This window comes from Natator depressus, chromosome 26 (genome assembly GCF_965152275.1).
Source record: "Natator depressus isolate rNatDep1 chromosome 26, rNatDep2.hap1, whole genome shotgun sequence".
Lineage (NCBI taxonomy): Eukaryota > Metazoa > Chordata > Testudines > Cheloniidae > Natator > Natator depressus.
In genome coordinates, this window is record NC_134259.1 from 14,202,198 (window position 1) to 14,343,109 (window position 140,912).

The window sequence follows — 140,912 nt, forward strand, 5'->3', positions numbered from 1 at the left end:
TTTTTACAGTTGAACTCACACTAGGGGTAAATTTGTAGGCCCAATTATCACAACAGCCTTCATCAAAACCAAATCACCCCCCAGCACCTATGGACACCGACACGCTTGGGTCCCCCTTAACACTAGCTGCACGCTCCCTCTTGCCCTTCCACATATCCAAAGATGGAGCCCAGCACATGGAGTAGCCTCTGTGATAACCCAGATTGTTATGCTTCATTTTGTGCTATCCCCACGCCACCCTCCTCGCAATATCCCACCATCCCTGCTGGTGATTCACTTCTCCCCACATATCCTGACACCTCTGCTGGCAACATCCTCCCCTTTTCCCGCTGCCCTGCTGGCAAAGTCCCTGTCCCCCAAATGCCCCCACTGGCAAACACCCCTCCCTGATATCCCAACACCTCTGCCGGTGACCCCCTCCACCCCAACAGTCTGATGGCCCGCCAGAGAAACCTGCTCCCCCAGGTATCCCAATGCTTTCACTGCCACCAAACATCTCCCTCCCCCGCAATATATTGATGCCCCTGTCAGAAAATCCTTCCCACGATATCCTACCTCCTCCATCAGTACCAGATTGTGATGGAACACACACTTGTGATCACACCCTAAACACTAGTGTAATAATCTTTGTACAAGGTATGCCTTGTAAGGTATCATCTGAAACCTCATAATTTGCTGGTCAGTGTTGGCCTGATAAAATATTTGTGGCAACACTGCCTGGGGAGTTATAAGATTCCCCAGCAGTGTGGTGTTATTAACAAGCATTCCAAACCCCACCGCCCTGCCCAGGCAGAAGTCAGCAAACAGGTCTGTCCTAACCAAAGGGATGTGTACTTGCCTTGCTGTGCATTTAAACACTAAACAGAGTCACCGAGCAGGAAAGGAAAACAAAGGAAGCTCAAAAACCAGCAGGGAACATCTTTCCAGATTGACTCTCTGTCTCCTGGTTCTCTGCTGGAAACATTTTTCGGGGGGGGGGGGGGGGGACTGAAATGATAAAAAGGAACAGCAAACACCCCCAGGCACCCACCCCCCAACATCTCTCTCCCTGCCCATCACAGTCTCTACACCTGACTCCCCAAGCATGCTGAGTCAGTTTAAGAGAACAGACTAGTGTATGTTATTCCCTTAAAGGAATAATGGACTTAACAGATTTGGACTGTTCAGGAGAAGGCTGGCCAGCACAGGACATACATTTCGGGGAGAAAATCCGGGACTGGGAATGTGCTGGGGTCACTCTGCAGGATAACCGAGGCTGGTGAGAGACAAGATGTGACTGGCAGGCTGCAGTTACGCACCTATCTGGGAGTGACTGGCGTACTGGGGACTGGTTGTAAGCAGTCCAGGTTGAAGGCTATCTCAGCAAAGTATTATAAGGCACCCCAGGTTACAGGGCCGGGGTGGTGTCCCGGCGTCCCAGGCTCGGTGCTCTAAAACGGTTTGGAGTGAAGTCAGACAGGACTCTGGAGCACCGTCTCCCCTCAGGGCACGCTCTTGGCTTCAGCACTTCCTGGGGCTGACCTCGAAGCATTCAGCCCCCGGTTCACCCCATGAGCTCCCCGTAGCGAGTCGCCCTGGATGGGGCACCTAGGGAAGCCCCACATGCCCCCAAAGGGCCCTGCACCCCACCTCTGCAGTGACTCTTAGCCAGCATGTAACACAGGTGCATTAGTCACCAGGAACACAGCATAGAACAGAGCTTATTAGCACTGAAATCAGGAACACTTAGCAAAGTCCTCCTTGGGGGGCGGTGGGGGGGCAGGGCGCAGACCGCAGGGCCCTCCCTGCTGAGTCCCAAACCAGGAGACTTGACTATATTCCTCCTGGGGTAAATTTAAAATTTTTATTAAAGCGAATGTTAAAAAAATTATATAATGCATAGGTCAGGAAAAGAGTGTCTGTACATCTGGGCCTAGTGCTGAGATTATCCACAAATACAAAGTTTGTTTTTAAAAGTCATATGATGCATAGAGTGCATAATCAGTAATAACCCAAATTTAGGTGAACAGATTTTACAATACAATTTAGATATTAGAATCCGAGTACTTTGGTACGTCACTCATGAAAAGTCGTACAGAGATTTGGTTGTGGAAAGGAAACTCTATCGAGGAGTGGAGACTGTCCCTCAGTAATTGAGGACTAGGTCGGCTGTCCATTCAGAAAACACAGTCCCTGAGGAGAGGATTTGTTACTTTCCTGGCTTATTACGTTGCCACTCACGCGGATGAAAGGCGCAGGCTGGGCAGGGCGGTGCTGTGCGACTGCAGAGAGGCTGCCCCGCCTCAGCTCTGCACGGCCACTTCCCCTGGTCCCTGGAAGGGTGACCAGACCCGTGACGCTGGCCGGGGTGAGCCAGCTGCGGGCAGATGCGGTATAAACCTGCCACACCCAGAGCTCTGCAGCGCCCCCCACTCCCGACCCGCAGGCCCCCGCCAGCCCGGCCCCGCCGGGGCCCCCCACTCCCGTCCCGCAGCCCCCCGCCAGCCCGGCCCCGCCCCCCAGCTCCGCCGGGGCCCCCCACTCCCGACCCGCAGCCCCCCGCCAGCCCGGCCCCGCCCCCCAGCTCCGCCGGGGCCCCCCACTCCCGTCCCGCAGCCCCCCGCCAGCCCGGCTCCGCCCCCCAGCTCCGCCGGGGCCCCCCACTCCCGTCCCGCAGCCCCCCGCCAGCCCGGCTCCGCCCCCCAGCTCCGCCGGGGCCCCCCACTCCCGTCCCGCAGCCCCCCGCCAGCCCGGCCCCGCCCCCCAGCTCCGCCGGGGCCCCCCACTCCCGACCCGCAGCCCCCCGCCAGCCCGGCCCCGCCCCCCAGCTCCGCCGGGGCCCCCCACTCCCGTCCCGCAGCCCCCCCGCCAGCCCAGCCCCGCCGGGGCCCGCCAGCCCAGCCCGGCCCCGCCCCCCCAGGGCCCCCCCGCTCCCGCTCCCGCCCCGCAGCCCCCCGCCAGCTCCGCCGGGGCCCCCCCGCTCCTGTCCCGCAGCCCCCCCGCCAGCCCGGCCCCCGGTTGCCGGACGCAGCGGCCAGGCCCGAGGCCGCCCCGCGGTAACCGACGCGACCCCGCAGGCGCAGGCGCTCGGGGGGGGCGGGGCAGCCCCTGGGCCCTCTCGGCCCCCGTCCGCGCTCATCCTCCCCAGCGGGTCGCCCCGCCCCCGGCCGCCGCTCACGTCACCCGCGCCGCGCCTGCGCAGTCTCCGCGCGGGCCGATTCAAACCGGGAAGCGGAGGAAGTCGGCTGGGCCGGGCCGGGCGCGCGGCAGCGGACGGGGAGGCCCCGCCCCCAGCGAGCGCGGTTCGGAGCAGCCGGGATCTGGGGGGGAGAGAGGAGGAGTCCCAGGAGCTGGGAGGTGTCCTAGGGCGGGTGGAGGGGCTGACTGGGGGGGGTGTTCCCAGGAGCTGGGGGGGAGGAGGTGTCCCAGGGCGGTTGGCGGGGGCTGGCCTGGGGGCTGCAGGGGGAGGCTCCCAGGAGCTGGGGGGGGAGGAGGTGTCCCAGGGCGGTTGGCGGGGGCTGACTGGGGGGCTGGTGGGGGGGGGTGTTCCCAGGAGCTGGGGGGGGAAGGAGGTGTCCCAGGGCGGTTGCGGGGGCTGACTGAGGGGCTGGGGGGGGGGAGGAGGTGTCCCAGGGCAGTTGTGGGGGCTGGCCTGGGGGCTGCAGGGGGAGGCTCCCAGGAGCGGGGGTGGGGGCAGAAGATGTCCCAGGCGGTTAGTGGGTGGCTGAAGTTAGTGTCTCATTATCCCCTCACCTGCCATCTCTGTATTTCTCTGCTCCCCCCGCAGTGAAGATGAGCACATCAGCGCCCCAGCCCGCTGGTCGCAGCCAGAGCGCCTCCTCCGACAGCGTGTTCGTGTCCCCCAGCACCAAGCGGCAGCACCTCAGCACCTCGAACACCCCGGGGCTCGACAGCTTCCCGGGGAACGATGACGAACAGGAACGGAAGCAGCGGCGACGCTCCAGGGTCATCGATCTGCAGCTCAGCAGCACCGACTCGCCCCTCTCTGTGCAGTCCCCTTCCAGCAGGTCAGAGTGACTTATGAAGCCGCTCTGTGCAAGTTTGCTTATTGCCTGCGGGAAATGCCCTGGGCTGTGTTAGTACCGGGACTCGGTGGGGGTGGGTAAGTCTACGGGTGGAGTTGTGCGAAAGGCCAGGGACTCGGGGGTGAGGAAGTCTTACATCTGCTTTCTCGTGCATTGCTACCCAGGCGGCGGTGCTCTCTAAAGCAGAGGTTCTTGTTTTTTCTTTAGGCGGGCAGAAACCTCCCTGCCTGTGATCCCGAAATTGACAAACACCCAGATTTCAGATCACTACTCCACCTGCATCAAGCTGTCAACAGAAAATGTAAGTGAAAATAGGTCTGCATGTAGTGCAATAAGCCAACTTTGAAGAAAGCCAGTTCTTCAAGTGGGGCCATTCTACACATGCAGATCGCACCCAAACACAAACCCAAAAAAGGACGTGGTGTACCATGCTGGGGATGGTGAAGTTTGAGACTCTTATGCTTATGCTCAAGGCTGTCGTTTCTGGGCTGTTTAGCAACAGACTCAATAACTCCCAAGTTTAAGACTGGAAGCGAAGAATGCAGCCTTCGGTTGTAAGCCCAAAGTTGTAAGCTTCAAAGCAGGGACTTTTTTGTGCATCTTCTAGCACAACGGAACCCTGACCCATGGGTGCTATAACAATACAAATAAACTAGTGTAAAGCCCATGTGTTACCCGCACAAAATTCACTGTCACTTGCACGCTCTAGGGCACCCACCTCTACCTAGGGCTCAAGGCTTCCACCCTTACCCTATTCCTAGGGCTCAGATGTAACCCTCTTAATTTAGGCACTCTAACTCCAGTTCCAGTGGCCGGAAGTTGAATTTGTCTAACTTCCAACTCTAAATAAGGCACAAATTTTTAACCGTGAGGACAACTAGCCATCAGAGGTCGTGGTGGATTCCCACTCGCTAGGAATCTTATTTAAATAATGTTTGGATGTTTTTCTAAATGATACGTTCTCGTTCATATGGAAACGAATTTTGGGAAGTCCTTTGGCCTGTGCTGTGCAGGAGGTCAACCTAGATGATTGCAGCAGTCCCTGCTAGCCTTGTAATCTCTGAATTCTGAAGCTGTCATCTGCATTCCTTATTCCTAGATGTATAACTTTGCATTTTGCTGTATTAAGACACCGTTTGTTTGAATAGGCCCAGCCTGCCAAGGGATACAGATCACTATGTGACTGCCCTGTCGTCCTCATTATTTACCTCTCTTGCCGATTTTTGTGCCATCCACAGATTTTATCAGCTGCGATTTTATATTTATTTTTCTGATCGTTGATGACAATATTGAACAGTGTTGGGCCTAGAATGATTTCAAAAGACCCCCTGTTGATGAGATTCCCCACCAAGAGTTGCTCATGTAACTGTGGATTGAAGGACATGATTTTCCAAAAATAGAAGCTGCCTATGTGCTGTGTTTCAGAGAATCACCACGAAGAATGCCTTTGGCCTGCACCTCATAGACTACATGGCAGAGATACTCAAACAGAAGGACTCAGAACTGACCAACTTCAAGGTGAGGGGGATGGCTGCTGCCAGCTTGGTGCAGTGCTCTGTCTCTTGCTCCCTCCTGGAGCAGAGAGGCCTCTTGTTAATTCCTGCCTGAACCTCAAATGGGCATAATGCAGGCAGACAGGAACTAAGTTCCCTCTAAACAGCACTGCCACGCAGTAGGCTATCAAGGGCGGCACAGGTGGGGAGAGGCGCCTCTTCCCCCAGCCCAGCCCTGCCCGAGCTGCCGCGGCTGGGGAGAGGCGCGTCTCACCCCGCCCAGAGCTGCTGTGTCAAGAGAGGGCTGGGGGGAGTCCTCTCTCCCCGCTGCAACCCCGGGGCAGCCTGCACCCCAAATCCCTCATACCTGGCGCACCCCAGAGCCCACAACTACAGCCAGAGCCCTTACCCCCTGCACCCTGCCTCAGCCCCCTCCCGCACCCCAAACCCCTCATACCCAGCCCCTTCCCAGAGCCCACACTCCAACCCTCTGCCCCAGCCCTGACCCCCCTCCCAGACGCCAAACCCTTTGGCCTCACCCCTGCCACACATCACCTCCATGTTGGTGCACATAGCAAAATTCATTCCACACATAGATCTAAAAAATTAGAGGGAACAGTGGACGGGAACCCCTCTGCTGTTCCTGGTTAAGATAGCTGATGGAAATGACTGGACAGTAACTACTAATAGAATTTCATAGGGCCAAATTCTTCTTTGTTACACCAGTGAAATCAGTGAGATTTCTGCACTGGTATAATCAAGCAGAATTAAGCCCACAGAAACCAGGGTTAATTTATCAAGGAAAGGCTTGCAAGGTTTCCTGAAGTCCTTATTTTGACATTAGAGGCCAGCGATAGAGCAAGGCCATATCCAAAAGGAGTTTGGTCTGAGACTTGAAGGCGGAGTGAATTAGACTGGAATAGATGGATAGCAGGAAGGGAACCAGGGATGCGATGGGAGGAGACAAAAGGAGGAACAGTTTTCTTTAGAGGTATCCCAGCAGAGTATTCACTTGTGCTAAGTGGACAAGGCTTGGGTAGGGGGTTCTGCAGTCATGATTTAAACAGCGGGGGGTCTGGTGACCCTGAGAATGGTACTTTTGTATCTTGAGTGCTTTTCTTCTTCTGATCTCCGAGTGCTTTGTAATGGTGGGCAGATGAGCATATCCCCACTCTGCAGGGCAAGCCTGAGGAACGGGGGGAGTGATTTGTCTAGAGACTCATGGGAAGTCACTGGCAGAACGGAGTCCAGATCTGGATGTGGGCGTTGTGCTTTCCAGTGGGCATTGCTGCTTGCTGGTAACGGTAAGATACTTGCCTGCCAGGGCAGATGTTCACAAGCTATGTTGATGGGAGTCTACATGAGTGTTCTGGAAGCAAAATGTAGATTACAAAGAAGGCTTCAGTAAAGGCCTCTCTGGTGGTTTTCTCTGCACTGCTCTTCTTCTATGCAAAAGGTAAGCTAGGCAAGGGTATTTGTGTCTTCATTTATTAGAGGACTCTGCTAGGCTTGGGGAAGGAAGCGCCTGCACAGAAGAGATTTCAATTCCACTTCAGCCAAGGAGGAATTCATGTCAGAAACACTGCCCCTGTGCCTCAGGGACCTCTTGGTGCCAAATTGCAGGGAGACTTACCAAAGGTTACAGGGATTCCCTGAATCTGGTCTCTACTTACTCGTTTGCCACAGGGTATCATGTAAGATCTCAACTGAAACCTTGTGTCACAATAGTGGTCATAATCATTGTGAAAGATATGTACAGGTAATCGGTGAGGAGAGATGTTTATATACTGAAAATTATGCTCCGAAGGTCTGTGAGTTGGGGCTGGTCACCAGAAGGTAGTAAAACAGGTTTCTTTCAGGCAGGAGACACTTATCTACCTGTCAGACTGCGTAGAGTTACAAAGCGATCTCACAAAAGTGGGTTACTGGGCAACAAAATGGCAGATGAAATTCCATGTTGATAAATGCAAAGTAATGCACATTGGAAAGCATCCCAACTATACATGCAAAATGATGGGGTCTAAATTAGCTGTTACCACGCGAGATCTTGGAGTCATTGTGGACAGATTCTGAATACGTCAGCTCAATCTGCAGTGGCGGTCAAAAAAGCGAACAATATGAGGAACCTTTAGGAAAGGGATAGATAGTAAATATCCTAATGCCACTGTATAAATCCATGGTACCCCCACACCTTGAATACTGCGTGCAGTTCTGGTTACCTTATCTCCAAACAGATATGTTAGAATTGGGAAAGGTAGAGAGAAGGGCAACAAAAATGATTAGGGGGATGGAACAGCTTCTATATAAGGAGAGATTTAAAAGACTGGGACTGCTCAGATTGGAAAAGACATGACGAAGGGGGGTATGAGAAAGGTCTATAAAACCATGAGTGGTATGGGAAAAGTGAATAACTTTTACATAAGACAAGAACTAGGGGTTGCCCGATTAAATTAATCGTGAGCAGGTTTAAAACAAACAAAAGGAAGAATTTCTTCTCACAGTCAACCTGTGAAACATTGCCAGGAGATGTTGTGAAGGCCAAGAGGATAACGGGGTTCAAAAAAGAATTAGATCATAGAGGATAGGTCCATCAGTGGCTATTTGCCAAGATGGTCAGAGACGCAACTCCATGCTCTTGGAGTGGCAGAAGCTGGGACTGGGTGACAGGAGATGCCTCTGTTTGATACTTGCCCTGTGCTTTTTCATTCCTTCTGGCACAGCTGGCATTGTCCACTGTCGGAAGACAGGTACTGGGCTAGATGGACCTTTGGTCTGACCCAGTCTGGCTGCTCTTATGTTGCCAGAGGCTGGTGGTGTTGAGGAACTGACCCATAGAAGGCACAGGGTTCCTTGTGCTAAGGGCAGGCGGTAGAGGTGTCTCACTGCCCTGGGTACCTCTGAGAAGTATCTACCCCCCACACCTCCCCAATCTTTTTGAAGCCTCAGGTGGGCTTAGGGAGCTGGGATTAGCGTAAGAGCTGGTATTTGCTGAAGGGCACTACAGGGTAGAAAATCTGGGTGGAATTCAGTACAGCAAAAGTACAAGTGACACTGTCTCTGGTAGCAGGGGGTGAAATTGTAACGGGGCAGGAGAGGGACAAGGAGAAGCAGTTAATTAATGAAACTTTTGGCCACAACATACAATAAAGTTGGACTCAGTTGCAGATAAACACTACAAAGAGAAGTCGTCATTGAGAATCCTCAAAGCAAAACAGAGCTGGACCAGCTGGCGCTGGCAGGAGATGGAGCTATAACTTTCAGTTTTGAAAGGGGGGGAATAAGAGTGTAACTTTTAACTAAAATGAGATGTGCAAGACAGGCGAGATCTAGGAGGTTGGAGAACAGCACAAAATGCAGAGTTCCAGTGTGGCTGGGTCTTAGGGTAATGGTGGCCTGACCGTAACTACGTTTGACCTCCATGTATGAAGCTCATGTGAAAGAGAGGACTGTGGTCTCCAATTTCATAGAATGGGTCACAGCGGTGGCACGTAGAGTGGGTGAGAAACAAATGCCATAGGATCCACGGCGACATGACTGAAGATCTGTGTTTTGTGGAAGGAAAAGGGATGAAAGAGCCCAGTGTGGCTGAAAAGAAATGCATTGCAGTGATTCATGCTCATAAAGTATCCTTTTTACAAAAGGAATCCATCTCCGGTAGTGCTGATGGGTGGAACATGAACTTTGTCTGGCAAATTTATCCTAATGAGATGAGATCCTTTCTAATTGTGTGTTCTGTTCGGTCTGTTTCACAGATAGCAGCCGGCACCCTGGACGCCAGCACAAAGATCTATGCGGTGAGAGTGGATGCTGTCCATGCAGATGTATACAAGGTTCTTGGAGGGTTGGGCAAAGACTCAGCACCCACAAAGGATGTGGACAGCCAGGGTGCAGGTGTGCTGCTTGCTGCTTTCATTTTGATGTACTAATCAAGGGAGTTGGACCAGTCTCTCCTGGTCATAACTCCAACTGGTCCTGCACTCATAACTGGTGCAGGACCTCTGTATAACAGTCTTATGCTTACACAGCATCTGTAGATTTCCAGGCCCTTTTTAAGGATGGGAAAATGGAGGGAAGTGACTGCATAAATTCACAGTAAATCAGTGACAGAGATGGGATTAGAACCCAAATCTCCTGACTCCCAAGTCCTGTGCTCAGCCTGCTAGACCACTCTCCCTCCTCTGAGCTGAATGTGAGTATTTGGGTTACTTATTCTGGCAGAGTGGCCTGACTGAGAGATTCAAAATCATGAGAGGAAGCACCCCTTTGTCTTCATCCTGTCTTGTGCTACAAAAGCAGACTGTCCTGTTGAAAGACAGATTAGTCAACAAAAGGAAACACAGCCTTTAGTTAATTTTCTATAACTTCCCTTTGCTGGGAATCCAGACATAACCAATATGGATAATTTTATGCCCAGTAACTTTTGTAGTCATACAAGCTAAAATAAAAATAATGGAATCTAATCCTTAGGATACATGCACTGCCCCAGATTTCCCACGCCCTCTGTGACCATCAGCATTGAATCACTGGTCAGGTGCATTATGGGACAGTTTTGTGTGCAGGTATTGGCCACAGATGGAAGTAGCACATTGAGCCATATGGACTAATGGTCTGATCTAATTATGGCAGACCTATATTCCTAAGCAAGCTGAATGAATCCAGATTGCTCTAGCATGTATGTGCAATGTCTTTTTCAGCTTCCCATTCCACGGGCAGTAAGGGAGGGGCCAAATGACATGGGTTTCTGATTTCCCTGTTTGTTTAGGGATCTAAATGCAGTTGAATAAGAAATAATTGAAAAGATTTCCCCAAATGTCTAGTGCTGATCCAGTCTGGTTTGTGCTCCCTGCTTTCGTTTAGTGTAGTGAAGGCTTTGCTATGAGTAGGTATTATATGGCTATTTTGGGGTTAATTTGATCAGTTGGAGGGACTTAGGTTTCTGACTTGTCTAGGCCTGTGTTCCCTAGTCCAGAACTTTTCTCCTACTTGCGCTGGTCTGCGTGAGCAAGGAGATCGAGAGCTACAAGTTGTACAATCAGTCCTCTGTTCTCTGGCCAACAAAACGCTGGCTCTTTTACACTAAAGCAGCTTCAGCTGAGCCCAGGGACTCATGTCACTTAGTTTCTACGCTGTCAGCTGACGTGGGGCTGCACTGTGTGAAATCAGAGATGATAGTCTCACCAGCATGTGCAAGGAAAAGAGTATGTTAATTCTCACAAACTAATCTAGATGGGAAGAGATTTTTGTGGAGGACGGAGCTGGATTCTGTGCATCAAAGGAAATTTTCTTGTCTGCAGCATCTGCCCAGTGGGTTTGAGTCCTGCCTTTTGCTATCAGATTTTTAAATAAACCTAGAATTATTTTTGTAGTAATTCTGAGGAGTTTTTTTTTCACAACTCTTGAACCTGCTCACTGATTTTTGTGGTAACTCCAGATGAGTGTGTAGGGTAAAACCCAAACACACAACCTGTCTTAGTCAAAGGCTTGAGGGAATAGAAGAGATTTAGAAAGGAATGAGTGGGTCAGGTCTATGTTTGATATACTCTCAACTCACCACTTTTCAAGAAGAGTCAAACCCCTACCATTGGTAGCTACATGGCTCTAGAGGCAGCCTCTGCAGTAATTCTCCTTTTTATAGATGGAGCTGCTGCCGGTACTGAAGCTGCCAAGAAGCTCCAGACAAAGAAGAGGCACTCGTACAAAACAATCGAACAGAACCTGAATAACATAAACGTCTCTCAGGCAGATCGCAGAAGTGAGGTGGGGAATACTGCCCTGGAGTTTTCGTGTAGCAATTGTTCTACTCAACCCTGAGCCAGAAAGACACTTCTCCTTCCTCACCCCCATGTAACTCCTCTTCTCAACATGGCAAGCTTGTGTCAGGCTCTAGCATTCATATGCTTTCCTCTTGCCTATCTCTGCATTCTGCTGTCATAGCAAATCTCTTATCTGTCTCCACCGTGTCCCTCCTGTACTGGTGCGCTTCAAATTCTTCAGCAAGCCAACTCTGCACTAGTTAACCCAAGTGTGAGTGTGAAGCTCATGTCTCTGTTTAGAGCTTCTCTGTGATGGGGTCTCGTGTCCCTCCATCATCTGTTTTCCCTCCGCCTCTGTTCCTTGATTCTTCTCGCTTTGTGTCCATGTGCAGGTTGATCCCATGTTCCAGAAGACAGCAGCCTCCTTCGATGAGTGCAGCACGGTTGGCATCTTCCTCAGCACCCTGCACACCCACAGCTATCGCTGTGAGCTCCTGTTGGATGCCAAGGTCACGCCGCTCCCATCGTCTGAGACCTTGGAGTCCCCGAGCTCTGCTCCTGTGAAGGTGGCAGACCTGAAGTGTAGGTGGAAGTAATAACTGTGAACTCTGGACTCTTACAGGCTCCCGCTCCATCCCACCGAACTCCCTAATAGTTCTTATGCTCGTTGTCTCTCAGTGCAACAGGCACCATGTTCCCTTCGCTGTTTGGCTCATCTGTTAACGTTTTGGTCTCAGCTGACCTCATTCTGGCTTCAGTTACTAATTCTGCCCCTCCCCGCTCGGTTAACCCTTTGGTGCTGTCACACATGTATTGCTTAGAGGGAGGTGTTCCTAAACTGGATGCATGGTGCAGATTTTAGGGTAGGTTTCTTGGTTCCTGCTGCTTTTTAGGCTTAAACCATAAAATCATGGCCAGTGTAGGGTGAAAGTAAACAGTGTGTGTGGCTTCAGGCATTTATTTCCTGAGTTAGTCTCTCAGTGGTGGGGCAATAGCTTTCTTCTCCAACCTTCAACTCCCATGCGTGTGTTCTGAAATGCTTGTCCATATTTGAGGTACGGTCATCTCAGCAGTAGTATAAATCCAGATTATTTGATGATGGCTTAGGTTAATTGCTGATCATTAACCCTGTTCATAATATCTCCTTACTGCTTTTGTGGTCTCTAGCTATCCTGCTGCAGTGCATCGAACCGCGCCCCATCTGCCCTACGTTGAGTGGCTTCCAGCTTTCCCACTGGGACAGTGACTCCCATGATGAGGTATGTTTGTTAGCAAGCTGCTCATATTCGCTCAGTGCAGAGCGTGATATGGGAGTTGTTCCCAGTGTGCTCAGCTGCCTCTGTCAAAGATCTCTCTGCAGGCTGGAAAGGAAAGGGACACTTGCTCTGCGGGGTCAGGGCTATTCTGACAGAACCGGACAGGGAAGTGATATGCAGTAGTTCCCTGGGGTGCATTTTAGTAACTAGAATTCTGGTATTAACTCAAGTATCTGACCTACTTTTAAACAGAGAATAGGATTTTAAACTATTTGAAGGGACGTCTCTGGAGAAATACACGCCATTCAGACATCTTATTAAGGCCCTGGCCTTTGCAAAAGGATTCCCTAGGATTATTGTAATCGGCCACTATTGGTGTAGAGCAGAGAGGTTGATTCCTTTTGCATCTTGAGGTACTGAGAAAACACATACTGAGTACAAGATGGGATCAATTCTTGTCCTTCTAGATTGGGAAGAGGGCGATGTACTCCGGGCTCAAATGGCCTGCGTGTGCCTGAGGATATGCTCCATTTAGGAGTCATCACCTGAGTTTAGTTCTTCAGTTTCTTAACAATTTCTTTTCCCTGTCTATCCTCTGAGGCTGACGCCCTATAGCGTTGAATCTACAGGATGAAGGCTCCAAGGATGAGCAGGTTCATAGAAGATTAGGTGTGGAAGAGACCTTGGGAGGTCATCTAGTCCAACCCCCTGTTCAAAGCACGACCAACCCCAACTAAATCATCCCAGCCAGGGTTTTGTCAAGCTGGGCCTTAAAAACCTCTAAGGAAGGAGATTCCACCACATCCCTAGGGAACCCATTCCAGTGCTTCACCACCCTCCTAGTGAAATAGTGTTTCCTAATATCCAACCTAGACCTCCCCCACTGCAACTTGAGACCATTGCTCCTTGTTCTGTCATCTCCCACCACTGAGCTAGCTGAGCTCCGTCCTCTTTGGAACCCCCCTCCCAGTTTAGTGTCATCTGCGAACTTGCTCATGGTGCAATTCATCCCATCATCCAGATCGTTGATAAAGATGTTGAACAAAACAAAAGGTTACCTGGGTGTGGGATTCTCTGACGTGCCCTTTCTCTGGATAACCAATCCCCTTCAGGTTTTTAGTTAGTCCACTCTCTCTGAGTACTAGGCCTCAAGTAGGGTTTATATTCTGGAGCAAATGTGTTAAGCCCTGCATAGGTGTCTTATTTTGCCTTGGAGGCCCAGGGTTTGGTATTGAATCCTTTCTGTGAGTGAGTAACTTGTTCTTTCTGTTCTGCAGTCAGTGTCCGCTCTGCTGGATAAATTTAAGAAAAGCGACCAAGTCTTTGATATCAAGGCAGAGGTGGATTGTGACCCTGCAGACTATGCTGATGCCCTAGTGGAGGATGACTTTGATGCAGACATGCCAGATAGAACGGTAGCAGGGGATGCTGGGAAGCTCTCAGACAAGCTGGAGGCCTGCAGGATGGTGCGTGAGAGCATGAGGTATGTGGTGTTGCTTTGGTCTGCAGCACTAAGTCCTTCATCAGCTGGGGTTTGCCATCCAGCCACAGCCTCCAGCTCAGGATGTCGAACAGCCGTGTTTTGATAGTAGGTTTCCTGAGGCAATGAAGTTTACAAGCAGAGCTTGCTTACTGTGCAGGTGGTATCCGTGAATCAAGTAACTTCTCATTATAGGACTCTCTCTAATCTTTTCTTTCCCCCACTGAGAGACAGAAATGGGACTTGGTGACCAGGGATCCTAGAAATCCATTCGCCCTGGAAAAACACGGAATTTGTGCTTTTACAGAGAATCTTTCATTTTTACATTTTGTGAAAAAAATAAAACATCCAGCAGAACCCCGTTTATCTGAGCCTTCGATGACCGGCTCTCAGTATTAACCAAAGCGCCAGTGGTGGGGCTGAGGTGGCTGGTGGTTTGGAGAATACAGAGAGCTGGATAAACGGGGTTCTACTGTATATCAATACAATATTGTGTTCAACTAATCCCTCAGGGTAACTAGGGAAAGTAAAGTTCAGTGTTTCATTTTAGCTGCGGAAAGAGATGGCTTTTTATGGTTTTTCTTTTGTTTGTTGGAGAATTTTGATTTTTTTTTTGATCACGGAAAACTAGGATCCCAGTTAATGACTCCAACCAGGCCGGCATCCATCCAGTATGATCTCCAGGTTAAAAGTAAGCTGCACAGCTATCTAAAGGGTCTCCTTCCACTGTTTAAATGTCACATGCAATTAAAATGGTTTTAAATTTCTCCCAGTCCCCCATTCCAACCATCCCTGCTGCAACTCATCGGAACCATCGGTGCTGAAGATATTCAGGTGGTTGCACTTTGTTAATAAAAGTTAGAACTTGGCTGTGTGTCGCACCAGAGTATTTGTTACTTCAATTCAAGCCCCTTCAGTCTGTTAGCCACCAGTCCCTGACCCTGTGCAAAGCACCTCCGAAGGGATGGGCATCCTTACCCTACATCAACCATTTGACCGCCATGTCTGGAGATATTTTTGTAGCTGGGAGTTGGCAGGGACTGCAAGGTGCCCAGACCATTCCCTTGGCTAGAGCCAGAACACCTGCCCTTACCCCCTGCAGACTTCAGAAGGAGGAAAGTGAAACCCCTTTCCGCTGTCTGTGGTGGGCATCTATTGGAATGGGATGGAATGAGACGAAAGGAATGAAGCTAGGGAAATCACCCTTATTCAGCTGCTTATCTTGTACCTCCTTAGGGAGCAAGATAGCAAATTGCCATCTGCTTCCCAAACCGCAGAACCCCTGTTGGCAAGTCAGCAAACTTGTATTATTTTTGTGTGTGTCTCTACAACCAACAGCATGGTCACCAGCAAGACCGTGAATAAGAGGCGTAGGGATTAGAAGCCACTGCTCCCCACCTGCTTAAGATCAAGGGTTGTCTGTGTTAAGGCTTTTATGCTTTTTGCAGACTGGCCACTGGAGGGGGAAATGACCCGCATCTGAACAGGACTGATCCCATCCGACAGTGATCCATGCACGTACTGGCTAGCCCCTGGGCTACTGTAGTGTGTGGTGGTGGTGGTTTTTTGCATGGATTATAACCGATTTGGGGGGGGTGCTCTTTCAGTAAGGACGTGATTCCCCTTGCGGAGGGAGACATCGGGACCATGTGCCTCCATCTCTCTGTGAAACCTGGAGAGTATTCCTACTTCAGCCCCCGCACCATGTTGATGTGGGCCGGCCCAGAGCACTGGTGCTTTAAGCCTCACCATAAACGTACGTATTTGTAGGATGCAGTTCAGAAAGTGGATCCACTTTACCGTAAGCTTCTGGTGTGTCTAGAGACAGATGCCTTTCTAGCTATTGAATAGTGACTATCAGGGTAGAGACCACTGTGCACTGCTCTCCAGTCACTCTTCCAGCCAGTTTAGGAGGAGCTCTCTCTGTCTAGGGGGAAGTCTAGCTTGGTATGGGGTGAGGGGGAATATATCTATGTAATAGCATACTACCTAGGTCCTGTCCTAGTGCAGCCATAGGGGATACCAGTTTAAATATCTATCCCATTTTGCCTGCAACCTCCCTCCAACACAACAAAGCTCAATTGCGTTATCTGCTTGTGCTGCTTTAGAAAGCCAAACAGCCCTTTAACATATTAAATCTACAATGAAAACTCCAGCACCTCGGTTAGCTCACAGAAGAGCTCTGCTGACTGAAGGCGGAGCATGTGCCATCTTCCTTTCCTTTCGCTCCAGAATACCTGCGTGCGGGTGATCTGGGGACCTTTCCAAGCAGGCTAGGAACAGTATCTGAGAAATAAAGGTAGAAGCACTTGATTCTCCTCCCCCCCCCCCAAGTGTTGAGCATTGACCATAACCTCCCTTTCTGCAGTGGACACGGGCGCTGAGAAGGGGGGCAGGAAGAGGAACACAAAGAAAGTCTTTGAACTCGACTTTGATGAGGATATTGACTTTACGACGCGTTTCCGTAAGACTAGGGTATGTACTGGGTTGCCACGGGGACCTGGCTGTTTTCTGCTCCCTCCTCTGTGACATGGGGAGCGTCTTTAGTACAAGCCATTGGCAGATTTTTTTAAAATGGGGTTTAAAATCAGCCCTGGAGGCCCATCTGTGGGGGTATTCCTCACTCCAGATCAAATGACAGTAGAGACTTTCTCTGCTAGCCCTGTATTCTGGAAGTCCTGCTGGATTCTTCCTGGCTTATGCCGCTGCAGGCAGGGAGCTGCCCAGGGGTCAGCAAGAGCAGTATGCAGAGCTGCCAGTGGCACACAGCTAACAGATCTGTACAGTGGGGACACCAGCATGGATTCCAGCTTTCTATCCCAGAGCTGTTCGCTTTTTGAGACTCCCAGGAGTAATCTGGAGTAGAAGCATGTTGTAGCCACTAAAGTGAACAGGTCTGACTGAATAAACAGTGGGCAGAGCTGTTGAGTGCAAAGGTGCCTTTTCCCGTAGTTTTCCACAGCTCGAGCCTTTCGAGGCACCGTAGTGCCAGCCCCGGGCTGGTTGTCTTCCCACTTACTCTCTGCTGCTGCTGGTGCATTGAGCATCCCTTTGAATATCCCCCACTCTCTACTCTGGACCATGGAGCTCTGAGGACCCACTTCCAATCTCTTAGTGTGCTTACTCCAATGCTGGGTGGAACTCGGCGCTCCCGTGCCCTGGCAAGCAAGGGAGTTCTTTGAAACGGTTCCCTGGGGTATAGGCTGGACGTCCTTGGGCTAGGATTGGCCCCCGGCGTGGCAGGTGCTCTGGCGTAATATGGTGTTCACCTTGAACAGGCCGCGACAACTCTGGCCAAAGCAACCCTTGACAACCAGAACAAGAAGAGCACCACGCTCCCTGAAGACTTCCACTATGACCCCGACAACATCATCCGGCTCTCCCTCAAACCAGCTATCAAGGTACAGTTCTCTTCCCGACCCCAGCTGGGTTCTTCCGCCCTGCCTGCTGTGCCATGGGCTGCGGGACTCCCCTAGTGCAGTCACCAAACACTCCTCCACCAGGAGACTGTCCGCTAAGGAGGCGCTCGGTTCATCTGGTTAAACCTGCCGCCTTGCTGATAGCAGGCGTGCTGTGCACTGAGAGAAGGGCAGAGGGTAAAATGGAGGAGGGCTGGGATGGACCTGGGGAGGAAGAGGAGTGCCATGGGCCTAGGAGGAAGGGAATATGGCTGTCTGGATGCTAGTCTGGGCAGTGTTCAGGATCTCTGTCCTTTTTCTACCCCTTGGCCTTGTCCCGGCAGCTGTGGAGGAAGGCTCTGCAGAGCAGCTCATCTGACCAAGAGGATGAGATCGGAGAGTATGATTACAACAACCCCAATGACACCTCCAACTTCTGTCCTGCACTGAAGGTAGGTGGGGCGGGGGTGTCACTTGGCTGTGTGCTGTCGGTGGAAAATACCATCTTTCTCCAGCGGGAAAGATCCACCTGGGAGAGCGGCCTCCAGCACCACACAGGCCTGCCTGCTCTCACCGATCCAAATGTGGTCCCTGCAGTGCCACAAGTGGAGCTGCCTGGACAGGCTCTGGCACCTGCTCGCTTGTGAGGGAGCTGAACCAGGCGCTAACAAAGCCCCGGGCTTACCGGATTTCACCAGTGAAACGGCAGCTGACTCTTGCAACCTTTCTCTGGGCAGGAGGAGCGTCCTCATCCCTCCACACTTGCTATCCGTGGAATCGCGCTGACTCCGAACTAGCCTGCTCCTATGTCTGCAAATGTGCCTCTATCCACCTGCTAAAACCCCGGACACACACGCGTGCACACACACACCCCCGCTCCCGTGTGTGCAAACCCTCTGCTCACAGAGCAATTGTGTCATCCTCCAGTGGCTTCCCAGCAGGATCCTGTTCTTTAAAAACTTCACGGACTTGCTTCAGTGCCCTCGCAGACCCGGTGCCGCACATTCAGTCATGCCCCCCGTGGTGGGCGAGCTCGGGCATCCCTTGGCATTTCCCAGCTCTGGGAATCCTTTGGTGCTGGGGTGTAGATGGTGCATCTCGGGGGGTGGGGGTGGGGAACCCTGCATGTTGCTGTTGGGATTTGCAGGGAGCACATGGACTACGGCACCGGTGTGAGGCTTCTCTTTTTTCCCCCAATAACTGCTCAGGCTGCTGATAGCGACGATGACCCCGACCCCGTTGACTTCATGGGCCAGGGTGGGCCGTTTGAACTGACCGTAATGGGGACAGATCCGTATGGTGATCTCAGCAGGGCCCTGGGGGTTGACATCACGACATATGGAGAGTCCAACCTTGTTGCTGAGCCCCAGAAGGTAAGAGCTGGCATGCTGCCCGTGCGGTCCCGGCTGGTATGTGGCTTAGTCCTGAGCTTGCCTCTGTCGGAGCTGCAGGGTGGGCAGGGGCCCCTGGAGAGCAGTGAAGCGCCCTGTGTGCTCCCCGTAGCAAGCTGCTGGCCAGTGCAGCAGCGGGGGGACTAGTCTGAAGCTCCAGCTGCAGGAGGCCCATGGAAGGAAAGCTCTCTGTGGGATGGAGCAGGCTGCGCTGCCTTCGGAACGGGCCTGCATGCTGAGGCGCAGGGACTAACTGGTTGCAGTGCTCCATCCGGTAGAATAACGCCCGCCAAACCGCCCAGAGGGGATCCTGCTGGACTCGGCTCTCTGATCAGTGTGACACGCTTCTGCTTGTCTGGGGACGCTGCTGCTTTCTCACCGCCCTTCTCACCCTGCATGTCTACCTTCAGGTCAATAAGATAGAAATTCATTATGCAAAGACGGCCAAAAAGATGGACATGAAGAGGCTAAAGCGGACCATGTGGGACCTCCTGACTGATGTGCAGAAGGAGCAGGTGGGGGCAGAGGTGAGTGCAAGGAGAACCCAAAGCAGCCATCCCCGGCCACCCACACGTGTACCAGCTTGACAGCCCCTTCTCAGGCCTCCCTCTGCACTGTAGTGACCTGGCTGGCTGATTCCACTGCATTTCCAGCCCAGGCATCTCTGGTGCTACTAGCAGGCACCTTACCAAGCCCTGGGGGATCTCGAATGGTGGGTAAAGTAGCCCATTCAGCACGACCCTGCCAGCGCTGGCAGGATTGTCGTGTTCACTATGGGAGCTCCAAGCTCTCAGCTTTGGTCCCTTTCTCTCATGCTGATGTGGCCTGGGGAGGGCTTCAGATCAATGCATGTGGCTCCCCAAGGGGCCAGACTGTCCCTGGCAGCCTTAGGAGAGAGGCTGGCTCTGTTCAGAAGGAGCTGTGTCCTTCCCTCAGCTGGGAGGGTGTCTCCCAGCACGCATGGGGAGAGACGCTCGAGTCTGATGCCGATAGGAGACTCCTTCATGATGCATCTTGGGCTTGCTCGTGTTTGGGAAAGCAAAGACCTGGAATCCTGGGGTGAGGCTTTCCTGGTGTAGTCCCGGTGAGCACCCTGACCTGCCTGGGTCTGACTATCTGCCTTTTCTCTCCTTGCTGAAGCAGAATGAAGTTGCAGAGAAGGAGACTGACTCTGTAACACTAGCAGGCAAGAAGGTCTTCAGTGGCATCACAAAAGATCTGCTTCACAGGTACGTGGGGGTAGAGACCCTTCCTAGAGAGGGCCTGCTGTGCTGTGGCTGCAAGCCTCTGGATGAATCCTGGGCGTTCCCTATGAACTCCCCATCTGCCCCCGGTGGGATAATGTCGCTCTCGGCTTTTACACCAAGCGGGTGTCAGTCTGAACAGTGAGTGGCCTCCGAGGGGGGGATATCTGCACTGCAATGCAACACCTGCAGCTGTCCTGTGTCAGCTGATGGGCTCAGGCTGGAAGCTGGGTTCTGGGACCCTCCCTCCGTCCAGGCTCCAGAGCTTGGGCTGAGCCCAAAGGTCTACACTGCCATTTTATAGCCCCTGAGCCCAAGCCAGCTGACATGGGCCAGCTGCGGGTGCTTCATGGCAGTGTAGCATCCTCTGAATGTCTTGGCCGCAGTATGAAGCTCTCCCATCTGCTGTGCGTGGGGATAGCTTGATCTCAGGCTTGGGTTGCTGAATGTCGATCAGAGGGCCTGCTCACCCCTCGGCCCAGCTTCCTTCTAGCTGGGTTTGCAAAGGTGGGTGTGAAGAAGCTGCAGGCCTGAGGTGAGGCCCTCAGGGGAGGGGGGGAGGAGAAAGAGGTTTTAGTCTCCTTACTGGGAAATGGGAAAAGCTGGAGAGTGGTGAAAGATCTGTCACTCACTTAACCAGCCCCCACTGGCTCATCAGTGTGCCCCATCACTGGTGTCTAATGTGTAGGCTCCAGCTCTCTGTGTAACCACCTCCCTTCCTTTGGCTGTTTTGCAGACTGCCTTCCGCGATGGCTCAGAACCTCTCTGTGCCGCTGGCGTTTGCCTGCCTCTTGCACTTGGCAAATGAAAAGGTGAGCAGTGTCCGCGTGTAATGCTGGGCAACCCCGATGAATCCCACTGGGCCTGCAGGGAGCAGTCAGTGAAAGAAGTGGGGTGCTGGGTCCAAAAATTCCATGTGAGGAAGGCCCACCAGCCAGATACCCAGGAAAGAATTCTCTGCAGTAGCTCAGAGCCCTCCCCATCTAGTGTCCCATCACTGGCCACTGTGGATATTTGCTGCTAGCAGTCGCAGATCGACTGCATGCCATTGTAGGCTGTTCCATCATACCATCCCCTCCATAAACTTCTCAAGCTCCGTCTTGAAGCCAGTTTGGTTTTTGCCCCCCACTGCTCCCCTTGGGAGGCTGTTCCAGAACTTCACTCCTCTGCTGCTTCATAGCAACCCCACTTTTCTTCTTGGGTTTTTTATTTATGACCAAAGAACTTTTTACTGCTTTAATTTCCCTTGCAAGGTCTAACTCAGCTTGAATTTTGCAATTCTCTTTTCATGCCTATGCTTTCTGACTTCCAAGCTGTAGCTTTCTTTGCTGATCAATCCCTTCTTCAAGTCCTTGTAGGAGGCTCTGCTTACTCCTACATCCTCTTTGAGGTGGTTATTAATCCACAAAAGAGCACATTGGTCTTGATTTAAGGCTTGAATTTGGCCTTTCACCCTGTCTTCTCTTGGCTTAGCTCAGACCCTGAACTTTGCTTTGAACATCACTTCTGTGCTGTGGGTTTTTAATTCAGTTTCCCAAGCACTGATAGGAAATAAGCAAGCTGGCTCTTGGGCAGTGACTCTAAGATGGTTCCAGCCTAGGGACGGTTCTAGGTACAAAGCTGGAAGTCAGGGGAGACTGGGCTCATGACTAGTTCAACTATCTTTGCCGTTGTGATCTGTCAGTAACAGCTTTCCTGTGGGCTGGCTATGGTGGTCTCTGCTGGGAAGAGTCTGGCTTGTAGAACTAATCTGCTTCCTCTCCTCTTCAGAATCTGACGCTGGAGGGGGTAGAGGACCTGTCTGACGTCCTTGTGAAGCAAGGAGATTGATGTGCCATGTGGGCGGAGCAGGGCGCTCTGGCTGCTCTGATAAGACGGGAGCTCTTCGCCCCACCATGAGACTAGCCATTCGTTTCAGCGAGTGGCATGACTGGGTCTCTCATCACTGGTAGCTTTCTCTCCCCTGCCAGCACTACCAATGGGATTTCTCAGAACACCTTGTGTGAATCATGGACACCTGCCTCTCCAAACCCGGGCTCCTAGGGCACTCAGGCAGATGGGGATTGCTACTCTCATGCCTCCATGGGAACTGGAGCCCTCTTTGAGCCATCCAACTGTCTCTCTTGCCTTTTTAGATGGTAACAATGACCCACAGATTCATGCTGCTTCTTGCCATAGCTACAGCAAAGAACTCTCCAGCATATCTTCTGTCCGTCCCCCCCCCCCCCCCCCCAATCTCAGTTTCTGTACATAGAACCTGTTGTAATTACTGGGTTATTACCCCCTTTACTCTATTGTCTCATCGCTTTACACATTATTAGGATCTCTCTGAAATGATTTAACCTATTTTGTACAGCTTTTTAAAAAAATAAAAGAAACTGCAATGTTGGTTCAGATTTTGGGGGCTCTGCTTTGCTGGGGGGAGAGTGGGTTTCCCAGGGGTAGAACAAACCCCACTGCATCTCCCGCATAGTTTCAGAATTCACGGTGCTGGGCGGCGGTGAAGCAGAGAAGAGTAAAACCATGCGAAAGGTACGGCATCGGGCTGTGGGTGCCCTCCTGAACTCTGCATTGGCAGACTTTGCATCAGCTGCCTCTGTCCATTCTCCCAACTGGAGCAAACAAGAAGTGATACCGCCGTACCGGTGTGCTGCAGAGTTCTGTGGCGCACAGTCCCGGCATATGTATAGACGTGACCTGAGCTGTGACATCGCTAGGGCTCCACTGGAATAAGGCTTCAGCTCTCCCCATCAGTTGCGACGTGTATGTAGACCCAGGCCAGCACACTCTCGGGCTGTGCGGATCCAGTCACATCTGCATACGCAAGACCAGCTGCTCTGAGCAGCAGAATTCAAGGCTGCTGGGCTGTGCCCCACCTGTGATCCCAGGAGGGCACGCATCCAGTCATGAGCAACACAGGAACAAGAGCAAAACCTTTTCTTTTATCCAACTAAATTGGGCAGAGAAGTCTGAGCAACCCTGGCCCTCACCCGGGGGTGGTCCAGCACAGCTATTGTCTGGAGCTAGCAGAGCCCAGGGCCTTTAGACGCCTAGAGGAGCGGTGTCTGGCAGAAAGCCGTGCCTTGTCCATCGCTGGTTGAACTCCGTGCAGACAGAGGAACGGGGCACTGCTGGGAGATCTCTCCGCAGCTCCTCCACAACATTATGCAGTGCAGTGGCTGTGGTCAACTAGGGTCTCTCAGGAGACCTGCTGCCGTCGCTAAGATTCAGCCACTGACCTGGAGCGCATGAGGTAAGTGCCAGCGGTGACCCCTTTGCTCAGCCCTACTTGAGTGTCAATGTCCTAGCTCCCTTTACGCTCCAGTGGCGTCCCTTGCCCAGAGCCCTGTGGGAGCAATCAGCTAGGATTGCCAACTTTTTAATCACACAAAACTGAAGGCCCCGCCCCTTCCCTGAGGCCCCACCCCCTGCTTGCTACATTCCCCCTCCCTCAGTGGCTTGCTCTCCTCCCACCCTCACTCACTTTCACTGGGCTGGGGCAGGGGGTTGGGGTGTTGAAGAGGGTGAGGGGTTCAGGGTGTGGAAGGGGGCTCAGGGTTGGGGTGCAGGCTCTGGGGTGGGGCAGGGGATGAGGGGTTTGCAGTGCAGGAGGGGGCTCCAGCCTGGGGAGTGGGGCTGAGAAATGGAGAGTGTGGGAGGGGGCTGTGGGTTAAGGCAGGGAGTTGGGGTGTGGGAGGAGGTATGGGCTCTGGGCTGGGGGTGCGGGCTCAGGTGCAGCTGGGGATGAGGGGTTCAGGGTGTGGGAGGGGGCTCGGGGCAGGGGGTTGGGGTGAGGGCTTTGGCTGGGGATACAGGTTCTGGGCTGGGGATGAGGGGTTTGGGGTGCAGGAGGGGGCTCTGGGTTTGGGGGGGCTCAGGGCTGGGGCAGGGGGTTGGGGCTCGAGGTTGGGGCACGGGCTTACCTCCGGCGGCTCCCAGTCAGCAGGGCTAAGGCAGGCTGCCTGCCTTTTCTGGCTCGGCGCTGCGCCCTGGAAGTGTCCAGCAGGTCTGGCCCCTAGGTGGGGGGCCCAGGAGACTCCCTGCGCTGATCTTGCCAGCAGGCACCGCCCCCCCAGCTCCCATTGGCTGCAGTTCCTGGCCAATGGGAGTATGGCACCAGTGCTTGGAGCGGGGGCAGCTTGTGGAGCCCCGTGGCCCCCTGCCTAGGAGGTGGACCTGCTGGCTGCTTCTGGGGTGCCAACCGGACTTTTAACGGCCCGGTCGGTGGTGCTGCCCATAGCCGCCCAGGGTCCCTTTTTGACTGGACGGACCAGTCGAAAACCGGACACTTGGCAACCCTACAATCAGCTTCAATTCTCTTCCCCAGCTTTGCAGTAGCTGCAGCCATGAGTAGCAGCAGTCAATAGCCTTTAAGCAAGTGGCATTCGGTATGAGGAGCCACACCAGCTCCAGCTGGTGCAGAACACGCTGTACGGATTGTAAGAGGACTACTGCGGATTGTGGGAGGAGCTGGGGCTTTCATTGGGCCCTAAACTCTTTAGTTGCTGATGTACTTTTGGAAATGTTACCCCTCGTCTTTGATATTTCAAAGGCAGCCTGGCCAAGGTCATTATGAAAACTTACAGGTCAAGGCACAAAAGAAGGAAAATTCTTACTCCCTCCTCCCCCCCCCTCCCCCCCAGCTGCTTTAATGTCACACTTTTCTTTGGCATGTGTTGGGGGGAAAGTTTGCCTGAGTAACCCGTGTACCTTCTGTTGTCAGACGTCACTGGTGTGGTGCTCTGCTCTGTCCAGTGTTGATGAGTCAGCTGTGTGCGTGTGTTCCCTCTGCATGCTACCCCGGCTCTGCGCGGGTCGCTGGCACGGCAAACCCTGAGAGAACCCCCAATGACCACAGACTCCGATAAGGTATGAAGACGCCCGGCCAGGTTTATTGCTAAATGAAACACAGTCTCTAGCTCCCCAGATCAGATGTCTACAGTTCTGCTTGGACATATGTGCTCCCTGACAATGGACCGGCTCGGTCAGTGACGGGACATTCCACTGCCCCCTCGGGTCCATTTTTATACACGGGTACAAACAAGTTACACCTCACTCTTGATGTATTGAGGTACCACTCCGCTACGCATCAAGGTGCCGCCTATCGCCTTGCACATGATGGTTCAAGCAAAGCAACCCCATCCATCATATTATCCCTTTGACCCTGTCTTTAGGGCGGGTCCGCACGTTCCTCGTTATCTCTGTGGAATGTGCTTGTGCTGGAGTGTTGGGGTACCAGCCTGGCACGTGTTGACCTCACTTGGGCCGAGTACCTTTTTAGGTATGTGTGTTTCTGCAGCATCAGCCCTCTTCTTGCCAGATCCTGTGAGCAGGGCCTGCCTCTTCTCTCACAGCTTTTTGTTTTATATCAGCAAAGCCTTGACCATTACTTTAGCTCAGGCCTTAGGCCTCTGATACAAGGACTTATGTTTCAGGACCTCATCTTCCTACACCACCTTCACCAGCTGGGGGAAACACACCAGCCCCGCCTTGGCGAACCAGGGTCATGACAGCTGCTTTGCCAAGACCCACAGTCTCTCCCCTCAAACCAGTGCAAACCCAGGTTTCTCCTTAAATTAGGGACAGGCAAGGTTTGGAGTTGGGGGTTTGGTTTTACTCCCCATAAAAAAAGTGATGGAGTTTTGGTTCAGCACACTAGCTTATTAAGTTAGCCCTCAGCGGTGCGCCCTACAATTCTCCTGTACATTAACATGCCTAAGTGCCAGTGGCCAGATTTCAGAGCACTAACAAACCCACTTGTGGTTAATGGACTGCACAGCCACTCAGCGCCTTGAATTAGAAATGGCGAGTACAGTGCTCCTCTTGCCAGGCCGCTCCAAGGCCTGGCTTTGTCGTCATGGGTTTCAGTAAGGCAGGGGTAGTCAATAGGCGGACCGTGGGCCAAATCCGGACCGCCAGACACTTTGGAACAGACCCTGAAATCTTATTTACTTATCGCTATTGCTGAGCTTTTTAAATTATTTTTTTCTGGAGTCTGGACCTTGATACCTTCACCTAGAAATGTGGATGTTGAGAGAAAATAATGGAACTGCCCCTGCCGTAAGCTACAACTGCCCCACCCCCAGCGCCAAGGGCATGAGGATTTCAGTCTCACAGCTTAGGGAGCGGAATGCAGTCGGCGGGGTGAGAGGTTAGGCTAGTGCTGAATCTTCCCCTCCAGCGGACCGTATTAACGGTTTGTCCCATATCCCTACAGGCTCTGTGTCCCACTGTCTGAGATGCACTTGTCTTCTCCTCTGCCCACCACTACATGCCATGTGTATCTGCTTGTCTTGACCTCCTTACTGCAGCGCTCTAGGCTTGTGGATCACCCTCGCAGTGTCTCGCGGCAGAGAGCAGCCCAGCCAGAGCTGCTTCTGCTGCAGGGCTCCTTGGGTCTGTCACAGGTGTGGCCTTTCTGGTTGAACTGCACCTTGATCAAACCCCCTGAATATAGGTACAGGAGGGATTTTCTCCTGCCTGCTCTCAGGCACCTTCTCTGCTCCGGCTCTCTGGGGCCGAGCTGTTCTGCAGGTCATGGGGAGGAGGAGCCTGGGACCCGTGCTGGCCGTCCCCGCTGGGATCCTATGCGGGCTGTCAGGAAGGGAAGTGGAAGAACCGGGATATCCTGCTGCCTGATTCGCTGCCATGGTGTAGCCCCTTCTGCTGCAGCGGGTTCAAGTGAGCCAGCTCCTCCTCAAGCATCTAGAGCAGACATGGGAACAAAGCATTTTGGGTTATAGGCAGTGCAGTTTGGAGCCCCTGGGCAGGCACTGGGAGTTGCACCACTGGGACCCCTGTGGCCACTGCCCAGTGAAGCCTGTTGGGCCCTGTCTTACAGCAAAGGCCCTTTCCCTGCCCTAGCAGGGACATTCTGGGTTCAAAGCAGCAGTTGACAGATAAACGGGGGGGTCTCCACAGCCGCCAGCTAAGGCCGGGCTGGGCCTGGCGCTGGGGTGCCTGAAGCCAGGAGAGGAGAACACTGCTCTCAGCAGGTGTCATTCGAGGGTTCGATTGTGCCGAAGCTAGTGGGAACGTGTTGTGTGTGAAGGAGGAAGCAGGCTCAAGAGCTCTGCTGAGGTACTCTCATGGTCCCCCCCGCCCCTGTCTCTGCAGCATCGAAGCAGCTCCCAGGCACCAGCCCCTGCCCGGCAGGTCGGGGTCTGTCCCCCCGCAGTACAGCTGGAGACGCTAAGGCACAGCACGGGGAAGGACCTTGGGTGAGGGTCTGTGGCGCAGCTGGGCCTAGAACCCATCCCCCTTTGCAGGGGTGCTCGGGGCCGCTGCCAGCCCCGGTGATGGCAATGGCCCCAGCGCAGGCTGGAGGCGCTCAGCGAGGCTCACTTCTTTGCGGGTAACGAGCCGCTGTTTCCACTCGCTCAGCTCCAGGGTGTGTTCGTCGTCCAGCCCCTTCAGCTGCTTCTTCTCCTGTTCGACCAGCAGACGGAGCTTCTCGGCCTGGGAGACAGGCAAGGTGAGAGCAATTACACGCCACAAACGTGGGCAACGAGCGGAGACTGGGATCATGCCTAGGAAGGGCCCTGCCAGGCTCTGGGATCGTGCCGCTGACGCAGATCAAATCCACACCAGGCCCCAGGGCCCTTGGCACAGCCGCCAGGCCTGCAAACGCTGACAGGCAAGTGATGCCGGCACCTGCAAGGGCCAGCAGGACGGTCCCGCTTCAGAGGTGGCCGCAGGGCAGCGCTCTGTCCCATACCAGCCGTCTGGGCTGGGGGGCGGGCGGGGGGGAAGAGCCACACACACACATGCACCCCCCGCGTCCGGTGACGGGGGACGGGAGCAGGCCAGCGAGCGGCCGGGACGCTGCTCGAACTCACCTGCAGCTGCTCCAGCTCGCTCAGGGTCTCTGCCAGACGCTGCTGCAGGTCCTGCAGCTGCTCCTTATGCTGCCGCTGCTGGAGCTGCCCCTCGGCCCGCTGGCGCCCCTCCTCCTGCTGCAGGAACTGTGGGGAGCAGGCCGGCACCCTGCGTTACACTCCGCCGCGCCAAGGGGGTCCGGGCCCAGCAAGGGCTGGGGGAACCATGGCGCGTTCTGTCTGCCTGAGGCCTGGGCCCTTCCTGCTAGCTTTCGTACCCCTCGCCCTGCTCAGCACAGCCCTCGGTCCCCAGGAGCAATGGGGAGAGGTCAGCTTGATTGACAGACGGACAGGCCAACGAGGGAGGCTGGGGCGGGGGCGTCCTACGTGTGAGCGGGAATGGCCTGGAACAGAGTGGGGGCCGAGCTAAGGAGAGAGCAGGGCCAAGCTGAGCTGGGGAGCAGGGCTGCGCCAGCCGGAGAAGCAGCCCAGGGAGCAGACCTGTGCTGGGAGCAGAGCTGCAGCGCCCAGAGGGGCCAGAAAAGGCAGTCCCGGGGGCTGGGGCTGGAGCCATCCGGAGCCAGGTGCGGTGAGCAGCTGGACAGAGCGAGGGGGGGACCCTGGGCAACCAGCCCAGCGCAGGGAGACGCCCCCAGCCCAGAGGCCCTGCAGGCCGGACTTGGAGGGGGGTCGTAACCCTGCCAGGGTGGGAGCGATGCTGGGAGGAAGGGTCCTGCCACCGAGAGCCTGAGGGCGTGTGGCCACCGCCAGAGCGAGTGTCCGACCCGCAGCATCCCTGCCGCACAGCCAGGGCCTGGGCAGGGGCTGGGACGTGTGGGGAACAGACTGAACTGCCCTGACATCCCAGAGAGGCTGGTGGTGACGTCCCCGGGCCACAGAGCGGGGTGTCGGGTTTTCCTTTAGCCTTTCCCCCTTTTCCCTTATTTTTTAATTGGTTGCTGTTTAGTAAATCGTATTTGCTTTGAACTGTGTGTAACGATCAGTGCAGAGAGAGCACCCTGGCGTGGGGACACCCTCGCCCCTGCCCTAAGTGACCACGACCAGGTTGGGGGTCGAGCCCCCAGGAATCCTGGGCCCAGCCTTGTTGGGGTTCCGAGGACTCTGCCCCACGGGAGTGTGGGAGGGGAGCCCTCGAGGTCAGGCAGGGCTCTGGGTAAAGGGGGCGGGAGTGAGCCAGGAAAGTTCCCCCCGCTAGCGGGACCGTTCCCCCGCCTACATGCCGCTGGCCAGATGCGGCATCCCCCTGCAGGAGGCCCGAGGCCCGGCTGGCAGCCTCAGCGAGGCCATTCAGAGCGGGACCCGGAGGCAGGTGCAGCTCCAGGAGCCCGCTCAGCCCCAGGCCCCCATATGCTGGGGGGTTCAGTGGCAGGCCAGCTGCTGGTGACTCCATCACATGGACTCTCTCGTCCTCCCCCCACCCCCACCCCCCCAGCAGAGGGGATGTACTCCAGCCACGGGGTCACTCGGCTCTGGGCCAGGAGCTGTGCAGGGGCTCTGTCCCTGGGCCCACAGCCACGAAGGCGTCGTCCCCTCCCTGGTCCCCAGGCATCTCCCCCGTGCCTGGGTGATGCGGGCTCTGCGCTGGGGGCAGCCTTTGGCCAGGCTGGGGCCCTGCTGCCCACTCTGGAGCAGGCGCTTGGCGGGAGTGGGGCCTGCTGGGGCTCAGTACCTGCTTGGTCCTGTCCTTCTGCTCAGCGCCCGTCACCTCCTGGATCTTCAGACTCTCCTTGAACAGGGCGAGGCGGAGCTTGGCATCCCCGCGCTGGGTTTTCAGCAGCTGCGCCTGCTGCTGCACCTGCTGGTTCCTCAGCTCGTCCAGCAGCAGGAGGTGGAAGCGGCTCATCCGCTCGGTTTCCTGGCGGAGAGGCGGGCGCGAGCGTCAGGGGCCGGCCACCGGGACGGGACGGGGCCGGCCACCGGGACGGGACGGGGCCGGCCACCGGGACGGGACGGGGCCGGCTGCTTAGAAAGTGACCCTGGGCTGCGCATCGCTTCCTCCTGCTTGTTGCCTTCGCGTGGCGCCAGCCTCCGTTAGACACGGCCCCAGGCCGGGGGCGGCAGAATTCTCCCCTGGGGGCTCCCCCGCTGCCAGGCCTGGATGGGGGGCGGCGTGCTGGAGCTGTGCTGAGAGGCGAGCCTGGCTGCCGGGCTCCCTCCTGCCCCACCCCAGGACCCTCTTTCATCCCTGCCCCTAGACAGGAGCCCAGCCTGGGTTAGGACCGGAGCCCGGGAGGAGGGGGAGGGCAGGGGCAGGGCAGCCAAGGGAGGAGGCTGTGTGGGGAGGGAGAGTGCTGCTCCGGGGCTGAGCATGCTGCCTGCCCAGGGCTCCGGCGTCCCACTGGCCCAGGTGGCTCTAGTCCTTCCCCCTTGGTACTGGCCCCACCTGCATCCCCCTGGTCCAGCCTCCGTTGGTCCCAGGGCCCCCGCCCGGTTCCGCTGCGGTGCTGGTGGGGGCCCCGAGGCCTCACCCAGCCTTGGGTACCGCGGAGGGGGCCGCGTTGGTGCGGCCGACCAGCCAGCCCCGCACTCACCTTCTCGTGCCGCTTGCTCAGCTGCTGCCGCTGGAGCGAGTACTGCTCCTTCACCTGCTGCTTGAAGAGGTGATACTTCTCCTGCAGGTGCCCTTGCTCCACGCTCCACACCACGGCCTCCCGGGCTGGGGAGGGCAGAGACGTGCGCTCAGGTCCCTGGCCTCATCCCGCCTAGCCCTCATCCCCTACCGAGCCCTCGGCAGTTCCCTGGCCCTCCCTCAGCGGCAGACATGTCTGGTGGGTTTTGCCCTGGGCAGTGAATAGCCACACGACTCCCAGGTGTAGCTAAATCCCCAGTGCCATGCAGCCCTGCTGCCCCTTCTCCCTCTACACCAGCATGAAGACGAGGGTCTTTAAATACACCAGGACGGGGTGAGCAAACTTTTTTGCCTGAGGGTCACATCTGGGTGGGGAAATTGCATGCAGGGCCATGAACATAGGGCTGGGGAAGGGGGTTAGGATGTGGGAGGGAGTGCGGGGTGCAGGAGGGGTGCGGTGTGCGGGAAAGGGCACAGGGCAGGAGGTTGGGGTGCAGAAGGGGTGCGGCAGGGGGCTCAGGGCAGGGGGTTGGGATGCAGGAGGGGGTGTGGTGTGCAGGAAGGGGCACAGGGCAGGAGGTTGGGGTGCAGCAGGGGGCTCAGGGCAGGGGGTTTGGATGCAGGGAGTAGTTCAGGGTGCAGGCTCCGCCTGGTGCTGCTTACCTTGAGCGGCTCTGGGGTGGCAGTGGTGTGCAGCGGGGCTAAGGCAGGCTCCCTGCCTGCCCTGGCCCCGTACCATTCCCGGAAGTGGCCAGTGTGTCCGGAAGTGGCTCCTGGGGGTGGGGTGTAGCAGGTGGCTCCACCCCGTGCTGCCCTCGCCTGTGGGTACCACCCCCGAAGCTCCCATTGGCCATGGTTCCCTGTTCCCAGCCAGTGGAATCTGCAGGGGGCAGTGCTTGCAGACGGGGGCAGTGCACAGAGCCTTCTGCACCCCCCCCCCCCACTCGCCCAGGGGCCGCAGGGACATGATTCCGGGCCGCAGGAAGCCTGCCTTAGCCCCACTGCACCACGGGGCTGGCAATCCCGCAGGCCGGATGGAAAGCCCTCACGGGCCGGATGCGGCCCGTGGGCTGTAGTTTGCCCTCTCCTGGGCTAGGAGCAAGGGAAAGATGAAGGAAAGTGCAAGTCCTCCTCTTAGTGGGGAAGGAGAGCTAATCAGCGATGACAGCAAGGAAGCTTTAGTAAAAAGTTTAACAGTGACCAGCTACTCAATAATGTTAATTACTAACAACCAGGGGGAAGGAATTCAAGCCAAAATAGGGAAAGAACAGGTTAAAGAATAGTTAGATAAGTTAGACGTATTCAAGTTTGCAGGGCCTGATGAAATTAAGGAACTAGCTGAAGCAACCTCGGAACCACTAGTAATTCTCTTCAAGAATGCAGGGAGGTCAGGGTGAGGTCCTAGAAGACTGGAGAGAGGCAAACACCAGAAAGGAGAACAAAACAGGCCCCAAGGAATTATAGACCACTCAGCCTAAATTTGAAACCTGGAAAGATACTGGCACACATTATTAATCAGTTTGTAAGCACCTGGAGGATAACTGGGTTCTACGGAATAGCCAGCATGGATCTGTCAAGAGCAAATCATTCCAAACCAACCTAATTCCCTTCTTGGACAGGCTACGGGCCTAGTGGATGGGGGGAGCAGGAGTCGTGAGATATTTTGGGTTTAGTCAGGCTTTTGACACAGTCCCACGTGATATTCTCATCAACAAACGAGGGAAATGTGATCTAGATGAAATTACTATAATGTGGGTGCAAAACTGTACTCAAAGAGTAGGTATCAAACCGGGAGGGTGTGGTGTGCTTGCTGCTTGACTGAAATATACCGCATGGTCTGTTTGTTTTGGGGACCGTGTGCTGAGCCTAGTGGCCTGCTAGGCAAGGCTGAAAGCTTCTTATTAAGGCTTTGATCCCTAAGCCCGTTAGCACCCATCAACCCTTAACCAGGGGGCGGGGCTACTCAGAAAGACTAGGGGTTTAAAAAACTCACTCCTAAGCGACCAGAGGAACCAGCGACCAGGATTGGCTCACAGGGAAGTTTTGCGAGAGAGTTCTCCAGGTGAAGGAGGAGCGATTACATGACCCTGCGGGTACGTTTGTTGTCTGTAGTGTGTGTGTTTGTGCTTGTTTTAGAGGGGGATTGTGAGGGGGAGCTAGATACACTTAACATTCTTTAAACTTAAAACCAAAACCACTCCCTGATAAAAACAAAACAATAACAAAGGAAAGAGCTTCAGGAGTCCAAAGAGAATCCAGGCAGAAGTCCAGCGAGAGAGTGGGGGCTACCCAGTTTATTGCACCCAATGCAGCATGTGTGATTACCTGCCCTATGGGCAGATGCTGTATGTGTGCGTTCGGTGCAAGGAGTTCCTGGCCCTCAGAGACCGTGTACCGGCTTTGGAGACCAGAGTGGCTGAACTGGAGGGGCTAAGGGAGACAGAGAGGTACACAGATGAGACTTTCCGGGACACAGTAGAACAGTCCCACACCCAGTCTGACAGCCTCTGTGCTGTTGAGGAGGATGCAAGTCTCAGGGAAGGAGAACATCCAACAGGAGCAGAGGGAAACAATCCCATAGTTGGGACCCTTCTTCCAGATGATGATGTGGTCTCCTCTTGCACTGAGGATACCTCTCCGGGGGAGGGAACTCCAGTTACTAGGAAGATACAGGTAATAGTTATGGGGGATTCGATCATTAGAAACACAGATAGCTGGGTTTGTGATGACCGGGAGAACCACATGGTGATTTGCCTGCCTGGTGTGAAGGTTGCGGATCTCTCGAGACATCTAGATAGACGTATGTGTAGTGCTGGGGAGGAGCCGGTGGTCGTGGTACATGTAGGTACCGATGACAAAGGGAAAGGTAGGAGAGAGGTCCTGGAGGCCAAATTCAGACTGCCAGGTAAGAGATTGAAGTCCAGGACCTCCATGGTACATTCTCCGAGATGCCCCCAGCTCCACGCACAGGGCCAGGTAGACAGGCAAACTGCAGGGTCTCAATGCGTGGATGAGATGATGGTGTAGGGAGGAAGGGGTTAAATTTATTAGGAACCAGGGAAACTTTTGGGAAAGGGGGAACCTATACAGGAAGGATGGGCTACACCTAGACCAAAATGGAACCAGATTGCTGGCACTTAAGATTAAAAAGGTCACAGAGCAGTTTTTAAACTGAGGGCTGGGGGAAAGCCGACAGGTGCGGAGGAGCACGTGGTTCGGACAGAGACATCCCTTAGGGGAGGGTCTATTAATGGAGATTCTCTATGTCCTAGTAAGGAGGAGAGGATTGAAGATGATGAAATACAGGTAGGATCTGATGAGAAACAGTCAAATGAAAAGAAGTCCTGTTCAATTACATCATGTAATGGCAGACAGCTAAAAAGTGACAAGTTTTTAAAGTGCTTATATACAAATGCTAGAAGCCTAAATAACAAGATAGGTGAACTAGTGTGCCTTGTATTAAATGAGGCTATTGATATAATTGGCATCACAGAAACTTGGTGGAATGAGGATAATCAGTGGGACACAGTAATACCAGGGTACAAAATCTATCGGAAGCACAGAACAGGTCGTGCTGGTCGGGGAGGGGCACTGTATGTGACAGAAAGCGTAGAATCAAATGAAGTAAAAATCTGAAATGAACCCAACTGAACCACAGAATCTCCATGGATAGTAATTCCACACTTGAACAAGCAGAATATGGTGGTAGGGATATATTACTGACCACCTGACCAGGATGGTGAGAATGACTGTGAAATGCTTAGGGAGATTAGAGAGGCTATAAAAATAAAAACTCAATAATAATGGGGGATTTCAACTATCCCCATACTGACTGGGTATACGTCACCTCAGGACGGGATGCAGCGATAAAATTTCTTCACACCTTAAATGACTGCTTCTTGGAGCAGCTGGTCCTGGAACCCACCAGAAGAGAGGCAATTCTTGATTTAGTCCTAAGGGGAGCACAGGATCTGGTCCAAGAGATAAATATAGCTGGACCGCTTGGTAATAGTGACCAGAATATAATTAAATTTAACATCCCTGTGGTGGGGAAAACCCCACAGCAGTCCCACACTATAGCATTTAATTTCAGAAAGGGGAACTACACAAAAATGAGGAAGTTAGTTAAACAGACATTAAAAGGTACAGTGCCAGAAGTAAAATCCCTGCAAGCTGCATGGAAACTTTTTAAAGACACCATAATAGAGGCTCAACTTAAATGTGTACCCCAAATAAAAAAACACTGTAAGAGAACCAAAAAAGTGTCACTGTGGCTACACAACAGAGTAAAAGAAGCAGTGAGAGACAAAAAGGCATCCTTTAAAAAGTGGAAGTTAAATCCTAGTGAGGAAAATAGAAAGGAGCATTGAAGAACAGCTAGCCGAAGACTCAGAAAGTAATAGCAAACATTTTAAAAGTCCATCAGAAGCAAGAAGCCTGCTAAACAACCAGTGGGGCCACTGGACGATCGAGATGCTAAAGGAGCACTCAAGGACGATAAGGCCATTGCGGAGAAACTAAATTAATACTTTGCATCGGTCTTCATGGCTGAGGATGTGAGGGAGATTCCCACACCTGAGCCATTCTTTTTAGGTGACAAATCTGAGGAACTGTCCCAGACTGAGGTGTCATTAGAGGAGGTTTTGGAACAAATTGATAAACTAAACAACAACAAGTCACCAGGACCAGATGGTATTCACTCAAGTTCTGAAGGAACTCAAATGTGAAATTGCAGAACTAATAACTGTAGTCTGTAACCTATAATTTAAATCAGCTTCTGTACTAAATGACTGGAGGGTAGCTAATGTGACACAAATTTTTAAAAAGGGCTCCAGAGGCGATCCCGGCAATTACAGGCCGGTAAGTCTGACTTCAGTACTGGGCAAACTGGTTGAAACGATAGTGAAGAACAAAATGGTCAGACACATAGATGAACATAATTTGTTGGGGAAGAGTCAACATGGTTTTAGTAAAGGGAAATCATGCCTCACCAATCTAGTAGAATTCTTTGAGGGGGTCAACAAGCATGTGGACAAGGGGGAATCCAGTGGATATAGTGTACTTAGATTTTCAGAAAGCCTTTGAGAAGGTCCCTCACCAAAGGCTCTTAAGCAGAGTGAGCTGTCATGGATAAGAGGGAAGGTCCTCTCATGGATTGGTAACTGATTAAAAGATAGTAAACAAAGGGTAGGACTAAATGGTCAGTTTTCATAATGGAGAGAGGTAAATATTGGTGTCCCCCAGGCGTCTGTATAGGGACCAGTCCTATTCAACACACTCAAAAATGATCTGGAAAAAGGGGATAAACAGTGAGGTGGCAAAATTTGCAAATGATGCAAAACTTCTCAAGATAGTTGAATCCCAGGTAGACTGAGAAGAGTTACAAAAGAATCTCTCAAAACTGGGTGACTGGGCAACAAAATGGCAGATGAAATTCAATGTAGATAAATGCAAAGTAATTCACATTGGAAAACATGCATCCGATGAAGTGAGTTGTAGCTCACGAAAGCTTATGCTCAAATGAATTGGTTAGTCTCTAAGGTGCCACAAGTACTCCTTTTCTTTTTATAAACCCAACTATACATATCAAATGATGGGGTCTAAATTAGCTGTTACCACTCAAGAAAGAGATCTTGGAGTCATTGTGGACAGTTCTCTGAAAACATCTACTCAATGTGCAGCGGCCGTCAAAAAAGCAAACAGAACGTTGGGAATCATTAAGAAAGGGATGGATAATAGGACAGAAAATATCATATTGCCTCTATATAAATCCATGGTACACCCACATCTGGAATACTGCGTGCAGATGTGGTCACCCCATCTCAAAAAAGATATATTGGAATTGGAAAAGATTCAGAAAAGGGCAACAAAAATGATTAGGGGGATGGAACAGCTTCCGTAGGAGGAGAGATTAATAATACTGGGACTTTTCAGCTTGGAAAAGAGATGATTGGGGGGATATGATTGAGGCCTATAAAATCATGACGGGTGTGGAGAAAGTAAATAAGGAAGTGTTATTTACTCCTTCTCATAATATACAAGAACTATGGGTCACCAAATGAAATTAATAGGCAGCAGATTTAAAACAAACAGAAGGAAGTATTTTTCCACACAACACAGTCAACCTGTGGAACTCCTGGCCAGAGGATGTTGTGAAGGCCAAAACTATAACAGGGTTCAAAAAAGAACTAGATAAGTTCATGGAGGATAGGTCCATCAATGGCTATTAGTTAGGATGGGCAGGGATGGTGTCCCTAGCCTCTGTTTGCCAGAAGCTGGGAATGGGCAACAGGGGATGGATCATTTGATGAGTCCCTGTTCTGTTCATTCCCTCTGGGGCACCTAGCATTGGCCACTGTCGGAAGACAGGACACTGGGCTAGATGGACCTTTGGTCTAACCCAGAATAGCCGTTCTTATGTTCTTATGTATCTAGTGAAGTCCTGCAGGAGTCAGTCCTAGGTCCGGTACTATTCAATATCTTCATTAATGACTTCATTAATGGAGAGGAAAGTACGCTTATAAAAATTGCAGATGACTCCAAGCTGGGAGGGGTCGCTGGCACTTTGGAGGACAGGATTAGAATTCAAAATGACCTTGACAAATTGGAGAATTGGTCTGAAATCAACAAGATGAAATTCAATACAGTGAAGGGCAAAATTCACGGAGGAAGAAAAATCAAATGCACACCTACAAAATGGGGACAAACTGGCTAGGCTGTCGTAGTGCTGAAAAGGATCTGGGGGATTGTCGTGGATCAGAAACCCAATATAGGTCAACAATGTGATGTAGCTGTGAAAAAGGCTACTATCATTCTGGGGTGTATTAACAGGAGAATCATAGAATATCAGGGTTGGAAGGGACCTCAGGAGGTCATCTAGTCCAACCCCCTACTCAAAGCAGGACCAACCCCAATTTTTGCCTCAGATCCCTAAATGGCCCCCTCAAGGATTGAGCTCACAAACCTGGGTTTAGCAGGCCAAACCACTGAGTTATCCTTCCCCCCTGAAACACATCCTCAGGGAGGGCTTGTCCGGGATATGAACCCGGGGCCTCTCAGACCCTAAGCGAGAATCCTACTCGAATATCGTATGTAAGACATGGGAGGTAACTGTCCTGCTCTACTTGCCATTGGTGAGACCTCAGCTGGAGTACTGTGTTCAATTTTGGGTGCTGCACTTCAAGAATAACGTGGGAAGCGGTGCAGGCCACAGGGACATGCTGGCCGCCACTTCCCGCAGCTCCCATTGGCCGGGAACAGTGAACTTCAGCCACTGGGAGCTGCGGGCGGCCATGCCCGCGGACAGTCAACTTAAACAAAATGTCTCATGGCCTGTCAGCAGATTACCCTGATGGACCGCGTGCTGAAGGTTGCCAATCCGTGGTCTAGGTTTACTTGGTCCTGCCCCAACACAGGGGCCTGGACTTGATGACCATCCCAAGGTCCCTTCCAGCCAGACACTTCTCTGATTCTCTGATCTCTGCATCTCAGCCCTTATCCCTCCCAGAGCTCAGCTCTACCTCTCCTGAGGCTGTGGATCTTGCTGACGCACTCCCACTCGATAGAGGTTGTTTTCTTCTTGTGCTCCTGGACGACTTTCTGCAAGGCCAGGTTTAGCTCCTCCTGCTGCTGCTGCAGAAATCTCTGCTCCTGCCAGAGGGAAACAAATGGGTCTGGCCCCAGAGCAGCCAGATTCTTAAAACTATCGCATCGTGTTAACTCATCAGCTGGCTAGTGCAGATTCCCCAGCTCAGCTGCTGTGGGGAGCTGCTGCCATATGCCAGCTCCATCAGCTGGGACCTGTCATGGTCAGTGGCCTAGCTTATAGGCTGCCCTGCCCCCGTTTATCGGCCTGCTTATCTCAAGTGCCTGGGGGTCAGTACCCATAGGGCTAGTCGGGCCATTCCTGCTCATCGGCTCTGACCGCCTGCATCAGCAGGGCAAGGAATTTCACACAGCAATTCCTGCCTCAAGCCCAGGTGAGGGATGGTGTTCCACACGCTCCTTGCTAGCTGGCATCTAGATGTGGACATTGACTAAACATTAGAAGAAAGCCTGTTCGGCCGGAGGCCAGCTCAGGTTTGCTGTTACAGTGTCTATGCAATGGAGCTCATGTCCTGAGGCTGGGGCTTTTCCACGGGCCCAAAGGGGCTGCAGTACCCCCCTTCCGCCTTATGGAAAATCCCAGCTTTGCAGCTAAACGAGAACAGCGCAGGCCTAGGCTGGGATCTCTGCCCTCTGGGCTCCAGTCATTATAAATCCTGCCTTCGTGCTGGAACAGCAATACCAGGACCATCATGGGACCCAGAGGGACCCACAGCATGAAAGTAACCCCAGCGGTAGGTGCAGGGAAAACTTGCCACCTGAGCTTAGATATCATAGGCTCAGTAACCAGGATTCCGATAATCCGGGAAAGGGATCCTTGGATCCTATTGGCTAAGCGAGAGATGCATAGATGTGATTGGCTAAGTAGGAAGGATGCTTAGAATCTGAGCAGCAGGATTCTTGGATGTCATTGCTTCAGACAAAAGACCCGTAGTTCCCATTGGCTCAGGGGGAGGGGAAGGGGAGGGGAGAAAGATCTCTAGGTCCCATCGGCTCATTAGTATTTATTTAATTAAAAATATTAAAGAGGTCTCTATCGGATTCTTGGGGGTCTGTCACTTCCCTAGGTCCCCCTGGCCGGGGGCAAGGATCCTGAGCTCCCATTGGCTTGGGGGAGGGGGAGGATCCCTAGTTCCCATTGGCGAGGGCGAGGATTCCTAGTTCACATTGGCTCGGGGTGGGGGTGAGATCAAGGCCCCACTGGCATGGGAGCAGTAGGTTCTGTGGGTCTGGGTCTCCGCACGTGGGGTACCTCTCTCCTGTTGCCCCTAAAGGCTGACAGCTTCTTGCCATAGTCCTTCTCCTGCAGGGCTTTCAGCCGCTTGGCCTCATCGCGTAGCCTGGCGGTGAACTCGTGCTCCTGGCGCTCCTGGGCCTGCCGATGATGCCGTTCCAGGCTCTCCACCTCGCGATCATAATACTGCTTCTTACTCTGTGCGTGTGCAGAGCAGGAAGCTTACATGCCTTTTCCTCCCACTCACCGAGCCAAATAATATAGGGGAAGATAAGAAGGGCCGAGCCCCAGACAGTGTCAGCCTCTCTACATTGCAGGGATTGCAGTTTGTAGGCTAGCACCTGGCCCCACTTCTGTGCTTCTGCCACACGGGGTGTCCTCGAGGAGCTGGGCAGCCCCACGCTGGGGACACGAGCCAGTGCATGTCTCCAGCGGGATGATGAGCACTGCGCAGAGCACAGCCCTGTGCCGGCCAGCCCAAAGGTTTTGGCAAAGGTGGGCGTGTGTCCCATTTGCTCTTGCCAACTGGACCGAACAAGATCAAATGGGACAAATGCCCACCTTTGTCAAAAACGTGGGGTACAGAGGAATGTGCGGGGGGGAGGGCGATGCCGCCCCACACGGGGCACGGGGGAGGCAGGGCTCGGGCCAGGGGCAAGCAGGGCTCGAGCGAGAAGTGATGCCAGCCCTGTGCAGGGAGGGGGGGCAGGGCTCGGGCCAGCCCCACGCAGGGAGGGGGACTCAGGCGACCAGCAACACCGGCCCCGCATGGGGAGGGGGGCTTGGACGAGCAGCTCGGGCCAGGGGGCTTGGGCGAGCGGCTCAGCCTAGCCCTGCACCGGGGGCGGGGGAAGGGGCCTTGGGCTAGCCCCATGCGCTGTCCTGTTTTCCCTTTGGGAAATATGGCCACCCTACGCATGTCCCATGTGGGGTCTGGAGCGGTGCTGGATTGGGAGCTGGGAACAGGGGGGATTGAGGCCTGTGATGATTTTCAGTTCTCCAAACTCTGAACTGCATACGACTATGCCACGGAGATGAGAGCAGTCGCACCCTGCACCAGGGGCCGTGGGCCTGCCCAGCCTGGCAGCGCCGCTCCCAGGGCCCGAGCTGACAGCAGCTAAGGAAGGGCTGTTTGTGGTTACCGTCATTTCCTGCTCAATGTGGCGGAACATCTGCTCCCGCTGCTGATGGAGCTTCTGCTCCAGCTGGCTCTGGGCTCGCTGCTCTTCCTTCTGGAGAAGGCGGAGTTCATGCAGCTCCTGGCGTCTGGCGACAGGGAGACAGACCCACAGAAATGGCAATGGTGGGGAGATGCATTGGCAAGCAATAAGCAACCTCCTGAAACTTCAGCCATTTCCAGAACCAAACTTGACCCTGAATGGTTTTTATTTGTCTCCTCAGGTGAGACTGGCCCAGTTCTGGCTCTAGCCACAAGAGGATCACTGACAATTTCACAGGGAAGCCAGCTCTTGAGTTTTACCACAAGTTTGCAAACTCCACTGACGTCAATGGAGTGGTGCCACTAGAGAATCTAGCCCTGTGCAGATATAGAAATCCCCTGTGTTTGGAAGGTTTCCTGCCTCTTCCCACTGGAGCTGCAGATTGGCAGGGTGGCTGCCACCCTGAGTGTAAATGTGGCTATAGAAAAAGGTGTGAAACCTTTAGACCAAATTCATCCCTGGAGTAACACCAGCGTCTTCAGTAACTGGGATGCAATAACTGCGAACATGCGTGAGGATTAGAGACGATCCTGCGCACACTATCCTTTACTTATGATGAGCTACTGCCCATAACAATAAACAATGTCCAACATTTGTACAGAGACGTCCCTCCCAGACTCCAGCATGCTGTCTGCAGACGTCCCTCCCAGACCCACCGTGCGCTGTCTGCAGATGTCCCTCCCAGACTCTGCGCTGTCTGCAAACGTCCCTCTGAGACCACACCCCAGCACACGCTGTTGCCAGATGGGGGTGCATTAGTGGGAGGGATAGCTCAGTGGTTTGAGCATTGGCTTGCTTAAACCCAGAGTTGTGGGTTCAATCCTTGAGGGGACCATTTAGGGATCTGGGGCAAAAATTGGGAATTGGTCCTGCTTTGAGCAGGGGGTTGGACAAGATGACTTCCTGAGGTTCCTTCCAACCCTGATATTCTATGAAAACAGAAGGTCACTTGCTCAGTCAGTCAGTGGCAGAGCTGTGAGCAGAATCTCACCCTCCCCTCTCATGCTCTAAGTCCCGTGCTTCTCACCCTGCCCAGGTGATGTTCCCTTTTCTGCATCATGACTTGCCCTTCCCATCTCCTATTTAACAATATGGGAAGGGCAGGATGCTCTCAGCCCCCACCCTGAGAGCCCCCACTGTAATCCTTCGGCTATATCCCCTCCCAGTCAGCCAAGTGCCCCTTACCGAGCTGAGCGCATCTTCTCGCCCTTTGTATCCACCTCACCGATGGTCTTTGAGGTTGTCACGCTGACCTCCTTCCCATCCACAACAAACTTCCTGGTTTTCTTCACTGTTCTTCTTAGGGAGACAGCCTCCTGAGACCACAGACAGGGGGTTATGCTCACAACAAGCCTAGAATCCACTCATTGAAAGAGATAAACCCAACAAAACAGCTGATGTGGAGGCAGCTTGAACCTCCACCACATAATTCCACTTGCTTATGTATCACTCAGACCAGGGAGAATTAACACAGGCACATGCTCTGTTCTTACTCAGGGGAACTCCCAGCGAAGCCAAGTCACAGCCTGAGCAAGGACTGAGTAAAATAAAAGCTCATAGACTTTAAGGCCAGAAGGGGCCATCGTGATCATCTAGTCTGACCTCCTGTACATCACAGGCCACAGAACCTCACCCACCCATTCCTGTAATAGACCCCTCCCCTCTGGCTGAGTTACTGAGGTCCTCAAATCACGCTTTACAGGCTTCAAGGTACAGAGAATCCACCATTTACACTAGTTTAAACCTGCAAGTGACCCGTGCTCCACACTTCAGAGGAAGGCGAAAAAACTTCAGGGTCTTTGCCAATCTGACTTGAAGGAAAATTCCTTTCTGACCCCAAATATGGTAACCAGTTAGACCCTGAACATGTGGGCAAGACTCACCCAGCAGATATCTGGAAAATAATTCTCTGCAGTAACTCAGAGCCTCCTCATCTAGTGTCCCATCTCCGGCCTTTGGAGATATTTTCTGCGAGCAGTTGCAGATCGGCTACATGCCATTGTAGGCAGTAATACCATGCCATCCCCTCCATACGCTTATCAGACTCAGTCTTGAAGCCAGTTACGGTTTTTGCCCCCACTGCTCCCCTTGAGAGACCGTTCTAGAACTTCACTCCTCTGATGGTTAGAAACCTTCATCTAATTTCAAGCCTAAACTTGTTGATGGCCAGTTTATAGCCATTTGCTCTTGTGCCAACATTGGCCCTTAACTTAAATAACACCTCTCCTGCACTGGTATTTATCCCTCTGATGTATTTATAGAGAGCAATTATACCTCCCCTCAGCCTTCTTTTGGTTAGGCTAAACAAACCAAGCTCTTTGAGTCCCCTCTCATAAGGTAGGTTTTCCATTCCTCAGATCATCCTAGTCGCCCTTCTCTGCACCCGTTCCAGTTTGAATTCATCTTTCTTAAACATGGGAGATCAGAACTGCACACAGATGAGGCTTCACCAGTGCCTTGTATAATGGTACTAACACTTCCCTGTCTCTACAGGAAATACCTCGCCTGATGCAACCTAGGACTGAATTAGTCTCTCATGACTACATTACATTGGCAACTCATAGTCATCCTGCGATCGACCAGACCCAGGTCTTTCTCCTCTGTCACTTCTAACTGATACGTCCCCAGTTTATAGCAAAAATTCTTGTTGTTAGTCCCTAAGTGCATGACCTTTCACTGTGCACTATTAAATTTCATCCCATGTCTATTACGTCAGTTTTCTAGGTCATCCCGATCTTCTTGTATGATATTCTGGTCCTCCTCTGGATTGGCAATACCTCCCAACTTTGTGTCATCTGCAAATTTTATTAGCACACTCCCACTTTTTGAGTTAAATTCATGAATGAAAATGTTAAATAAGATTGGTCCCAAGACCAATCCCTGAGGAACCGCCCTCGAGCCTGACAGTTCACCTTTCAGTATGATCCACTGGGCAGCGTCCGCTGGCTCCCTCGACAACTTTGAGGAGCAGTGGGCGCTGTCCGGGCTTCTCTGCTCAGTGTCCCCATCCGGTATCCTCGTTTTGAACCTCTGACCTTCACTCCGATCCCTGTTTTTCATTAGTTGTCCCCCGCAATCAGTTGGTCCCTGGGTCCAGTGGTCCCTCCCGCTAGGCTGGGGGAGGGGCCTTTAGCAGTGGGTGGGCTTGCGCCCACCCGCTTCCCGGGTTTTTCCAATACAAGCTCCTCTCTACTCACTAATATCAAATCTAAAATGGCCTCACCTCTTGTAGGTTCAGTGATTATCGGGTGAAGAATCTGTCAGCTGTCACATCGAGGAAAACCTAGACCCTATGGTTATTAGTAGCACTTCTCCTCCAATCTATATCTGGGAAATTAAAGTCTCCCATAATCACACAATTCCCAGTAGTATGTATTTCATGAAAAATAAAAGAGATTTCTATCCATATCCAGATCGGATCCTGGGAGTCTGTAGCACACCCCAAGCATTATCCCAGTGGAGCCTAAATGGATTCTGTTTTATCCATTTCATCACTTCTAATTTCTTTACAATCTACCTTGTCATTAATATACAATGCTACTGCAGCCCTCTATCTTTATTTCTGTCTTTCCTGAATAGCATATACCCTTCAAACCCTGTGCTCCAGCCATGACAACTGTGACGATGTGACGCAGCAGGGAGGGGGGGAGTGTTGACCTGGGAATGTGCCCTGGGGACGGGAGACCTGAGAGCCTGTCACCTGAGCCAGGAGGGGGAGGGGGAGGTAACACCTCTGCCCAGGAATGTGGACGGAGGCTGCAGCAGGGAACCTGCTGGGTGGGTTTAGTTTCAGTTTGGGGCTGGGTGGAGGAACACAGGGAACCCCAGGGCTGGGGTCTAAGCTCCCTGCTCCCCCAGAAGGACTTCACTGAGGGGTCCTGGGTGTACCCACAAGCTCTGTTTTGGACTGTGTTCCTGTTGTCCAATAAACCTTCTGTTTTACTGGCTGGCTGAGAGTCTCAGTGAATCCCAGGAAGAGGGGTGCAGGGCCTGGACTCCCCCACACTCCGTGACAACAACTATCCCACCGTGTTTGTATAGAAACAATAGAGGGATAATAATCCCTCTCACGTCTGGTTTCACCTTCCTGGACCAGTAGCTCTACTTCGTCCATTTTGTTACCCAGGCTCCTTGCACTGGTGTACAGTTATCTTCATTGTTTCTTCTCAGCTTCGCCCAAATTCCTCACCGGATCATCGCCGATATCGCCCACCTGATTTAGTGCCATTGGAATCAGCGCTGTCCTTCCTCTTGATGTCCACTCTCTTGCCCTCTGGTGTTCCTTTCTCCATTGCTGTATCCTCTCTTACTTGATTTTCCTCCTGCTCAATATTCGGATCAGGTGTTGAGATTACATGAGCATCTCCCAACCATCTCCCCCAAATTCCTAGTTTAAAGCTCTTTTAATCAGTTGTGTCAACCTCCAACCCAGAAGTCTATCTTCATCCCTACTCAGGTGGAGTCCGTCCCAAGAGAACAGTCCTCTGTCAGTGAATGCCTCCCAGCGGCTGAACATCCCAAAGCCCTCCAGATGCCTGAGCATCTGTTGATCATCATCATCATCTTGTCTCACTTTCACTCTCCTCTTCTGGGGACAGGTACAATCCCACTGGAGATCACCTAAGCCTCCATTTCCTTAAGTGTCTGTGTCATTTGTTCCCACATGAAGGACAGTCAGTGGATTCTTTCCTGTTCACATTAGGATCCTCTTTGGCCTCAGGTTCACATCCCGTATCTTAGCTCCCGGCAGACAGCACACCCCTCTGTTCTCTGGATCAACTCTGGTGACAGGACTGTCTGTTCTTCTTAGTAGGGAGTCCCCAATCTAATAGACCTTCCTCTTCCTGGTGTTGGTGCCATTCTCCAGCCTTCTGTTCTTTCAGGCTGCCTTTTGTCCTTTACTCTCACTTGCAATCTTCTGCGAATCAGTGTCTGTGCTCCTGGGGCTCCAAAATCCAGCTCTCTTCTTGTAAGACTAGCTGCTCTTCTCTTCTTCCTGGCCCTCTCGCCTTCTCTGCCATGCCCCTTCACTTTCCAACTCCACAAACCTTTTCCTCAACTCTATTTCTCCTTCACTCACCAGTTGTTTCCTTGGCTTGTTCTCATAATCACATGCTTCCACTGGCCCCTTTTACCCTCAGAGTTCTCCAGTCCAGCTTGCATCTCCAAGTCTTAGAGTTTTCCCTTCAGCCTCCTCTTGCCTTCCCTTCTTCATCCATGCAAATCCCCTTTGAAATTCAACCACAGTTTCTACCTGCATCTCCACACCTTGGACCCTCTCTTCCATCACATCTGTCAGCAGCACCCCACACAAACAAAGCTCTTTTCAGGTACCTGCTCCAGGATAATGTACATCCCGCAACTTCCCTATCCAGTCATCTTCATTGTCTCTTCCATTTCTTGGGTCACTACTACTGCTTGCTGCCTCTGTAGCTGTGATAGCCTCCGCTCTGTCAGGATGTCAGGGTTTGGCCCTCTGGAAGGTTTGCCCAGCTCTGGGTCACTCTGAATAGGACCAAGCATGAAAGCAAGGAGCTGGGCTCACGCAACGAATTGTAGCGGGGCGATCAGTTAAAGCGTCTGGTTGGCAAACAGAGCAATCGGCATGTGTGGCTGTTGCTGACAGTTTTCGGAAGAGCCTAGAAAATGGGCATCAGGACAGGACCTCTGTGCAGAAAGGGTGGAACTGACATCTCCTGGCACAGGGAATGGGAACTGACATACACTTTGCTGGCACAGGGAAAGGGAACCTGGACCAAACCTTAGTGAGGCTATCCTGCTCTGAGCGGGTCTTGTTCCTCACAGCTGGCACTGGGTGAGGAAGAGCTGTCGATTAGCAGCTACCGTGACAAACCACCAGTGCAGAGCCTGGCACCAGAGGCCCCAACATGCCAGTTCCCTGGATAATGTACACCGGACCCTCGCTAGAACACGCGTCTATATAGCGCGAATTCGCATATAACGTGGTTGCGGCCATGAATCCCAAATTTAATGACTTTAATTGGAATTCATTTTAACGGGGTCCCCGCGTTAACGCGGTACCGCACATGGATCCCAAATCCCGCGTTCTAGCGAGGGTCTGGTGTATTTGCATAATTGTCATTTTCTTATGGATCAAATCCGGAGGGTCACATGCCAACTCTCACTGAGGTCACTGGGCTAATTCCCCAAGTCCATGCTCAGCCCTTGCTCAGGCAAAGCGCCCAGTGAAGCCAGCCACAGATACTGGAACAGATCCTCCACTGGTGTAAATTGACCTCGGCCCTTTTTCGCACTACAACCGTTGAGGATCTGTCCCACTGAGCACAGACAGAGAAAAAGGGCATTAGGATTCGGTGCTAACAGTTTAATCTGTTTCTGCTTGAAACAGTCTGTGGTTTCTCTGGTTTGTTACATCCTCCAGACAAAGCAGCAGTTAACCATGGATGTGCTGTGAGACAAACCAGACAGCACCGTGCTTCTGGGCCATTCTGTACTGCCTGCCTGCCGCAGCCCATCCACAAAGCATGGATTTTATACAGCCTCGGGGCTCAAAATGGAGTTGGTGCTCCTCAGAGTTGCCAGGGGGAGAGCCCGGGAAGATGAAGTCCTGTTTGTAGGCCTGGCAGAAAAAGTATCTTCCCCTTTCCCCATGGCTGTGCCTCAGGCCTGATCTAAAGGGACCTCCCTCCGGATTCAGTCAGCTCAGTCCTTCTCCATTCCAGGGAGCCAGTCTGTGTGGGGCCAGGGGAGTAGGAGGGGTTTTTGGGTATGGCCACAGGACTAAGAACCTCAAGTCAGCCCACAATAGCCTCCCAGCTAGGCCCAGAGACAGCCCTAGAGACGAAAGGCCCCATGCCCCAGACCCTGGCATCCCGCCCCCCATTCAAAGCATTCTAGTCTCACGTGTCATGCCAGCCTACCTGTGTGACGTCTTGCGTGCAGCGCGGGGTCTGCAGCCTTGCAGAAGGAAGGTGGCGGTGTATGTCAGATTCTGTATTGCCTGGTGAAGTCAGCATCTCTTTTTCTTGGTTGTGTATTAATCCATCGTTTAAGGTTGAATCTCCCTCACCACTGGGATCTTTTCCATCTCTCATGGCTCCTCCATTAGCTGTCTGTTTCAGGGAGGCGGGGCAGCCCAGGGGTGCCTCAGCAAAGCTCACGATTTTCCTTACCTTTGGGTGCCCAATAGATGCCCCCTGGGGTTCCAGCCCTGCTCCGTTCCCCAGGGAGGCACTTCTCTCTTCTCTTCCAGCTCCATCCCCCGAGGCCCCTTCTGGATCCAGAGCAGCCTCTGCCAGACCTTCTCCGGGTGGATGTCTCTCTTCCTTTGCTGTTTCTCTACCATTTCCATCTCCCCTAGCTTTACGGTCTTTGTCCTCAACAGCATTTAACGGGCCACGCCTAGGACTGTCTGCACTGTCTTCCACTTTCTCCCCTGTGTGTGCTTTATCTGGCACAAGGCTCTCCTTGGGGGAGGTATCCGCCACTGAGTTTTGATCCTCTAAATTTAAATGACCCAGTGTTATATTTTCTCTAGTGCCTTCCTGGGCTTCCTTTCTTGCTGGCACCAGTATCTCCTGGCTGGATGTGTCCAGCATTGCATGTTGGTCTCCCTTTAAATGCTCCTCTACAACCTTGTTCACAGTATCTCCTTCTGCCTCCTCATGTGCTGGCCCCATGATCTCCCTGGGGGAGGTGTCCACCCCGCAATGTTGATCTTCTTCATTTAAATGGCCCCTTATATTGTTGTCTATAGTTTCTTCCTCATTCTTCCCTGTTTCTGCTTTGGCTGGAACCACTGTCTCCTGAGCAGAATGAGCGGCTGCTGTATTTTTCTCTCCATTCTCAGTCACTGCAATCTCTCCCATACAACATGGCTCTTCTAGGGTTGCTGATCCCACCTCCGTGTGTTCATCTGCGTTCTCCATGTCTCCGTCTGCTTCATTCTTTACTGAGAAGGTTTCTGCCTGTTGCCAATTCTCACCACTCTGCTCTAATTTCTTGAGGAGTCTTTCATGCTCAGTTTCACAGTGTGTCTGCTCTGCTACCTCCCCAGACGTCTTTGGGCTTCCACCTTCTTGTGCTTCTGCTGCATTTGAGAAATTTTCAGTCTGTAATCTAACCCCTCTCGCTTCCTTATCTATACACAGTCCAGCACCTTTGGGCTGGAGCTGTCTCCAGGATTCTTTCATGCTCAGAACTTTAGTACTAGTCTGACAAAGGTCTAGAGCTGCTATTAGTCGTGTGCCCTCGCTCACGCCCAGGTTTGCAAGAGGGCTGCTCACAGACGCACAATCCAGGTAATGTTTCTTGGCTAAACTTCGTATTTCCTCTGTCCTTTCAACCGGAATCCTCCATTTCCTGGAACTGGGGGGAGGATTCTCATCCACAGTCTGTCCTTCTCCCATCACAGCTGAGCCTTCAGACAAGTCCCACTTAGTTGCTCCTGTGTGTTCCTGCAGAGTCAATAAATTACTGGGAGAATCGCTATTTGACAGGCTTTCCATGTTACTCACTGAGAGCAAAGTGGGGCATGTCTGGGTCCTGTCCTCCAGGCCTACAGCTGCCTGTTGACTTTCTGCTTCTGTGGAGGGAACTCTGTCTGTTATGTTTGAGTCGGGGAGTTTAAAACCTGCCTGAGTTTCTTCCAATACAGAGTTGGCCTGATCGTCAGCAGTTTCTGCTTCTTCTGTTTCCACCTCTTGCCCTACAGTTGGATCTTTAGATGGTGCTAAAAGATTTAGCCCGGTACAAAGTTCTCTTGCTTGGGCTGGGCTCTCTAGAGAGCTGGTCTCCTTTTCACGGTCCCCTTTAAAGTCCTTCTCTGCTTCTGGTTTGCGTGCTGCTGCTCGGAAGGGATCTGGCGCTGTCTCCTCCAGAGTGTCTGGCAGTCCCACGCATGGCTGAGGCTCAGGACATGAAGGCAGCTGCTCCTTGCCCTGAGCTTTCCCGCTGGCTGTATGCGCCACTGGCTCTCCATTGATCCCACCTGGTTCGCTGGCATTTTCTTGTGACTTCAACCCACCAAAGAACGACCTGCGTCTCATCAGCTTCAGGACGTCAGAGGGCTTTCGGGAGGGGAGCCTCATGGAGCCGCGCAGCTCCCGGGAAGCTGCAAACATGGGCGCGGACTTTCGCCTCATTTGTTTCAGGAAGTCGGAAGCTTTTTTTGTCTTCATCTGGGGACCATAGGGGACTGAGTCCCCCTGGACACTGGTGTTGACCCCAGGTCCTTGGAACTCAGGCTGGCCAGCAGGGAGAGGGCTCCCCGTCTGATTCTTTGGAGACCCCGTTTGCTCTTCCTGTTTGCTCTCCTCTGCTGGCGGAGCAGAGTGGCTGGCTGGCTGAGCCATCATGTCCATCTCCCTGCCAGCTCCTGCCATGGGGAGGGATTGCACTTCCCTCCCGTCCAGGTTCTGACTGTGCTGGGACGGCGTTTCCTGCTCATGGTGGCTGCTGCTGGAGGCCTTGTAAAAGGAGCCTTTGTGGTCATGGTGTGGCTGTTGGATCAAGAGGAAGAGAAAGGTTAGAGATAGCTGCAGCTTCTTGTCAAACACCCAAATCTAAACCGCGACCTCATGAAACCCCCCTATCTAACCCGGAGGAGCCATGGGGGCAGATGCTCAGCTGGTGCCAATGAAATCAATGGAGCTGTTCCAGGTTGCACCACCTAAGGACCTGGCTCAGAGCGTCACCTGATCCCGAATGGCCGGGCAGGGAGGCAGGAGACGCCTGAGGGCCGTCCATATAGCACGGCCCATGGAACGTTCCCTCCTGCTGAGGCAGGTGACAGCCAAGCACAGGGAGCGCTGAGGCCCAACACCTGCCCTTGCACCCCCCCTTCCCCCCAAAACCACACCCCGGCTCGCTCTACTCCGCCCCCTCTCCCCGTTGCTCGCTGGTGAAAAATGGGAGGGCCAGGGCCCCCCCTTTTCCAGTGCCACTGAGTATGAATCACCATAGCAAGTGGGTGAGAAACCCCTGGATGGCTGGGGAAGCAGAGGGGAAGACTACCCCACACTGCTCTCCCAGTACAGCCGGGCTGGCGCTAGCTCACTCAGGGATCTCCCTGCTCAGCAACGTACCCGCCCGCTATCACCCCCATCCTCTTCCTCGCTCCTCCTCCTCCTCCTGCAGCACGTCTGGTCCCACCCACGTCCCTCCCGCAGCATGCCCGGCCCTGCCCACTATCGCCCCCCCACAGCACATCTGGTCCTGCCCACGTCCCTCCCCCAGCATGCCCACTATCGCTCCCCCGCAGCCTCGCCCATTTCCCCCCCCAAGCATGCCCAGCCCCACCTGCTGTCACCCCCCTGCAGTACACCCGGTCCCGCCCACTCTTTCCCCCAGCACGCCCGGTCCTGCCCACTCTTCCCCCCCCCAGCACGCCTGGTCCTGCCCACTCCTCCCCCCCCACGCAGCATGCCCGGCCCCAGCCTGGCCCCGCCCCCGCTATCGCCCCCCATTCCCATGTGATGCCAGGCCCAGCCGGGCTTGTTTGAGGGGCAGGCGGCCTCGTGCCCCGGGCCACATGATCACTGATGTTCCCCTTCCTGCGCGGCCCCCCTGGGGGGAGCCAGCCTGGCCTCTAGGAAATGACAATGAGCTTCGGTTGCTGCTTACTGATGAGACATGTCCTTCCTCCTCCTCCTCTTCCACCTCTTCCATCACCTCTGCCCTGGCCTCTGCGATCAGCTCCCGCAGGGGCCGCTTCTCCGACACCTCTGCCACGAAGGGGTGCTGAGGGGAAGCAAGGGACCCGTCAGGTGCAGCTCTCCACAGGGACAGTCTCTGTGTGCCGGGCTGGGGGGCCAGGGCACCTCTTGGTGGGACCCTGAGTTTCGCTGCTGAGGGAAGCGAGGGGTTCTGGGGCACAAGGTAGCACGGGAAAGTCCCCTCCCCTGCCCCCCAGTCCCTGTCCCTGCCCTGTGAGGGAGGACGCGGCCAAGGGGGCATATCTCACCTGCAGGAGCTGGCTGGCTGACCACCGGACCTCAGGATTCCTCTCCAGCGATTTTCTCAGAAAGTCTTTAAACTCCTCAGACCTGCAGGACACAGCAATGGATTGAAGAGGCGAAAACTCCTCCGTGCTGCTCAGCCCCTGAGCTCTGCTTCTAGCTCTGTGCTCCCCGGGGTAGCCCGGCCCAGGACCCCCCTTTAAGCCTAGGCAGGTGATGGGAAGAAGGCCCAAACAGTGGCTAAGAGGTGGCCCGGAAGCTGGAACTCCTAGGGTCTAGCCCCAGCTCCGCCACTGATTCACTGTGGGACCTTGGCCACATCCCTTGCAATTGTTTTGGCTCCGTGCCCCACCTATACCATGGGATGATGGTAACCCCCCATTGCCGGCTTGCACTGTGGAGCAGCAGCAATGCTGTAACAAGCCCCAGGCTGTGGTTGGCAATACCTCTGCTCCCTGGAGCTATGGGTTCAAAGCTCCAGACGGGGGGCTCAGCCCTTTGTCCTTCCCAGGCGGACAGCCAGATCCCCTGCTATTTAAGGACCTTGTAAACGGAGCCCTGTCTGCCGTGCATGGATAGCAAAAGCCTCCAGGTGTTTTTAGTAAGAGTCAGGGTTCACTCCAGTATTGGTGGCCAACCTTTCCCTTCCTCCCACTTGCATGCTGGTGCCCACCCCCAGAGGTGCTGCATGCCTATGCAGTTTGGGAATTGCTGGAGGTGGGCACCCTTGTAAATCACTGTCATGACCATGGCGGTGCGTTCTCAGCACTACGTGTGTTGGGGTTCCCTGGTCAAAGGACTCACCATCGCTTGGGACAGCGCAAGGTGGGTGGCTGGGACTTGGAGATTTTCAGCAGCACCCTCATGGGGTTCAGCTCGTGGAAGGGGGGCTCCATCTCGGCCATCTCGATCAGGGTGATCCCCAGGGACCAGATGTCAGCCTTGTAGTTATAGGGGTTCTCCTTCGAGGTCTCACACTGCACCACTTCTGGAGCCATCCTGCACCCAGAGAGAGAGATGAGCTCACAATGACCTACCGGTGGGTTTCCCCATCAGCATCTCCCTGAGCATTTGCTGTCACCAGCCCCATTAGAGCAGCAAATAACGAGACTGTCAGACTGTCTTGGAAGTGGCACAAAAATGAGGATGTCTTCTGCATGGAGTCCCACCCAGCCCTGCTCAGCTGGGGGACAGTACCTGTGCCATGAGTGGGTGCCAGGGGTCTCCTAAAGTGAGGAGAGTGCAGACAGGGGCATCTGCCATCCCAGTCTCTTCGGGCAGCTGGATTTCACCACATCCTGCACCTGCCAGAGCTGGCAAAAGGCCAAGACTTTATTATGGGGAAAAAATCGTTCTTTCTGTCTTGTCAAAATTGCCCATGAAACTTTTCACATTTCCAAGGAAAAGCCAGACTCAGAAACAGAAAAAAAAAATTTCTGAAAACCATTTTCAGTTTTAAAAAAAGAGCGGTTTTCAAAATTAACCAGCAAGTTTTTACCAAAAGCCAACAATTTTTACCAAAATGTTTTCAGCTGCTGATTTTTCATCCAAAACCCTTTTTTCTGCTACATTTTCCTTTTCAACAAAAAGCCACTTTCTGCTGAAATGATGTCAATGGAAAAGATTGGTTCCAGTGTCCCCTCTTTCAACGCCCTGGAGCTCAGCCTATCACTGGAGGGACAGTACAGAGCATTTCTGATCTGCCACCGTGTCCGCACGCGCCAAAGGCCAGTAGCAAACAACTTTGTTCCCAAGTCCATTACCCACAATGCCCTGATGTTCCCAGGCAGTGCCGGCACATACCAATATGGTGTCCCAAGGAAGGATGTCCGTCGCTGCAGGGTTTGGGAGTTTTTGGCAGAGACTCCAAAATCAGCTACGTCATAAAGAGAAGAGAAGACAATCGATGACTATGAGTGGGAGGTTTTACTGTCTCCAGGGCCGAACTCTCTGTGGGCGTAACTCCATGACCCAGGGGCATGGCACGACTCTGCTGACTTCCGTCACTTCACGGCTGCCGGTGGAGTTACGTCAGCCAAGCATGCGGCCCAGCAAGGGTGTGACCCCCACGCTCGCACACACCCCTGCTACAGCCGCTCTGGGAATACGGTGCACCTGGCTGGCAGCGTCCTATATCGCCTGCTGATAATTCACTGGAATGCGTCATACAGTAGAACCCGAAGGCTCTTAACTTCTTCTAGTTTCAGAGTAGCAGCCGTGTTAGTCTGCATTCGCAAAAAGAAAAGGAGGACTTGTGGCACCTGAGAGACTAACCAATTTAATTCTCTGCCTCCGGGAGCAGGATCCTGGGTTGCTACTGGACTGCTTCCAAACCCATGACACACCCCATACTCGGCCCGCCCGCGTCTCTTCCCCAGAGTCTCACCCAGCTTGACATCTCCTTCCAAGGTCAGCAAGACATTCCCAGCCTTCAGATCCCGATGGATGATCTTGCAGCTGTGGAGATATTGCAGGGCCAGCAGGATCTGCTTACAGGCCACTTGGATCTGCTCCTCTGTCAGACCCTTCTCCAGCTCTGAAATCAGACACCCCTGGGGAGTTAGTGTGGTAGCTAAAGCCCCCCAGCACCCTGGGCATGGGGCACGACAGGAGACACAGAGACAGGTTCAAGTCAGGGGTTACAGCTGGCCCAATTAGTACGGGCACGAAGGTAGCACCTTGCCAGGGATGGGGACTTCAGCTGGGCTCAGGGCCCCGTTCTACGGGCATTGCACAGCCATAGAGCCAAAGCCGGGCCCTGCCCCGAAGAGCCTGTGCTCTCAATAGCCAGCCAGACACAGCTGGGGGGGGAGGGGGGGAAGGGGGGGAAGAGAGACTGAGACACATCACAACTCGTGGGGATGGGGGGCTGTCATCCCGCCCCGTGTGACCCCTAAAGCCTTAAAGAGAAGAAGGTAAATAAAAAGAATCCATCTACGCAGTATTTCTTTTTAACGAGGGCTCAGACAACCCGATGTTAATTCGTACGTTTGTCCTGCATAGTTCTGACTGGTTGCCATTGAACTCGCTTGCATACGAATAATTTTACCAGGTGTCCCATATTCAGCACAGGGAAATATGGCCGCCCCCCTACTTACCCAGGATTGCTGCATCCACTGCTCCTCCTGGGCAAAACTCAATCAGGATCTGAGGAGAGAGCAGAGAGCCACATTCATGGCCCAGCTTCCAGTCTCAGCATGCCGGGGGTGGGGCTGGGCAGCGTCAGCAGGGGGCTCTGGCTTGTATACTCCACCGAGGGAGAGTCCCTGGTCTTCCCACCCAGAGAGCTTCACCCACCTGCTCGTCTCTCCTTCATCACCGTCCCAGCCTCATTCTCAAACCCTGCCTCAACCATTCCCCGTTGCTGCTCGGCTCTGACTGCACGGCTGTGACAGTGAGGCTGGCACAAAGGCCAGGCTTCCCTAGACTTCCCTCCTACATCTCTGCTTTTAGTCACGCCAAAAGACTGATTCCCCCCGCCCACACACACGCCCACCTGGTCCTGCACCCACCCTTCTTACAGGCTGGCTGGTAGAAATATTCACCGCCGCCTCTGAATTGTTACGACAGCTGGTGGCAAAGCCACCATTTTCCCCATAAGCAATTCTGAACGAAAAGTCTTTCTCTGAAACATTTCGGCTGGACAATGTTGGGTTCCTGCAGGAAGTTTCCAGCCCAATCAGAACGATTGCAAACGCAGGGGCTAGCAGGAGACTGGGTGCAGCCGGCGTGTGCGTGGGAGGAGTTATGGGTGTGACCCTGAGAGGAAGCAGAGCGATGGAGCTTCGTGGGCACAGAGACTGTGGGAGGGGCAGGCTGGGGGATTCCTGAGCAATGGAGCTGCATGCTGCTGTTCATTCCTACTGTATTCAGGGAACCAGGCTCCGGGCGTGTGTTAGGTAAATAACCAAGATCACACCGAAAATATCCCTGATTCGTGGCATCGGTTTCTCATGCTAATGGGACCCACCCTGCAGGGCTCGGAATGGTGGCACCCGGCTCAAGCCCAAGGGGCAGTCGCCTGATTATTTTTTAAAAAAATTTTTAAAAAAATCTATTTTGTGTTAAAGCTCCGGTTAAATCACATGCCCTGGGGTTACCTTTGTGGGGTCTGCCTCCCCCTCTAGCTTTCGTCCTAAGGCTCACCAGGGAACACCTGGCTCTGAGATCACCCACACTGGGAGGTTAGGCCAGCCCACCTGCCCCCACAGCTCACCCACAGCCTGCTGTCCCAGTACAGTGCGTCCAGCAGCTTGACAATGTTTGGGTGATCGCACCAGGCAAGGATGTCTATCTCCACCACGTAATCTTCCAGCTCCTCCTCACTCTGCGTGTCAATCACCTTCGCAGCAGCCAGAACCCCTGTCACCTTGTTTTGTGCCTGTTGAGACAGATTGAACGTGTACAAAGCCACGCAGTTAGGAATCAACCCAAAGCCCTGCCCAGCCACCTTGGAAACAGCGAGAAGCTGAGGGTCAGCACTGGAAAGTCTCCCCAGCACCCTCAGTTCACATTACTTAGCACTTTTCATATGAGGATCTCAAAGCACTTCCCAATGTTATACTCACAGTGTCACTGAAATGCAGCCACTTCTGGAGTGGAGGCTGGCAGCCAAGTAGTGTACAGCACAACCATAGGGAGAGGGGAAATCTAGCAAACAGGCCACAGGGCAAACCCAAACTCTCACACAGAGCAACTTGATTGCTAAGGCAACTCTCTCAAAGGCGCACACACGGTGTGCAAAGTATCTGTCAAACTGTAAAAGCTACAGGGTCAATTTCTTCCCCTCTGAGCTGTGAGCCCTCGATTCCCAGCTCCTATAAGCGAATCTGGCTCCCTCCTCCAGGGAGCTGAGTGACAGCTATGGCTCTGTAAGCAGCCACACAACTCATCAGTGGAGGAGGAGGCAATTGTTGAAGGTTCAAAGAGGAACCCCAGCAGGCTCCATATATATGGTGTCTCCAGATGAAATCTGCTCAGTTTACAAGTAAAAAGCCATTTTCCCTAACAGCTGCCCCTGCAAACGCAGTCCAGGATCTGAGAGTCAAGCTGGGCTCTTCCTTCTTGCGCATCCTCACCCATAAGAAAGCTCCTGCAGGTCACATCCTACGCTCAGCCCCATCGGTGCCACCCTCTCATGCCACTGCAGCTTAGCGAACCACTCTCTTGCTGCGGCTCAGTGCTGGGATAGATAGCTTCCCAGCGGGGGCCAGGACAGCGTGAGGACATGCTCACGTCTAGGGACGTTCAGGAATTGCTTGATCACACATCCCAAGGAGCTGGTGACCCGCTCTCCCATCCTGAAATATGAAGAGGCAGCCATGCAACGTAAGGCCAGCGAGACAGGTTTGGGGCATCCCTCCTACCAAAGGGACTGCTCGTAGTTTTTGGATACAGGTCACTGTCACCAGTGGAACAAAGACACATCCACACCGAAAACACACGTCTTGCAATAGCGTTGCCATGCGCGTTCAAGGATGGAAAACCGTTTGAGTAGCCTGTGACCCGCCCCCACCAGAGAGCACTTTGAAAAAGCCAGTGCTAGCCGCCCCAGGACACCTTCAGCGCATGCCACTGAAACCGCAGCTGCAGCTGTACAGTACAAGGACGGGACTGAGACGGACGCGGCCGACTGTTTATCCAGAACAGCCCTGCAACAGGAAACTACCGCCGCTGAACAAGCATGTGAGACAGAGAGACCCAGTTATCCGCCAGTATCGAGGCAGGAGCTGGAAAGAATCTGAGAACAAACTATACAGGATAAAGATTTACCAGGGCTCGTGTCCGTCATTCCGTCAGGGCGGCCAGACGCCAGGCGAGAAGCTGCACCTGGCTCTCAAGAATATTCAAACTACTGAGCCGATAGGAGTACAAGACAGCATCATATGTACAGGGAGTCGAATCATAACACTGAGAACATAAGCTCTCTGAAGAATACATCAGAGCCATTCTACAATCAAAGCCTGTCTTGGGAAAGCCAGAGATGCTGTATCCTGGCCAAATATGACCAAGGATATCAGAGACCTGGTGAGCAGCTGGGACAGGTAGAGAAATGCAGGTCAAGCAACAAAATTACGCAATGAAAATGCACAACTGCCCCACGGAGCTTGGAGCAAAGTAGGGGTGGATCTTTTCGCGGCAAACCACATGGACTACCTCATTATTATAGACTGCTGTTCAGACTCCGGAGAATGAGATGAACTGTGAAAACTACCACAGGGACCATCCTAGACACAGCAATGAAGCATTTCAGGGAGCATGGGACCCCGAACTGTGTCTTTTCAGACAATGGACCCCAGTTTACCTGCAGTGAGTTTGTGCAATTTTCCCAGCAATGGGAATTCAGTCCCATCACATGACACATGGCAAAGCTGAATTGACAGTGAAACTTGCTAAAACTCTTTTAAAGAGAGCGGCACCAAACAAAGGAAGGAGATGGCAAGCCATTCCTTGGTGAAAGAACACTCCCACAGAAGGGCTCAGTAGCAACCTGGTACTAGGCTCGATGTCAAGAGGCACATGTACCTTGCTGCCATTACTATAGCTGGCAGGGCTAGAAGGAGTAACAGACAAAAAGAGAGAGACAGGCAAAGGCCAAAGCTGACTATGACTATGACTCCCAGTACTACAAGTGGAAGATCCTGTCAGGCTCAGACTATTTCCTCATGACAGACATGCACTTGGAAGCAAGCTCCATGAGTTGAACAGGTGAATTCTCATTCATATAATTCAGCACATATTGCACTGAAACCACAGATCTGTACACTCACACTGAACCCAAGACATAAACAGATGTGAAGGATGGTGCAACACACTCTCCGCTGAGATTTGATCAGCAGGGCAGGGAAGGAACACAAGCCAATGACCTGACTGTTGAGATCAAAATAGACCCTCAAAAGACTACGCCCAACGAGAATCAAGTGCAAGGCTTCTCCTGTCATCACAAGAAGGATCTGCACTTGCTCCAACATCACAGAATCTGGCAAGAGCAGGGCTGATATTGCAGAAAGACACATTCCTAAGAAGTGCTAGGCACAGAGCACTCACGCAAACACATCCCGATATCAAGGATGGTACAAAAACATTCCCCAAAGACAACAGGAACACACTGACCCCTGCTAAAGATAAGGTCAGGATAAAAGTACGTAATAAAGATGTTTTGATCAAACCAACATGTGCAAGGTGATGGGTAACAACTAACCACATCAGGGGGCAGTACTAACTTGTTTGTACTGGGGTATAAAGATGGATCTCAGAGGGAGTATCTTTGTCTAGCCTAGCGAGGAATGGAAAGTCCCACCATTCACTGAGCTAGTCCATTGTTATGGGCATACATGTATTAGTGGTCTGGTAGAGTCTGCGGGATACTAGTACTGTGCTTTGTCAACAATAAACCTGGCTGCATGCCTTTGTCCCTTAACAGATCTTGTGGTCATTGGGTGGTTCCCATGAGGTCTGCTGTGGCAGTACAGAGAGGGAACACACATGCAGCCAAACATCTAAGCACACTGGTGACCCTGACCACTGAGCTGGTAAGTAAGTGAGCTTTTTGCATTTTAGATTAGGAAGGGATTTGAACTCACAATGAGCAAGCAACACACAAACTTAGCAAGCAGAACAGTCCCCCTTGAGCTATTCAGGGCCCGTAAGGCAGAGCTTGCATTCCCTTAATGTCTCTCTCTGCACATGGGCCGCGTCTCCAATTGGCACATGAGCCAGAACGGCTTGGTGCGCACCCCTGTGGAGACCCACCGAGAGCCAGTGAGTGGCGTACTCTCCACTGGGGTAGCCCTCAAGCATCTGGGACCCTGGTACGACCATCTCAGGCTCAGCCCGAGTTTGATCTCTAGCCGTGCACAAAAAAAGTTGCCAAAACATGTCAACTTTAAGAACAGCTGTTGGGGGTGGGGGGCTGTATCTCAGAAATCACTTGGGCAAGTGGCCCCAAATTAGGATCACTGACCAAAACTATTTCACATTTGGGGACAATGTATACCTTCAAATCAGCGGCACTGCTATGGGTACCCGTATGGCCCCACAGTATGCCAACATTTTTATGGCTGACTTAGAACAACGCTTCCTCAGCTCTCGTCCCCTAATGCCCCTACTCTACTTGCGCTATATTGATGACATCTTCATCATCTGGACCCATGGAAAAGAAGCCCTTGAGGAATTCCACCGTGATTTCAACAATTTCCATCCCACCATCAACCTCAGCCTGGACCAGTCCACACAAGAGATCCACTTCCTGGACACTACGGTGCTAATAAGCAATGGTGACATAAACACCACCCTATACCGGAAACCTACTGACCGCTATTCCTACCTGCATGCCTCCAGCTTTCACCCAGACCACACCACACGATCCATTGTCTAGGATACAACCGCATTTGCTCCAACCCCTCAGACAGAGACAAACACCTACAAGATCTCTATCAAGCATTCTTACAACTACAATACCCACCTGCTGAAGTGAAGAAACAGATTGACAGAGCCAGAAGAGTTCCCAGAAGTCACCTACTACAGGACAGGCCCAACAAAGAAAGTAACAGAACGCCACTAGCCGTCACCTTCAGCCCCCAACTAAAACCTCTCCAGTGCATCATCAAGGATCTACAACCTATCCTGAAGGACGACCCATCACTCTCACAGGTCTTGGGAGACAGGCCAGTCCTTGCCTACAGACAGCCCCCCAACCTGAAGCAAATACTCACCAGCAACCACACACCACACAACAGAAGCACTAACCCAGGAACCTATCCTTGCAACAAAGCCCATTGCCAACTGTGCCCACATATCTACTCAGGGGACACCATCATAGGACCTAATCACATCAGCCACACTATCAGAGGCTCGTTCACCTGCACATCTACCCATGTGATGTATGCCATCATGTGCCAGCAATGCCCCTCTGCCATGTACATCGGGCAAACTGGACAGTCTCTACATAAAAGAATAAATGGACACAAATCAGACGTCAAGAATTATAACATTCATAAACCAGTTGGAGAACACTTCAATCTCTCTGGTCACTCGATTACAGACCTAAAAATGGCAATTCTTCAACAAAAAGACTTCAAAAACAGACTCCAATGAGAGACTGCTGAATTGGAATTAATTTGCAAATTGGATACAATTAATTTAGGCTTGAATAGAGACTGGGAGTGGTTGAGTCATTGCACAAAGTGAAACTATTCCCCCCTCCCCCCCCCCCGCCCCCGTTCCTCAGATGTTCTTGTTAACTGCTGGAAATGGCCCACCTTGATTATCACTACAAAGGGTTTTCTCCCACCCCCCCCCCCCACTCTCCTGCTGGTAATAGCTCATCTTAAGTGATCACTCTCCTTACCGTGTGCATGATAAACACCCATTTTTTCATGTTCTGTGTGTATATAAATCTCCTCACTGTATTTTCCACTGAATGCATCCGATGAAGTGAGCTGTAGCTCACAAAAGCTTATGCTCAAATAAATTGGTTAGTCTCTAAGGTGCCACAAGTCCTCCTGTTCTTTTGACCAAAACTTGGGCCTCCATGAGGTGCCCCGAATTTCAAAGCAACCTGAGTAGCCATGTAAACTTGAGAGCATTCAGAAGAGTCAAGCTTTACACAATGAGTTGGTCTTAACCTTAACCCTAGCAGAGCTGGCACGCCGCTCCAGCATCTGAGAATGTGGAGAATTCTCCTTTCCGGACGTGCTTGAGGGGAGAGGCCCGGAGGTGTAAAGGAAGGAATCAAGCCTGGATTTTGCCCGGCCTTGGCTCTCTCTCCCTTTATCCCTGATCACTGAACGTTCAAGAAGCAGTGGACGCTGGCTCCCTCTCCCCGAGTGGGGCTGGCCCGGCAGGGCAAGGGGGAGTGAAAGGCAGCAAAGAATTGTTTTAGGCCCTAGAGTCAGCAGCTGTGACTGACCCACGCAGAGGGTGGAGAGCTGCTGACCAGGACATCAGACTCACTCTCGAACGCTTCTGGGCACCTGGGTCCCTGCCAGGCTGCGGCAGTTCACTGGTTTGCTGGCTGGCGTTCTCCTGGCCGGAGCTCATGGCTCTGCGAGATCAGTGCTCCAGGAAGGCTGGGCGCAGCGGGCAGGGGCGCCAGAGTTAAACCTCACAGCCAGGCTCTGCAGGACAGCGGGGAGCTTGGGACTGCCTGTGGAGGCCCCGGTTTTGGGGCAGCCCTGTTCCTTCCCCGCTCCGGGGCTTGGCTCTCTCAGCAGAGGAGCTGAGACACGCGCACTCTGGTGCACGCTCGCGGCCCAGCGGAAGTCGTTGTGGTTTCTTAATTACCAGCGATTCTTGCTCTGCTAGACGCCCGGCTAGCTGCTGGCAGGCAGCGGTGCTATGGTAATGGTTCTCGCCATACACCGGGGCTGAGGAAAGCCTCCACGCTAGGCAGCAATTCCAGAGGGTCCCTGCTCCCACGGGCCCACCACTGCTGCCTCCCGAGCAGCTTCCTGCAGGGAAGTGGCCGCACAGCGCCTGGCTTGCACCGTGGGACGTGGCAGGTCCCCGAGTCTCGGCTCCCATCAGTACGCTGCCGAGCGGGGCTGGCCCAGGATCGGTCCCCCAGCGCTTTGTCCGGCCTAACGGCAGGTCTCAAAGCACGTCACACAGGAAAGCTGTATCCCTGCTTGCCACGGGGGGGGAGTGACCTACCAAAGCTTAGCCGGCAAGGCCCAGAACCCAGGAGTCCTACTCCCGCGTCGTTACCTACCCACTAGAACACGCTGTCTCTGCGGGAGCGCTCCCAGATCCGCGGGGGCTGCTCCACAATCTCGAGTCATCGGGCCAGAGCCCCAGCTGGTGTAAGCGGCCTAGCTGCAGGTCACGCCCACTGAGGATCTGCCCCCTAGATTTCAGGCCAAAAGGGTCCGTTTTGACCACCCAGGCTGACCTCCTGGGTCGCACAGGCCAGCACCTCAGCCAGCGCCTCGCAGCCCGCCAGGGCCTGTCACTGAACCAGCCCTGACGTACCACGTGCCGAGGGACCATTGCCCGGGATCTGAACCGCCTTTGCTCCCAGACAGCTCGCCCCTCCTCGCGTGGACACCCTTCACCGTTTCCTCTCCCCTGCCCCACGGCTGTGACACACCTCTCCCCGGGGGCCGGTCCGTCCCTGTCGTCTCCCCACACAGCCGCCCCCCTCCAGCCCCTGCCTCAGGTTTGTTCAGTGGCCGAACGAGGCACCGGAGGGCCCTGGGGCAAGAATGAGTTAGGGGCTCCCTTCCTGAGTCTGAAATCCACCCCGTTCGGCCCCCCACAGCCCCACTCCAGCCCCATCTAACTCCTCTCCAGCTCCCCAACCCCCACCTAGCTCCTCTCCAGCTGCCCCACAGCCCCAACGCAGCCCTCCCATCCCCAGGTCCCCCGACGACCCTCCCTCCCTCCCCTCCAGTTCTGATCCAGCCCCCCAGCTCTCCCTCAACCCCACTCCAGCTTCCTTCAGTCCAGACCTCAGCTCCCTCAGCCCCAACCCAATCACCCTTCCCGGTCCTTTTAGCTCTCTGATCCACCCCCCACCCCACCTCAGGCCTTCCGCCAGCTCCCCGCCTCCAGCTCTGATCTAGCTCTCAACCTTCCCCTTCTCTTCCCTCGCTTACATCCCCCCTTCCCCCTCCCATGCAAAGCAGCTAATGCTTTGACCTTGCGCTCCATCTTGAGCAGGGTCACGTGGGCTCTGCTTTCCCCAGGGGCCCCGCTGGCTGGATGCTCATTACCGCGTGGGCCCTGGCATGGCTCGCGCCTTTGTAGCTACACCCCTGGTTTTGTTGCTTTGCTCAGAAGTTCCTCCAGTTTGGCAACATCCTTCCGGGCGTGAGGTGCCCAGAACGGCAGCCGGTGTCCGAGGGGCAGGGGGAGTCCCGCCAGACAAATTAGACGGGAATAATACACCTCTCCCTGGAACACCCACCAAGGTGCCTGCGACTTGGTGTCTAAGTGCAGAGCACATCTAGGAAGGAGTCTCAGAGTCCAGCAACATCTCCACCCTCCTCTGGGCAACTGGGAGAGGAAGGGTGGATTTCATTTGTCCATGGGCCTCATTCCTAGAGAAAGTCTTTGTGCCTGCCATTAGCTCTAACTGGTGCTTCCGATGCCAGGGGCCTGACGACCCCGTGCCAGCACCATTCCTAGCTTATGGTACAGCAGCGGTCAGACTGGCTGAGAAACCACAGTGCAGACCAAACCCAGAGGCAGTCCACGTACTCCCAGGAGCCACATCCTCAGCTGGTGCAGACTGCCAGAGAAGGCATGAAGTCAATGGAGCAGCATCAGCTGGGGGTGCAGCCTCTCGGCTCTCCTCAGCATGCCTGGCAGGAGAGGCGTGGCTGCTTTACCCCGACAGAGCATGGCTTGGTCCTCTTTTCCTCAAGACCTTGAGGTCCTACTGCTCCCACAGTGTGTAATGTCCTGCCTGCAGCGGGTCAGCTTCCAGGCAACGTGGAAATTCCCACATGGTTCTCAATGCTTCCGTTTGTACCTCTCTTGGCCCTGGTTCCCCCAGTGCAGCGTTCCGGTTCTAGGCCAGGCCAGTTCACTCCAACCCAATGGCACGCTACTGCCAGGAACCGGCCGCAACCCGGTGCTGAACCAGGCCTGTGGTGTTGATACATATCCCTGCACTGACCATTGAACAGATCTTGACTTGCCACCCCCGTCCCCATTACCCTCGGCGCACTCACTACTATCTAGCAACCAGGAGTGGGCCGAGGCTCAGGCTCGGACACCACTCCCCAGGGGCAGTCCAGGCCAGCCCAAGAGGACACATCCAAGGGCGTGTGCCCACACTGATGGTCCCCATGCCAGCTGCTGTTCCTGCTATGCCTGGCTCTGTTGCATTCAAACCTATAGAGGAGGGTGTTCTGCCGTCTCTCTCGTATTGCCTGGGGCAGGAGGAGGGAGGCAGTAGCCAGGCACGGGGCATGCTAGCAAGGCTAAAGCCAGGGGAGTCCCTGGACCAGCAGCTGGTCAATTAAAACCTTCCGAAGGCCCTCGGTGCTGCTAACTGGGAACCACCTGCAGCTGCAATCTGCCTAGCGTCTTAGGCCAGCATGTTATGCAGAGGCTTCTGGGGGTGAGTGCCCAAGCCTAGAGACACCCTGGGGCTGCATTTCAGAGGGGCGGAGCAGGGGCAGCAGGACCGAGGGGCGGTGGGAGCCCTTGCAATGGAAATATTGGGTGGGGGGGATCTTTGTCCCCCGCCATGTTTTCCAGCCCCACCACTCTCACGTGGGCAGGAGCAGGACCTGGAGGAGGGGCTGGAGTGGCCGTCACAGCGCAGATCAGACTGGCCACCAGGGAGGAGGTAGGACTCCCCTGCCCAGCCATTGCGGGTGCCAGCCAAGAACCCCGGCCCTGGGGGGGGAAAGGCGCGTTTGCACCAGTCGTCAGGGTAGGGCACAGGCCAGGGCACTGGGCCCTGGGCAGAGGGAGGGGGGCGAGTCTCCCAGAATCAGAAGCCGCTTCTGGCAGAATAGGTGCAAGCCTTTCCCAGCAGAGCCATTTCCTTTTCCAGACACGCGCTCGAGGGCTCCAAACACCACCCCGACACAGGCCCCAGCATCCCGCCCCTGGGGCTCTTGCCTCCAGCTCCCTGTCCTCCCACGCGCAGTCCCGGGGATCCGGCCCCTGGGGAAGCCCAGTTTCATGCCGAGCCCGGTAGCCTTGCTGAGCCCTTTGCTGGTGCACAGGGCAGGCCCGTGTGCAGCGAGGGCGCGGAGCGGAGCTGCAGCTCTGCCGGCAGTTTCCTGTTCAGAGCTCACGCTCTGCCCTGCGGTTTCACGGCGCGCAGACCCTCCCTCCCCCAAGCTCTTTAGCACAACCAAGAGCTTATAAAGGGGCCCAAGGTCAGGCCCTCACTTAGTTCCTCCCAAAACACAGCAAGGCCCAGTCCCGCACTGAGGAGCCAGACAAGCCGCTCCCTTCCCACTACATGATGATCGTTACCCACCGATGTACGTTTGTGGGTCAGGTTCACCTGCCCGTCAGCCTCCACCTCCGGGCTTTGCCCACTGCCATGGAAATATTTCTCCCCGCAGCGTGGACAAGGGGAGGCAGGCACCTCACTTGCAGCCTGACCTTGTGTGGACCAACATGTTCAAACCTGGCGGGCTGAAGCCAGAGTGAAGCTCATAAATTAGTGCTCTGCACCCCGCAGCTCCCTCGGGCCTGCACATTATTAAGGGAGGAGTACAAGATATGAGCACACTAAGAAGGAAATATCAGAGCCCAGATTTCCAAAAGTGACTAGTGATTGTGGGTGCTGCCCCTGAGCCTCCTTCAAGGGGCCTGATTTTGGGGGGGGGCATGGTGGGGGGTTGCAGCCCTCTCTGAAAATGAGGGCCCTTTAAGGTGTCTCAGCTGGCCACCCACAATCAGGAGTCCCTTCTTAAAACCATGGCCCAGAGGTACAGTGTTACGCTCAGGGATCCATCCCATCACCCATTTGTATCCCGTCCTCCAAATGTGGCCCACCCACCAAAGGCCACGGGAGTCCGGGAAGTGAATTAGGATATTTCTCCTCACGGATCTCTTCCTTCCTGGGCCACCCTAACCAGAGACAGTGGAATAAACCCCTTCACAGCCTCTCTGGCCTCAGCAACGGACGATGCGCCCCAGCTGCCGGCTCTTGGCCTGGGACAGTCCTAAACGCACGGCCCCATGCTACAGGACCGGCTCAGCGAGGCAGCTCCGTGCCCGGCTGGGCGGCTAGCTCACTTGGGAGCAGCGCCGAGCTGGGCTTCCTTCCCAGCAGCTCGGCCTAGTGATTGGGCCAACCCCAGCCCTTCCCCGCCACTTACCTTGAAGACTTTCCCAAAGGCGCCATCCCCCAGCTCCCCCAGCACTGTCCAGATGTCCTCCGGGTTGACGTCTCGCTTCACGTTCTCGTAGTGTTTCGCCTTCTTCTTCTCCGCGCCGAAACGGAAGAACTTGAGGAGGAAGGCCATGGCCCTGGGCCTGGCGGGACAGGTCCCCCTGGGCTCAGCCTGGGGAGGAAGCGGGAGGACCAGAGGAGACCCCCATTCAGAGCCCTGGGGGAGAAAGGCGTAACCAGCAGAGACGTCGTCACTTCATAACCTGTGTGTGTGTTTGGGGGATCCCTAGACAAAAACCTGGGGCACAGGGGTGCCAGAGCGCTGGGGAGGGAGCAGGAGGCTGAAGGCAGAAATACCAACGTTGTTTTTCCTCTCAAACTCCTGCTCCTCTGAAGAGCCGAGAATCCCTTCCAGCCGGGGGGCCACCAAGATACCGAACTAGACACCCCCCTGCCATGGGCTTCTGGCTCCAGCGACCTCTCAGAAATCGCCGCCGAGGGACAGGGCTGGGAGGGAAGACGTCTGGAGCTCCCTCGCGTTTCCTCCTGCGTTTGCTGGCAGAAATGCTAGTGCAGGAAACAGGTTGAACCGAGAGCGAGAGAGCGTGCTGAGCAGAGCCTAACGGTTCTCACAGGATGTGCAGAGTCTGTGGGTAAATATACCCTGCGGCATGAGAGTGCGCTGTGGATTGGCCTAAGGGACGTCTAGGTCACCAGGGAGGTGGCTACAAAATGGCAGTTCATTAAACTCCTGCATCAGCCCCAGCAGGTTGGGACACAGGTGACCCTGTACTCATGGACCAGATGCCTCTACCCATCCCTGCTGGCCTTAGTGTCTGTGAACCACGTCTTGGTATCTCCTCTCCCCCACCCTAACACAGAAACTGCTCCCAGCTCACAAGCCTCCTTCGTGATTTCCTCCTACTGGCTGGATGTGGCTCTGGAGAATCCCTGCCCTAGGTCCCCATAGAGCAGCATGGTCATTCAGGGAGGTTGAAACCAGCACCGTCATTGTTAAAAGCATGAGTTTCTAGTATAGAATCATAGAATATCAGGGTTGGAAGGGACCTCAGGAGGTCATCTAGTCCAATCCCCTGCTCAAAGCAGGACCAACCCCAACTAAATCATCCCAACCAGGGCTTTGCGATCCAAAGTGCCTTTTCAGGAACCGATGTTATGTTTGTCATTTGAGTTTTCTGTCAATTGTATTCTTCTTTCTTTAGCTGAAAAAAGTCTCTGGATTTATTGTTATACTCCAGGTGCCTTGTTGGGAGGTGTCGTTCCAACTTAGCTGGTTTCATTGCTTCGTTTGATTGGCTTTGTAAGCATACAATGCATTGCAATCATCCATCACTAAATTCCATAAAACCAAAATCAATATAATTTTCGTCAAACTTTCTGTTCTTCATTTGTTTCTTACTACTTGACTCTGCACTGTCCAGGGCTTCAGCACAAATAGCAGTTCTAGTGTGTGGACGTTTTATCCATTGTTAATGTAAATCGCTCACACACTGTACAAATATATTCCATTTCCCCCCGCCAAAGACGTCTGTCACCCCAAAAATGGACATCACTTCTGATTTGCTGCCGCAAAGCAGTGAGGGTTTTTACGTTGACGCTTATGCCACGTGAGTTGATACTCACCGCTTTGTTCATGCACCATGGAATATGTCGTGTCAACAGAAATAATAGATTTCTCGGTTTTAATCAGTAGGCAATGCAGATGTGCTGTGAGATTTTTTTAAACATTTTTCATACTATGTTACTGACCCCAGGTGCAGGCTCTAAGGACACCTGGGTCTGCGGACCCCAGTTTGAGAACTGCTGGTCTGGGTTGCAGAGCAGCAGCTGAGAGGAAACACAACCAAGATGGAAAGGAGATAGCACTGGGAGCTCGAGCTCTGGAGGAGCTCCCCCGGCCTCGTCACGGAGCCATCTCAGCAGGTGGAAACAATTCACAACCAGAGAGGTTGTTTGGAACCACAAGCATACTTATCTCAGAAGTATTTGGCAGCTGCACCCCTTTCACCTGCTCTGCGTGTGTTGGTACATTTGTGTGTGTGTGTGTGTTTGTGTTAGGTGACCATGTTTTCTTAAAGGGAAAACAGGACACTGCACGGGGCCGGCGTGTGCCTCTCCCCCAGTCCTCCCTGCCACTTGCCTGCGCGGGGCCAGCCTGAAGCTGCCCTCTACCCCCTGCAAACGGGGCCAGCCGAAGACCCCCGGCTACCTGCCCGTGCAAGGCTGGTCCGGCCCAAGCTGCTCTCCCTAGCCATCCCTCCCACACAGTCAGGGCTGGTGTTGCTGCTTGCCCCCGTCCCCCCACACGTTCCTCCGCACCCCTCCAAAGGTTGCAACCCACGTTTTTTGACAAAACTGCATTTGTCCAGTTTTCTCTTGCCAGCTGATGATCAGTTGGGTTAGGGTTAGGGTTAGCAAGATGATGGTCAGTTGGCAAGAGGAAACAGGACAAATGCCCACTTTTGCCAACATACGTCAGGATGACCAGGACAGGGCTTAAAAAAGGCACTGTCCCGGCCAAAACGGGACGTATGGTCACCCTAGTGTGTATCCATAGGTGCGGTTTGCACTGATCCCTATAATATGTGTGCATGGATGCCTACATGTGCATGTGAACGGGCATATGTGCAGGTGTGATCTCACCCTCTGGTCTATGAGCCATGGGTGAAAGGAGCTGCTCTCTTTTAGCTCTGACGGGAGAGGCCTGTGCACTTGGGTGCATGTTCCTGGGAAGCGAGGGATCTCCGGGTACAGGCCGTGAAGGGCACCGGGACCGCTCTGGATGGAAGGTGCTAGGTCAAGCCACTGTTATTGCCTCTGTTCTCTTGTCTCTGTGCGTCTGGTTCCCATTCACGCACACTGGGGGAATTACACCCAGTGCCAAGGGCCAGCCCAGGCCGGTGCACCAATAGAGCCCTCAAAATAGGAATTGAGTGGCACAAGTCTGTACCTTGGCCCTGTGCTGGCCTGTGCCACTTCTCTGCATGGGGTGAATTTCTCTCCTGGCGCCTGGCCTGGTCCTTCTGTGGCCACACTGGCATATGTATTTTTCACCATTCTTGGACCAGTGCTTGGGATTTACTTTGCACCAGGGCTGGGTTTCTTGTACATTCGACTCTTTACTAATCTGTTCCGAATAGTCCTGTTTCCTCTGCAGAAGTGAAAACACCCATTGAAGATACAGATGCTAATGGAGTTTGCCTAGCAGAACCATACCCGATTACACTGAATACTACACACCCGGAGTCACATGGGGAAACAATTCATGTTGCCAGGCAGCAGGTTCCAATTCCCAGAGGGAGCTGGAAACAGAATCATACAAATGCTGGGCTGGAAGGGACCTTGAGAGATCATCTACTCCAGGCCCCTGCGCTGAGGCAGGACCAAGTAAACTTAGACCAGCCCTGACAGGGGTTTGTTCAACCTGTTCTTAAAACCTCCCAGGGATTCCACCACCTTGCTTGGAAGCCAGTTCCAGAGCTTCACTAGCCTTACAGCAGAAAGTTTTTCCTAATATCTACCTTAAATCTCCCTCCCTAAGCTGATCACTTCTTGTCCTACCCTCAGTGGACAACTGAGCCCTATTCTCTTTATAAGAGCCCTTGACGGATGTGAAGACTTTTCCCAGGTTGCAGGTCCCCTACTGTCTCTTTTCTCAAGACTAAACACGCTCAGGTTTTTAACCGTTCCTCACAGGTCAGGTTTTCTCAACCTTTTACCATTTTTGTTGCTCTCCTCTGGACTCTCTCCAATTTGCCACATCTTTCCTCAAGCCTGGTGCCTAGAATTGGACTCAGTACTCCAGCTGAGGTCTCACCTGTGCCAAGTAGAGCAGGATCATTGCTTACTGTGTCTTACATGCTACACACCTGTTTATACACCCCAGAACGATATTAGTCTCTTTTGCAACTTCATCACACTGTTGGCTCCTATTCAATTGGTGATCCACTACAACCTTCACTTCCTTTACAGCAGTAAGACCATCTAAGCAGTTATTCACCTGAAATTATACTGAATTTCATCTTGTTGATTTCAGTCCGACTCCTAGATTTATGACCTTCCATTTGGCCATACTGAAAGAGGAGGTTGCTTACCTGTAACTGGAGGTTCTTCAAGATGTGTGATCCTCATCTGTTTTCCAATTGTGGGTGCATATGTGCGCCGTGCGCTTGAGCCGGAAGGTTTTCGCAGCAGCGTCCATTGACCCACACCTGTGTTATGCATCTTCTCGTGCTTCCACCTGAGGTTATAATAGGCCATGCAGGTCAATGCCTCTCCAGTGACCCTATCACCGCTGAATATGCTAGTCCGCGGCTGAGGGGATGGAGGGCAGGTATTGAAATACAAATGGGGACCACACACCTCACCTACCAGTTCTGAGTTTGTCAAAGGCTACTTTTTGGAAGTCCATTGTCCCTATTCCGCTGCTCTCACGCCTTCCTTTCCTTACAATAATGAAATCTATCTTTTCATGGTCACTTTCACCCAAGTTGTTTTCCACCTTCAGATTTGCTACCAATTCCTCCGTGTTAGTCCCAATCAAGTCTCAAATGGTTGTCCCCTTGGTAGCGTACTCCACCCTCTGAAACAAAGCGTGGTCCCCAGTGCAGTCCAAGAGCTTATTGGACATACTGTAGTTTACTGTATTACTATTGCACAGCTGTCTAGGCAGTCACGGTCCGGCATTCCTCCAGGTCTTGTGTTTGGATATTGCCGTTATTTGTTCTAGACAAACCTCATCTACGGCCTTCTCCTGATTTGGTGGTCTATAGTAGACCCTTATCATGACATCTATCCCCCCTGGTTTTTTTCCACTTTTATCGTCACCCACAGACTTTCAACTAGTCTGCCTCTCACCTCCTTCTGTATATATTCTAGATGTATGCAACACCTTCTCCCTTTATTCCAGGCCTGTCCTTCCTGAGCAAGCAAACCCCCTCTCTACCAATAGTCCAGTCATGATGAGATTTTATGATGAGATTACTGGTTCTGTGGATGAAGGGAAAGCAGTGGATGTATTGTTTCTTGACTTTAGCAAAGCTTTTGACACTGTCTCCCACAGTATTCTTGTCAGCAAGTTAAGGAAGTATGGGCTAGATGAATGCACTATAAGGTGGGTAGAAAGCTGGCTAGATTGTCGGGCTCAACGGGTAGTGATCAATGGCTCCATGTCTAGTTGGCAGCCGGTGTCAAGTGGAGTGCCCCAGGGGTCGGTCCTGGGGCCGGTTTTGTTCAATATCTTCATAAATGATCTGGAGGATGGTGTGGATTGCACTCTCAGCAAATTTGCAGATGATACTAAACTGGGAGGAGTGGGAGATACGCTGGAGGGGAGGGATAGGATACAGAAGGACCTAGACAAATTGGAGGATTGGGCCAAAAGAAATCTGATGAGGTTCAATAAGGATAAGTGCAGGGTCCTGCACTTAGGATGGAAGAATCCAATGCACCGCTACAGACTAGGGACCGAATGGCTAGGCAGCAGTTCTGCGAAAAAGGACCTAGGGGTGACAGTGGACGAGAAGCTGGATATGAGTCAACAGTGTGCCCTTGTTGCCAAGAAGGCCAATGGCATTTTGGGATGTATAAGTAGGGGCATAGCGAGCAGATCGAGGGACGTGATCGTTCCCCTCTATTCGACACTGGTGAGGCCTCATCTGGAGTACTGTGTCCAGTTTTGGGCCCCACACTACAAGAAGGATGTGGATAAATTGGAGAGAGTCCAGCGAAGGGCAACAAAAATGATTAGGGGTCTAGAGCACATGACTTATGAGGAGAGGCTGAGGGAGCTGGGATTGTTTAGTCTGCAGAAGAGAAGAATGAGGGGGGATTTGATAGCTGCTTTCAACTACCTGAATGGGGGTTCCAAAGAGGATGGCTCTAGACTGTTCTCAATGGTAGCAGATGACAGAACAAGGAGTAATGGTCTCAAGTTGCAGTGGGGGCGGTTTAGGTTGGATATTAGGAAAAACTTTTTCACTAAGAGGGTGGTGAAACACTGGAATGCGTTACCTAGGGAGGTGGTAGAATCTCCTTCCTTAGAGGTTTTTAAGGTCAGGCTTGACAAAGCCCTGGCTGGGATGATTTAACTGGGAATTGGTCCTGCTTCGAGCAGGGGGTTGGACTAGATGACCTTCTGGGGTTCCTTCCAACCCTGATATTCTATGATTCTATGAGATTTATCCCACCAAATCTCTGTGATGCCAATCAATTTAGCTTATGTACTAATGATTCCAGTTCTTCCTGGTTATTCCCCATACTCCTTGCATTTACATATAGACATCTCAGATGCTGAGCAGATTCTTCCACTGTTCTGCTTCTTGTTGCTTCTATGACCCTATTGTAATTTTCTGTTCCCCCCACCTAACATTAGCGCTCTGTAAAGGTCACCTTTTTTATATACCTAGTGTTATGCTTATAAGAAGCACACCGGATTTTTTTAAGGGGAAAAGGCAATATGCCGCATTTATTGAAGATACAATAATTAGCATATGCATTCAATTACACCACACATGCACACACACTGTCCCGCCAGTCGATGTTACAGTTACCAGTTTAGAGTCCGGATCAATTTAGTGGCCGGGTTCTGTCGGTCATGACACGATGCTCCGGGGAAGTCTTGGCAGGACGAACCCAAGGTTTTATGGCAAGGCACCTTGTTTATGGCAAGGCACCTTGCCTTAAAAACCGCTAAGGATGGAGATTCCACCACCTTCCTAGGGAACCCATTCCAGTGCTTCACCACCCTCCTAGTGAAATAATGTTTCCGAATATCCAACCCTAAACCTCCCCCACTGCAACTTGAGACCATTGCTCCTTGTTCTGTCATCTGCCACCACTGAGAACAGCCGAGCTCCATCCTCTTTGGAACCCCCCTTCAGTTAGTTGAAGGCTGCTATCAAATCCCCCCTCACTCTTCTCTTCTGCAGACTAAATAACCCCAGTTCCCTCAGCCTCTCCTCATATGTCATGTGCCCCGGCCTTTGTTGCCCTCTGCTGGACTCTCTCCAATTTGTCCACATCCCTTCTGTAGTGGGGGACCAAAACTGGACACAATACTCCAGATGTGGCCTCACCAATGCCAAATAGAGGGGAACAATCACTTCCCTCGATCTGCTGGCAATGCTCCTACTAATGCAGCCCAATATGCCATTGGCCTTCTTGGCAACAAGGGCACACTGTTGACTCATATCCAGCTTCTCGTCCACTGTAACCCCTAGGTCCTTTTCTGCAGAACTGCTGCCTAGCCAGTCGGTCTCCAGCCTGTAGCGGTACATGGGATTCTTCCTTCCTAAGTGCAGGACCCTGCACTTGTCCTTGTTGAACCTCATCAGATTTCTTTTGGCCCAATCCTCTAATTTGTCTAGGTCACTCTGGACCCTATCCCTACCCTCCAGCGTATCTACCTCTCCCCCCAGCTTAGTGTCATCTGCGAACTTGCTGAGGGTGCAATCCACACCGTCCTCCAGATCATTAATGCAGATGTTGAACAAAACCAGCCCCAGGACCGACCCCTGGGGCACTCCGCCTGATGTACCTTAGGTTTTTTTTTATATACAGCAGACCAGGTTTGGAATGGTTTTTTGCTGTGCTAAGCTTTAAGTTTATTTACAGGTAATAGCTGAGAAGCATTATTACCATATGACCTTAAAGGTTTATGTTGTTTTTTTTAAATTATACACTTTACATTGAGATAACCCACTACCTTCGGACCAGCTATCTCAACCGATTGTTCACAATCAGTTACAGATTGATCTCCTTGTTCACATTTTACATTGTTACAGGGGTATTTATTAACATTAAATTTATTTCAATGTTTAATATTAATATTACATTTATTACAAGTATTTTGTTATACCATGCCTTTTATGTAGACAATTTGTTTCTGAGGCCAGTGTATTTAATGGGGTTTTTTTGAAATTTTTGCATAGGCTTTTTAATTTAATTATATTTTGGGGGGGGCGGTGAATTAAAAGTTAGGGGCGTGATGCATATAAGCAGACCCCTTTTGTATTTGAGTTTAGATTTTAGCACTGTGCATAAACACAAAAAAGGGTTTTTTAATTTTACTTAGGGTTAACCTGTTTATTATATTTATTTATTTATTTTTGGAGGGTTATAATTTGAGCCTTTTGGATTTGGGTAGTTTGTTTGCTGATTAGGTATGGTTTTTATTTGAGGCTTTTTTGTGCTGTCACAAGAGGGCCTGAAACTGTATAAAAACTGGCTTGGGTCCTGATCCTGTCATCTCAGATCTGCTTGAGGTTTCATGCAGGGGAAGCCCAAGCCACAGGGACTGAGATCCCAGTTCTGAGTGGACCACGCTGAATACAAACATTGGACTATAACGTATGAACCATTTCTGAAAGAACTCTTTGCATCTGCAAAGCTCTCCATCTCTGTTATAAATCTGAACCTCAAGCATTATACTCATGTCTGTACGTGTACTGATCTTTTAACCAACACTCACTCTCTTTTCTTTTCTAATAAATTTTAGTTTAGATAATAAGAATTGGCTGTAAGTGTATATTTGGGTAAGAGCTGGAGGCAATGGTCTGATCTTTTGGGATTGGTAGAACTTTTTTACATCTCTTCCCAACATATGTCAGCTCAATGAATCCCAACTCCGATCGTCTCGTCCCAGCTCCTGTCACCCCACCTCATCTTTCCTGACCCCAAGACAGAAGGAGCAGACCAGACCAAAGGGATTTCTTCCCAAGAGGAAGGCCATTAGGCCTTACTCTTGTTTAAGGAACTTTTGTTTTTCCCCTTGCGTCCCGGATGCCATCATACCATCATGCCATCCAGTCCTCAGTCATCTGTGGGGTTACCTAATTCCCAGCACTGCAGAGGCACTTAAAAGCTCATGTTCTGTTTCCCTTCTTTTTGTGTTACTTTCTGCTCCTCGTCTTTCCTTCTATCCTGTCGCTCACTCTGAAATCAGCTGCGCTGCATCAGCACAGTGAGATGAGGCGTCCACAACCCTGCCCTGCCTAAGGAGAAAAGACGCAACAAAATGATGTCCCTGATCACAATGTGAGCCAGGGTCCGAGCAACAGATGTTTGTGGTCGACCTACCAGCCAAAGCATCCAATCATGACCGACAGCCGTCCAGCGCTCTAAAGAGATCAACTACTCCTGGGGGAGTTCTGCGCCACTGCACACACGCAGAATTCATAGCACCATAGAAGATCAGGGTTGGAAGAGACCTCAGGCGGTCATCTAGTCCAACCCCCTGCTCAAAGCCCCCCAAGATTTTTTTTTTCTCCACAGAAAATTCGTTCTGCCGGAGAGGCACTGCATTTATGCCTTTGCCCACCCGGGGCTGCTGTGGTGCCAGAACAGAGGGCAGCCGGCTCACTGCAGCAGCCAGCAGTGGACGGGGAGAGAGCAGAGGCTGCTTTTCTCACGGCGACATGTCTGTGGGGCCAGGTGTGGAGTGATAGGATATGGGGGGGGCAAACAGAGGGGGGCACATGGGGCTGTTGGTGGGTACATACATTGGGATTCAGAAGGGCTAGTGTGGAGGACAGAATAGGGAATGGGGCTGAATGCAGGGCCACCTGGGGATGGGGTCAGGGGATGGCTGAGTGGCAGTGCAGGGACACACAGGGGAGTGGAGAAGCAGGGACACATGGGGACAGGGGCAGATGTGCCTGACTGAGTGGGAGAGGCTGGGGTCAGCCAGAGGCTGCCCGGGGGAAGCGCCAAACTCCCTAACAATCCCTCCTGCCAAATACCCTGCTCCCTACTTCTCCCACTTACTTCCCTCTCCCTCAGCTCCTCCGTTACCCTGACTCCCCCAAGCCTTTGCACTGCTTCTGAGGGGCGCAGGAAATACGTTTCTGTATTGTAGTTTAAATTAATTATTACTAAATGTTCTGTATTAATATGCCTAGTAAGGAATCTATTTGTCAAAAAGCATTTCCTGAATTTTTGTTGTTGTCTGTAACACTTGCTGATAGGTATTTTGAAATATATTACCAAAATAATTGAAACTGGTGTGATTATATTGTGTTACTTTGACAAATAATATATGCAGAGTTTTGCAGAATTTTAAAATATTGTGTGCAGATCAACAAAAGCCATATATCCCCCACCTGTTACTGTGTGTTTGTTAAAAATCCAGAGAAGTGAATATCCTTCAAACATCAGCTGGCTGGGATGATTTAGTTGGGGATTGGTCCTGCTTTGAGCAGTGGGTTGGACTAGATGACCTCCTGAGGTCCCTTCCAACCCTGATATTCTATGATTCTATGATCAGGGCTGAGAGTAAATTAACCCTTTTCTTTTCATCAAAGAAAGATTGTTAATGAAAATAACAGACTCCAAAAGGAGAGAGACTTTAATAGGTTTTCATTGTTTGTTTTGCATAATCCTTCCATTCCAGTTTCTTGTTTTTATTTCTGGGTGTTGCGCATTGAATTTTCCACTTTAGAATTAATGCTTTTGGGTCTTTGCCTGAGTAGCCCAAGGCCTCTGTAGAACCCCCTGGACCCATCACTGTTTGAATGTGGGACTGTCACAGAGTTTAGAAACACCTTTCACTTTTTTGACCCTTGAGATCAATACAACAGACCCTCTTCACCAGGTTGGCAAGTCACTGTGTGAAGATGCTCTTCCCCTTCATGGTCAAAGGGACCCCATCTCTTGACAGCAGTTCTTCTTCTTCCTGAAACCCCATCTTGTGGTCAAGGAGAACTTGAACCAGCAAGAGCCTGAGCTGCAGTCAAATGCATGGCCATTATGTTACACCCCATTTGACAGGCTAGCTGCTATGTTATGATGGTGGCCCTAGAGCACACCTGTGTGACACTGTATGGATGCGATTCCTAGGGTTTGACAGGTGTTCTGGAAGAGGGATCTTTTCGTCACGCAGTTCTGTTGCTCTGTTCTATGTACAGTATATTTTGCCATCTTGCAGAACAGCAATGCTCTAACAGTCAAAAGCCTTGTTGCTGACGTACCCCGTACATTATCCAACGTTGCCAGCTTTCATGATTTCATTACAAGTCTCACACTAGTTCTATTTTTCTGAAACCCCCAGCTCCTGGATCTCTGTGATTCTGGGATCTCGGCTTTCATTAAAAAACGTTTCTCGCCCTCATAATTGTGGAGAAACGCTTGAAGACGTGACCCCCTAAAGGCAGATACCAGAAGGCAGAGAAACAGAGGCTGACATTTAGGATTTTGAAACCAATCTCACAGTTTGGGGGAACTTGCCTCCTGACTTCTGAACACGGAGGGTTGGGCAGTGCTGTTCTTCCCTACCATCTTCAACCCCGCTCGCAAGCACAGTACCTTAATCACTTTCTGGCCGAGGCTATCACAATAGCTTTTCTTATCGAATGGGCCTTCCCAGAAGGAAGAGTTTTCCTTTATTTCCACATTAGTCTTTTATTAGTTTAAAGCCATTACTTCACCTTTGGACAATCTTGGCACTGGGCACTGCTACACTGTAAACAACTATTTCTTGTAAACTATTACTGAAGAGTACACAAGGTGTATTAGAGATGCCTTTGGACCATCCAGGATTTTAATTCAGTTAGGGGGGCCTGGTCATACGGCTTGCACACTGCAGACTGTAACTGGGTCAGGGGCTGTTGTGGTGAAGACCCCTTGCTTACGGAAAAGTTCACAGTAAATGATCTGTGGTTCCTTTGAACCATCTTATCAAATGTAATTGTAGCACGTCGAGCGCTCACCGCCGCGGCGCCTTCTGCTGGTCAGGCTCAGGAATTAGCTCCTCAGCTTCAGAGCGCCCCCTGCTGGCCAGTGTCTTACCTGCCGCAGGCCCCATGTCCCTCCCGCACCCCAGTGCCCTCTCAAGCTGGGGTGCTGCCCCATGGCAGTGCCCCCACACTCCCAGGGGAATCCCAACCCCCTATACCCACCTTACCTCAGTGGCTACTGCCAGTCATGATCAACTTCCACTCACCGGGGCAAACTGCAGTCTGTAATGGCCACTCATCATTGGCAAGGGGGTTGGACCAGCTGCCTCTGCCTATCCCCGGGCTGCTCCTCCCAGCCCCACTACCTCCTTAGGCCTTAACAAGGTCTCAGCCTGGGGAGTTGCCAGGCTGGAGCTCCCCAGCTCCTCTTGCCCTTCCCCAGCCCTGCTCTGCTCTGCTCTGCTCTGCATCAGGTGCCCTCTCTTCCCAGGCAGCCAGGTCGTTCCCAGTCCAAGCTGGCATGAGACTCACCCCGCCTAGCTCCCAGCCCTCTTATCAGGGCCAGCTGTGCCCTGATTGAGCTGGCCACACCTGTGGCCAACTCCCCAGCCAGCCTCCCTCAGCTGCTCTCACTCCTTTTACCCCAGGAGCGGGGTAACCCGCCCCGCTACAGTAATAAATAGCCCTGCTGTAGAATTCTGTAGAGCTGTTCAAAAAGGCCTACGGTGATTGTCTAGTCAATTCTATAGGATTTTAGAGCTATGGCCAAAGGACCCGGTTACATCTACAGACCTCTCTGCTGTTCGTCTCTTTTCCATAAGGGCTGACAGTACAATAGCTGTTGGTGAGAGTTCTCAAACACAGGTACCTAAGTCCTTATTTAGATACCTAAATTAGCGGCCTGATTTTCTGCAACTGCTCTTGCCTTCTGTGGAGTTACTCCAGATTTACACCACCAAGAGAGGAGAATCCGGCAGTAGGATACTGTCATGTACTCCTGTACCAGACACGGACTGGCTATGGAGCTGGCTTGTACACCCCAGACTGTTACCCAAGGTCTTAAAACCCAAAGCCATGGTAACTTAACTGTTTCACTCCAGACGACATCAGGAATAAATCAATGGGAACACAGCACTTCTGGCTGATAAACGCATGCTTATTTATATCACTCATCTATCTAAAACGACTGTTTATTAGATTTAAGCACACACAGACATAAGCAATAGGGTTAGGATATCCCAAATAATTACCTAAAATCTGAGATGGTATCGAGTAATTTAGCAGCAGGTCATGATGGCCAGTTGCTTCCCTACCGGGGAGTAGGGGGTCAGGGAAAAATCTCTCCGGATAGCTTCAGAGAACTGCGCCCAAGTACACTCTATTATCTAGACTTTTTATAACTAGCTTTTACAAAACACACGGCTCATAGTGACCCCTACTGGGTTATCAGCTCTCCTGACTTCAATCAACTACTTATCAACAAAACATTCCTAACCGTCTGAGCCATAATAAGCTCCTATATCAAAGATGTCCAAACTCAGGGTCTCCATCCACTTATTTTCCTTCAGTCTCATTGGTTGTTCACTCTCTTCTCCCCTCCTCCCATTCTGATTAGCAAAAACTGCAAGCCTGCAGCTAGCATTTGACCTTGCCTCAAGAAACCCTTAACGATAGAATCATAGAATCATCACAGAATCCTAGGACTGGAAGGGACCTCGAGAGGTCTCTAGTCTAGTCCCCTGCACTAAGTATTACCTAGACCATCCTGACAGGTGTTTGTCTAACCTGCTCTTAAAAATCTCCAATGGTGGAGAATCCACAACCTCCCTGGGTAATTTGTACCAGTGTTTAACTACCCTGACGGGACGTTCTTCCTAATGTCCAACCTAAACCTCCCTTGCTGGAATTTAAGCCCATTGCTTCTTGTCCTGTCCTCAGAGGTTAAGAAGAACAATTTTTCTCCCTCCTCCTTCTAACAACCTTTTATTTTATTAATTCATGGCGGCTGAATGCACGCATAGAATCATAGAATCCTAGAATATCAGGGTTGGAACGGACCTCAGGAGGTCATCTAGTCCAACCCCCTGCTCAAAGCAGGACCAACCCCAACTAAATCATCCCAGCCAGGGCTTTGTCAAGCCTGACCTTAAAAACCTGTATGGAAGGAGATTCCACCACCTCCCTAGGTAACCCATTCCAGTGCTTCACCACCCTCCTGGTGAAACAGTGTTTCCTAATATCCAACCTAAACCTCCCCCACTGCAACTTAAGACCATTGCTCCTTGTACTGTCATCTGCCACCACTGAGAACAGCCGAGCTCCATCCTCTTTGGAATCCCCTTTCAGGTAGTTGAAAGCAGCTATCAAATCCCCCCTCATTCTTCTCTTCCGCAGACTAAGCAATCCCAGTTCCCTCAGCCTCTCCTCATAAGTCATGTGTTCCAGTCCCCTAATAATTTTTGTTGCCCTCCGCTGGACTCTTTCCAATTTTTCCACATCCTTCTTGTAGTGTGGGGCCCAAAATTGGACACAGTACTCCAGATGAGGCCTCACCAATGTCGAATAGAGGGGAAGAATCATGTCCCTCGATCTGTTGGCAATGCCCCTACTTATACATCCCAAAATGCCATTGGCCTTCTTGGCAACAAGGGCACACTGTTGACTCATACCCAGCTTCTCATCCACTGTAATCCCCAGGTCCTTTTCTATAGAACTGTTGCTTAAGCAGTCGGTCCCCAGCCTGTAGCGGTGCATGGGATTCTTCCGTCCTAAGTGCAGGACTTTGCATCCGATGAAGTGAGCTGTAGCTCACGAAAGCTTATGCTCAAATAAACTGGTTAGTCTCTAAGGTGCCACAAGTACTCCTTTTCTTTTTGCGAATACAGACTAACACGGCTGTTACTCTGAAACCTGTCATTTGTCCTTGTTGAACCTCATCAGATTTCTTTTGGCCCAATCCTCTAATTTGTCTAGGTCCCTCTGTATCCTATTCCTATCCTCCAGAGTATCTACCTCTTCTCCCAGTTTAGTGTCATCTGCAAACTTGTTGAGGGTGCAATCCACACCATCCTCCAGATCATTAATGAAGATATTGAACAAAACTGGCTGTGCTTAGCTTGATCAAATTCTGGGGTAACACTCCCCTCCATTCTGGGGTAACAAGATGTGTTCATCATAAGGGCCTTTAATGCCCGGCCCCATATGGCTGAGGTTAGATTAAATAGGGTATTTTACACAAAGTGCCACCTAGTGGCAGAACAGTATACTGCCGTTTAGCACTCCCTCACAGATAGCCCAGAATGCATTGCCCCACATGCTGCCGGATGGTACTGCTCTGCGTGCACCTCCCCCTGGAACCCGGTCCCCTGCTGCAGCACTGGAGGATAGCTGTCCAGAGCGTCCCACAATGCACCGATGCAGACATGGGGAGGCAGGCCAGTTGGCACGGCTGCACAAAGGGGTTGTCCAGCAGCCGCTCTGCAGCCCCCGCTCAGCTGTGTATGTCACACCATGGGGGAGTTACTGCCGAGATGCTTGGAGCCAGCTCCGCGGCGGGTGTAAATTAGCAACTTCAGTCAGCGAGGCTCGTTTACACCAGCTGCACCTCTGGCTCATGGAGGAATTGTGCCCTGATGAGTAAAAGGTGCTTTATTTTTTAACGAGTTGCTGGAAACAACTGCGTAAAAAGTTTGGAGCTGAACAGGAGACCTCCCTTGGAACGCCCTCCTTGAAGACACAGTGCCTCAGCCACCCTCATCCCCTTTCTGTTTCCTTTGTGTCTTGGGAAAGGAAAGGCCCAGTGGGGCATTAGGACCAAACTCAGTTGTTTGTTTGTCCCTGGTTCAAAAAGAACAAACAATGTTTCCATCCCACGGGATTACAGGGCTCCAGACTTCCTGAGCACAGGGCCCCTCTGCCACTGGCCCCCTGCGTCTTGGGCATGATGCTCCTCCCAGTGCCCGCAGAGCGCATGCCTTCAACACACCATCCAGCTGGTTTTTGTCTCCAGCCCCCTCCACTTGACTCCTAGAAAGCCAGGGAAACAGCTCGCCCAGGTTGGTCTGAGCATATGGCAATTTCCAGTGACTGTCTCGTAGGTTGGATTAGACCAGGGGCGGCCAACCTGAGCCTGCGAAGGAGCCAGAATTTATCCATGTGCCTTGCCAAAGAGCCGCAGTGATACGTCAGCAGCCCCCCATCAGCTCCACCCCACCCGCTCCCAGCGCCTCCCGCCCACCGGCAGCCCTGCCGCAGCATCTCCCCCGCCGATCAGCTGTTTCGTGGGGTGCAGGAGGCTCTGGGGGGGTGGGGGAGGAGCGAGGGCACGGCAGGCTTAGGGGAGGGAGCAGGAAGGGGTGGAGTGGGGGCAGGGCCTGTGGCAGAGCCAGGGGTTGAGCAGTCAGCACCCCCCCGGCACATTGGGAAGTTGGCGCCTGTCGCTCCAGCCCCGGAGTCGGCGCCTAGACAAGGAGCCGCCTCTTAACTCCTGAAGAGCCGCACATGGCTCCGGGGCCACAGATTGGCCACCCCTGCATTAGACTCTCAGCAGTGGCCCTGTCCAGATGAGGGCGAAAGATGCGATATTAGCATGGGCAGAGTTTGGGGGGGGCAGGAGGGCATCGCACCCCACACGGCAAGCCTCAGGCAAGCAGCCTGAGTGTGCAATGTAATGAGCTCTGCAGAGGAAACAGGAGAATTCTCCCAGCTTGGGCCCCTGAGGCAGGAAGTCAGAATTTTGTTTATAAACAGAGGGATTAACAGGGGATTAAGATAAGAAAGGGCCTTTAGGATGGTTGTTAAATTTCAATGATCTGTTCCAAGTTTGGTGAATTGCAAAAAGTGAGTTATGTGACAGACCCAGATCAGTGGGGTGCAGGAGTCTGGTCAAAGGCAAAGGCAATGGATAAATAGTTTCCTGTTCCCTGCGTGACCAGAGCAGGGGCTACCCTAGAGCAATCAGGAACCTGCTAGAACCAATTTAGACAGGCAAGCTAATTAAGACACTTGGAGCCAATTAAAGAACTTACTAGAATCAATTATGGCAGGCAGGCTAATCTGGACACCTGGTTTAAAAGGACCTCCCATCAGTTAGTGAGGGGGTGTGCAAGGAGTGAGAAGGCATGCTGCTGGAGGTCTGAGGAGTACAAGTGTGATCAGGCTTCAGGAGGAAGATCCTACAGTGAGGATAAAGAAGGTGTTGGGAGGAGGCCATGGGGAAGAAGCCCAGGGAGTTGTAGCTGTCACACAGCTGATACAGGGGACACTGTAGACAGCTGCTATCCACAGGGCCCTGGGCTGGAACCCAGTGTAGAGGGTGGGCCCAGGTTCCCTGCATCCCCCCAGTTCCTGATTGGACACAGGAGGAGTTGACCTGGTCTGTGAGAAACACCAGAAGGGAAGGTCTAATTTGGAAAGGGATCTGCCCTGTCCCTGACCCACTAGGTGGGACACAGAGACTGCGGGGATTGTCCTCTGTTTCCCCCATGCTGGCCAGCGATGAGGTTGGCTGAGTGAATGGCCGGTCTGAGCCTCTAGCAGAAGTGGCCAAACTGAGGGCTGCCGTGAACCTCTGAGGTGAGCAAATCTGCCAAAAAGTGCAGGACCCACCAAGGCAGAGGAGAAACTTTGTCACACTAGTCTAAATGATAGACAGTAATTGTAGGTTTTTCTACAATTGTGTTGGTTGTTGGATTCAAGAGGTGGTAACAGAGTTGCTAGTATCTTTCTTTGAGATGAGAACTGATTTTTTTAGACAAAGAAAATGCAGTGGATCTAATCTCCCTGGATGTCTGTGAGGCGTTTGATACAGTTCCACACCAGAGATTATTAGTTAAATTGGAGAAGATGGGGATTAATATGAGAACTGGAAGGTGGATAAGGAACTGGTTGAAGAGGAGACTACAATGGGTCACCCTGAAAGGGGAACTGTCAGGCTGGAGGGAGGTTACCAGTGGAGTTCCTCAAGGATGGGTTTTGGGACCAATCTTATTTAACATTTTTATTACTGACCTCGGCACAAAAAGTGGGGGTGTGCTAATAAAATTTGCAGATGACATAAAGCAGGGAGGTATTGCTAATATGGAGGAGGACTGGAATATCACACAAAAAGATCGGGATGACTTTATAAACGGGAGTAATAGAAATGGGATGAAATTTAATAGTGCAAAGTCATGCATTTAGGGACTAACAAGAATTTTTGCTGTAAGCTGGGGATGGATCAGTTGGAAGTGACAGAGGTGGAGAAAGACCTGGGTGTATTTCATAGAATATCAGGGTTGGAAGGGACCTCAGGAGGTCATCTAGTCCAACCGCCTGCTCAAAGCAGGACCAATCCCCAATTTTTGCCCCAAATGGCCCCCTCAAGGATTGAACTCACAACCCTGGGTTTAGCAGGCCAATGCTCAAACCACTGAGCGATCCCTCCCCCCATTTGCTGATCACAGGATGACTATGAGCCATCAATGTGATGTGGCCGTGAAAAAGGCTAACGTAGACAGGGGAGTGTTAGTACCGTTATACAAGGCACTGGTGAGGCCTCACCTGGAATACTGTGAGCAGTTCTCGTCTCCCATGTTAAAGAAAGATGAATTCAAACTGGAACAGGTGCAGAGAAAGGCTAGGATGATCTGAGGAACGGAAAACCTGTCGTATGAGAGGGGACTCAAAGAGCTTGGCTTGTTTCGCCTAACCAAAAGAAGGTTGAGGGGAGATATGATTGCTCTCCATAAATACTGGGGAGGGAGAGGAGTTATTTAAGTTAAGCACCAATGTAGACCCCAGAAAAAATGGCTATAAACTAGCCAAGTTTAGGCTTGAAATTAGGTGGTTTCTAACCATCAGAGGAGTGACGTTCTGGAGCAGCCTCCCAAGGGGAGCAGTGGGGGGAAAAAAATCATACCTGGCTTCAAGACTGAGCCTGAGAAGTTTATGGAGGGGATGATGTGACAGGGACTGCAACTCTCTGTAGCAAAAATCCCCAATGGCCAGAGACGGGACACTAGATGGGGTGGGCTCTGAGTTACTCCAGAGAATTCTTCCCCAGGTGTCTGGCTGGTGGGCCTTGCCCACATGCTCAGGGTCTAACCGATCACCATATATGGGGTTGGGGAGGAATTTTCCCCGGGGTCAGATTGGCAGAGACCCTGGTGGCGTTTTGGGGCACAGGTCACTTGCTGGTTTGAACTAGAGTAAATGGTGAATTCTTGGTAACTTTATGTCTTTGAACCATGAGTTGAGGACGTCAGTCACTCAGCCAGAGGTTCGGGATCTGTTACAGGAGTGGGTGGGTGAGGCTCTCTGGCTTGCAATGTGCAGGAGGTCAGACTAGAGGATCGTGATGGTCCCGTCTGACATTAGTAAGAGTGTCTGAGTAAGAATAGACATTCCAATTTTAAACCTAGCCAGTGTCCCTTACGTGACTTCCCACAAGATGTCAGAACAGGTTAGTATTGGAGCTGAGGGTCTAATATTTAACTGTCTGTCTTGATATAGGAATTGGATACAGTGCTCTGTTCAGATATTTCTAAGTTATCTGCAAAAAAAATTAGAGTTTTAAGTTGCCTAAGTAGCCCCTGGAACATGGTTAAAGTTGCCCACACCCCCAAAAATCTGAAAGGGTGTCCCTGTGGGCCGGCACAGAATGTTCCCCCCGCCCCCAAGCGCGGCCCCCATTGGCTTGACTGGAGCTGCCCTCCCCACCTGTGGGTATTCGCTTGTGTCACCGATACGCTCAAACACACTTGAAAAGTCTCGTGTAGACAAGGCCTTCAGCACGGGCAGAGCTGGAAGCAGAGAGCCCCAGCGGGTGCAAATGGGATGTTTTTCTAAGAGCTGCTCTAGGCAAACAGGGATTATTTCGGGGCTGTTCTCTGGCCTGTGTTCTACAGCAGTGGTGTTCAAACTGCGGCAGGCAAGGCACTGGGTCGCGGCGGCTCTGGTCAGCACCGCCGACCGGAGCGTTAAAAGTCCCGTCGGCAGTTCTGTCCGGCTACGGCAGGCTAGTGCCTACCTGTTCTGACGCCGTGCTGCACCCTGGAAGTGGCCAGCAGCAGGTCCGGCTCCTAGGCAGGGGGGCCACAGGGTTCTGCGCACTGCCCTTACGCCTCTGCCGAGAAGCCGGACCTGCTGCTGACCACTTCCGGGGTGCAGCCTGTCTTAGCACTCGCACTGGTCCGTGGACCAGGAACCACCTGAGGTAAGGCTGTGCCCCAACCCCATGCCCCAATCCCCTGCCCCAGCCCTGAGCCCCCCCCAGCCAGCTCCCCCTCTTGCATCCCAAACCCCTCATCCCAGGCCCCACTGCAGAGCCTGCACCCCCAGTCCAGAGCCCTGACCCCCTCCTGCACCCCAGCACCCTGCCCCAGCCCAAAGCGCCCTCCCACACCCTGAATCCCTCATTCCCGGCCCCACCCTGCAGCTCTCACCCCCCAAACCCCAACCCTCTGCCCCAGCCCCTAGCCCCTTCCAAACCCCTCATCCCCAGCCCTGCTGGGTCATGGCCATCAACCATTTTCTTCAACTGGATTGCCAGAAAAAAAGTTTGAAAACCACAGACTAGATCAGTGGGCCCCAAACTTCTGAGGGTTGTGCCCCCCCCTTATCCCTGTCTGTGCCCCCACAGACCCCCTGGAGCCAGGGCCAGGAGTGGGGCCACGGCTTGGGGGGGGGGGCGCAGACGGGGTAAGGGCAGTGGTGAGCTGGAGCCGGTTGTTAAATGTAGAAGCCCTTTTAGAACCAGTTGTCCCGCGATGGCTTCTAAATTTAGCTGGCCAAAAGTGGCATCTTAGGCACCGACTCCAGGGGTGCTCCAGCCCTGGAGCCCCCATGGGGAATATTTGATGGGTGCAGAGCCCCCCCTGGCAGCTCCCCGCCCCACCCCTGGCCCCAGCTCACCACCGCCCCACCCTGCTTCTCCGCCCCCCCCCCCCCCGCCCCAGCTCACCTCCACCACCCTCGGCCTGAGCCCGAAGCCGCCGCCTGCTTCAGCCTTCCCGCCGAACAGCTGATTTGCGGGAAGCTGGGGGGGGGGGGGGCGGAGAAGCAGAGCGGGGCGGTGGGTTCAGGGGAGGAGGCGGAGCGGAGGTGAGCTGGGGCCCGCGTGGGGCAGGGAGCTGTGGTGGGGGCTCTGCACCCACCAAATTTTCCCCGTGGGGGCTCCAGCCCCGGCGCACCCAGGGAGTCGGTGTCCAAGGCGCCACTTTTGATGTGATCAGTGGGGGGAGCGGCCGGTCCCCCTGCTCCCCCCCAGCTACGCTCCCCCACCCCTCGGAGCCAGAGGGACCTCCTGGATGCTTCCTGGGAGCTGCCCCAGCTAAGCACCGCCGGGACTCCCCACCTCGCCCCCCGGCAGGTCCCTCTGGCTCTTAGGGGCGGGGTGGGCACCCACTATGGTGGCCCACAAGACCCTCCTGCCCGGTTCTGGGGGCAGTCAGGGGAGGGGGGTGGATGGGGCAGGGGTTCTGGGGGGGCATCAAGGAACGCGGGGGGTTGGATGGGGCAGAAGTCCCAGGGAGCGGGGGTGGGCAACGACCCCCCTCGGGGGCCAAGGCTGGGGCAGCATCCGGGGTCAAGGCTGGGGGTGGGAGTGGAGCCGCAGCCAGACTGCTGTGGGGCCGGCAGCTGGGCTTGCAGCCGTGTGTGGCTCCGCTCCCAGCCTTGCTCCCAACCTTGGCTCCAGGCTGGGATCGGAGCCATGGCCAGCTGCCGAGGCTGGGGGCTGGCGCAGGGTCGGGAATGGAGCCACACTGAGGCTGGGGCCAGGGCCAGGCGTGGGGCTAGGGGGCAGGGAGAGGCTGGGTGGTGCTCCCTCCCCAGCCCTGTGGGGGCTGGCCTGGGCCCCGCGCACCCCCAGCTGTTCCTCCACGCCCCCCCCTAGGGGGAGCACGCCCCACACTTTGGGGACCTCTGGACTAGATGATCACAGTGGACTTTCTGGCCTTGGCATCTGTGACTTGTCATGGCTTCATTGAAGTCTACATCCCAGGTACTACTGCAGTACACACAATAAACAGATGTGTTTGGTGGAGTCTCGCCGACAGTCCACGGAAATTAGCACACGCTCTCAGAGGAACCTGTGTGTGTTGCACTTTTCCAACGTATCCAGTATGGCCATGCCCAGGTGTTCAAAACCTGCCTCAGGGCTCACACCATCACGAGGTTTTAAGGGATTTGCTGGGTTCTGCGGCTCTGGGGCACACACAAGTCACATGCTCAAACTTCTTGCCACAACCAGGGGGGGCTAAAAACATACTTTTAAAAATGTGAGCTGAGAGTCTCGTGTGATCACATGACTCCAGGAGCTGGGGTTTCAAGGAAACCAAATGCCATGAGACTTAGTCACTCTTTAAATTCTAGTCTAGACGCGGGCTGAGAGTCAGTGCGCCCCAAAGCCAATCACTGATGTCACGTGAGGAAGACAAGAACATGGTTGGGATCTTCCCCTGCCCCTTTGGCCTCTTGTCAGGTGGCCTCTGAAGCTCTTCTTGGGCTAGACTCCCTGCAGGTGTAAATGGGCAGCTCCCTTGGCTTTAGTCCGGCTTTACAGCAGCTGCGGTTCTGACTCAAAGCCTCCTGGAGTAAGGGTCCTGGTAATAGGAAACCAAGTCACAGGGTGATCAGCGTTGTGTGTTTCCTCTAGGCCAGAGTCCTGTGTGCAGGTGATTGTGGGACTGATTTATGGGGGATTGGTTACTCACAGCCTGCCAGAGGGCATGAGTAATGGGACATCCCCTGCACCGGCCTCCTGCAGTGACCCTGCATGCCCCAGGGTTGAGGCACAGAGGCGCTGAATGCAGCTATTGTTTAAGCAGCCAGGGCTCACCTCTTGGGGAGGGTTTGAGAGAGATCCGAAGGAAGGAAGGAGACTGCATCCTCAGCTCAGAAGGAGTCCATATCAGCGGGACCCTGAAGTTGCAGCCGGGTGCCTCCCTGGGTACACTTCCACTCCGTCTCACGTGAACGCGGCATTTAGGCCTTGTCTGCGCGGTTTGCAGCCACACCCATGCAAACCCCTAGCGCAGTCAGGATTGCACTGGGGCAGAAAAAGCCTGTTGGAGACGAGCCCCTTGCTCTTGGGGTGTGGAGAGTGCCCAGAGCCCTGCCCTTGCAGGGTGGCGCCGTGTCTGCACCCGAGCAGCGCAGCTACTGTGCAGTGTAGACATCTGCCCCAGCAAAGGCCACAGGTTTCCCGTCGCTGTAATGAATCCGCCCCCTCGCCGCTCGGTCGCTGGACGAGTTCCCCAGGAGCAGAACTAGCTCGAGCGGCGCCAGTGCAGAGGCGGATTAAAGTCTCCTGGGGCCTTGGGCGGGAGGAAGTAGGGGAACCCCGGTGCCGGAACCATGGCCCTGCCTGACCCCTGCTACCTGTGGCCCCACCTCCGTTCTGCCCCTTCTTTCTGCGGCTCTGCCCACAGCCCTGCCCCTTCCCCCTGTGGCCCTGTCCCCGTTTCACCCATGGTCCCTCCCCATTCGGCCCTTTCTGCCCACTCCCCTCCCATGGCCCCAAGACCGGCGAAGCTCTGTCCCCCTGCCATGGACCTGAGGCGGTGGCAGGGAGTGAGAGCTCATCCAGGCCCCGGGGCCGCACCCTGCCCTGCCTGCCCCGCACTTCTGCTGGGGACCGTGGTCAGGGCACTGGGGCTTCCCCTGACTGCCTCGCGGCTTCTGCCAGGTCTCCAGGCTTCCAATTTCGGCTGGGGCGCCCATTTCCCGTGGGCCCGTTGGATAATCCGCCACGGTGCCTATGCCAAGGTGTACATCTCTCGGGGGGGGGGGTTCATGCCTATGTTGACCCGCGTTTTAGGTGTAGACCAAGCCTGGGATGACAAGTGCTCTGGCAGCAGCCAGGGTCATCGATGCTGTTCACGAGTCTGAGGGTGCTGGGCCGGCCTGTTTGGTTATTGTAGGGTCACTCCACAACACTGGCTGCTCCCATTTGCTTTATTGGTATAAAAATGGTCTCAAAACATCAAAGAACCGCGGAAGGAATGACCCAAACTCTGGAAAGAGGCAGAAGGAGAAGGAAACTGGACCCCTCTGGCCTCAGACCCCCAGGATCTGATGTGGCCATAGCCCCTCCTCTGCTCGCAATACCAAACCCAGCAACCATTCCACACCTCCCATAACCGAGGAGCTTCTGGGGCCTTAGCCACACCGTGGCTGGAATGGAAGACAAACAGAAATCCCTGGAGAGAGCCAGGCCATAAGAAATACAGTTTATTAACAATAACAGACAAGCCTTTGGCAATGTGTCCATAGGGACGCGAACGCCACACCCCTCTCCCCATTGGCCATTGGCATGCAGGTGGTTTTAAAGATTAAGGCGTGGGATTTTCAAAGGAGTCACCGAAACACACAGCCCAGCTCATGATGGTAAGGCATAGTGGTCGGGGCATGCTGTGCATGGGGAGTTGTCTTCACTCTGGCTCTACCCTGGTGTAACTGTGATCAGAATCTGGCCCAGGGGCTTTACATACTGTTTTACATTTAATCCCAAATGATGGTGCTTGATCCAAAGCCAACAGTAAACCATACCCAGCTCTCAGCTCGCACTTCTCAAGCATAGATCTCAAAGCACTTTACAAAAGGGGTTAGTGCTATTACTCCTGTTTTACAGATGGGGAAACTGAGGCACAGTGAGGGGGAGGGACTTGCTCAAGGTCACCCAGCAGGCCACTGGCAGAGGCTGGCATAGAACCCAGGATCAGGCCCTACTGAGTGACATTTGTGGGGAAGTTTGTCACCAAGGTGACTGTAAAGAAAAGGTCCACATCTTCCTCCCACACATCCCTGGGTGAGGGTCACATGAGTGCTCCATGGAATTCCCCTCCCCAAAGCAGCAGGAAAGTCCAGGCATTTTCCACTCCCCCAGGATCCTCCGGCCCCTGTAGTCTGGCATCCCTCCCCTCGCTGCACGAGGTAGGAGGAATTCCCTTGCATTAAGAACAGCTGCTGGTTCAGTTCATCCCAGCTTCCTGGGCCCGGAGGCCCCCATCTGGCCCTGGATCCGTCTGCCTCGACGAGGCCCATCTCAGTGACACTCGCTGAGCCTCCGTCACTCAGGGCTTCATCGAAAGCCCCTCGGCACAAATCGAAAGGCTCCCATTGACTCCAGTGGACTCAGCATCAGGCCTGGCCCCAAATTCCTGGGTAAGCGAAAGCCGCCCACTTGGCTGTGATGTAGCAGCCCCCCCCCCTCCCCGCGGCAGGCAAGCCGAGTTCATTGGGGGAGGTGCTGCCTTGCGCGCGTGTGTGAGACGCGCCAAGCTGTACAACGGAGCTAGTTACACATTGATGGGAGGGACTGAGACCTCGTTACACACATTTCAGCCTATTTACATAGTTACACCGTTAGACAGAGCTCCTCTCTCCAGGCACCGGACATTACTACAGACAGCAGGGCTATCTACACGGGCGGGGGATGAACTGGGCAGACTAATTCTCCCAGGAACATTTCCCGTGGGCCCCTGCCTCCCCGCTCCATTCTCCCTTCTGGCTGGCATGTCCCTGCTCTCCCTAGGGACCAGTGTCCACCCCACTCCGGGGGCAACAGGGGGCAGAGGAAAGGGCCTGGTGGGGCCAGGAGTGCCTGTCCCCACAGACAGGCCGGAGCTGTGGAGTTCAGACCTAAATCTGAGCCCCCCAGTGCTGGGGTCTGGAGCTGGGCTCTGGTTTGGGCTCCCTGCATCTGAACCCCCATCCCTGGCATGGACAGAAGGCAAGAGATTGCTCAGGGGCTGGTTCCCAGAATACATGAGAAACAACAGGAAATGGGAGCCTGCTGATTTTGGCTCATCACCTTCCTTGCTTCTGCTGGGCTGTGTCCCTCGTCATGGGGCTGCCCCCCAGCTCCCCTGCTCTGTGCGAAACAGCCCAGCCAGGGAGAGTACGGGAGCGTCATCACCCAAGCAAGGCGCAGAGTGAGGGGGGCGGAGAAGACATGGCCAAGACCCCCACAGCAAGGGGAGCCAGCAGCAGGGTTGTGCGGGGGGTGGGAGGAGCTCTACCTTTCACTGGGGCAGGTTTCAGAAACCCCCCCACCCCTGCGTCCATTCATCCTCCTGGCCATGGTTGGTTCCCAACAGGCAGACGTGTCCCAGGAGCTGGAGCTCCCGGGACGACCGGGATGATGTCCTGTAGCTGCTCCCGGCAGAAGGGGCAAGGGCGGTTGCTGTGGAAGACCTGCTGGGCACAACAGTGGCAGAGGGTGCCATGGCCGCAGGGCTGCAGCTGGGCGTTGGCCTCGTGTGAGCAGCAAATGACACACTCCTCCGTGCAGCCTCCCAGGAGAGAGCTGTAATCCCGGCACGCCGGCGCTGGGGAGACAGGAGCGTGGCGTTAAAGGGGCAGGAGAGGCTTCCTCCCCTGAGCCCAACAAGAAATGTGCTGGGCTAATGTCCTGCCCGAGCCCACCCCTCCCATCCCTCGAGAGCTCCGGGGCGCTGCTGAGCTAGGACCAGAGATAGCTCCCCTCCACCTTGGAATGACCCCCCAACACTACCGCTGCGACGGCGGTTTTGTAAGCAGTTTGTGGGCACGCCCTCAGCTGACCCCGGGACACAGCCTGTCCGAGGGCTGTCCCCTTTCGCAACCCGGCCGGCTGGGCAGCCGTGTCTCTGCACCTGCCATGCTTCCGACCCTGAGCCTGGGGCTGTGTCAGGTGACCCTCAGCGGTCAGTGGAGGTGAGGAAGCCCGTCTCTCCTGGGACTTCCAGAACGGACAGATGGGCCGCGCTCCCAGCCAGCCAGAGCTCCTAGGGCTACCAGGGCCTCCTGTCCAGGAAGGCTGCCCACAGGCCGGGCACAGCACCCAGCAATGAGATCCTGGGCTGGCTGGACCATTGGGCTGAGCCACTCTGGCCATTCTCATGTATGTCGGGACACGGCCCTTCCCAGGTCAGCTCCATGCCCCAAGAGGAAATGGAGCAGAAGGAGCCAGTGGTAAGAGCCACCTTCAGCCACTGACCATGAAGCATGGCAGGATGCAATGGCCTGGGGACAGGGGCGGGCTCACCGACGCCTCCCCGGGGCCTCGTGGGATCTAGAAGAGGAAAACACAGAGTCCAGGATCAGCCTCAACGAATATAAACCTCTCTCGACGGACCCCAGAGGGAACGAGGGGACCAGAGTCCACCCTGCAGCAGCCCCCTGAGCGGCCGGGCCAGGCCCTCCAGGGCAGGCGTCTGTGCCAAGCCCCAGAGGGTCAGGAAATCTGATCGCAGCTCCCAGGGAGATCGGTGTTCATGCAATCCGGGGAATCCCCACCCTCTCCTCACACCCACTCAGTGGGTTTGAGGTGGGGCAGTGTGGGCAGCCCCCGCACTCAGTGGGTGTGAGGTGGGGCAGTGTGGGCAGCCCCCGCACTCAGTGGGTGTGAGGTGGGGCAGTGTGGGTGGCCCCCGCGGTCAGAGGGTGTGAGGTGGGGCAGTGTGGGCGGCCCCCGCACTCAGTGGGTGTGAGGTGGGGCAGTGTGGGCGGCCCCCACGGTCAGGGAGGTGTGAGGTGGGGCAGTGTGGGTGGCCCCCGCGGTCAGAGGGTGTGAGGTGGGGCAGTGTGGGTGGCCCCCGCGGTCAGGGGGGTGTGAGGTGGGGCAGTGTGGGCAGCCCCCGCACTCAGTGGGTGTGAGGTGGGGCAGTGTGGGCAGCCCCCGCACTCAGTGGGTGTGAGGTGGGGCAGTGTGGGCAGCCCCCGCACTCAGTGGGTGTGAGGTGGGGCAGTGTGGGTGGCCCCCGCGGTCAGAGGGTGTGAGGTGGGGCAGTGTGGGTGGCCCCCGCGGTCAGGGAGGTGTGAGGTGGGGCAGTGTGGGTGGCCCCTGTGGTCAGGGAGGTGTGAGGTGGGGCAGTGTGGGCAGCCCCCGCACTCAGTGGGTTTGAGGTGGGGCAGTGTGGGCAGCCCCCGCACTCAGTGGGTGTGAGGTGGGGCAGTGTGGGTGGCCCCTGCGGTCAGGGAGGTGTGAGGTGGGGCAGTGTGGGCAGCCCCCGCACTCAGTGGGTGTGAGGTGGGGCAGTGTGGATGGCCCCCGCCCTCAGTGGGGTGTGAGGTGGGGCAGTGTGGGCAGCCCCCGCGGTCAGAGGGGTGTGAGGTGGGGCAGTGTGGGCAGCCCCCGCGGTCGGGGGGGGGTGCGAGGTGGGGCAGTGTGGGTGGCCCCCACGGTCAGAGGGTGTGAGGTGGGGCAGTGTGGGTGGCCCCCGCGGTCAGGGGGGTGTGAGGTGGGGCAGTGTGGGCAGCCCCCGCACTCAGTGGGTTTGAGGTGGGGCAGTGTGGGCAGCCCCCATGGTCAGGGGGGGTGTGAGGTGGGGCAGTGTGGGCGGCCCCCGCGGTCAGAGGGTGTGAGGTGGGGCAGTGTGGGTGGCCCCTGCGGTCAGAGGGTGTGAGGTGGGGCAGTGTGGGCGGCCCCCGCGGTCAGAGGGTGTGAGGTGGGGCAGTGTGGGTGGCCCCCGCGGTCAGGGGGGTGTGAGGTGGGGCAGTGTGGGCAGCCCCCGCACTCAGTGGATTTGAGGTGGGGCAGTGTGGGCAGCCCCCGTGGTCAGGGGGGGTGTGAGGTGGGGCAGTGTGGGCGGCCCCCGCGGTCAGAGGGTGTGAGGTGGGGCAGTGTGGGTGGCCCCCGCGGTCAGGGGGGGTGTGAGGTGGGGCAGTGTGGGTGGCCCCCGCGGTCAGGGGGGTGTGAGGTGGGGCAGTCGGGGCAGGGCATTCTGCCTCTCTATGCCCACACTCCAAAGGGCAGCGGTGCCTTGCAGAGCTCCCCTGTCCTGAGCCAAGCAGAGCAGCCAGCCATCGCCATGTCTGTCATCCCCTGGCTTCCCTCCCTGTGCTGCCATGAATCCCCTGCCCGGTGGGGGGTGGCCCCTACGGCCCTGGCAGGCGGGAACGAAACATCTCCCAGGATGCGTGTGGACCGTGAGCCCACTGCCTCAGCCCCCCAGCGCTGCTGCACGCTCACCCAGAAGCTGGACCGCCTTGGTCTGCCCGTAGACATCAATGACGGCCCAGAGACAGCGTCTCACGGGGACGTCCCTCAGCAGGCACATGCTCTTGGCCTCTTGCTGGCTGCAGAAGAAAACTCTGCCTCTCTGGTCCACCCAGAACGTGAGGATGGTGCCTTCCTCCACGCAGTGGTCTGGCAGGACTGCAGCCCAGGTCTTCCCCTGCCTGACCAGGTCGGGGCACACAAATGGCGGCAGGTGACGGGGGTCCAGCTTGGAGGGGTCCATGGAGGTGAAGCCCACTCTCAGCCCCCCGTGCCAACTGGCCTCCTTCTTCAAGATCTTCAGCGTCACCTGCTCGTGGAGCTGGATGGGCCGGTTGGTGAAGACGATGCCGTCATGGAAGCTGCTGGCCCGTTCAGCCACGTGGTGGAACTCATCCAGGAGGACCTGGGAGCCGTGGGTGAAGGGGTGGAAGAAGATGGGCTGGGAGGCGTCCCCGTCACTACTCTCCACGCCTGTGGAGGAAGGAATGCGCTAGTGATGCTTTGTGCAGCTGCTAGATGTTCGGTGCCCAGTCCTGCCGGGCCAAGCATCTGCAGCCCCATCTAACCAGTGCCCTCTGCCCCCTGCCACAGGCCCTCCAGGGTTGTGGGGAGAGTGCTGGAGACTAGGCTCCAGTGTGACACCATGGCCCCCCACTGACTGCAGTGGGGCTATGCCCACACAGTGTTTGCAGTGTAGGGGGTCACAGGCACCTTGCCCTTCCCGTACTGTTAAATGGAGGGGGGTTCTGGCGAGATGGGGTAAGGGTCTGGGAGAGGCTGAGAACCCCTGAGAGCAGACCCCCCCACTTATCTGTAGAGACCGTTCTCCTCCCTGCGCTGCTCTGCCTCTGAACCACAGGGCCCATATCTTGCTCTCACCATCAAGTTCAGGGTAGACTTGGGTCCGTCTTCTTGTGGGGTTTCAAGAGCCTGACCCCAGCACTGTCTTCCCCAAGCCACCAAGCAGAAGGGACCATGCCAAGAACTGGCTGATCTGCCCATTTCCAAACACCACCCACCGATGCCAGCAGGGTCCTCTGCCCTCAGGGACTACCACCTCTTGAACCCACTCCCCATGTTCCTCCCCTCGCAGCCTTCTTCGCCTTGATGCATCAGGGATCCCTAAGCATGCCGCGAACGCAACACCATCTCCTGAGCACATGTCAGCTCAGTCCTGCCGTTCCTCATGCTGATACCTCGGTCCCCCTTAGCCCTACCCTGGAAGGGCCCCATCTCCTGGGTTCAGAGGCGAATTCAATCTCCTAGGCTGGAATTCCCTGTGTTGATCCGATCCTTTTCCCAGGCTGTTTATCCCGAGGAAGGAAAACCCATCTCCCTCCTGTGCACTATCTCTCTAGGCCAGCTGCGACCCTTGTTCCTCCTTGGCCAGAAGTCCTCTCTCTTGAGTCATAGATACTAATCATGGTGAGAGGGAAAACAACCTTGTGGCTTGTCTGAATTCACCGTGGATTTTACTTTGAGTCAGTGAGAAAGTGAAAGGTTGTCGCACTGGGACACTGTCAGGGTCATTCACCAGGAGAGGTTTGATTGCCTCACTGGGGAGGGTAACCAGACCTACTGATATTAGGGGCTTTGTCTTATACAGGCAGCTGTGGCCTCTCCTCCCCCCAAAAAGAAAGTGTCCAGATTGAGCACCCTTGCTATCTGGCCAATCACGGGGTGCGACAGCTAATCACAACCCCAGAACGTATCTGCAGCCTGATCTTGTGGCTCACAGGCTCCCCAGCAGCCAGCTGGCACACGAGCTATGTAAACAAATGCGGCTTCCTCCTCAGATGCTAAGCTGCCGGGAGGAGGCATGGGAACAGGAAGAAAGATGTTACAGCTTCGCCTACACTATAGTCTGGGTGGCTGAACTTATGTCCCCCAGGGGTGTGAATAAACCACCCCCCCGTGCGACGTACTTGCACTGACCTAAGCACTCGTGTGCACAGTGCTGTGTTGGCGGGGGAGCGTCTCCTCCCACCGAACAGCGGCTGGAGGGTTAAGCTCACCGGAGAGCGCCCTCCCGTCGGCTTAGAGCGGCTACATTAGAGAACTTAGAGCGGCGCAGCTGCCGGGGTACAGCCGTGCCACTGTAAGCTCTAGGGTAGCCACAGCCTTAGGCTGGGGTCTTCAAAGGCCAAAGGGAGTCGGGCACCAAAATCCCATCGGCTGTCAGTGGGAGCTGGGCCTTCTGAAAATCCCAGCCTTAGACACGACGGTGACGGGCGCCAAAGCGAACGCTAGCCGGACAGGCAGCCAAACGATCTGTGATTTTGCCTGCTTCCCCACCCCCTAAAGATTCTGGCCCATGCCCAGGTCCATTAGTTGCCAGGAGACAGGGTGTCAGCCATTCTCTGTGCAGACAGCATCACGCTTTCCCTCTAGGGCTCTGCAACAATCACACCCCCTTATCCCACCACCTAGATACTTAAGAAATGCCTCGGGGAAACTCAGGCCCGCACACAGTATTCAGAGAAAACATTGAGAATGTTCCCACTTCATCACAGCAGTTCTGCAGAAAAGGACCTGGGGATTACAAGTGGATGAGAAGCTGGATCTGAGTCAGCAGTGTGCCCTTGTTGCCAAGAAGGCCAATGGCATTTTGGGATGTATAAGTAGGGGCATTGCCAGCAGATTGAGGGAAGTGATTATTCCCCTCTATTCGGCACTGGTGAGGCCACACTTGGAGTATTGCGTCCAGTTTTGGACCCCCCACTACAGAAAGGATGTGGCCAAATTGGAGAGAGTCCAGGGGAGGGCAACAAAAATGATCAGGGGGCTGGGGCACATGACTTACAAGGGGAGGCTGAGGGAACTGGGGTTATTTGGTCTGCAGAAGAGAAGAGTGAGGAGGGATTTGATAGCAGCCTTCAGCTACCTGAAGGGGGGTTCCAAAGAGGATGGAGCTCGGCTGTTCTCAGTGGTGGCAGATGACAGAACGAGGAGCAATGGTCTCAAGTTGTAGTGGGGGAGGTTTAGGTTGGATATTAGGAAACACTATTTCACCAGGAGGGTGGTGAAACACTGGAATGCGTTACGTAGGGAGGTGCTGGAATCTCCTTCCTTAGAGGTTTTTAAGGTCAGGCTTGACAAAGCCCTGGCTGGGATGATTTAGCTGGGGTTGGTCCTGCTCTGAGCAGGGAGTTGGACTAGATACCTCCTGAGGTCCCTTCCAACCCTGATCTTCTATGACTCTATGATTATAGATGTGTGTGTGTTTAACTGTATAACTATCCATTTAATACAGCTGTTAATCCACTGGCTATGCAGAAAAACAGCTGTTGTGGCAGGGGGTGGGGGGTATGGCATTTTTATGGCATCTTGCAGGGGGGGCCTCCAAACCCCTGCTCTAGAAGGAACAAGTCTCCTAGCCCCACCTTGCTCCAGCACCGGAGCCTGGCCTGGACTAGGGGACTGTAGTCCGTCTAGTGATTCCTTCTGGGGAGAAGGGAAGAGGAGAGAGGGATGAGGAGGAGTGAAACAGAGTGAGGGAAAGAGAGATAGCCAGGGCTTTATGCTATGACCTGACAGTCTCCTCCCAACCCAGGGCACAAGTGAAATTAGTTTGGTACCTAAATGAGCACCTAAAGCAAGCACTGAAGACCCTATTTGTGTCATAAAAGCACCACACAGTGTGGCCATCCCTATGGTCTCGGACTGGTCAGCACAGAGGGGCATGCGCAGAAGGGGCTGCAGATCAGGGCTGAGGAGAGAGAGCGAGGGAGAATCGCTCTATCATGAGTGCAAGGTCTCTGCACTAGGGAAAGGCTCATTCCTCAACGTGCCAGATCCTCAGCTGGTGTAAATCGGTGCCACTCCATCCATGTCACATTGTGCAAAAAGCACCTAGTGATTTAGGAGCCATTTTCAGAAGGGGCTTGGACAATTATGCCCCTAAGTCCCATTGACTTTCAGTGAAATTTAGGTTCCTAAGGGCCACGTTTTTAACCTAATATGCAAATAGGGGCCTTGTGAGATGTTCAAAAGTGCCTAGGCTCCCATCTCGCATGAATTTCATTGGGAGTCAGGTGCTTTGCGAACCACCTGCAGGCGCTAAACTGCATCTATAGGGGCCTAAACCCCCTTGGAAATCTGACCCTAATTGACTCCACTGCTTCTGAAAATGGGACCGGCTCTCCGACATCGGCTAGGTGCTTTTTACAATGTTACCCATACCACCCCAGGTGCAGATCCGGCCTCTGTCACGGCTGCACAGCACACCGCATAATGAGCCCCCAAACCTGACCCTTTGCTGTGGGCCACGAGGAGCTGCTGTCACGTAGCTACTGACGTTAGAGTAGCTCTCAGTGGTCTGGCTGGAAGGCCCATCTCCCATCTGGCCCCATGTGCTGGCCAATGTGAAATCTGTCAAATCCAAGGGCTTCCATGCCATTTCGGGCAATTCCTTCTGCCCGTAGCGAGGCCAAGACCCCTGGGGCCTTTCCGGGAAAGGCGGCCTTCGCCCACATTCACAGAACGCCTGTTTAGCCAGATTTCAGGGCTCCCCCCAGCTTCGCCCGCTCAGGCGAGGGTGTGTGCCTAACGGTGCCGGGGCAGCTGGCTGCTCTTCTCCTTCCTCCAGTCTGGGCCCAGACTCCCTGCTCCTCTGCACAGTGTAATCCCCCCTGGAATGACTCCGGACTGACACCTCAGAGCAGGATCGGGCCCCTTGGCTTCACACCTGCCACCTCCTAGCTTTGCCCCCGGCTCCTCGGCCACACCTGCCTGGCAGCCCCCTCCTCCCTTCCCGTCAGATTCCTCCTTCCCCAGCCCACCCCCCTCGGCTGGTGTCCACACCACCGACCACTCTGCTCCCGCCCCGAGCTGCTGCCCCGGTTTGCACGGGGGCTGCGTACCTGTAAACTCCCTGATTGTTTGCTCAGGCCTAGATGGAGCTACTACACGGTGGGCGTAACACTGGTTGGAAACCGTTCCAGAGAGTAGTTCTCAGTGGTTCACAGTCATGCTGGAAGAGCGTAATGAGTGGGGTCCTGCCAGGGCCATCCCTAGCTATTCTGGGGCCCTACGCAGCCCCCATCGCAGGGGAGGGGGTGTGGGGCCACAGGCCTCCACGGGGGGGCAGGGTTGGCTTGGGGGGCATGGGGGAGCCACACCCCAGCGCTCCCAGCGGCGTGGCTGGGGCCGGGTCTCTGCACTTCCCGCCGCCGGTGAGTGCAGGCCCAGCCCTGCTGCAGTTCTCAGGGGTGTGGGGGTGAAGCAGGGGCAGGGAGGGGTGGGAAGAGGCGGGATGGGGGCAGAGCAGGGACGGGGCCATGGGGAAGAGGCGGAGCTGGGGCTGGAGCAGCATGCAGGTGCGTAAGGCACCCGGAAATTTGGTGCCCCATATTTCCTGGTGCCCTACGCAGCTGCATACTTTGCATATGGGTAGGAGGGCCCTGGGTCCCGCAGGGATCAGTTCTGGGTCCGGTTCTGTTCAATCTCTTCATCAGTGATTTAGATAATGGCATAGAACGTATGCTTGTAAAGCTTGCGGACGATACCAAGCTGGGAGGGGTTGCAAGTGCTTTGGAGAATAGGATTATAATTCAAAATGAACTGGACAAACTGGAGAAATGAGCTGAAGTAAATAGGATGAATTTCAATAAGGACAAATGCAAAGTACTCCACTTGGGAAGGAGGAGGGAGAAAAATTGTTCTTCTTAACCTCTGAGGACAGGACAAGCAGCAATGGGCTTAAGTTGCAGTAAGAGTGGTTTAGGTTGGACATTAGGAAAACTTCCTAAGGGTCAGGGTGGTTAAACCCTGGAATAAATGGCCCAGGGAGGTTGTGGAATCTCCATCACTGGGGATTTTTAAGAGCAGGTCGGACAAACCCCTGTCAGGGATGGTCTAGAGAATACTTAGCCCTGCCACGAATGCCGGGGACTGGACTAGATGACCTCTTGAGGTCCCTTCCAGCCCTGTGAGTCTAGGATTCTGTTCAAGCCAGTTTACAGTGCTCTGGGGAGGGGGAGTCATGGCTTCTCCACACCCATCCTCAGGGTGAGCTATCTGTCTCGGGTATCGCTGTGCCCCCAGCACCACAGGAGCTCAGCACCGCCCAGTCTGTGACACATTCGTACACATGCGTGGGTGGCAGGGCAATGAGCCCCAGGTACTAATGGCAACCGAGGCACCAAGCCGCTAAGTGACTTGCCCGGGTCGCACATGGTGTCTGTGGCAGAGCACGGGATCAGCCGGCTCTTTTTGGAGGTGAGTTATTGTTCATTTACAGCCCGGGAGCTCCAGCCAGTCCTTCCTCCACACGCTAGCTTGGCGAAGCCATCGCTTGCAGCCAAGGCTCAGCGGGGTTGGGGCGCGGCGGGACAGTGCACTGGCCCCTCACTCTAGCTTAAAACCCTCAGCCCCTGGCCGCAAAGAAACCCTCAGCAATGTGAACCCAGCGTCACTGGGACAACAGCTCTGGGAGCTCTGAGCTGCCCCATTCACCTCTGTGAGCGGTTAACTCAGAGGCACGGTGATGGTACGTTTCTCCACTGTTAACTCCTTCATCCCTCATGTAAGAGAGGAGCGGGAGGGTCGCAGATCTGGACATGGACAGACGGCAGCGGCAGGACACTGCGCAGGTCTGCTCCAGCGTGACAGTTTTGCTGTTTCTAGGCATCAGGACTCCTGAGCGCTATTCCCAGCTCTGCCACTGACTTGCTGGGTGACCTTGGGCAAGTCACTTAGCCCACTGTCTCCATGTCTAAAATGGGCAATACACACAACAGCTTGTTTCTATCTGTCCTTCTGCAATGAGCTACGGCTACATGCACACAGAGCTCAGCAACTCATATGTAATCTTCAGCGCCAGCCCCTGCTCCTGGAGCTAAAGCAGAGGCTCCGCCAGCTGTAAGGAAAGGCAGGTGAAGGATGGTTTGTTGGTTCTAGCCTGGCCCCTAGACCAGCAGTCCAGCTTCTGCTCTGCCACAGACTCCTAGGGTAAGTTACTTAGGTGCATTCGTCCACCTCAGAGGGGGTCAATTCGGGTAGATGCCAGCTTGCTGCTTGCTAACTGGCTTGTGTGGCCCCTGCTGCACACCCTGAAAGTTCTCTGGTGTGTGTTACTCCAGCCCTGCAAACAGGGCTCTGTCGGCCTGCTTGAGGGCACCAGCAGTGTCGACATGGGCCAGTCACACACGCCCTCGAATTTACAGCCCTGTGGTGCGGACGAATGCAGCGGGTGGACAAACCTTTCGTCTCTCTGTGCTCGGTCCCTGCTCCAGCTCACCCCACAAGAGAGGATACCTGGGAGGTGCCCAGTTACTATGGTGCAGGGGAGCAGATAAAGCCCATCTACAAATAGCACCTGGCAGGCTGGGGCAGCCCCAGGATGTGATATGATCAGGGTATATCGCCCATCCACTCTCCACAGCTCGATCCTTCCGCTGAGACAGGGCTGAACTCGGATCCCAAATGCTGGCATTTAGCTCAAGAGCCAGGTTGCAGTCTGCACCTTGGCATTTCACCCCTCACTTTCCATCCTCCGCCTGCCAGTGCAGGTGCTCCCTTGCTGTACCGCGGGCAACTGCAGCCCTCTCCCCCGGGGGACAGGATCATGCAGTGTGTCAGGATCGTTCCCTCTTACCTTGCGGCCGGTTTAAACAGCTCCCCATTGCAGGCTGGGTGAGGCTTCTCTTCACATGCTCAGGCAGCCCGGAAAGTCCGCTTCTGTCCTCTCACCTCAAGAGGGACCAGGAGCTCCTGCTGTGCAGTGCCGGCCCTCATGCCCGCCAGACTCGTTTTTATACGAGCTGTGAGTGGTGATCATGTTACACCCCCAGTGAGTGAGCAACAGACACTCTCACTGTCACATGGTATGACTGGTTTTGCTTTGCGTATTTCCAATATTCATTTTAAACGGAACACCAGCTGGCTTCATGCCCAGAGCTGACGGATGCCCAGTGGAGGAACAGTAGGGATTTTCCTGCCTCCAGCTGCGCTCCAACCGCTGGGAGCTGATCTCACGGTGATCAGGATCCTGCTCCAGGGACTTCCCCCCCAGAAACGCAGGCAGCCTCGGAGATCAGGCTCTGCACCGGGGTTGTGCTCTGGAGCTTCTGGTGTCCACGTGCTGCAGGCAGGGGCACCACTGGTCACTTCTAGAGCGACCAGGACTAGCCCATAGCCTCCAGTCCATGGAATAATCCCTGTGATGGCGGGGGGGGGGGGGGGCTCTGCTTCTGCCTCTTTCCAGACAGGTAAACTATTGTGTGGGGGGGTTATTTGGATATTAGGAAAAACTTTTTCACTAGGAGGGTGGTGAAACACTGGAATGCGTTACCTAGGGAGGTGGTGGAATCCCCTTCCTTAGAAGTTTTTAAGGTCAGGCTTGACAAAGCCCTGGCTGGGATGATTTAGTTGGGGATCGGTCCTGCTTTGAGCAGGGGGTGGGACTAGATGACCTCCTGAGGTCCCTTCCAACCCTGATCTTCTATGAGTCTATGATTCAGAGACCACCCGGCGTTTCTTTACGGAGTCTGTTCCCACCCCCTTTACCGACTGTGCAGCAGCTTTCACAGTAGCCTGGGGCTCAAAGGGGCCGTCCACATCGCACCTTTTCCTGAGTTGTGCAAGGCTGAATGCCTGGGTCTAGTCTCACCTGGTTGGGGACACAGCCCCTCCCTGCCTGGCTGTGAGATGAAGCTAAATATTGCAGGACGAATTACGAGCACAGGTTTATAGCTACACAAACACATAAATTCACGACCACAGTCTGTATATGACGGCTCTGCCAACGGCTGCTTGGTGAGCTTGCATTTCTTCGCTCACCCTGCCTTTCCTGCTGCTTTATCCATCGTAAGGGTCTGAGCGTCTGGAAGTTAAGAATGTGGGACAATTACTCTGCCATAGAAAGAGAGTTATGCCATTATGTGGGTAATCAAACAATTAAGGCCCTTGCTCTTAAACAGGAAATTCAGTGTACTATCCAACCACTTCCCGTTCATTTGGTTACACAGAACCAAGGGCACTGATTCCAAACGCTCCAAGAACATGGCATGGAAATTGTGCGTATTAACGGGAAGGAAAATGTAGTACCAGATGCCCTGTCCAGGAAAGAGGGTTCTGGCCCACTGCCTATGACCCTGCAGCATCGTAAGAGGGAAGGTCTGATTCTGGGAGCAGGTGGTCTGGCCCAGAAGTCAGGTCTGGTGACAGAGCAAAGCCGTGCGTCAGCACCAGAGACAACTGCCAGTTACCAGAGCCGGGGCCAAGCCAGAGTCAGAGATTGAAGCCGAGGTTCAGAGCCGGGCTCAGAAGTCGGAGGCCGGGTTGGAGCCGGGACTGGTAACTGAGGGTGGAATTGAGGAAAGGAGCTGGAGGAGAGGCGAGGATCAGGGATCAGGCACAGGGCAGGAACACGATGGGAATAGGAGTGAAGGCAGGAGCAGTGAATCCAGAACAGGAGTGGGTGCAGGAGGCAGGTACAAGCAGGATCCAATGCAGCGTAGTTGGACCAATCAGTGGAACTGGGTGATCCTCCAATCATGGCTCCTGTGGGTGGTGCCTTGGCTGAGACTGTCGTCCTAAGGACTTCTCAGCAGAGATTGGGTGGAGGCCAGGATGTGGCAGTTGTCTGGGCACACCCAGGCGTGGGTTCAAGACCCGGGGCATCACATTACCCCCCTCCCTAGGGCAGCAATAGGTGTGGGTTCTCATGAAAGGTTTTTACAAGTTTGGGAGCAGGAACATTTTCAGCAGGCTCCCAGGATCGCTCCTTAGCCCTGTAATCCTCCAATCAAATACCATAGCTTACCCCGCTTCGTTTTAGAATTGAGGATTTTGTGGTCCATATACTCATCATAGTCCTGAACGTGCACAGGTGTGGGGGGTGGCTGGGTCCAGCGGGGAAAGGGGTTGGTCACATATGGCTTCAGTAGGGACACATGAAATACCAGGTGGATTCTGAGAGAACGAGACAGGTGGAGTTCAAAAGCGACAGGATCGATCAGTTGGCAGATTCGATATGGGCTGAGGAACTGGTGATCAAGTCTATGGGGTGGTCTGTCGGTACAGAGATGCTTTGCTGAGAGCCATACTTTCTGGCCTACAGAATGTCGGGACCTTTCTGTTGTTGTTGGTCCACATACCACTTGTAGTCCTGTTTTGCTTCCTCCAGGCAGGTCATTAGCTCCCCCTGGGTACGATGGATCAATTGTGCCCATTCCAAAACAGCAGGGTTGGGGAGGGTGTGGGCAGTTCAGGGTGAGATCAGAAGTGGAAGATGTCGTTCACCTGTAGAGGAGTGTTCCGTGTTATTTTATGAGAACTCTGCACAGAAGAACAGCGAGGACCAGTCATTCCGATGGAAGCAGCACCAGAATACTGCTCCAGGACTTTGTTCAACCTGTTCCTCTGGCCATTTGTTTGGGGATGATAAGCTGAAGAAAGGGCAGGAGTGTCCTCCCAACAATTGGAGAGCCTCCCTCCAGAAGTGAGAGATGAATTGAGCACCAGGGTCAGAAACAATGGGCTCAGAGAGTCCATGGAGGCAGACGACCTGGTTTACCCACAGTGGGCAGTCTCCTCGGAGGAAGGTAACTGGGGGCAGGGCACGACGTGGGCCATCTTTGTGAGGTGAATGATGATAGTTAAGATGGTTGGATACCCAGATAGTACCACGATGAAGTCTAGTGAGATGGCTGCCCAGGGCCTGGGTCGAGTTTCCAGAAGTTGGAGGAGCCCACAGGGTTTGCTGTGTGGCACCTTAATGCGGGTACATATGTCATGGGAGGCTACATATATCTGTGTGGTGGCATGCATGAAAGGCCACAAAAGAAACAGGAGGCCAGATGCTGGGTTTTGGAACAGCCGAAATGCCCCGCCGGGGGGAATCTTGGCACATCCACAGGGCCATCACATGGGGACAGCTGGGGGAACATATGTATGTCCCTTCACAAAAGGTCAATCCATCTCTGAACTCATGCACTTCCTGATCTATGGCTTCCTGGTCACCAAGGGGAGACCCCTGGGCAGAGCCTGAGTGGATTAGGTCGCGCAGGTCCAGGTGCCTTGTCACACCAAGAAAGTTATGGGATTTAAGGATGTAGGTCTCTTGGTTGGGTCTCTTCCAATCAGCATAGTCCTCCGCTTTTCGGGATAGAGTGTCTGCTCTGCTGCTCGTGCCTGGACAATAGGTGACCGTAAAATTAAAATAGGAGAAGAACAGGGCCCAGTGGAGCAGCCTCTGATTGAGGGCTTTGGCCTTCCATAAATATTCCAAGTTCTTAAGGGCCGTGTATACTTGGACTGGGTGTTGGGCCCCTTCAGGTAGTGCCACCACTCCTCGAAGCTGGCTTGCTGGGCAGAAGTTCCTTGTTTAGGATTTCATAATATTGATAAGTGGGAATGAGCTTCTTAGAATGAAAGGCACATACCTAGGTGGCGGGTATGGCAGGCCAGGGGAGGCTAAGCCTCCACAAACAGCCAGGCATGACCCTGTCCACACTCTGCCCTGAGGCCCCCTCCTGCTTCCCGCTCTTCCCCCGTGGCCCAGCCCAGGCTGCTCCTCTTCCCTCCCTTGCTCAGCCTCTCCCCCAAAGCGGGCGGGGGCGAGGGCTGGGGTGGGCCAGCCAGCAGCCCAGGACGTGGGGCGGCTGGGGCCTGTGCGTGGGCCAGCCGGCCGAGGTTGGGGCTGGCCGGTGCTCGGACTGGTCGGCGCTCTGGGGCTGTGGTTGCCCAGCGATGGGTCCACCCAGCGCTCCAGGGCTGGGACTGCCCCACGCTCAGGTCGCCTGGTGCTCCAGGGCAAGGGTCACCTGGTATTCAGGCCCCCAGCCAGCCCGGGCTGGGGCCACCCGGCACTTGGGCTGGGGCGGCCGAGGGCCAGCGACCAGGCCAGCCGGCGGGCTGGGACTCATGCTGGCTGAGGCGGGGCACCTTTGGCCACGGTGGGGGGCTCGGGCCTCCAATGGGGGGGGTGTGAAAGCAATGGGGGAGGGACTAGCTTCCCTGAAGCGGGGGCTTCATGCACTGCCCATAGGCACATGGATGCCCCTGGGGGATCACTGCTCCAACTGCCACATTGGAGACATTTGTTTCCCATTGAAGGCTCATGTGGAAGCAGGTGGGCTAGTATGGAGGCAGCTGTAAATGCAAGTTTGAGGTGCTCAAAGGTGCATTGGGCTTCCAGAGTCCTGCTGAACGGGGGGTACTTATGGAGCAATGAGGAGCAAGAGCATTCTGCCGGAGAACACAGATGAACTGGAGGTAGAAATCCGTGAAGCCCAGAAAATGCTGACATTTGTGGATGTTCTGCGCAATCGCGGACGGCCTTTATCGTTTCTGGATCCAACTCGATCCCTGCTGGGGACAGACTGAAGCCAGGAAGTCAGTGGAAACACAGCCGAAGGCTACAACCCATGTTGGCAAAGCCTCTCTGGGACAGCTCGACCATGAGTTGGGTGCTGTTTGGGATTGTCTGAAGAAATAAGTATAGCACCTTAGGTACACGACTTTGTATTGATCTAGGATGTCCTGAAACACGTCATGAATGAAGTGCTGCAACAGAGTGGTTATTTGTCGGGCCGAATGGCGTCACTAAATGTTCCCAGTGGCCGAAAGGCGGTCTTCCGCTCAGCTCTGGCCCTCATGCACACAAGGGCATGTGCCCCCAAAGGTCTAGCTTTGTGAATATCCGAGGAGCGGCTTGATCCAACAGGTCTGCGGTATTAGGGACAGTGGGTACCACTTTCTAGCTGTGATCTGGTCCAAAGGCCAGTAGTCTACACAGAGACAGAGGCTGCCATCTTTCCAGGGGCCCAGCAGGGGAAGTGGATTTGCACGTGAAACCTTTGGCCAAATTCTCCTGGAGGCATACATTAGCTACCTCAGATGCAGCCATGGCATAAAGCCAGCTGGACGGGATGTTGCCCCAGGCTGTAAGGCTATAGGACCATTATGGTCCCATGGGGAAGTACGGAGTCTGCATTTCTCTTTTCAAATACATCAGCGAAATCACTGTATTTGGTGGGGAGTGGGATCCTCAACCATCCCTGCTGTGCCAATCGCTACCTGCCACGGGGCTTGGGTTTCTTCCAGCTGTTCCCCATCCATCAGAGCCCAGCCGTGCTGCTGACAGAACCCTGAGGGAAAAGAGACCCGTGACTCCTGCCAGTGAATGAGGGGGCTGTGACAGGTGGGCAAGAGATACCCAGAATCAGAGGGAAATGAGGCTAGGACAGGCACTTGGAGTTGTGGTCCCAGCTGGCAGGATCTGATGCTTGTCCCTGACAGGACTTGTCTTTGGGACTCAGGGTTATGCCCAGTGGTGAGCTGGAGCCGGTTCGCACCAGTTCACGCGAACCGGTTGTTAAATTTTGAAGCCGGTTTAGAACCGGCTGTTAAAGGGGTGGGCAAACTCTGGCCCACAGGCCACATCCAGCCCGCAGGACCGTCCTGTCTGGCCCACCTGAGCTCCCAGCTGGGGAGGCTCCCCTGGCTGAGAATCCCTTTTTTTAAAATTTTCGCTCACCCGGCAGTGCTCCGGGTCTTCGGTGGCACTTTGGCGGCAGGCCCTTTACTCACTCCAGGTCTTCGGCGGCAGGTACTTCAGTACCTCCGAAGACCCGGAACAAGCGAAGGGCCCGCCGCCGAAGTGCTGCCGAAGACCCGGAGCGACTGAAGGAACCGGTTCTTCATTTTTTGGCAGCTCATCACTGGTTATGCCTTGCCTTTGTGCCCAGCTCAGATCAGGACTGGGCTGGCTTGTTCTCCAGAACCTTTCGGCTCAGCCTTTGGGCCAGGCAGGTGGAGACGAAGGGACCTGGCTCGCCACAATAGAAGCACACACGGACGTGTCAAAGAATCATAGAATATCAGGGTTGGAAGGGACCTCAGGAGGTCATCTAGTCCAAACCCCTGCTCAAAGCAGGACCAATCCCCAACTAAATCATCCCAGCCAGGGCTTTGTCAAGCCTGACCTTAAAAACCTCTAAGGATGGAGATTCTACCACCTCCCTAGGTAACCCATTCCAGTGCTTCACCACCCTCCTCATGAAACAGTGTTTCCTAATATCCAGTCTAGCCCTCCCCCACTGCAACTTGAGACCATTGCTCCTTGTTCTGTCATCAGCTACCACTGAGTACAGCCGAGCTCCATCCTCTTTTGAACGCCCCTTCAGGTAGTTGAAGGCTGCTATCAAATCCCCCCTCATTCTTCTCTTCTGCAGACCAAATAACCCCAGTTCCCTCAGTCTCTCCTCGTAAGTCTTGTGTCACCACCTGCCTTTTCCTTTCGGGGCTGAGTTGCCAGCAGGCGGAGTATATCTGCATCTACTTGGCATAAAAACCCTTATCTCTGCTCCAAGGACACCACAGGGCAAATATTTAACAAACATATTGAAGCAAGGCTGAGTCAAGCTCCAAATGTATTTGCCTTCATGCAACAGAGGCAAAGTCTGGGAGCCACTTCCAGGAATCTGAAGACAGAAAGGAACAACGTGACTTCTCAGAGGACTGTTCGAGGTTCAGCATTGTTTGGAGCAAGCATGCAGTTAGCTGGGTGGCCTTTATGTAAGCCACACACCTCCTGGCTGTGGTGGTCTGTCCCATTTAGTGGCACGGAGACCACTTAGAGAGAGTTAAACGAGCCTGCTCTACGGCCTTAGCTAACAGCCAGTTGGGTTTTAGCTCATGCTGTAGAGGCTCGTGCACTAAGCTCCAGAGATCCCAAGTTCGATCCCACCCACCGATGACCAGGGTCTGTCAATGTTACATCTACACAGGAACTGACGTCTGGGACTCTGTCCAATGGCTGCTCCCTGAGCCCCGGGACACTGCGTCCCATGGCCCCGCTGCTCCCTGACCCTTCAGACATTGTATCTGGTTCACTTCTGCAGATTCAGAACATTCGCAAATTTCAGACACATGTTTTTTGTGTCTTGCTGTCATGCAGTCGGGTGTTTGCTTTTCCAGGCCATAACATGTGTTGACCAGCCTCGATGGGTCTAGAATGGCCCAGCACATTCCCAGTTTGGTCTTGCATGAAGGACAAACGTACAATCCAGTCTGGGTTTCCAGCAGCAGGGAAGGCTGGGTAAGGACTAGGTGAGGACCTGTTCTAGGCAGAGACTCCTCCCTGCTGCTGGGACCCCTTCCTCCCAGATCTCTTAGAATCATAGAAGATTAGGTTTAGAAGAGACCTCAGGAGGTCATCTAGTCCAACCCCCTGCTCAAAGCAGGACTGATCCCCAACTAAATCATCCCAGCCAGGGCCTTAAAAACCTCTAAGGAAGGAGATTCCACCACCTCCCTAGGGAACCCATTCCCGTGCTTCACCACCCTCCTAGTGAAATAGTGTTTCCTAATATCCAACCTAAACCTCCCCCACTGCAACTTGAGACCATTGTGCCTCGTTCTGTCATCTGCTACCACTGAGAACAGTCTAGATCCATCCTCTTTGGAACCCCCCCTTCAGGTAGTTGAAAGCAGCTATCAAATCCCCCCTCATTCTTCTCTTCCGCAGATTAACAATCCCAGTTCCCCCAGCCTCTCCTTGCAAGTCATGTGCCCCGGCCCCCTGATCATTTTTGTTGCCCTCCACTGCCCTCTTAAGTTGAAAGCTCCCTGTTTGGACCCTAATATTCCCCCTAAACCCAGCCTGCCCCACAACGTTATCCCCCTGGTACCCGACCCCTTTCCTACACACTGTTTATGTTCATATCCACTTGGCAGCCTTTGCTAGGCAAAAGTGAAACTAACCCAGCACTGGCTTGGCTCACTGTGGGTTTGGCCGTTATCCCACATGGAGCAAATGCAAGTTTCCTATTTGCTTTTACTTCTACCAGAACTCCCTGGAGTTCAGCCCAGCCCAGTCCCATTGCTCCCCCCCCACCCCCACTTTCACTTCTTTGCTAGTGTGCCTACCCTCATTTCTAGGAAATGCTTTGTTTCTTCTAACAGAGGCTCAGGCTTTCACAACTGCTGGACTTCAGTCCCCTCTACGTCAGGACACAGAGGCAGGGGCATGGGCGGGGACAACAGCACATATGCAATACACATGGAGTGAGATCCTCTTCACGCCTGCCCTGCTCGCCTCAGCAGGAATGTTGTTATTGGCAGAGATCATAAGAAGCAAGAAGGATCACTCATCACAAATTCTCTCTCTCCCCCTCACCCCCCATGGACACCCCTCTATATCTATCTATCTATCTATCCCCATCCACCCCCTCTTTCTCCATACACCCCCTCTATCTATCTATCTATCTCCATATACTCAGTCACTTACTCTCTCACCCAAACAACACCACCACCAACAACAAGGGGCTTCTCCACACAGGGAAATTTCCCAGTACAGCTGAAGCAGAACCAACCCTTCTGCTAGAGCTGTTCCAATATAACTCCCCCTTGTAGACACTCCATGCAGGAATATAAGTGACTTTGTTCTAGTCCAGTGGTTTCAACCTTTTTCATTTACAGATGCCTAAAAAGTTTCAAATGGAGGTGCCAACTCCTTTGGAAATTTTAGCCATAGTCTGCGGACCCCCCGGGGTCCACAGACCATAGGTTGAAAACCACTGTTCTAGAATCATTACTTAAAATTGAAATAATTCTACCATGTGGAGCCATAGTGGGCCATCACCAGGGTTGGGATCTTTAGAGCCAAAGCACAGCCCTCTGTCACTTTACTCCAGTGGGAATTTTGCGCCACTGCCCACATGCAGAATTCGTGTCCCCCTGCAGATTTTTTTTCTCCACAGAAAATACATTTTGCCAGAGCGGGGCTGTGGTTATGCCTTTTGCCGACCAGGGGCTGCTGTGGCACCAGAACAGAGGGCAGCTGGCTCACCAGCAGTGGCAGCCAGCAGCGCTAGGGAGCATGAGAGGCTGCATTCCTCACAGTGCCCTGCCCATGAGGCCAGGTGAGGAGGCACAGATATGGGGGTGACAGAGTGGGGCACATGGGGCTGTGGTGGGGGGGTCACATAGACTGGGGTTCAGAAGGGCTAGTGAGGGGGACAGACTGGGGATGCAGGGCCACATGGGTATGGGGTGGCTGAGTGGGGATGCAGTGACACATGGGGATGCGGGGAGGAAGTGTGGCTAAGTGGGAGTGCAGGGACACATGGGGACAGGGGCAGATGTGCCCTACTGAATGGAAGAGGCTGGGGTCAGCCAGGGTCTGCATGGGGGAGACTCCCCAGCTTCCTAACAATTCCTTTCCCCCCCCCAAAAAAACCCTCCATTCCATACTTCTTCCCCCTCCCCCCAACAACCCTCCTGATTCACTCCCAGGCTCCCACCCAGCAATTACTTCCCTCTCCCTCAGCTCCTCCATTACCCCGACTCCCCCAAGCCTTTGCACCGCTTCTGAGGGGTGCGGGAAGTATGTTCCTGTATTGTAGTGTAAATGAGTTATTACTCAGAGTTCTGTATTAATATGCCTAGTAAGGAATCTATTTGTCAAAACACATTTCCTGATTTTTTATTGTCTGTATTGTTACAGACATACTTGCGGACAGGTATTTTGAAATAAATGACCAAAATAATCGAAACTGGCATGATTATATTACATAAGAAAGGCCATACTGGGGCAGACCAAACATCCATCTAGCCCAGTATCCTGTCTGCAAACAATGGCCAGTGCCAGGTGCCCCAGAGGGAATGAACAGAACAGGTCATCGTCAAGTGATCCATCCCGTCGCCCATTCCCAGCTTATAGATTCATAGATATTAAGGTCAGAAGGGACCATTATGATCATCTAGTCTGACCTCCTGCACAACACAGGCCACAGAATCTCGCCCACCCACTCCTGCGAAAAACCTCTCACTTATGTCTGAGCTATTGAAGTCCTCAAATCGTGGTTTAAAGACTTCAAGGAGCAGAGAATCCTCCAAACAGAGGCTAGGGACACCATCCCTGCACATCCTGGCTAATAGTCATCGATGGACCTGTCCTCCATGAACTTATCTAGTTCTTTTTTGAACCCTGTTATGGTCTTGGCCTTCACAACCTCCTCTGGCAAGGAGTTCCACAGGTTGACTGTGTGTTGTATGAAGAAATATTTCCTTTGGTTTGTTTTAAACCTGCCGTCTATTAATTTCATTTGGTGACCCCTGGTTCTTGTGTTATGCGAAGGAGTAAATAACACTTCCTTATTTATTTTCTCCACATGAGTCATGATTTTATAGACCCCCGCCCCTTAGTCCTTGTAACTGTGCCTCAGTGGGTCACAACTGAGGATGCCAAATTCAGGACGAACTGCTGAGAAATAGGGCAGATACACCCCAAGACTGTTGGCTAATCTCCCAGAGGATATACCAAACCAGCAGCAAAAGTAAACTTTCTGTTTCACCACACTGGCTAACAAGAAAACATAAAGGCAGTTTCCTCAGGCATTCCTGTTCTTATATCACCACCAAAAACACTGGGTGATATAAGAACTGGAATGCCTGTCTCATCAGATAAAAGGTTCTTCTGATCCCAAAGGACCAACCACACACCCAGGTCAATATATAACTTAGATCTTACCTAAAAATCACGCTGATGCCAATCCTTTAGTGTCTAAAACCTAAAGATTCATTCATAAAAAAGAAAGAAAGGTGAGAGTTAAAACAGGTTAAAGGAATCAATGGCATCCAGTCATGGCAAAGTTCTTGGTTCAGGCTTGTAGCAGTGATGGAATAAACTGCTGGGTTAAGTCAAGTCTCTGGAGTCCATCCACAGCTGGGATGGGTCATTCAGTCCTTTGTTCAGAGCTTCAGTTTGTAGCAAAGTTCCTCCAGAGGTAAGAAGCAGGATCGAAGACCAAATGGAGGTGTTTCCAGGGCCTTTTATAGCTTTTGCCATGTGGAGGGCATCCCATTGTTCTTACTGTGGAAAATTACAGCAACACGATGGTGTTTGGAGTCATGTGGGCAAGTTCGTGCCCAATTTCCCTCAGTCACTGCAGGAAGCCATTACCTACACTCCAGACAGCACGTTTACATGACAGTCCACTCAGTGGAGATGGGCGTCTACCGTGGTCCATTGTCAGTTAAGTGTCCTTTTGATGGGTCACTGAATTTGAATACTCCCTCCAAGATGTGCTGGCTAGCTACCTTGTGGGCGTTACCCCAGAAGCAAACATTTGAAATCCAGGTATAGAGCCAATACTTATAACTTCAAATATAAAAATGATACATGCAGACAGGTAGCATAATCATAACCAGCAAGTCATATCCTTTTCATAGACACCTCACTCAACAACCTTTGTACAAGATTTTCTGCAAATATGTAACAGTGGTTGCAAAATGATCTATGTGGTCATATTTTAATCAGATAACATCATAGTCGTCTCTTTTCCAAGCTAAAAAGTCCCAGTCTTATTAATCTCTCCTCACACAGAAGCCGTTCCATCCCCCTCATCATTTTTGTTGCCCTTTTCTCAACCTTTTCCAATTCCAATATATCTTTTTTGAGGTGGGGCGACCACATCTGCACGCAGTATTCCAGATGTGGGTGTACCATGGATTTATAGAGAGGCAATAGGATATTTTCTGTCTTATTCTCTATCCCTTTCCTAATGATTCCCAACATTCTGTACACATTTTTGACTGTTGCTGCACATTGAGTGGATATTTTCAGAGAACGCTCCACAATGACTCCAAGATCTCCCTTCAGTGGTAACAGCTAATTCAGACCCCATCATTTGATATGTATAGTTGGGATTGTGTTTTCCAACGTGTATTACTTTGCATTTATTAACATTGAATTTCATCTGCCATTTTGTTGCCCAGTCACCCAGTTTTGTGAGATCCCTTTTGTAGCTCTTCGCAGTCTGCTTTGGACTTAACTAACTTGAGTAGTTTTGTATCATCTGCAAATTTTTCCATCTCGCTGTTTACCCCTTTTTCCAGATCATTTATGAGTGTGTTGAACAGGACTGGTTCCCATACAGACCCCTGGGGGACACCACTATTTACCTCTCTCCATTCGGAAAACCGCCCATTTAGTCCTACCCTTTGTTTCCTGTCTTTTAACCAATTACTGATCTGTGAAAGGACCTTCCCTCTTATCCCATGACAGCTCACTTTGCTTAAGAGCCTTTGGTGAAGGACCTTGTCAAAAGCTTTCTGAAAATCTCGCCTTGTCCACATAAGAATGGCCATACTGGGTCAGACCAAAGGTCCATCCAGCCCAGTATCCTGTCTACCGACAGTGGCCAATGCCAGGTGCCCCAGAGGGAGTGAACCTAACAGGTAATGATCAAGTGATCTCTCTCCTGCCATCCATCTCCACCCTCTGACAAACAGAGGCTAGGGACACCATTCCTTACCCATCCTGGCTAATAACCATTAATGGACTTAACCTCCATGAATTTATCCAGTTCTCTTTTAAACCCTGTTATAGTCCTAGCCTTCACAACCTCCTCAGGCAAGGAGTTCCACAGGTTGACTGTGCGCTGAGTGAAGAAGAACTTCCTTTTATTTGTTTTAAACCTGCTGCCCATTAATTTAATTTGGTGGCCCCCAGTTCTTAGATTATGGGAACAAGTAAATAACTTTTCCTTATTCACTTTCTCCACACCACTCATGATTTGATAGACCTCGATCATATCCCCCCTTAGTCTCCTCTTTTCCAAGCTGAAAAGTCCTAGCCTCTTTAATCTCTCCTCATATAGGACCCATTTCAAATCCCTAATCATTTTAGTTGCCCTTTTCTAATGCCAGTATATCTTTTTTGAGAGGAGGGGACCACATCTATATGCAGTATTCAAGATATGGGCATTCCATGGATTTATATAAGGGCAATAAGATATTCTCCGTCTTATTCTCTAGCCCTTTTTTAATGATTCCTAACATCCCCTTTGCTTTTTTGACTGCCGCTGCACACTGCGTGGACAACTTCAGAGAACTATCCATGATGACTCCAAGATCTTTCTCCTGATTAGTTGTAGCTAAATTAGCCGCCATCATATTGTATGTATAGTTGGGGTTATTTTTTTCCAATGTGCATTACTTTACATTTATCCACATTACATTTCCTTTTCCATTTTGTTGCCCAATCACTTAGTTTTGTGAGATCTTTTTGAAGTTCTTCACAGTCTGCTTTGGTCTTAACTATCTTGAGCAGTTTAGTATCATCTGCAAACTTTGCCATCTCACTGTTTACCACTTTCTCCAGATCATTTATGAATAGGTTGAATAGGATTGGTCCTAGGACTGACCCTTGGGGAACACCACTAGTTACCCCTCTCCATTCTGAAAATGTACCATTTTATTCCTACCCTTTGTTCCCTGTCTTTTAACCAGTTCTCAATCCATGAAAGGATCTTCCCTCTTATCCCATGACAACTTAATTTACATGAGAGCCTTTCGTGTGGGACCTTGTCAAAGGCTTTCTGGAAATCTAAGTACACTATGTCCACTGGATCCCCCTTACCCACATGTTTGTTGACCCCCACAAAGAACTCTAATAGATTAGTAAGACCTGATCTCCCTTTATAGAAACCATGTTGACTTTTTTGCAACAATTTATGTTCTTCTATGTGTCTGACAATTTTATTCTTTACTATTGTTTCAACTAATTTGCCCGGTACTGATGTTAGACTGTAATTGCCAGGATCACCTCTAGAGCCCTTCTTAAATATTGGCATTACATTAGCTATCTTCCAGTCTTTGGGTAGAGTAGCTGATTTAAGGACAGGTTACAAACCATAGTTAACAGTTCCGCAATTTCACATTTGAGTTCTTTCAGAACTCTTGGGTGAATGCCATCTGGTCCCAGTGACTTGTTACTGTTAAGTTTCTCGATTAATTCCAAAACTTCCTCTAGTGACACTTCAATCTGTGACAATTCCTCAGATTTGTCACCTACAAAAGATGGCTCAGGTTTGGGAATCTCCTTAACATTCTCAGCCGCGAAGACTGAAGCAAAGAATTCATTTAGTTTCTCCATGGTGACTTTATCGTCTTTAAGTGCTCCTTTTGTATCTCGATCGTCCAACATGCTTGTTGACCCCCTCAAAGAATTCTAGTAGATTGGTGAGGCATGATTTCCCTTTACTAAAACCATGTTGACTCTTCCCCAACAACTTGTGTTCATCTATGTGTCTGACAATTCTGTTCTTTACTATAGTTACAACCAGTTTGCTCGGTACAGAAGTCAGGCTTACTGGCCTGTAATTGCATTATTGTGTTATTTTGACAAATAAAATAGGCAGAATTTTGCAGAATTTTAAAATATTGTGCATGGAATTTTTAATTTTTGGGTGCAGAATTCCCCCAGGAGTACCACTTGAGCCATGAGAATAACTGGGAGCAGTAGCTACATATGTGGACCTGCCACAATAGAAATGTCAGGAAAAGTCCAGCTCAGCCCCTGCGGTCTCAAGATGGAGCATGCTCACTCACTCTGTGGGCATCATGCGTGTGCTGTCTGGTCACATGTCGGAGCTGTGAGGGGATGGAGCATGCTCAGTGCAAACAGAATCTTTGGAGAATTTAGCTGCCAAATTCTAACAAGACTCTACTGAATATGTGCAAGTGGAGAGTTTTTCTGAGGTTTGTAACTTGGCCAGATTTCAGTGTAATTTCACAGGGATGGCAAAAGGCACATGCCTGGTGATCCCCCTGCCAAAGTCCCCGCTCCAAAACACGGAGGTGCTAGAGCGGAAATGTCTAACAAATTGTTAATGTGAGCAAAAAATGAATTTTCCCCAACCTTGTTCTCAGAAGTAGCTGAACCATATTAGCTGATTTAAAGAACAGCCTGAGGCAGACGCACAGCATGGGAAATTACAGTCCAAAGAGTTAAAGTATGGCAAAGTTATGAGCAAATAACAACAGGATCTTATAATGGAAAATGTCAGGCAATGGCAACACTACCAACTTCACCTATAATTAATTAGGGGATCTATCTATCTCGCTCATAGATTTTAAGGCCAGATTTTAAGTAATCTCGTCTGACCCTGTAGCAAAGCACGGACTCACCGGCGCGGCGCCTCCTGCTGGTCATCTGGGAATTAGCTCTTTTCCAGCATATGGAGCTCCCTCTGCAGGCCGGTGTCTCGGCTGCTGCTGCCCCGTGTCCTTCCTGTACCCTGGTGCCCTTTACCTTGGGGTTCTGCCCCAGCAGTACCTGCACAGTCTGGGTCTCCCCTCCCAGGGGAACCCCCAACCCTCTAAACCCACCTTGCCTCAATGGCTACTGCCAGTCATCATCTAGCCCCGCTCACTGGGGCAGACTGCAGCCCGTAATGGCCACTCATCATTGGCAAGGGGGTCAGACCTGCTGCCTTTGCCTATCCCCAGGCTGCACCTCTGCAGCCCCAGTACCTCTGTAGGCCTTCAACAAGGCCTGCAGCCTGGGGGGTTTACCAGGCTGGAGCTCCCCAGCTCCCTTTGCCCTTCCCCAGCCCTGCTCCGCTTCAGGTACCTTCCTCTCAGGTAGCCAGGTCCTTCCCACTCCAGGGCTGGAGAGAGACTCCTCTGTCTCCTGGCCCCAGCTGGGCCCCGAATTGGCATGGCCCCAGCTGGGGCTGCTTCCCCAATCAGCCTAGCTTGGCAGCTTTTAAACCCTGTTCTCCAGGAGCGGGGCAGCCGCCCCACTCCACACCCCCTGTATAAGAGAGGACAAAGAATTTCACTCACTGTACTGAGCTCAATAACATGCTCTGACTAAAGCACCTTCCAGAAAGGCATGGTAGGTTGTTCCAGTCATTAATCACCCCCACTACTAAAAATGTGTGCCTTATTTCTCATGTGAACGTGTCTGGCTTTAAGGCCCAGTATAGCTTTACTGTCCAGCCTTTGGTTCTTGGTCTGCCTTCCTCCATCAGATGAGAAGCACCTGTCGTGCTTTCCCCATGAAGACGGTTACGCACTGTGACCAGGTCGCCATGCGATGAGAAGCTAAACACATTGAGCTCTTTATGTCGCTGACTGTTATGCCTCTTTTTCCAGCTCTCGAATCATTTTTGTGGCACTTTTCTGCAACTTTTCCAATTTCTTAACACCCTTTTAATAAAGTGGACCTCAGAACTGGAGACAGGGTTCCAGTATTGGCCTCCCCAAAGCCACGTACAGAGGTGAAATCCCCTTCCTTCTCACTACTCCCCTGGTTATACATCCAAGAACCACACCAGCCGCTCTGGCAGCTCCTGTTCAGTTGTTTGTCCGGCATGACCCCGGCTCCTTTCCCGAGTCCCTGCTTTCCAGGGTACAGCCCCCCATTCCAGAGGCCTGGCCCTGCCCTCTGTCTTCCTGGGCACTGCTCTTGCATTTGGCTTCATGTTGTTTGAATGCACCCAGCCCACCAAGTGATCCAGATCACTCTGGATGCCTGCTCGCTCCTTATCATTATTTACCATCTTTGTATTATCCACAAATATTGTCAGCAGCGATTATACATTTGCTTCCGCCCAGATCATGGATGAACAGCATCAGGCCTAGTGCCAATCCCTGCAGAACCCCACTAGAAACACCCCTCAATGACTCTCTTACTCTCTCTCTCTCTAACACACATAGGGGCCTCTCTATCCCTCTCGGCACTTCTGTCACCTTCAGCCCTATTCCTTGGGAAATCTCGGGTCCTAAAAGGAAAGACAAGGACCTTTTCCATCAGACTCTGCAATTGTTGGTTGGGATCGAACCCTAATCGTATGGCATCCCTGAGCTCATCTCTGAGTGCATTGTGACGGGATCTAGGCACTCCGGGTTTCCCAGCGATCAGCCCTACACTTTTCCCCAAATTCTGTTTATTCCCAACCGGATGCTGCCACCTAGTGGCGGAAATGAGAAATAAAGGGAACTTTGTGTTGACACTCCTTGCTCCGCCCCACACAAGAGAGACTGGTTCAGTCGATGGGCCCCTGGGACCATGGATCTGATTGGCTGACACCGTCCCCTTTCCACAAGACTGTAGCTCTGCTGGTGTGAGCTGTTCCCTGCACACCTGGTCCCTGGTGTCTTTGGCAAAGACGGGCTAGATGAGCGGAGCATCACACACCTGCCAGCCTGACCCTCCTCTGCCCCTTCCATGCTCCCCCCCGCACCAGCCTGACACCCCCCAGCACCTCCCAGGCACCCTCCAGTCTGCCTGACCTGCCTCTGCCCCGCCCAGGAACCCCCACCAGCCTCACCTCCCCCCCGGCCCCTCTCAGGCACCCTCCAGCCTGACACCTCCCCTTGCTCCCCTGATGCTGCAGGTGTTGATGCTGGGAGCTGGGGGCGGTTCAGGTTACCTTCCCTGTCCCGTGGTGCATTCTGGGAAGGCGGCCCCACAGCAAACCCAACCGCTCAGCCTGGAGCGTGCCGGGAAGGTGGGGAAGGCAGTCAAGCCCTCCAAGGAAAGCCTGGCTCTTTAAAGGGACAGGCCCATGGGAAGTCTCTGCTGAGCATTGCCTCCCCCTTCACCCTCAGGGTGGTGGACTGGGGAGAGGGCAAAATCCCCCAGCATATTAAATCTTCTCACCAGCAGCCAGCAAGGCAGGACAAAAACCAGCCAGGTGGCAACCCTCTTCCATTGCTGCCTTTTCTGCAGTGTAAAGACTAGTGTAGACAACACCTCTCCCAGTACATGGTGCTGTACCGTAATCTGAGCGTTAAGTTGTTGTCATGTAATGTTATGATAGTGATCGGAGCTGTGAGGTTTGCAGAGGGAGGTTCAGTCCTGCCTCTGTGTGCTGGTGTTGGTACTTGCAGTGTCCCATTAAAACCCTGTGATTCTATAAGCAAATGTTACAGCTGGTGGCAGCTGCTGCAAGATGGCCAAATCCCTTGGGCCTGAGAAAGGATTTCCTGATGCTGCAGCTGAGACTGGAATCTGTGAGCACATTGAATCTGAGCTCTTGCTCTCCGTGAACGGACAGACAGATGAGAAAGCATCACAGTGCCTAGCAGTGTGTTTGGATAGTTGTTAGGATATAGATATTCAGGCCTGTCTGCAAAGGCCTGTATTTTAAGAATTTAGGTGTATTCTTATCACTTGGCTAGCTATAGAGATATAAAAGAATCAAAATCACTGTCTGCCGGTGTTAGGGCCTTCTCTTACTGTGACAGTCTGAGGCCCTGTTCTTAGGCTAAGGCCTTTGGCTAAGCAACAGAGGCAGCCATAAGCTGGGAAGTGACCGGTGACATCCTCACATCCCAAACTAGTCACATTGAAATCAGGTGCTATTGGGCTGTTAGGAATACACTCCTGTCCTGATAATGCCTATCGCCTCCAGAGAAAGGGAAGTGCCTAGAAGATGTAAAAGGAAACTTAGTTTCGTAGCATCCTGTCTGGCAAGAACTCACTTATCAATAGCTGGATGGGAAATCCTCACTTCTGTATTGTTTTGTCATTATAGTTCCCACTTTGCTATTGTTTGTCTGTATAATCTCTGTCTGGTTCTGTGATTGCTTCTGTCTGCTGTATAATTAATTTTGCTGGGTGTAATCTAATTAAGGTGGTGGGATATAATTGGTTACATAATCATGTGACAATATGTTAGGATTGGTTAGTTACATTTCAGGAAAATGATTGGTTAAGGTAGAGCTAAGCAGAACTCAAGTTTTACTATATAGTCTGCAGTCAATCAGGAAGTGAGTGGGTGGGTGTGGGGGTGGGGGAAATGGGAACAGGGAATGGGGGTAAGGAAATTGGAATCATGTTTGGCTAAGGGCAGGAATGGGAACAGGGACACAGGTGTAAGGCTCTGTGGTGTCAGAGCTGGAATTGGCAATGTGGACAGGGGCTTACCCCCAGTGGCAAGTCATGAGAGAATCCTATGTGAAACGTTAGTTTATCAATGGTTTAGCAGGGGAGCGTCCTAACCTGCAGGTGAAGGAGGACAGGCTGGATACCCTGATGGCCCACATTAGACAGAGAGCTGAAAATGTGGAAGCAGAAATTGGTGTTTCCTTAAGGGATCAGCTGTTAATTCCCAGCCTCGGGGCGAGTCCTTTCTACCCAAGGCAGCACTTCAAGAAACGATTGCGAGGGAGACACCCATGTGAGGAGCTGCGAGATACCTGTTACTATGTGCCTGGAGACACCAACGGCTGGAAAGCCACAATGTGTTGCTGGACTCAGGATCTGAACTGCCTGATGCATGGAGAACACCCAGTGCTGAAAGGGAAGAACATTTGTACTTCAGGCCTTAAACTGGTGACTAATATCATCTGCCAGTGTAGACAACAGGAGAAATCCAGGCCCCTCTGAGCATGGGGTCTCTGCATATTAAATGGACTTTTGCTGGGGTGACCAATATTTCTAGTGCTGTTGCACTGGGAGCAGGTGTCATGCCAGGGTGTCACAAGCACTCCAGGGGTGTTAACAAAAGACGTGTCCTTGGCACCCGCTGGGTGTGAGGAGGAGGAAGAGTTTGGCACTGGGGACCATTCTTGGGGCTTAGAGATCACTCCACCTTGCCTACAGGGTGACAGAGAGCAACTGCTCCTTGCAGTGACTTGGAATAAAGCTGCAGGGAAGCCAGCTCATCATGCAGTAATGCCCTGAAGGATAAAGGACAGCGGCAGTGAACTCGCGGGAGTGTTTGAAGCAACCAAGATCCAGACCGGACAGGGTTGCTGTTTCAAGCTGGACCAAAGGGGAAGTTCTGGGTAAGAGCAATTCATGTGACTGACCAGGAAGTGCAGCCAGTGAAAAATCAGACCATGGGGCTGGTGTCTCAAGCCTCTCACAGGGACAGAGATCAAGAGCTGGGAAAAAGTCAAAGAGCCAGGGGTTGACTTGACAGAAGCAGCTGTGGAAGGCCCTGAAAGGAAATGATTAGACCAGCTGCTCTTACAATGTGCTGGTGTGTTCTCCAGGGGCAACAAAGAGCTTGGGAGAGATGATCGGGTGCAATAAGCCAGGGAGTGTTTCTGTGAGACAGCCCCTGTTGTCCGATTCCCCTGGCATGTCAGTCGCTGTGCCGGAGAAGCTAAAGCCCACTCTGGAGGGTGCCTAACTGAGCAATCTCAGTCACGGTAAGTGAGGAAAAGCCCAACAGAGACTTGAGGATATGCGTTGACTGAAAGAGACGTAATTCCCAGACAATCCAAGATAGCTCCCCACTCCCCCCACATAGCACAAACACTGACACCTGAAGATCGAGACAAAGCTGTCTTTGTGACAACCTCTGGGTTGTTTCAGTTCCGCAGAATGGCTTTCGGCCTTCGTCCTCTTTTGTATGGCATTGGAAAAGCAGCAGGCTGAGATTAGCACTGAATCTTCATAGAATCATAGAATACCAGGGTTGGAAGGGACCTCAGGAGGTCATCTAGTCCAACCCCCTGCTCAAAGCAGGCACAATCCCCAATTTTTACCCCAGATCCCTAAATGGCCCCCTCAAGGATTGAACTCACAACCCTGGGTTTAGCAGGCCGATGCTCAAACCACTGAGCTATCCCTCCCCCCAACATTCAAAATCTTGACATTCAAAAGCCATTCTCCTGCTTCCGGGGTAGCGAGGTGGATCTCCTTTATGCCGACCCTGTAAGTGTGAGTGAGGCGCTTGTCCATGACTGTCAGATAGCTTGTAGCTCACGACGGTCACAATTTCAGGATTCTTTCATTCCTTGGACTCACGTTTTGAAGGGTAGTAAACGATCTAACCCAAGTTTTGAGAACTGAAGACCTCCCCCCATACTTGCAGGACTTCTTTGGGTAGGTTCCACAGAACACGGGAGGAACATCTGGGAGCAGTGGAAGGGACACTAAAGCTTTTTAAGGAGTCAGGCTTTAAACTTGCAGGAAACAAATGCCGGTTTGTGAGGAGCTGCATGACCTCCCAAGGACCCAGCCTCACCCCCGCCTCCCTAGCCTCAACCCGGAAACAGAATAAGAACATAAGAATGGCCCTACTGGGTCAGACCAAAGGTCCATCTAGCCCAGTGTCCTGTCTTCCGACAGTGGCCAACGCCAGATGTTTCAGAGGGAGTGAACAGAACAGGGAATCATCAAATGATCCATCCCCTGTCGCTCATTCCCACCTTCTGGCAGCCAGAGGCTAGGGGGGAGGGATAGCTCAGTGGTTTGAGCATTGGCTGCTAAACCCAGGGTTGTGAGTTCAATCCTTGAGGGGGCCATTTGGTATCTGGGGCAAAAATTGGGGATTGGTCCTGCTTTGAGCAGGGGGTTGGACGAGATGACCTCCTGAGGTCCCTTCCAACCGTGGTATTCTATGATTCTATGACACCAGTGTTAGAAAGCACCAGAAGGTTCCTACAAACCTGGACGAGCTACAAAGCTTTGTAGGCCGGAGAGGTGTAAACCTTTCGCAGAGCAGACTGCGCCATTGTATCAGTTTATTGTCTGAATAAAGGAACACCAAAAAGCATTGGTGTTGGGACATCTACACCACGCTGTGCTTCACTCCCAGACCTGCCCCATCCATGCCTGGGAACCTTGGGATGCCTCAAAGGCTGCTGTCAGATTACAAGTAACTCAAACGATTAACTCCAAACAAATTAACTCGATTCACAATATAATTGCAATTCATTGCGGTTTTCATCACACTGTTGAACTACAAGAGAAAACCAACTGAAGCTGATTATAAATATTTTTGGATGTTTTTCTACATTTTCAAATATATTGATTTCAATTACAACACAGAATGCACAGTGTACGGTGCGCCCTTTGATAGTATTTTGATTACAAATATTTGCACTGTAAAAAGATAAACAAAAGAAACAGTATTTTTCAATTCACCTCATACAAGTACTGTCGTGCAATCTCTTTATCATGAAAGTGCAACTTACAAATGTAGATTTTTTTTTGTTACATAACTGCACTCAAAAATAAAACAATGTAAAACTGCAGAGCCTACGAGTCCACTCAGTCCTACTTCTTGTTCAGCCAATTGCCAAGAGAAACAAGTTTGTTCACATCTACAGGAGACAGGCGTTTGCATGACACTGTTGTAGCTGGAGTTGCAAGGTATTTATGTGCCAGATATGCTAAACATTCGTACGCCCCTTCATGCTTCGGCCACCATTCCACAGGACATGCTTCCATGCTGATGACGCTCGTTAAAAAATAATACGTTAATTAAATTTGTGACTGAACTCCTTGGGGGAGAATTGTATGTCTCCTGCTCTGTGGTTTTACCTGTATTCTGCCCTATAGGTCATGTTATAGCAGGCTCAGGTGATGACCCAGCACATGTTGTTCATTTTCAGAACAGTTTCACTGCAGATTTGACGAAATGCAAAGAAGGTACCAATGTGAGATTTCTAAAGATCATAGAATCGTAGAATATCAGGGTTGGAAGGGACCTCAGGAGGTCATCTAGTCCAACCCCCTGCTCAGAGCAGGACCAATCCCCAACTAAATCATCCCAGCCAGGGCTTTGTCAAGCCTGACCTTAAAAACCTCTAAGGAAGGAGATTCCACCACCTCCCTTGGTAACCTATTCCAGTGCTTCACCACCCTCCTAGTGAAATAGTGTTTCCTAATATCCAACCTCATCCTCCCCCACGGCAACTTGAGACCATTGCTCCTTGTTCTGTCATCTGCCACCACTGAGAACAGCCGAGCTCCATCCTCTTTGGAACCCCCTTTCAGGTAGTTGAAAGCAGCTATCAAATCCCCCCTCATTCTTCTCTTCTGCAGACTAAACAATCCCAGTTCCCTCAGCCTCTCCTCGTAAGTCATGTGTTCCGGTACCCTAATCATTTTTGTTGCCCTCCGCTGGACGCTTTCCAATTTTTCCACATCCTTCTTGTAGTGTGGGGCCCAAAATTGGACACAGTACTCCAGATGAGGCCTCACCAATGTTGAACAGCGGGGAACGATCACGTCCCTTGATCTGCTGGCAATGCCCCTACTTATACAGCCCCAAATGCCGTTAGCCTTCTTGGCAACAAGGGCACACTGTTGACTCCAATCCAGCTTCTCGTCCACTGTAACCCCTAGGTCCTTTTCTGCAGAACTGCTGCCGAGCCATTCGGTCCCTAGTCTGTAGCGGTGCATGGGAGTCTTCCGTCCTAAGTGCAGGACTCTGCACTTGTCCTTGTTGAACCTCATCAGATTTCTTTTGGCCCAGTCTTCTCATTTGTCTAGGTCCCTCTGTATCCTATCCCTACCCTCCAGCGTATCTACCTCTCCTCCCAGTTTAGTGTCCTCTGCAAACTTGCTGAGAGTGCAATCCACGCCATCCTCCAGATCGTTTATGAAGATATTGAACAAAACCGGCCCCAGGATCGACCCTTGGGGCACTCCGCTTGATACCGGCTGCCAACTAGATAGCTACAGCACTCGACCCAAGGTTTAAGAGTCTGAAGTGCCTTCCAAAATCTGAGAGGGATGAGATGTGTAGCATGCTGTCAGAAGTCTTAAAAGAACAACACTCCTATGCGGAAACTACAGAACCCGAACCACCAAAAAAGAAAATCAACCTTCTGCTGGTGGCATCTGACTCAGATGATGAAAATGAATACGCATCCGTCCACTTTGCTTTGGATCGTTATCGAGCAGAACCCGTCATCAGCATGGAAGCATGTCCTTTGGAACATGAGGGCAGAGCAGGGGGTGGGGCCCTGGTCCAGGCACTGGGGCCCACAAAAGCTTAATCTGGCCCTGAGCACAACCCAGACGGACACCTGTCGAGATGGACGAACAAACTGTCTAAATACGCAGTCACAGTTCCCCAGAGACCCAGACAGCAAAATGTGGTTGCAAATGCACTCAGTCGGGGGCGGGGGGGGCAGTGAGAATAGACTCAGCTGGACTTGTGAGGACGTCTGGCAAGAATAGCGTAAGAAGCCGACCGGTTTGGTGCCAGCAGCTCTAGGGAAGGGGGAGACAGACTGAGGAGCTTCGATGCAGTTCAGAAGCAATTATCCACTAATCCAGCTTCCAACTTGCTGGTGTCTGAAGGTTAGAGGATTGTCTTGCCAGCAAGCTTGCAGGGAATGTACTGGGATGTCTTCGTGATAACAAAACAGCTGGCCACCTCGGGGCTGGAAAGACACTGAGGCTCTGAACCAGGTATCTGACTGATTTCTTTGGCAGGGCGGGGCTGCAGATGTTAAGGGCTGGGTACTTTCCTGCCTTCACCCATCAGGAACGTAAAGAGTAGGCAGAACGCCACTGGGGGAATGCCCCAAGCTGCTGAGCCCAGGGAGTTCAGACAGACTGCCTGGAAAGGCCCTGCGGTGGGGCGGCTGCCCCACTCCCGCAGACCAGGGGTTAAAAGCAGCCCTGGAGAGGGGGCTGGGATAAAAGGAGTGAGAGCAGCTGAGGGAGTAGCTGACCACAGGTGTGGCCAGCTCAGTCAGGGCCCAGCTGGCCCTGATAAGAGGACTGGGGGGCCAGAAGCTGGAGGAGTCTCACTCCAGTGAGTGGGAAGGGCTGGCTGCCTGGGAGGAAGGTACCTGGAGTGGAGCAGTGCTGGGGAAGGGCAAAGGGAGCAGGGGAGCTCCAGCCTGGTAAACCCCCAGGCCGCAGGCGGAGGGGTAGCCCGGGGATAGGCAAAGGCAGCAGGTCCCACCCCGTTGCCAATGATGAGTGGCCATTATCGGCTGCAGTCTGCCCCAGGGAAAAGGGGCTAGATGATGATGACTGGCAGTAGCCACTGAGGCAAGGTGGGCTTAGAGGGTGGGGGGTTCCCCTAGGAGGGGTGACCCAGAGCATGAGGGCACAGCAGAGGGGCACCACCCCAAGGTATGGGGCACCGGGGTCCGGGAGGGACGCAGGGCCTGAGGCAGGCGAGACACGGGCCAGCAGAGGGCGCTCCGAGGCTGAGGAGCTAATTCCCAAGATGGCCAGCAGGAGGCGCCGTGCCAGCGAGTCTGCGACCTGCTACAGGCCCCCACGGGCAACACCAGGTGGAAATCAGTATTTGCTGGGAGTGTCTGTGGCAGCTCTTGGCCCGTGGGGCCCCCTACAAAGCTCACTTCTGGGGCTGCTACCTGTGAGAAGGATGCTATTTTGCTCCAAAAAATGCCATCCTCCTCACAGAGTGAGCGCGCACACGCCATGGGCACATGGTCACGCAGCATTTTGTAGAGCAACATGGCATCCTCCACACAGGTGGGGTGCGTTCTAGCTCCCCGACCACTGTGCTTGTCACCATGGACAAGGGCTGAGCCACCATGTCCAGGGCCCCGTTGCTGCCTGGGGGGCCCAGCAATGGCATGGGTTGCAGGTGCCTGACGCTGCCACCTTTCCAGAGCACGTGGTGGATAAAAGGACGGAGGCTGTTGCACGTGCGTCGATGAAGCAAGCGATGCTGCTGCTTGGCCCACCAAGGTGCATCTGCAGTGATCAGGGGAAGGACCGGGAGGCACGGCTGCTACGTGAGGTTTGCCAACGTCTCCAGAGAACCAAGGTGAGGAGCAGTGCTGCCTACCCTGCAAGTAACGGGGAGAGTGAGCCACGCCACCGGTTCTGTGCTTAGAGTCTCGTCAGGGAAGACCAACGAGGCTGGCCTACAAAGTCACCTCCCGTCGTCTTTGCACGTAAGCCCCAGCCAGCACTCAACAACCCATCACTCTCCTTCTGATTATTTTTTGACTCCGCAAATTGATGCTTCCCTGAGACTTGATGGTCAGGCAGCAAGAACTGTCCCCTGCACCTACCCCGGTATGTAACATGGTGGATATCTCAGTGACCTGAGGCCAGCATTCCAGAAGGTGGAAGAACAGATGAGCCAGAAGCAAGCACGCCAGCTGCAAAATGCCTATCCAGGAAGGAGAGCAGGTGTGACCATGCAACTGGAAAAAATCCCAAACGGACTCCTTTCTGGAGGGGACCTCACACCACAATTAAGAAACTAACCTACTTATCCAAAAAGCAAGATCTCGCCACTTTGAGGTGCATCGAGAACTGGTGCACAGATTCATTGAAAGAAAGGGGAGGGTAAACACTGAGGATGAGCAAGAGAGGGCGGCAAAAGAGGATTTGGAAGTACCCGGCAGGTTCCTGTGACCCTCTGTCCACAACGATAGGCTTGACCTAGAGGGCCTGAACTTCACTGACAATCTAGATCCAACCAAAAGTGATGTGTCCATGACTGAATCAGGACTCGAGGGGGTAGACCAATCCAGAAATCTGTGTGGATGGCCAGAAGTCCTAGGAGTTACTGTTTAACCGGGGGTGGAGGGGAATTGTAAAGATTAGAGTAGACAGCATCTCCACCAGTAGATGGGGCTGTATCTTTATCTTAGTGTTAAGTTGTTGTATGTTATACAACATACAACAACTTAACACTATGATGTTGTTGATCTGACCTGAGTGGGGGGAGTTAGCAGCAAGTTCAGTCCTGCCTGTGTGTGCTGGAGTTGGGACTAGCAGTGTCCCATCCATCCCTGTGATTCTGTAAGCGAGGATTACAATAGCAATTCCGTTGGTTGTCAGGGCTCAGCCAGGCCCCTCTTGGACTGGGGCTGTTTAAAACAGGAAGTGAAGAAAACTCCCATGTCCCATGGGGGAATGTAGGGACTGGAATTGCCCAGGGCACCAGGATTCACGACCCTTCTCAAGCACACGGCACACTGGGACCTCCCCAGAACACATGTGCCCAGGAGCTTGGCTTTATGAGATGACACCAGAAGATGACACCTCCTGCAGCCCCCGCCCCCAAGCGCCTTGCAGGGACATTGAGGTCAGATTACAGCATGTTCATAGCGTCCAAAGCCAGAAGGGACCATTGTGATCATCAGTCTGAGCTCCTGCATAGCACAGGCCAGAGATCTGCCCACCGTCATTCCTAGAGCAGATCTCCGCGAGAAAAACATCGCGCCTTGATTTACGAATGGTCAGCGATGGAGACTCCACCATGAGTGGTAAAGGCCCACACACTGCCGAGTCCAGTGAGGAACTTCCCCCTGCGCGGTAAGAAGAAAAGGAGTCCTTGTGGACTCCCTGTGCCGTGTGGAGCCCAGTCCCTGCTGTGCCCTGCACTCCACCAGGGAGCAAGGGAGGGCTGTCTATACTTTACTCTCCGGACCACGCGGGTTTTTGCTGCTCTCAGGCTCGATTATTGAGGAACAATTTTCTTCCCAGAAAATGAATTCAGCCGCAGGACTTGGGAGGACGTGAAAAGGCTGCACGGGCCAAAGAGCCTGAGCCCTCGGGAGCATGAGCCGATCAGGTTCAAATCAGGCCAGCCTAACTGTGCTCTCTATTTATGTAACGTGCGGTCGGTTTCCCTGGGGTGCCTGTCACTCCTACCCCTCCCTCCAGCACAAATCACTTTTAACCCCTCCTTAGGCATCACTAGTGGGGAGGCGAAGAACACAAAGTAAAAGCCACGGCAGGGAATAAAGAGGGGTTTACCCTGGCTTTCTCTGTTCTCCTTGGGCTGTGATGGAGGTGACTGGCAGCCTTGAGACGGGGGCGCCCCCATGATGACAGCAACTGTCACATGCACGTGCTGGACCACGCCTGCCCTCCCCTGGGGGGTGGAGTGAAAGGCCGTTGGCATTGGCCGGTGGGGTGGGTGAAAGATGGAGGTGCAGCTTCTGGCTCCTCTGCCCACAAGCTCCTGAACGCTCTCTCTCTAATGGACTATTTCAGCTCTTTGGAAGCTCACTCAGCTGCAGCTGGGGCTCAGCACCCCCATCTCCGGGGCTGTGCTGGGGTGTGGCTTGGTCAGGGCCTTGCCAGCGTGCAAGATAAACAGGCAGCATGAGACTCCCAATCTGAGGAGGGGGCGGGCACAGCGAGCGGGGAAGGGACCCAGGAATCCAGGCTGCAGGCCGTGTCCACCCAGCACGACTCATCTGTGATCTGCAGGCAGATCTGCAGGATCCCACCCCGGGGGGATTCACCAGGCCCTGTAGGATCTCCCAATCCCAAGGGACCCTCTTTGCCCAGGGGTGTTGTGGTGCCCTCACGGGGCGTATGTAATGGAGGGCGGTGCCCTGAGCATGGCCGGGGGGGGGGGCTGTGGAGGCAGGAGCCAGGGGACTGAGAATACCGCGGGGGTGGGGTGCAAGGGGGCACTCAGTCCAGCACTGTCCCTGTCCCAGTGAAGTAGAGGATGAATTGTAATAATTCTCCCTGAGCTCTTCCCCCTCCCTGACCCAGGACAGCGGTTCTGGGGCGGTGGCATAAGGCAGCTGCAGGGTTTCAAGGTATATGGAGCTGGGGCGGGTGCGGGGGGGATATCTGGCAGTCCTCTGGCCCCTCCCTCTCCTAGAGGCTGGTGGGTTTCATCCAGCCATGCCGTCGTCCCGGCCATGCCCATGCTGGTCAGAAAGGGGCAATAGCAAGTGGCGGGAGCTGATCACACAGGAGTCAGGGTTTCATGACTCCCGGACTCTAAGAGGAGTCAAAGGAAACGCAGTGACAACAAGCCTCAGAGCCTGGTAAGCTGACAGGGCTCCCAGGGCTCGGCTGGGGGCTAACCAAAGCCACGTTCTGCTGAGGCTCGGACACCCACTCACCAGGTCTATCTCCACGTGGTGCCTTGGCACCAGCAATATTGAGAGCCCAGGGGCCCAGCCCCACCCATATTTGGGGCCGGGTGACCCCACCTGCCGCCCCCCCTGCGCCTCCCCCGAGTGTCCCCCAGCCCCCGCTTGCTGCCCCCGGCCCCCGCGCACCTCCCCAGGCCCCGGAGCAGAGCATCCCTGCCTCTTCCTCTGCCTCTTCCATGCAGCTCCACGCTGCCTCCCTGCAGCCCTGCTGCCCCCCATCTCGACTGCCGGGGCAGACTGACTGAGCCTGCCCTTCCACCTCGGACCCTTCGCTTTCCGGCGGGACCCTCCACCCACACGGGGGCCCCCCGCCCGCAGTCACCGCTCCTGCCCCATGCTGGGCAAGGGGCAGCCCCACCCCTCGCCCCCAGTGAGGCCACAGTCAGGGGCAACAGCAGGGGGGGAGGCGCATGCAGCTCCCCCCGGCACCCCAAACTCCTCATCCCCAGCCCTGCCCCACCCCAGAGCCCACACCCCCAGCCAGAGCTTTCACCCCCCCACCGCACCCTCAACCCTCTACCCCAGCCCTGAGCCCCTCCAACACCCCAAACACCTTATCCCCAGCCCCAGCCAGAGCCCTCGTCCCCCCGCACCCTAACCCTCTGCCCCAGCCCTGAGCCCCCTCCCACACCCCAAACCCCTCATTCCCAGCCCCAGCCAAAGCCCTCATCCCCCTGCACCCCAACCCTCTGCCCCAGCCCTGAGCCTCTCTAATCCCCCAAACCCCCCAGCCCCAGACAGAGCCCTCACCCCCCACACTCCTACTCTCACCCTGAGCCCCTCCCACACCCCAAACCCCTCATTCCCAGCCCCAGCCAGAGCCCTCATCCCCCTGCACCCCAACCCTCTGCCCCAGCCCTGAGCCCCCTCCAACACCAGAAACCCCTCATCTCCAGCCCCAGCCAGAGCCCTCATCCCCCCGCACCCCAACCCTCTGCCCCAGCCCTGAGCCCCCTCCAACACCCCAACCCCCCCAGCCCCAGACAGAGCCCTCACCCCCTACACCCCTACTCTTGCCCTGAGCCCCTCCCATACCCCAAACCCCTCATCTGCAGCCACACCCCACAGCCCTCACCCTGCACCCCCTCCCTCTGCACCCGTCCCATCCCCAAACTCCCTCCCAGAACCTGCACCCCCTCCCTCCGCACCCCCTCCCATCCCTAAACTCCCTCCCAGAGCCTGCACCCCAATCCCCTGCCCCAGCCTAGGGCCTGCACCCCAGACCTCCTCTCCCACCCAAACGCCCTCCCAGAGCCTTGGGCAGGTGTGGGGCGGAGTTTGGGGGGCGGAGTTTGGGCGGGGGCAGGTTCTGGCCACCACCAAAATTTCTACAAACCTGCCACCCCTGCCACTCGCCGTGCTTTGCCACCTCTGTTTCCCCGGTCCTTTCAGGCATTCAGCCTTCTGGAGGCCTTTGCAATTCTGGAGACTCCTGCCTGGCAAAGGGAGGGTCTGTCCGAGCTCTCGTGGGCCGGCCAGCCAGCTGTGCCGGCTACGGTGACCGAGCCGCACCGCTACGAATGCAGTGAGCTGGCGGCCTACGGAGGAGGGCCCCGAAAGTACACCCTGCCCCAAGATGTGCCCACCCCACTGGAATCCTGACCCTGGGGAAAGTTTGCAGTCTCAGCACCCAGGATTGGATCAAAATTCCTGGGGAAACCACCAGGCTTCCACGTGGCTTGCTGCCTCCCTGTCAGCGGCTGCCAGGTCTCTGCCGTCGTAGTTCTCCGGGCGCTGCTACAGCTTAGGACGCAGCCTGCATGGACTACACCTGTCTGTGGGCTACATGCAAACACGCCCGGACAGTATGGACCATACACACCACAGGGACTGCCTGGACTCCTAACCGGGAATGCAGTGCCGAAATTCCCTTCCCTCCGCCCCGCCCAAAGCATACTTCTGTAACAAGGAACTACCAAGCACCGCCCACCCCTGGCACGTTTCTGGACTACACACCACCCGCTAGTGCATTACAGACCGTTAATGTGTCCCCCCCCCGGTACAGTTTTAAAGGAGGCTCAGTGCACTCTGGTGTAGCTGATTGTACCGTGCCACGCACTGTCAGGGAACGCAAGTTTAAGGCTGTCGTGGGGCGGCTGCCCCACTCCATGAGAAAAAGGCTGGAACAGGCTGCGCAGACCAGGAGCCAATCAGCAAGAGCCTGTGGGGAGCCAATCAGGGCCAAGAAAGAGGCAGCCAACCAGGACCAGGCTGAGCCCTATATAAAGGCTGCAGCAGAGAGGAGAGGGCAGTCTCTCCCTGACTAGCAAGGGAGGAGGACTGGCTCCTGGGAGAAAGGGGTAGCACCTTGGATGGAGCAGTGCTGGGCAGGCCTGGGGGAGCAGAGAGAGGGCTCCTGCCTGTGACCTGCCAGGCTGCAGCCCCTGCTAAAAAGGGCCGAGAAGGTGCAAGGGGAAGTGGCTCAGGGACTATAGTTGGACAAGGGGAGAGAAGGAGGGCAGAGAGGCTGCTGCCAGTGGGTCCCTGTGTCGGGACCCAGAGTAGTGAGTGGGCCTGGGTTCTCCCCCGGCCCTTCCACTGCTCCTGGCCGCGGAGGAGCGTGGCCGATGCAGACTGCAACTTTTCCCAAGGTGAGTGGCTAGAGTTTGGGTTGTGGTTGGCCACTGAGGCAGGGGCAAGCTGAAGGACTGCCGTGACCTCCCCCCCTGCTCCGGAAGGGGGTGAGAATGGTGTAGTGGCCACTGCTGGGGGGCAGTGTCCTGAAGAGGACACTGCGGACCAGAGAGCAGCACGTGTCCTGGTGGTGGAGACGACACAGCTGAGCAGACAATGGGCAAGACACCACCTGCAGAGGACTCTCCACAGCTGAATGAGCTAATTTCCCAGAGCAAGCCAGCGGGAGGCACAGAGTCGGGGCCGCGTTTCAAAGGCTCTGACTTGGGACAGCCCCACGTGTCTTTGTAACCATGTATGAATTTAATCAACCTGCTTGTTTCCCTCGTGTGTGCTTCCCGGTACCCGATTTGAATTCCATGTGTCGTAGCAGTGTCGTACGTTCCACCGTTAGCAGTCACAGCCTGCGGCTTGGAATAATGATTTAATTGGGTCATAAACCAGAAATCCCGAGTCCCATTGGTGTATCAACCAACAAACAGAAATTTCCCAAGCACCAGGGCTACTTCTGCCTCTTCTCGTTCTGCGGCCGGTTCTGCGGCAGGCTGCTACCCTCAGGGGCATCAAACAGCTCCTCCAAGTATGGACCCAGGCCAGGCAACAGCTGCTCCAGCAACAAAACCTCCTTGGGGACCTGTGTGAACACGAGTCACTTTGCAAGCCTGATGCAGCCAGCTGCTGGCTCCACTCCGGTGCTTAGGTTCGGGGATTAGAAGGTGGCTGTCCCTGCTGATCAGACTGTCATGAGCTGCTGGAGGCTCAGTGCTCAGCACAGGACTTTGCAGAAGAGCCAGGATGACAGGGAGTTCCCAGAAATACGGGTCTCATCCCTGGCTTTCTGACGGTCAGGTCTGAGCCACCTGAGCCGCTCTCTCCATTTGCCACTGGTCTGTTGAAAGCCAACGCTGCCAGCTTACCTGATATTTTTCCTGGTACACATGGTCATTCTGGTACTGTAGTCAACTGTCTTGCTCACCTCACAGCAGCGATTTACTCGAAGCTGACTGTGGTCCCGTGGCCAGGGAGCAGCGTGCTTGGCAAAGGATGTCTAGCTAGTGCAGGAGATAAGTCTGGTTCGGGTTCCAAGTCAGTGGTCAGAATGGAATGGAAGGGTTAAATGCTGAGCAGCTTGAACTGGGCGGTTTCCTAGGAGTCACTTAGCCCGTCCTGGGTTAGAAAGGCCAAGAAACACAGGTCCCTGGGACCGTGGGAGAGTGTTAGCAGCCTCTCAGCACATGAGGCTGGGGACCTAGACTCTTAATCTACATCCACATTGCAAAATGATAGACCCAGTGGGACTCGGCTCAGACCCACCCCCATGACCTGGGTCCTATTGATGCAAGTCAGATGTGTTTGTAGACGGAACAGGGCTTGAGGCTCAAACCTATCCTGGGCTCACGTTGCCGTGTAGACATACCCTAAGCTGCCCTGCAAGCCAGGTTTGTCTGGAGTAGGATGGATCCATCAGCACCACTCCGGTCCTGTGGGCTTGGGGCCCCTGTTGGGATGTGGGAAAGGCCTGGCAGTGAGGAGCCAGGGCGTTGGTGCCACGCTGCAACCTTGTGAGGATGGCAGCCCCTTTGCACGCCCCCATCCAGAGGAGCTCAATGGTCCCAGTGCCAGCACTGTGGACGCTTCCAGAGGGCACCACTGCCAATGCCCGTCAGGGAGCAGTGTAGAGGCCCAGCTCTTGATTGGGGGTTAAAGGAGGCACAGAGGCCCCCTCCTGTGGGTCATGGTGTCTCATGACATCCTGGAAATGTTACCAGAGAGGGAGGCCTGGTGGGGAAGTGACAACATGCTGGGGTTAACCTTTAAATGTCAGCTAAGTGCTAGAGTGGTGACGGTGGGGGCAGCAAACAGACAGATTTAGGAGCTGAGCTCTCCCAGTCAGAGTTACATGTTCAGAGCCATTTTCCTCCATGCCACGGGGGCTCATTCCTGCCCCCGTTGGGGTGAGCATGCCCAGCTGTCTCCCTGCTCTGTGCCTCAAACTAGGACAAAAGTCCCAGGGCAAAAAGGATGCTGGGGCAGGATTCCTGGGGCCCAGTTTCAGCAGAAGTGATTCATATTCTCGATCAGGACTAGGGCACCTGGGGGTCTCATGTTCTCCCATGGTGCCGGGGAAGCTGAAAAGTCAAACTCTTCCCCCGCTGGTTTGACAAGTGACACACACGAGGGACTGTCATACTTAGCATCCACAAAGTTGTTCATTTTCACAACGCTGCACAAACATGAGTCAACCAATTACCTCTTACAGCACCCCAGGAGGTGGGAAAGCCTCTTTAATCCCATTGTACAGATGGGGAAACTGAGGCATGGGGAAGGGACTCACCCAAGATCACGTAGCGAGACAGCTGGGGCTTGATCCCAGGCATTCCAGTCCTGTGCTCAGACAACATCTTCAGTGTACCGCTAAAAATGCCCGTAAGGAACCAACGACCACCATTCCTGATAGTCAGCATCTCCTTGACAGTTCCATAGAATCACAGAATATCAGGGCTGGAAGGGACCTCAGGAGGTCATCTAGTCCAACCCCCTGCTCAAAGCAGGACCAATCCCCGACTAAATCATCCCAGCCAGGGCTTTGTCAAGCCTGACCTTAAAAATATCTAAGGAAGGAGATTCCACCACCTCCCTAGGTAACGCATTCCAGTGTTTCACCACCCTCCTAGTGAAAAAGTTTTTCCTAATATCCAACCTAAATCTCACCCACTGCAACTTGAGACCATTACTCCTTGTTCTGTCATCAGCTACCACAGAGAACAGTCTAGCTCCATCCTCTTTGGAACCCCCTTTCAGGTAGTTGAAAGCAGCTATCAAATCCCCCCTCATTCTTCTCTTCCGCAGACTAAACAATCCCAGTTCCCTCAGCCTCTCCTCATAAGTCATGTGTTCCGGTCCCCTAATCATTTTTGTTGCCCTCCGCTGGACGTTTTCCAGTTTTTCCACATCCTTCTTGTAGTGTGGAGCCCAAAACTGGACACAGTACTCCAGATGAGGAATCACCAATGTCGAATAGAGGGGAACGATCACGTCCCTCGATCTGCTGGCAATGCCCCTACATATACACCCCAAAATGCCATTGGCCTTCTTGGCAACAAGGGCACACTGTTGACTCATATCCAGCTTCTCATCCACTGTAACCCCTAGGTCCTTTTCTACAGAACTGCTGCCAAGCCATTCGGTCCCTAGTCTGTAGCGGTGCATGGGATTCTTCCGTCCTAAGTGCAGGACTCTGCACTTGTTCTTGTTGAAGGACATCCTCATCAGATTTCTTTTGGCCCAATCCTCCAATTGGTCTAGGTCCCTCTGTATCCTATCCCTACCCTCCAGCATATCTACCACTTCTCCCAGTTTAGTGTCATCCGAAAACTTGCTGAGGGTGCAATCCACACCATCCTCCAGATCATTAATGAAGATATTGAACAAAACCGCTCCCAGGACTGACCCTTGGGGCACTCCGCTAGATACCGGCTGCCAACTAGACATGGAGCCATTGATCACTACCCGTTGAGCCCGACAATCAAGCCAACTGCTATAGACCACCGGACCAGGGGGATGAGGTGGACAAGGCTTTCTTCCGGCAATTTCCAGAAGCTACTAGATCACACACCCTGGTTCTCATGGGTGACTTCAATCATCCTGATATCTGCTGGGAGAGCAATACAGCGGTGCACAGACAATCCAGGAAGTTTTTGGAAACTGTAGGGGACAATTTCCTGGTGCAAGTGCTGGAGGAACCAACTAGGGGCAGAGCTCTTCTTGACCTGCTGCTCACAAACTGGGAAGAATTAGTAGGGGAAGCAAAAGTGGATGGGAACCTGGGTGGCAATGACCATGAGATGGTCGAGTTCAGGATCCTGACACAGGGAAGAAAGGAGAGCAGCAGAATACGGACCCTGGACTTCAGGAAAGCAGACTTTGACTCCCTCCGGGAACTGATGGGCAGGATCCCCTGGGAGAATAACATGAGGGGGAAAGGAGTCCAGGAGAGCTGGCTGTATTTTAAAGAATCCTTATTGAGGTTACAGGGACAAACCATCCCGATGTGTAGAAATAATAGTAAATATGGCAGGCGACCAGCTTGGCTTAACAGTGAAATCCTTGCTGATCTTAAACACAGAAAAGAGGCTTACAAGAAGTGGAAGATTGGACAAATGACCAGGGATGAGTATATAAATATTGCTCAGGCATGTAGGAATGAAATCAGGAAGGCTAAATCACACCTGGAGTTGCAGCTAGCGAGGGATGTTAAGAGTAACAAGAAGGGTTTCTTCAGGTATGTTAGCAACAAGAAGAAAGCCAAGGAAAGTGTGGGCCCCTTACTGAATGGGGGAGGCAACCTAGTGACAGAGGATGTGGAAAAAGCTAATGTACTCAATGCTTTTTTTGCCTCTGTCTTCACGAAGAAGGTCAGCTCCCAGACTACTGCACTGGGCAGCACAGCATGGGGAGGAGGTGGCCAGCCCTCTGTGAAGGAAGAAGTGGTTCGGGACTATTTAGAAAAACTGGACGTGCACAAGTCCATGGGGCCAGATGCGTTGCATCGGAGAGTGCTAAAGGAGTTGGCGGATGTGATTGCAGAGCCATTGGCCATTATCTTTGAAAACTCATGGCGATCAGGGGAGGTCCCGGACGACTGGAAAAAGGCTAATGTAGTGCCCATCTTTAAAAAAGGGAAGAAGGAGGATCCTGGGAACTACAGGCCAGTCAGCCTCACCTCAGTCCCTGGAAAAATCATGGAGCATGTCCTCAAGGAATCAATTCTGAAGCACTTAGAGGAGAGGAAAGTGATCAGGAACAGTCAGCATGGATTCACCAAGGGAAGGTCATGCCTGACTAATCTAATTGCCTTCTATGATAACTGGTTCTGTGGATGAAGGGAAAGTGGTGGACGTGTTATTCCTCGACTTTAGCAAAGCTTTTGACACGGTCTCCCACAGTACTCTTGTCAGCAAGTTAAAGAAGTATGGGCTGGATGGATGCAACACAAGGTGGATAGAAAGTTGGCTAGATTGTCGGGCTCAATGGGTAGTGATCAATGGCTCCATGTCTAGTTGGCAGCCGGTATCTAGCGGAGTGCCCCAAGGGTCAGTCCTGGGAGCGGTTTTGTTCAATATCTTCATTAATGATCTGGAGGATGGTGTGGATTGCACCCTCAGCAAGTTTTCGGATGACACTAAACTGGGAGAAGTGGTAGATATGCTGGAGGGTAGGGATAGGATACAGAGGGACCTAGACCAATTGGAGGATTGGGCCAAAAGAAATCTGATGAGGATGTCCTTCAACAAGAACAAGTGCAGAGTCCTGCACTTAGGACGGAAGAATCCCATGCACCGCTACAGACTAGGGACCGAATGGCTTGGCAGCAGTTCTGTAGAAAAGGACCTAGGGGTTACAGTGGATGAGAAGCTGGATATGAGTCAACAGTGTGCCCTTGTTGCCAAGAAGGCCAATGGCATTTTGGGGTGTATAAGTAGGGGCATTGCCAGCAGATCGAGGGACGTGATCGTTCCCCTCTATTCGACATTGGTGAGGCCTCATCTGGAGTACTGTGTCCAGTTTTGGGCCCCACACTACAAGAAGGATGTGGAAAAATTGGAAAGCGTCCAGCGGAGGGCAACAAAAATGATTAGGGTACTGGAACACATGACTTATGAGGAGAGGCTGAGGGAACTGGGGATGTTTAGTCTTCAGAAGAGAAGAATGAGGGGGGATTTGATAGCTGCTTTCAACTACCCGAAAGGGGGTTCCAAAGAGGATGGCTCTACACTGTTCTCAGTGGTAGCAGATGACAGGACAAGGAGTAATGGTCTCAAGTTGCAGTGTGGGAGGTTTAGGTTGGATATTAGGAAAAACTTTTTCACTAGGAGGGTGGTGAAACACTGGAATGCGTTACCTAGGGAGGTGGTGGAATCCCCTTCCTTAGAAGTTTTTAAGGTCAGGCTTGACAAAGCCCTGGCTGCGATGATTTAGTTGGGATTGGTCCTGTTCTGGGCAGGGGGTTGGACTAGATGACCTCCAGATGTCCCTTCCAACTCTGATATTCTATGATTCTATGATTCTAACTTTCTATCCACCTTATAGTCCATTCATCTAGCCCATACTTCTTTAACTTGCTGGCAGGAATACTGTGGGAGACCATGTCAAAAGCTTTGCTAAAGTCAAGGAACAACACGTCCACCGCTTTCCCCTTTATATTTCTACATGGTTTATAAAGGGCTGCACAATGATTAATAGCCGTGACAAGCAGGACACCGCCAGGAGGCGGGTGTGTTGTACATGGTTATCTGCCACGTTGGACTCTGCATAGAATTGATTATAATCGATTAACGGCTTATTAACGTGTCTATGAATAATTTATTAACCTTTTTTAAACTCTTTATAAGTGGGTCCTCACTAGAAAGTGTGACCAGGTTCATTGCAATGAAGCCTTAGTGCGCTCATGCTATGAGTCACTCCTGTGACTGCTCCCTCATGCAAATCCAGACCAAGCGATCCTCTGGGGGAGCTGCTCTGGTTCGGGCTTGTCTACACTACAAAATTAGGTCGACTTAATTTAGGTAGTCCTACAGCCACTGTAGTAATTCAATCAGCCATTGGTGTCCACACTACCCTCCTTCTGCCGGTGGAGCGTGTGCTCAGCAGGAGCACTTCCACTGACTGAGTGGGGCATCGTGGGGCACTCACAGCTGGAGCCCCCCATGTGCCCAGAGTGACAGCCCGAGCTGTGAGCCAGGTGCAGGGTTCACAGCAGGGAACCTACCAACCTTTCCTGTCAATTTCAGGGCTCCCTGCTGGAGCCCTGAAATTGACAAGAATTTTAGCCAGCAGCAATCAATGTTCCCTCTAATTTTTGACAGGCTGTGTGCGCAAAAAATTTCTTCTGTGCAAATTTTTGTGCGCACAGTGTTTCACCATGTGCGTGGGGTTTAGGATCTGTGTGCGCACGCCCGCAGCTTAGAGGGAACAGTGGCAGCGATGTAAGGAACAGGGTCTACAGGGAAACTGCACCG

The 140,912-nt window shown here is 53.3% G+C and overlaps 3 protein-coding genes across 5 annotated transcripts; 1 reads left to right on the plus strand and 2 right to left on the minus strand.

Moving 5' to 3' along the window:
* The first annotated feature begins 3,170 nt into the window (after positions 1-3,170).
* On the plus strand, positions 3,171-22,258 carry NCAPH (non-SMC condensin I complex subunit H). 3 transcript variants are annotated; one of them, XM_074940372.1, is made up of 18 exons: positions 3,171-3,281; positions 3,767-4,007; positions 4,233-4,326; positions 5,451-5,543; positions 9,271-9,409; positions 11,154-11,275; positions 11,664-11,853; positions 12,439-12,530; positions 13,805-14,010; positions 15,615-15,763; positions 16,376-16,482; positions 17,286-17,408; positions 17,750-17,857; positions 18,614-18,778; positions 19,207-19,323; positions 19,937-20,025; positions 20,777-20,852; positions 21,811-22,258. In XM_074940372.1, the coding sequence occupies exons 2-18, from the start codon at positions 3,772-3,774 to the stop codon at positions 21,868-21,870; spliced, it is 2,166 nt and encodes a 721-aa protein (XP_074796473.1). In that variant the 5' UTR covers positions 3,171-3,281; positions 3,767-3,771; the 3' UTR covers positions 21,871-22,258. The 3 variants fall into 3 exon arrangements, with proteins under 3 accessions (XP_074796473.1, XP_074796475.1, XP_074796474.1); XM_074940374.1 differs by having other exon boundaries at positions 19,940-20,025; XM_074940373.1 differs by having other exon boundaries at positions 3,214-3,336.
* Positions 22,259-24,967: 2,709 nt separating this feature from the next.
* On the minus strand, positions 24,968-66,388 carry LOC141978206 (uncharacterized). Its single transcript, XM_074940110.1, has 18 exons — positions 66,242-66,388; positions 55,663-55,827; positions 54,545-54,593; positions 53,833-53,982; positions 53,250-53,322; positions 52,251-52,445; positions 51,452-51,533; positions 51,112-51,228; positions 47,409-49,988; positions 41,692-41,822; positions 40,429-40,552; positions 39,305-39,484; positions 37,968-38,097; positions 30,410-30,534; positions 29,548-29,733; positions 27,879-28,004; positions 27,385-27,498; positions 24,968-26,745 (listed from the first exon to the last, which is right to left on the minus strand). The coding sequence occupies exons 1-18, from the start codon at positions 66,386-66,388 to the stop codon at positions 26,638-26,640; spliced, it is 4,782 nt and encodes a 1,593-aa protein (XP_074796211.1). The 3' UTR covers positions 24,968-26,637.
* Positions 66,389-91,997: 25,609 nt separating this feature from the next.
* On the minus strand, positions 91,998-102,657 carry NEURL3 (neuralized E3 ubiquitin protein ligase 3). Its single transcript, XM_074940078.1, has 4 exons — positions 102,512-102,657; positions 94,885-95,385; positions 92,911-92,985; positions 91,998-92,260 (listed from the first exon to the last, which is right to left on the minus strand). The coding sequence occupies exons 1-4, from the start codon at positions 102,537-102,539 to the stop codon at positions 91,998-92,000; spliced, it is 867 nt and encodes a 288-aa protein (XP_074796179.1). The 5' UTR covers positions 102,540-102,657.
* Between the last annotated feature and the right edge of the window lie 38,255 nt (positions 102,658-140,912).

What these genes read in the sequence shown, in the direction of transcription:
- NCAPH (XM_074940372.1), top strand. Translation starts at nt 3,772, where the DNA reads ATGAGCACATCAGCGCCCCAGCCCGCTGGTCGCAGCCAGAGCGCCTCC. An exon ending in ATGGTGCGTGAGAGCATGAG is followed by an intron (nt 14,011 to 15,614) that starts GTATGTGGTGTT and finishes GTGCTCTTTCAG; the next exon opens with TAAGGACGTGATTCCCCTTG. An exon ending in TGCACTTGGCAAATGAAAAG is followed by an intron (nt 20,853 to 21,810) that starts GTGAGCAGTGTC and finishes TCTCCTCTTCAG; the next exon opens with AATCTGACGCTGGAGGGGGT.
- LOC141978206 (XM_074940110.1), bottom strand. Translation starts at nt 66,388, where the DNA reads ATGGCCTTCCTCCTCAAGTTCTTCCGTTTCGGCGCGGAGAAGAAGAAG. An exon ending in GAGAAGATGCGCTCAGCTCG is followed by an intron (nt 40,553 to 41,691) that starts GTAAGGGGCACT and finishes CCCTGTCGCCAG; the next exon opens with ACGCCAGGAGCTGCATGAAC. An exon ending in TTAGGGGCAACAGGAGAGAG is followed by an intron (nt 38,098 to 39,304) that starts GTACCCCACGTG and finishes TCCCTCTGGCAG; the next exon opens with GAGCAGAGATTTCTGCAGCA.
- NEURL3 (XM_074940078.1), bottom strand. Translation starts at nt 102,539, where the DNA reads ATGGGGAGCTGTTTAAACCGGCCGCAAG. An exon ending in CTGTTTAAACCGGCCGCAAG is followed by an intron (nt 95,386 to 102,511) that starts GTAAGAGGGAAC and finishes CTTCCTCCACAG; the next exon opens with GCGTGGAGAGTAGTGACGGG. An exon ending in GCATCCTGCCATGCTTCATG is followed by an intron (nt 92,261 to 92,910) that starts GTCAGTGGCTGA and finishes CTGTCTCCCCAG; the next exon opens with CGCCGGCGTGCCGGGATTAC.